This window comes from Ceratotherium simum, chromosome 4 (assembly GCF_057802395.1).
Source record: "Ceratotherium simum simum isolate JZ-2026a chromosome 4, ASM5780239v1, whole genome shotgun sequence".
Taxonomy (NCBI): Eukaryota; Metazoa; Chordata; class Mammalia; order Perissodactyla; family Rhinocerotidae; genus Ceratotherium; species Ceratotherium simum.
The window spans coordinates 23686428-23830606 of NC_141903.1; the positions used below are offsets into that span (position 1 = coordinate 23686428).

General features: G+C 42.5%; 2 protein-coding genes and 2 long non-coding RNA genes across 7 annotated transcripts in view; 3 read left to right on the forward strand and 1 right to left on the reverse strand.

Moving 5' to 3' along the window:
- Positions 1-35180: 35180 nt before the first annotated feature.
- On the reverse strand, positions 35181-54413 carry MFAP3 (microfibril associated protein 3). 3 transcript variants are annotated; one of them, XM_087429520.1, is made up of 4 exons: positions 44959-45264; positions 43024-43119; positions 42383-42845; positions 35181-39534 (listed from the first exon to the last, which is right to left on the reverse strand). In XM_087429520.1, exons 1-4 carry the CDS (start codon positions 45193-45195, stop codon positions 38741-38743), a joined length of 1590 nt encoding a protein of 529 aa, XP_087285646.1. In that variant the 5' UTR covers positions 45196-45264; the 3' UTR covers positions 35181-38740. The 3 variants fall into 3 exon arrangements, with proteins under 3 accessions (XP_087285646.1, XP_087285648.1, XP_087285647.1); XM_087429522.1 differs by lacking the exons at positions 43024-43119; positions 44959-45264 and adding an exon at positions 54350-54413; XM_087429521.1 differs by lacking the exon at positions 44959-45264 and having other exon boundaries at positions 43024-43337.
- A 204-nt stretch (positions 54414-54617) lies between these two features.
- Positions 54618-91047, forward strand: FAM114A2 (family with sequence similarity 114 member A2). The gene is made up of 14 exons (XM_004428617.3): positions 54618-54961; positions 58677-58921; positions 59264-59363; positions 59768-59860; positions 66066-66157; positions 67333-67467; positions 67981-68139; positions 68729-68852; positions 74659-74738; positions 82440-82562; positions 83077-83216; positions 85403-85475; positions 87790-87843; positions 89703-91047. The coding sequence occupies exons 2-14, from the start codon at positions 58691-58693 to the stop codon at positions 89802-89804; spliced, it is 1506 nt and encodes a 501-aa protein (XP_004428674.1). The 5' UTR covers positions 54618-54961; positions 58677-58690; the 3' UTR covers positions 89805-91047.
- Positions 91048-97279: 6232 nt separating this feature from the next.
- Positions 97280-104440, forward strand: LOC147917214 (uncharacterized). The gene is made up of 2 exons (XR_015552074.1): positions 97280-97626; positions 102809-104440. It is a non-coding gene; the product is annotated as an uncharacterized LOC147917214 (long non-coding RNA).
- Positions 104441-141952: 37512 nt separating this feature from the next.
- The window catches only part of LOC147917215 (uncharacterized), a 192995-nt gene continuing 190768 nt past the window's right edge, over positions 141953-144179 (forward strand). Inside the window, exons 1-2 of one of the 2 annotated variants that reach the window (XR_015551928.1) lie at positions 141953-142290; positions 144165-144179. The exon at positions 144165-144179 is cut by the window's right edge and continues 112 nt beyond it. This is a non-coding gene — a long non-coding RNA (uncharacterized LOC147917215). The remainder of the gene's footprint in view (positions 142291-144164) is intronic. The other variant, XR_015551929.1, reaches the window with a different exon arrangement.

Here is a 144179-nt window from a genome sequence, read left to right on the forward strand (position 1 = left end):
CTCCTCCTCTTTTGGAGGAAAGAGGAGGAAAGTGGAAATGCCCAGAAGGCCAATGGAGTGGCTGACATTCTTCTTTCCTTGATGCAAATAGCATCATTTCATCTGGGTGGATGGAGGAGCTCAGTGGAATGTATATTTGTCCCTGAGCTCTGGTTTCTGATTGCCACCCAAGATGTGCCCAGCAGGTAGCCTGCTGTGTTCTATGCACTACAGCCAGATGATAAACCTTTGATTTTTGCTCTTCTCTGCTTCTTGGGAATAATGGGTCCATAATGAATTACATCCCCAAGAATAGCTGTAATTGTAACCACGCCGCAGAGAGGGAGCTGGCAAATCAGCCAGTCTCGTGAAATGTGCCTACTTTGTTCCAATCATTCTCTTTGGAATGGGGACCAACTTTATTGGTTTTTCCATCCCAAACTTTTAATAAGCAGTGGGCTTTCTGTGGGAAGTGGAGAATGAAAGCCGTACAACTGGGAGGTTTTACTCTTGGTTTACTTGCTTTATTCCCTTGTCTGTACAATTTCCCTTGGAATTTGTTCTCAGGGAAAAAAGATTTCTGCACTCCTTTTTCCCAAATATCTTAGCCAGCCTGGCATTATGTCAAGGAATTGACACCTCCCTAATATCTGAAGGTGTGGAAACAGCTGTGCGCTGTCCAAGGTGCTGATAACTGGTATTGTTTTGGAAATCTCAGAGGACATGTCTGGGCCCAGTTCAGAGACTGCATTCTGCACGATCAGGGAATGGATGTTTGGGGAGAGGGCAGGGCTGCAAAGACTGGTAGAGAGGGAAGGTCCCTGGCCACCTGAGTCGTTTTTTGTCAGTATGTCTTCTTGGAAGTCCATAGCCATCTTGGCTCTCTGAGATCCTGGGATCCACACAGAACCAAATAATGAACAGTCAAGAGTTAGGATGGTAAATGTGACTTCCTGGGACTGTAGGTAAACATAAGAAGAATCAGTATCATTATATGTAGTAGCTACAAGTATTGCATACTTGCTATAGTCTGGGCATAGTGCCAAGTACTCCGTATCTGTTTTCTCACTTAATCCTTACAACAACCCAGTAAGTTAGGTACTACTATTATTGTCCCTATTTTTCAGTCAAGAAGACTGGAACTTAAAAAGAAAAATGGATTGAGCCAGGGAAAGGGCTGAATTTTGACCCCAGAACCCACCCTTTTAACCACTGTATTATGCCTAGTGAACATCATCAAGGCTGAGTTCTAGAAGACCCAGGAAAGTCCGCCTCCAGCTCACTAGGTGACTTACAGCAAGGAACTTCTCTCATCCAGGCCTTGGATTCCCCAGATAAATTGGTGAGATAGTTCTAAATTCTCCAATTAACCAGGTAGCTCTGGTTTAGTGGTAAGGTCCCTATCATTGGAAGTAAGCCTGAGTCACAACTAGGGAAGTATATGGCAAGAAAGTAATAGAGGGGATTCAGTCATGGGATGGCAAGATGAGTCCACATGACCTTTACAGTCCTTTCTCCTGTAAGAGTTTGATGCCAATATGCGTTTTTCACCTATTTTCAAATCTAAAAGGCCAACAGTTGTGCTCCTTGAGGCTTGGTCTTGCCAACTGCAAGGCAGCTCTATTCGCTTGCTGGAATTTGCTATGGTGACTCAGCAGGAGGCGGGGAGGAAGCACCCATCTGCTCAGCCTTCCTCCTGAAGACCTTGCTTGGCTGAGCACAGGAACACCGAGTGGGAGGGCCCCAAGGTAATTGTTCAAAATATATTTGTTGCTGATGCTCCCTTTGTCTTCTACAGTCACCATATTTCCCCACCTCTAGCAGAGTTCTCGCTTCATTGAACACTGAATGCCCATTAGGGAAGCCTGTCACTTTCTTATTTGTGGGAAATGTCTGACAGAGAAGGGCAGGTACCACTTAAAATGTCAAGGCAACAGTGCAGCTGGCAGGTAAATTTCTGTGTAAAAATCCACTTTCTGCTCTGGAGCAGGGAAATGAAGTAAGATTCTGATTGCATTCAGACATGAGGACTGCTTTCAGCCAGACAGGAAGGCATAAACAATCCCAGTAATCCAGCCAGTTCTTTTACCAGTTTAAGATTCCATTGCTGGCTCCCTCCACCCTCACATTTCCAGTCTTCATATGAGGCACACCATTACCCTCCCAAGGCCCATTTCCATACTCCCCATTGATCGACACCTCCTCCATCACTACCTGTCCTCCATCTCTACCAACATGTCCTCTTGGAATATGTCTTAACTTACCTTCCTGCCTCTAACTTCTCTGTATTACAAGCCATTCTGCAGGTAGCTGCTATTTAAAGACTATTGAAGGGGAATTCTGAGAAGCAGCTTGCCAGCATGTAAAATTTCAATGCCTTCTTGAGTGTTTACAGAAAATATTAAACAACACCCCTACTCCCCAACCCCCCAGACTAACACTTACTGAATGCTTGCTACATGATGCCAGGAACTACACTAGGCACTTCACGCATTAACTTGTTTTTCACAACAGCTTTATGAGGTAGGTATTAATAGCCTCATATTACAGCTGAGTAAACAGAGGCTGAGAGATTTAGTAACTTGCCTAAGGTCTCCCAATTTTTTTTTTTAACAGTTTTATTTATTTATTTATTTTGTGAGGAAGGTCAGCCCTGAGCTAACATCCATGCTAATCCTCCTCTTTTTTTTTTTTTTTGGCTGAGGAAGACCATCTCTGAGCTAACATCTATTGCCAATCCTCCTCCTTTTTTTTCCCCCAAAGCCCCAGTAGATAGTTGTGTGTCATAGCTGCACATCCTTCTAGTTGCTGTATGTGGGACGCGGCCTCAGCATGGCCGGAGAAGCGGCGCGTCGGTGCGAGCCCGGGATCCGAACCCGGGCCACCAATAGCGGAGCGCGCGCACTTAACCACTAAGCCACGGGGCCCGGGCCAGGTCTCCCAATTTTTAAGTGCCTGACCCAGATTTAAACCAAAATCGTCTGCATTTTTTCTCTCTTTTATTGTTACTATTAATAGACTTTACTTTTTAGAGTAGTTTTAGGTTTATAGAAAAATTGAGTGAAAAATATAGAGAGTTCCCGTAAACCCCGTTATCTCCACCCCCAAAAGTTTCCCCTATTATTAACATCTTGTATTAGTGTGGTATATTTGATGAGCCATTACTGATACAGTGTTGCTAACTACAGTCTATAGTTTACTTGGTATTATACATTCTATGGGTTTTGACAAATGTATAATAACATGTATCTACCATTACTGTACCAAAGAGTTTTACTGCCCTAAAAATCTCCTGTGCTCCACCTATTCATCCCTCATCTCTAACTCTTGGCAACCACTGATCTTCTTACTGTTTCCAACTCCAGACTCAGCTGCCTAGAGGCCAGCAGTAGTTTCTAGCTTTTTCCACTCCGTGGAAGAATAATACAGGACAGGATTCAACAAAGCCAGACCCCCACCCCCACCCCCACCACCATTGGTGGGAAGGGGTTTCTTCCACTGATTAGGCCTGGTTTTATTGGGCTTGTGGGTCCCTAAAAGCTCATCATCTGTTTGCCTTGCTCTGCAGACTTGGCAGGTGGCTGGGGGTGGAGAGATGGGACTGAGAAGCATCATCAGCAGAGTCAGAGAATTCAGCATAGGGAGCAGGTGATGGGATATGGTAGCAAAGAGCTGTTGGGTCAGGGGCTCACTCAGGCTGTGATGGGCTAGCTAATGCTTATTGCACCTGCTTATAATAAACATACCTGTAGCATGTCCTTCAGAAGAGCACCCTTCTACCTAACTATGTAGTGCAGAACTTCTGAAACTTTAATATGCATATGGATTTCCTGGGCATCTTGTTAAAATGCAGATTCTAATTCAGTAGGTCTGGGGCAAGGCCTGATATTCTGCATTTGTAACAAGCTCCCAGGTGATACTGAGAGTAGCAAGGATGTAGGAAACAGGAAATGAATTTATCTTGGGCGCATTGCCTGTTTTGTCATTGGGCTTGCTGCCTAATTTCCTTAAAGCTCTGATTGTTTCTTATCCTTCAGAGAAATACTTGCACCTGGCTGAGCTCAATTCTAAGTTCCACCATTAAATAGGGACATTTTTAACCTGTAATCTGCTCAGATGAAAGCACTTGGGATGGATAATGAGGCCAATTATTCAATAACTAATTTAGTCTTGCAATAACTATCTGCCGAGCTCCTACAGTGTGCCGGACACTGTCCTCTTGGGACTTCTGGCCTAGCAGCCAAAGGCACCAAAACTCAGCAAACAATCAAAGTAATTTCAAGTTGTGTTAAGTGCATGGAAGGATCCTAACAAAGGGCTAAACTGGAGACTACTGAGGTGGAAGGGAGTAGTTTAGAATAGTAGTTGTATTAGTTTCCTATCGCTGCTGTAACAAATCAACACAAATCTAGTGGCTGAGAACAACACAAATGTATTCTCTTACAGTTAGAGAGGTCAGAAGTTCAAAATCAGTCTCATTGAGCTAAGGTCAAGGTGTCTCGGGGCTGCTTTCCTTCTGGAGATTTTAGAGGAAAATCTGTTTCCCTGCCTTTGCCAGCTTCTAGAGGTCACCCATATTCCTTGGCTCATGACCTCTTCCTCAAATCATGCCAACCTCAGTATCTGTTGTCACATCTCCTCTCTAACCCTGGCCCTCTGACCTCCCTCTTATAAGGACCCCTGTGATTATACCAGGCCCACTAGGATACTCTTCCCATCTCAAGATCCTCAATCACACCTGCAAAGTCCCTTTTGCTGTGTAAGGTAACACAGTCACTGGTTCCAGGGATTAGGATGTGCATCTCTCGGGGAGGGGTGAGAGGAGTAGGCATTATTCTGCCTACCACAGGGGTCAAGACCTCTCTCTCTGAGAAAGTAATATTTAAGCTAAAGACTCAGCACAAGTCAGACATGAGAAGAGTAGAAGAAACAGCTTTCTCAGTGGAGGAAACAGCAAGGGCAAAGACCCTGAGAAGGAGAGATTTTAAGCCTGAGCGCTGCAGAGAAGCCCAGTGTGGTGGAGCACAGGGAGTAGACAAGGTGAGAGTAGAGCAGGCAGCGGGGGCAGGCATGTGGGTCTGTGGGCTGTGGCCCTGAGGACTTTGGATTTTACTCCAAGTGTGATTAGGAGCCCCCAGAAAGCTGAAGCCAGTTACTGACGTGATCTGCTTTGTGTCAGATGGGTGACTGCTACTCAGCTCCAGCCCATACCTGCCATGTAGAAATGTGCATAGAGACCAGTGTGGCCAGGTCTTCTGACTTCTCAGGGAAAACTGGAAATCTGGAAATTTTTCATGTCCAACTCCCAATTTTAAATTACTGACAATATATTGGAAAATTTAAAAGCACACATACAAGTAAGATTTGGCCAAGAGCTGCCCGGCCACCATCTCTGAAGATGTTCTGCTACGCCCTTGCTGTATGACCTGGGGTGAATGACGGAAACTTCCAGGACTTGGGTTCCTGGTCTGTGCAGTGGAAAGAATAATGGTGGCTACTGCAGAGGCTTGTGGTGAGGATTCAGTCTATTAATGAGAGAATCCATTTAAAATACTTAGTGCAGTGCCTGGAAGCTTTCAATATGCACTATCCATGTATCTATGTTTTTTAATTTGAGGAGATTAGATGAAGGTTTGAAATAGATGACCTTTAAAATTGCTTCTGGCTCTGAGATTGTAAGATGATAACAGATTTCTCATTAATCAGACCATATATTTAATAGCAGGAGACCTGAGTTGTCTTCTCTTGTCTGGATTTAATTTCCTTACCCAGTGTGCATTGCACAGAATGCATATCTGGTAAAGACGACACCAGGCTCCAAGACAACTATGCTTGATGACCAAAACCACCATGGTAAGGAACAAGGCCTTCTGTTACTGATTATGCACAACATCAAGGAGTTAGAGCCCCAGCGATCAAGTGGTTAGAAACCTGTATCTGCTCAATTTGCCCTTTTCCACAAAAGTTTTGGAATTAACCTCTCATTGGCTTCTGAAAATTCGCATGTGGTCCCTTCCTTCTTTCTACCCAAGGGAGTAAAATCTGGGGAGGGGCTGGGCAGGTACAGCTCATTGCCTCTAGGCAGGTGAGCCTGAAGATTAAAGGCTTTTGCTGGAGAGGGCCTCCTCCCAGAGCCAAGATAGGTATCTCCCCACCTCCAGGACCCTACTCAGAAAGCACAGAGCAGAGTCAGGGCGAGACTGATCCCAGGCAGAGCTCCAGGGAGGAATGCTTGTCACCAGGCTGCAGAGGATGTGGCAGGTTTGAATCTTATCAACTAGGGCAGTGCTTGCAAATGACGATGACAAATAAATTGAACAGCTTCTTGGAATACCATCCAAGGACACTTCAGTATACGTATGCACTCATGTACACACAGAACTTTAATTTTTTTATCAAGCTTCAGAGGCAGCTTGGAGTTGGGAGGATAAATAGCCATCTTTGATCACCAACACATCTCTCTCTAACTGAACATCCCCAACAGTAGACTGAGGTCATAGTGGTAGGCTGGGAGGACCCCAATTCTCTGAATTTCAACTTTCAGTTTCTCTAGGATGGGTAAAATGCTCCAGCTGTGCCACTTTAGCGGAATGTGTGAGGTAAGTGCCCAGCACCCGTGCAGACAGAAGGCATGGGCTCTGATGCCTCTCGGGCCCTGGGCTGCCATTCCTCTGCCTCAGCCTGGTGCTCAAGGCTGTCTGTTAAGGTTCTTTGTTTGCAAGCCACCAGACTGACTCAGGCTAACTCAGGCCTAAAGGGGGCCTAATAGAAGGCTGTGGAGCTAACAGAATCAAAAGAAAGGCTGAGACCTTGAACAGACCCAGCAGAGGCAGCTCTGGGATCCAGGGTAGAAATGGACTCACTCTCTGGGGACGCCATCTGATGAGTTTGTGCCATGGTTTTCAGTCTCTGTGTCATTCTGCTCAGGATTTAAATCACTGAGAGATCTGATGGTATGGATCAGCTCTCTCCTGGCCAGTGTGTGGCCAGGACTGACAGGCCCACCAGACTACATGCTATGGGGAAGCAGGTTTCCCCAAGGAAATGTTGATGTACTGCTACCAGAAAAAAAGGGAAGAAGGGAGGCAGGCAGAAACAGCAGCTCTCTATCACAAAGACCCTGCATGAAGAGGTTGCAGCCACCCCTGCCAGCCTACTTCCCATGAGTCCTGGCACACATTGTCCCCTTTTCTTCGCTATATTCACCATTTCTTCCAGCTCATGCTCCACTTGCTCTGGAACACCCTTCCTGCCTATCTTTGCATGTCCCCCAAGCCAATGTCATGTGAGCTGGACCTCTACCTAGTCTCTGCCTGTCATGCATCAGGGTTTGGGTTGAAGTGCTCATGGGTTAAGGAATAGGCTTTACTGGGGAAAGGGAAAACTTGCAGAGCTGGTGCTTCCGTACTCCATAGAGAGAAGCCATTGCTGGGCCCACAGTGAGAGTCTGATTTCCCATAGGGACACATTGGCCCCTGCTCTTCTCCCATGAATAGGGCAAAAGTGAGAAAACAGACTTGGTAGAGAAACACGCAGGCTACTTGGTGCAATTAGTTCAAACTTGGGGTGCCAACCACTGCTAGGAATAGTCTGTGGATACCAGCTGCTCCACTCTTGAACTCGAGGTCCACAGAAAGTTAGAGTCCCCCCTACTAGACAAAGGAAGCCATCAGTCCTGTGGAAAGCTGAGTTTGGGTGCAGCCCCTCTGGTTAGGTGAATGGGGAGAGATCCTTGTCCTAGCTAGCTCATTTCCAGGCAACCCACATACCCAACTCCAAATCTACTCCTTTTATAGTTCTTTCACTAGTCTACACTATTAACCCCCAAATCCCGCAAAATAGACATCTTTCATTTTTCTGAACTCTTTGATGAGCTGCCTTGAGAATGTGAACTCTTTTTCCTGTTTCCATCTTTACTCACCTCTGTCCAGGCTCATACTATTGATTTTAGACATCCTGTCTCCTCTACTAGACAGTCATATATCTCTTCAAGGGTCTTTCCCATATGTCTCTTATCTTTGCACTCCTGTCACTAATTAGAAGCTTGGCTCAAATAGGCCCTCCATACAAATATAGGATTTACAAATGAATGAATAGTTTCAGCTGCATGATGGAAATCTACTCAGAGATGAAACGAATATGGATCAACCAAAGTGGCTCCCTAGAAACCTGAGGAGGTGACAAGGATGACAACACTACCAGGAATGGACTAAAGGGGAGAAAGCTTGTACGGTATGGGGGTGAGGGTGGCAGAGATGGTGTTGGTCAAAACATTGATTCTTTCAACAAATATTCTTTGGCATATACCACACATCTACCACGCTCATCAGGCACTGGGTAAATCCATGGAATACACCAGTGAATAAGGCATTTAGGGTCCCTACCCTGATAGAGGTAACTGGATATTATTTAACTTCCTCTAAACCTTGGGAATGAATTTTCTTTGCTTCGCTAAATCCTTAATACTTTAAGATAAACTGGGCCCTTCTTAGACCCAGATTTACTGGCGCATGGCATTGAATCAGAGGGAAAACTGGCCCAAAAGGTCCCTGTATTTGTTAAGAATTAAAAAAAAAAAAAAAAAGGCACTTTCTCTTTTAATCCCCACGCATTCACTTGGTCACATGGGAGCTAAGGCAAGATTTGCCCTGCTCAAGCCTATTATTATGCCAGAGACACAGCAGGGGGTGGCATTGTTTTGACAAACTTAAAAGGCTTCAAAACCCAAATGACTTTAATGTAACATGCTGTCTCTGTGAGCTGTCACTCAGAAATTGCTCCAACCATTGATGTGGCAAGAGTGAGGACGGATCAATGGTTGGGTAGGGAGAGGTCTGAGTTTCAAGTCCACACTCCTCCTACTCTCTACCTCCAGCCTTGGAGCGAGACGGGGGAGAGAAGGCATTGGGTTATTTTGAAAACCTTGGCTTAATCACAAGGAATAAGCCTTAGAGTTTGTAAAGCATAAAACCTTCATCTTACAGATGTTATGAGTGAGGAAACTTGTTAGTGATTCCCTAATCACTCTCCTCATTCAGTTCCCCACTCATTTCCACCTTATTCACTCACTGGGATTAAGGAGCCCCCAAAGAGGGGAAGCTCCTTTTCCTACTGGGTCCCTGACATACAGAGAGAAAAACTGAGGGTTATATACCAGTCGAAAACAAGTCAGTTAGTTAGTTTAGGAATATTGGTTCCTGTTTGACAAATGCATGTCTAAGTCACAGCTGTTTGAATGAATACTAAGAACTACAGTTGATTGAATGATTAGACTGTTTAAAAACCTAGACTAATTCCTCATATCTCAAGCCCAGCATCTGCTCCTCTGTAATAGCTTCCTCTGCCCCGCTCAGCCAGAATTTGGCAGTTCCTGTATACACCTGCCCCATGTACACTTCTGGAAAAGCACTTGCTGAAACAATTGCAGTTGTTCAGAAGCATTGTCCATTGCTTGTTAGTCCATCTCCTTGAGAACAAAGAGACCACCTTAATCTTTTCTAGATCCTTAGCACCTGGTAGGTATTCAGTAAATGTGTCACAAATGGAGGAAAAACACCCAATTATTACACGCACCCTATATATGGCCATTATGAGAGAAACAGAAGGGGGGTGGTGGTGTTCTGAGAGCCAGAAGGGAACAGGAAGATAGAAAAAAAAAGAAAAAGAAAAAGGAGGGGACAACAATAGAGAGGGACAGACAGTAACACTCCAGGAGGGAGATACAAACTTAGCAGGCAGGAGCTCAGTGGCTTTGAGTAGGTTTCCGGGAAAACACCATAAGACCTGTGGTTCCCAGGAGCTTACTGCAGAGAGTGGATTCCTGTTATCACTTCTCTCTGAAGTGCTAATTAGAAGATTAGCCATTGTTCAGAGCTCTTTAGCCACTCTTTATCTTCCCCAGCTCCACTCTGAAGAGGACGACTTCAGGGGAGATAATTGTCTGTACTGCAGCCTAAAAGCCGGAATAGTACTATGAGAGCTGGATGAAACCAGATTTGGCTCCTTGCGCTGACTCATGGGGGTCTTCTTTGTCTCTCTGGTTGAAAAGCAAGGCTTTTGCATCTACTCTGATCATGCATAGAACTGGATTTCATTCTCCCTGCTCAACCACATCTGTCACAAAAAAAGAGAAATACAGAGAAAGGCAGAAGATGAGAAAGGGAGTTTTGGCGTCCCCACCTCCCATTTATTGGACTCTTACTGTGTGCCAGGCACCGTCCTCAGCAAGTTACATGCATTGCCTCATTTAATCTTCACCTTTGGGGTAGGCATTTTTGTTATTCCCATTTACAGATGAGGGAACTGAAGCTGAGAATAAATAACGTGCCCAAGGTCAGATAACTGGTCCCCATTAGAGCTCATATTTGAGACCAGGATGGTCTGAATCCAGAACCCCTTCCCCTCACCATGATGTTGCTGAAATACCACCCACCAGGAGGCACACACTCGCTGGTGGGTATGGTGTGATGATGATGGTGATGATAGTGATGATGATGACATATGGCAGCTAAATTGTTATGATGGAGCATTTATTTTGTGCCCAACACTGTACTAAGCAATTCACATATGTTGTTCTATTGTAACCTCCCAACAACTCAGTGAGAGTTTATTTGTAGATGGGAAACTTGAGGCCTAAAGAGATTGGGGATTCATCAAGGTTGCCCACTGGGTTGTACAGTGGCAGAGCTCAGAACCAAGACAAAGTCTGTCTGGATCTAAAGAAGATCTTAAGGCTTGGAAGGGTTAAACCAGAGGATTTCTTCACTGACTGGAGTTCACTCTGATTCAGAGCCTCCCCGGAGAAAGGGATCTCCAGGGATCTTTCAGTTCACCCCTCTGCCTTTGGGTAGATAAGCCATTATTATCTGCTTTTGATAGTTGCAATGAGGTCAGAGATTTTAAGGGAACCATTCAAGGTCACACAGCTTGGATATTCAGAAATGTGTTTGACATCATCTCAAGTCCCCCTAAGATTGTTGGGTGATTGAGAGTTGTTTTCTCCACCTCCCTGTGTTCTCTTGGCTTCTCACTCACCTGGTGCCCAACGTTCATTTGATGTTCCTGGGGTCCTGGGCCCCTTATTACTCCTGCCTGTGATGCCTTTTTTGAATCCCTTTCTCTCACTAGAATTTCTCTCTCTGTGTCTCTCCTGACCCTGTCAGGTGGCTAAAGTCAATTTTATCAAACTCATTTGCACTAAAACATTAATGGCTTATTATAGCAATACTTCTGGGTAAGTGTTGCATTTTAAAACACCCCACCTAAATCCTGGACCAATGCTGTACACTGCAGTATAGTGGCAGGCAGCCTGAGAGATGTTTTGGTGAGGTTCACTTTCTGGTCAGACAAATCACTTGACCTACACATGAAGGCAAGTCTCCCCAGCATTTACCAGTTCAGAGAGGTCTTTCCTGGCAGAGCTTCAGTTGCCTTAAGCTGCAAAATGGGGATGGGGATTTTTGCCTGGAAAGAGGGGGTTGGGTCTACTGCTGTCTTGCAGCATTAAGATCAGTCTAATTCCAGAAATCTAATCTGGGAAGGCAGAGGCTGTCAGGTAGCCAGCAATATTAATGAGAAAATTGGAGTAAACACAATGCGTGTCTTGTCAACTCAGGTTGGGAGAAGGTGACTCGGTGCCAGTTCGCAGAGTCGGGCTCTCTGGGTGTGTATATGTGGTCTACGTGCTTCTTTGGAGGTGCTGTGTGCTCCGAGCTAATGAATTCAAAGGCACAGATGAGGGGCTTAGAAAAGAATGCCTATACCTGGATAGCTTCTGGAGAACCTTTCATTTACTTGAATCACATCTTAGATCTGCCCTCTGTGATCAAATTAATGAGGAGTAGCAGACACACAAAGCCCCTTGGTGTGGGATAAAAAAGACATCATGCTCAATAGGAACGGCAAGAGGGAAAAAGCAATAAGTGATTGAAGAGCTTCTGTGATTCCTGCCTGGGCATAAGCTTCACAAAGCGGGGTTTCTTCTTTTCTCTGCATGGGGAGATGCAGACATCAGGAACGAGAGAAAGTTGCCATCTGATTGAGTCCCCTGTAATGGGGAGATTCTTTTATAAAAGATGTACACAGGAGGAGCTGCCATTTCCTGATGACCCATTTGCTTTAAAGATTTTTTATTTATTCAGTTTTTTCCCCCCAAAGCCCCAGTAGATAGTTGTATGTCATAGGTTCACGTCCTTCTAGTTGCTGTACGTGGGACTCGGCCTCACGTTGGACGGAGAAGCGGTGCCTCGGGGTGCTCCCGGGATCCGAACCCGAGCCGCCAGCATCAGAGCGCGCGCACTTAACCGCTAAGCCACGGAGCCGGCCCGACCCATTTGCTTTAATCAATCAAATATTTTTATTTCTGGCTCATTCCTTTCAGGAGAAATTTGCTTGGGAGAAAACAGGTACAAGATGGGTACAAGATGAAGACCTCGTCCAGGGGCTTGTGCTCAGAAAGTGGGAGTGGAGAGTCGGGGACGGTGTAGTTTAGGGTGAGAGTGGTCAGATTGTCTTAATGATTCTAGGGTTTCTAGTGACCTGGAAAGTGAATTAACAGGACATGAATTACCCTTTTAATCTTTATTATAGAAGAACTACAGCATAGTGCAAGGTGGTAAATGCAATGTCCACAGGGGGAAAACAAGTAATATAAGTAAATTGGGTTGTGTGTAGGATAGTCAACTGGACAGGCCCAAAGACAAACAGTACTTACCCTCAGTGTCTGGGATTAACAGGGAGTGGTGGGAACTGTGGTGAAGTGTGAAGCAGTTGGACTGTCAGGGATCAACCTTTGGAGAATAGTTGAAAGCACAGTCTATTGAATCAGAAAAACCTGGATTAGAATTCCAGTTGTTTCTCTTATTGGTTTTGTGACCATGGCAAGTTATTTAACCTCATAAAGTGAAAATAGGAGGTAAAAAGCAGCATGAGAAGGATGATCCCTGCATTGGTCAGTTTAGGCTAATATATGCTATTGTAACAAACATCCACTGTTATGGATTGAATTGTGTCCCCCTCCTAAATCCATATGTTGAAGTCCTAACCCCTAATACCTCAGAATATAACCTTATTTGGAAGTAGGGTTATTACATACATAATTAGTTAAGATGAGGCCACTAGGGTGGGCCCTAATCAAATATGACTAGTGTTTTAATTATATGGGGGAACTTTGGAAGCAGACGTGCACACCAAAAGGATGCCAGGTGAAGATGAAGGCAGACGTCAGAGTGATGCTTCTATAAGCCAAGTAATGCCAAAGATTGGTAGTAAACCGCCAGAGTCCAGCAGAGAGGCATGGAACAGATTCTCCTTCACAGCCCTCAGAAGGGACCAAGCCATGCTAACATCTTGATCTTGGACCCCTAACCTCCAGAATTGTGAGACAATAAATTTCTGGTGTTAAGCCACCCAGTTTGCAGTACCTGGTTACAGCAGCCCTAGCAAACTAATACATCCACTGAATTCCAATGGCTTAAAACAATAGTTTATTTCTTGCATATGCTACATGCCCATTTTGAGTTGGCAGGGGATTCTGCTATCACAGACTTTCAGGTACCCAGGGTGATGGAGTAGCCACCATCTCAACTTGAAGCATCAGGGTTCACCTTAGCAGGGGAAGAGGGCATGGAGAACAGCACCTCGGCTCTTAAAAACATTGCGCACATTTCATTGACCAAATCAAGTCATACAACCACGCCTAATATCAAGGTGGAAAAGAAGTATAACTGTCCCATGTACCTGGAAGGAGAAGAGAACCATGTGATGGGCACAAGTAATGTCGATCATAATTATTTAAGAATATCTGCATAGAAAAAATGATTGGGTAGAAATTTACTGAAAAGCACAGGTCGATGTTAGGGTGCTTGGATTACTATACTTTTCTAAATTTTTTCACAAAGGATATATATTACCTTAATTAGCAGGAAAAAAAAACCTTTTACTTTTTTAAATAAAATAAAGGTTAGATCACTTATCGAAGGTTAGTAAGTAGATGGACCAGTTAATAAGTGGATGGACCAGAAGAAACTCAACTCTAAATTTCTTACTTCTGTCTTTCTACTAAAAGAATGCAATGAGGTCACCATTATGTGTAGTGAAATTCCCTTATTCAAAAGGCTTCACATATAAAATGGATATGAACACCACCAGGTTGAGTTTATTTTTGCCTAGAAACCTGCTGATAGAGTAGACAACTTTGAACAGTGACATTTCCATTTACAATGTTTATATCCATAAGACAAACTTCCATAAGGGAGACTGATTCAGGAGACGATGGGGAGGGGATGTTTATTCAAGGGAAGATAGTCTGTGGACACGTAGGAAAGAACGTAGATGATAGATGAGATGTTGTCTTAGGGAAGGCTCCCCAGAAGGAGACCCTGAGATGATACTGTATTTTCATGTGATTTATCAAGGGAGTGCTCCAAGGAGAAACTGATGAGGCAGTGGGGGTAACAGAACATGATGGGGAAGAAGCCACGCAAAGGTGTGATTTCAGGCTCAATCCCAGCCTGAGCCCAGAGGAAGCTCTTGAGTGTAACTTGCCCCTTAGAGTTGGCCCTGACTTGAGGCAAGAGATCTGGTTTTTCCTATTCCTGCCCTAGTTGGTCACTGGCTCCCAGGCACTTCCAGCTCTCTGAAAACGAGGGCAGAACAGATCCAGGGGCCCAACGGCAGGCCTCTGAAGAAAGTCACAAGTGTTGAGTCCTTAGAAGCAGAGCACAGAGAAGCTGGCGGAGGAATCACAGAAATGGTAAAGAGGATATGAAGGGCTCTGGCGGTGCCCACTACAGATGGAGACTTCCTGAGCACAGAGGTTCTGGCCCTTCAGATAACTTGGGCTTCACAGACTGTGTACAGAGCCTGAGTAAGAGCCTGGGGGAAAGAATTTTAATCAAGACAGACAATATGGCTCTTAACCTGCTCCTTGCTGGCTGTGGTAGGAAAAACCCATGTGGCTTTTGGCCACAGATACCTCCATCAATGCTCATTGGGAAGGACTGACAGATGGTTTCAAATCTACACGAATGGTTGGGGAAAATGTTCATTGTATTGACCACGTAGGAATTTTTGACATACAGTGAGGAATAAAAAATGCCAATATTGTTGAGTGGGGTTGGTGCCCTCACAAAGAGGTGACAGGAGGGGGAAATGCCCCTTGCCTTCTCTGACTATCAGCTCCACTGGAATCTAGCCTGCCTGCTTCTCTCTCTCCCTCCCTCTCTCCTGCTAAGTGCTAGAAAGGTCAAAGTTTTCCTGAGGCCCGCATGAGAGGAAGCACAGGGAACAGACTTGCAGAAGGCCAGACCTAGGTTCAAATTCTGACTCTATCACTTACTAGCTGAGTGAATTAACCTCCCTGAATCTCAAGGTCCTTACATGTAAAATAGGGAATGATAACACCTACACCTATTAGGACTGTATTGGCGTTAGAGGGGACTGCCACATTTTTGAGTCTTAATTTCCTCATCTACACAATAAAGTATAACAAAATTAATGATAAATGATGATGATGATGATGATGTTGATAACTCCTCTCAGGACTGATGTGGGAGTATAAGCACTAAATAGAGCGGGGCACTGTAAATAGGGTACTGCACCTGGCCCATCTCAGCTGCCCCTCCACCTCCCAAGTCTCCTTAAAGGCAAGAAGAATGGGTCTTTTCACGACTGATCAGGTTGTTTTTTATACAGGCTTGGAACCCATTTGAAGTGCTGCATCTTGTGTTTTCTAATAAAAATCCTTCTCTTTTCCTTCCAGCCATCATGAGCTTATGACCACGGTTGCCTCTGGCTGAACAGACAGAGAGCCCTCCAGAGGGAGAGAAACCCCATCAGGCCAGGCCTGCTGGGCCCAGGTGGATAACTATGAACGAGGAAATGTCAAGGATGGTGGTAAATGCCCTGGACCACCCTGGACCTGTTTACTTTCTAGGCCAGAAGCACAAATTGAATCCTGCACCATGTATTTGCTTCCTCACTCTTTTCTGCAGGAATTTAGGTAGAGATTAATAGGCTCACCCTAAGAGGGAAAGACGCAGGAGAGCCACTGAGTCCTTTGTGTTTACAGGGCTTGAGAGGATGGATCTCTAACAAGTCTAATTTAATCTTGGCTCAAGTGAAACTGCTGTGAATTCCAGGCCAGGAAGAATAAACTGGGGTGCCGTAGAATGTTAGAGATAATTTAATTCAACTCCCTCACTCCAGTACATAAGGAACCTGAGGCTCTGGGGTCAGAGTGGGGGCGGGGGGCCTGATGTGTCCACAGCCACGTAACAAACCGCTGCTGCCTGGAACTAAGGCCAAGTTGCCTGAGTCCTGGGCCAGGCTCTGGGCTCCGGCATTCATTTCTGCGCCATTGTCATGATTTTTTGTCGTGTTTACGCACCATCTGTACCTTTATTAACATGGTTTCTTTAATACTTGAATTGACTATTTTTTATTCTTAAATAAATTTACTTTGAAAGGAAACTGCTGTAAAGGGAAAGCAAGGATCATTTGCAACAAATAGAAGGCAACCATAAAAATAAATGCTATGAAATGAAGCAATACAGTTAAATTTTAGCAAGGTAGTGCTGCACGTGAAGAGACTGCTCACTCTCTCTGTTAAAGGGAAATTCATAATGTTAAAGAGAAATAAAAGGGGATAGCTTTCTTACCATAGAAGAGGATGTTTTTTAATGTGTTTGTGGACCACCTAAAATTGTCTGTCATATCATGAGTGGGTAAGCTGATGGGAAAGAAAATGGATGTGAACGCCTCTAAGGCAGTCTAGTACTTTACATAACCTGGGTTAGAACCCAACCGTGCCACTTACCAGCTACAGGACCTTGAGCAAGTGACTTAACCTCTTTCTGCCTCACTCACAAAATGGGAATAATAGTGTGTGTACCATGGGATTGTTGCAAGTATTAAACTAGATAGTACGTATAAGGCCCTTAAAACAGTACTTGGTACAGAGCAAGCACACGATAGCATCAGATATTACTGTAATAATCATTATTAAAACTTAAATGGTATTTACTCCATAGCAGGATTATAAACTTCATTTGTAAAGGATCACATAGTAAATATTTTAGCCTTTGTGGTCTACATGGTCTCTGTTGCAACTATTCTCCTCTGCCATACTAGCGAGAAAGCGGCCATAGGCCGTACATAGACAAATGGGCATGGTTATGCTCCAATAAAATTCTATTTGCAAAAACAGGCAGCAGGCTGGATTTGGCTCGCAGGCTGTAGTTTGTGCTAAAGGCTTATAGGTATGCAAAACAAAAACAGCCCAAATACTTTGTGGACTATTTCGAATAATATATCTATCCACCTGAGGTAGCATCATATCTCATACCTTAGCCCAAATCTCAAACTTTTGAAGTCAGTCTCACACCCCTGAAACGTAGGTTCTGTTCTTACTCCCTGCCGTCATCTTAACTGTCCCTGAAATGGCCATGGGACTGAACAGCTCCTCAACTTGAGGTAGAATCAAGGTTAAAAGCATGGGCTTGGGAAGCAGAATGACTCGGGTTTGCCACTCACTCCAAAAGGGATATTGTTTTCTTTTTACACATGAGGAAATTGCAGCTCAGCGGGGTGGAGTAATTTGCCCAATGTCACACAGCCAGCAAAGTGACATCAATTCCACAAACATGAAATTTGGTTCTAATCCAGAAACCCCAGGGCCAGCTGCATGTCATCATGATGCTTCCTTTTCCTGTTTCTAATCTCCATTATCAAGGAGGGGAGAGCTTGAGAAGGATTGATACGGAGTTGGAAATGATGCTGATGGCTTAGGGCACGATTGCGACCCAAGGAGGAAGGAGAATGCAGTCCTCAGAGACTGTGAGATAGAGTGGAAAGTGCCCAGGGCCAGACCTGCTCTGTCTTTCCCTGGTGAACCCCAGTTGTGTACCTGGGCATGTCTGCTCCCCTCTCCGTGCCTGCCTCTTCCCAAATGTAATAATATGCAGCAGCATTTACTGAGTTCACACACAGGGCACAGTGCTTTCCAATAGCTTTATCTCATTTTCTCCTCCCAACAACCCTGAGATTTTCATCCCTTTTGCACAGATGAGAAAAGTGAGGCTCAAAAAGATCATTTAAATTGCCCAGAGCCAGCCCTGATGGCCTAGCGGTTAAAGTTTGGCGAGCTCTGCTTCAGTGGCCCGAGTTCGGTTCCTGGGCGCGGAACCACATCACTCGTCTGTTAGTAGCCATGCTGTGGCAGCAGCTCACACAGAAGAACGAGAAGGACTTACAACCAGCAAGTACAACTATGTACTGGGGCTGTGGTGTGGGAAAAAAAAAAGAGAGAGAGAGGAAGATCGGCAACAGATGTTAGCTCAGGGCGAATCTTTCCCAGAAAAAAAAAAGAAAAAATTGCCCAGGTCACAGAGCTAGAAAAAGGGCAGCTGGCATTTGAGTGCTAATCTGTCTGATTATAAGATTTTCCAGAGCAAAATATTCCTCAAAGGAGTCTACATGCCCTCCAAGGTGTGTCCACAAATGAGGAAGATGTACATGCATGTTCTATAATTCTAGAATCAGAGCTAACTCATGTTGCACATGTGCTTGGCACTGTGCAAGGCCAGTCCTTCCAAATGACCTTATGAACTGGTGGCTAATAGTATCCTCTTTCTGCAGATTTGGGAACTGAGGCTCATAGACCTTAAGTAACTTATCCAAGGTCACTCAGCTACTAAGAAGCAAGGCTGGGCTTTAAACCCAGGTCAAATTCACCCCCAAGCCTGTGCTCTTAATAGAGTTTATTGTCCATCTCAGGACACTTTTGAGACCGAAAGGCACTATTAACACTTATGCCAGGACAGCAGGCAGAAACAGGGATGCGCGGGCACCCCAGCTCCTGACCACTGGGTTCTCCCCATCCCTCAGGACCACTCTGAATCATGAGGACATGGAGAGGAAATCTGCTACAGCTGACAGCACCACCATTTTTATTATTACAGTGAACACTTATATTGCTCTTAGGAAGCATTTTAGGGAAGAGGTAAAGTCCTGTGGAAATGAGGCATTTGGGATTTGGGTGCTTGAGATTTTGAGGAAGGGGTGAATTTAATTGCCTCTGGAGTTGCTACAAGAAGTAGTCAAAGAGCAGCTGGCACTCTCCCCCCACCAACCCCCACTTTCCTTCCCCCACTGACTGCAGGCATCGGGTGAAAAGGAGAGATGGATTAAAAGAGTGTTCCAAGGAAATGGAGATAAATGACTTTAGATCTGGTATGATAAGAAGACCAAGGAATATCTTAGATCCAGGAAAGAGACCAGATCATTATCAGCCTATTGCTTGAAACCACACATACCTCTAACTCAAAGCTAGCATCACATGGGGGCAATGCTGGTGGCTGTCTCCACTGGACACTTGGAGGCATGCTGGGGAGAATTTTCTGCATCAGAATTCTCAGCATTCTACCATTAGGGCCTTATCTCTTTGGGTAAAGGTTTCATTTCTCTAGGAGACCAGTTTTAAAAATAAACAACCATAGAATCATTTGAGTTCATTATAAGTTATAAACATGGTAGAACTTATTACATCTCAGATTTCCTTTTGAATTTGATAGTTGGCCGGGATGTAGGAAGGGTAAGTTGTAATAGAGAAATGGGCAGAGGGGAAGCTTCAGGACATGGGTTTTTGCCCAAGGAGCTTACCTTAGTGTGGGGTCCTGGGCAGCCAGGAGGCAGCAAAAAAGGCTTTGGGGCCTAAGTGGTGCCCAGCTGAGCAAGAGTGCTGGGGGAGAAGATGGCACTAGGAGGGCACTGCAGCCTTGATCATTCCAAGCTCCAGGGTAACGACCCTACAGAGAATGGCAGGGTCCTGGGAGTCAAAGTGGTACAAGGCAAAGAGGCTAGGGAGCCAGGACCCTGGGGTGCTGGGGTGGCTCTGCTGACGAGAGACTCGAGGCAAGTTAATCACCCCGTGACGTCTCATCTACCAAGCATGAAACTTGGCTGAAAATGAAATAATTTCCAAGGTCTTTTTCAGCTCTAATACCAAATGCAATTCTAGATTGTGTCGCTAAGTGAATCTTGCTGTGCCTACGTGGGTGGCTTAGAGCTAAGAGGCTCTTGACTGGAGTGCAGTCGTGATCCCAGCCACTGATCTCTCCCCTCCACATTATCCCTTCGCCTTGCCTTAATTCTCTTGATGACTAAGGGAGCTCATCATCCTCTCCTTGTCCCATTTCTTCTTTTCCATCTATGTAGAGGGGCAGGAAAGAAGGGCCAGCAAGAGGGGAGGGTGGCTGGGCAGAGGCTTCTGGTAGGCTCTACCTCTCAGGGTCCCACCTTGGGGGGATCAGGAACTGGCTCAAAGAGAACAGAGAAAAGTCAAGATCCTTGACTACCAACTATAGCAAAGGTAAAATCTTATCTGAAGAGGGCCCAAGGACTGATCACAAGGTTTACAGAAACACGCTAGTCACCGTCAGTGAGGACATTTAGCTACTCAGAGCTTCCATTTGTTCATCTTTAATGAGGAGTCAGGGGTGGACTAATGTTTACTGGACATCTACTCTGACAGGAACTGGCTAGGTGCTCTGTGTTATCTCATTTAATCCTCACAACAACCCTTCAAGGGAAATATTATCTTCATTTTACAGAGGAAGGAACAACAGCTTAGAGAAGATAAACCATGTGCCCAAGTTTACATGGCTCAGCAGCAGCAAAGCTGGGATACACACCGGGTCTGTCTGACCCTAAAGCCCAAGGCTGGTCCAGCACATCGTGCTCCTATTTTACAAAGGAGCCAGATATCGGTGTCCCTCTAGCTCACTCAACAGGCTCTGGTGCGGGAGGAGGGAGAAGGGGGCAGACTGCTTGGGTCCAAATCTCATTTTTCAGCCTGTCACTTGGGGCAAGTTACTTACTCTCTTTGAGCCTTTGAGTTTCCTCATCTATATAATGGAGGATTAGAATAGCTCTTACTTCATAGATTTGTTGTAAGGATTAAATGAAATTAAGTGTGTCATGGGTTTACTGGCCAGAGGCAAGGGGTCTATACTTTTTATGTATTATTATTATTGATATTATTCTTAAATTGTATGCAAACCACATGCAAATAAACCTGTGGCTCCCCTGAATTCCACAGCTGAGTGGGGTCTTCTGATAAATGCCTGCTGGCTTCAAGTGCCATTTGTGAAAGCTAAGAAGTCATCTCCACCCTCATCAGAAAAACCATCCTGACATTTGGATGGTCCACAAGGAGCTCTCAGTGTTTCATCATTTGATCAGCCCAACTAAGCTGTGAGGTAGGGAACACAGATGTGGTCACCACTTTCTTCAGGGAATCACACAGCTGGATGTGGGACAGAGCCTTTTTTTTTTAAACTCCCAAGGCCAGAACTTTTATATTCTGTGTCAGAGAGAATGGAAATGAGTTCTCTTGGAGCTTACAGGTGTATGCATGTGTGTATGTATGTACATACATGTGGATAGATAGATGGCTATAGTAATGAGGAAAGAAGAAAGAGAGAGCCTTGGAACCTCCCAGATTCAAGAAGGCATATATTCAAGCTAGGCTCCTCACCTATCCCCTCTGGAATTCTTGCGAATTTGGTTTCTGGACTTGAACTTGGAGTGACTACCACTCTATCTAATTCCGTCCTGGGCTGTGTCTACCTGACCAGACCAAGTTCATTCCTTCCCCTCAGCCTTTCCCCAGGAGCTAGTGTCCATCAAATCCCATTGGGGACTTGTTCAAATGCTTTCACCCTGATGTGTTCTCTTCCAAAAGCTTACTGGATATGGGCTGCAGCTGATCTCCAGGAGTGGCTTGGCTTGGTGTTGGGCACCGGTTTTAGGAGGCGATAATAAACACGTTTCCACTTCCCAGCTGGGCGGGCTTGACCACCCAGGATTCTATGTTGGCTGGGTTGGTGGTGAGAGGAACAGCAGCCGCGAGCCTTCCTTTCCATTCTGCGGCGCAACAGCGGCCTCTGGTGGCCATCCACAGAACTACAGCCACTCGTGCCTGGTCTCGCAATAAGTTTCTGGGTATTCTTCCGTATTTCTGTTTATATTTAAGACCTACTGTACGCTAGCCATAATTCTAGACACTAGGGACATAGTGAAATAAACAAGGTCCTTTCCCACATAGATTTACACTTTGGTGTGTGTATGGGGGACAGAAAATATACATACATACGTGTGTAAATATATATCGGATGTTCAGAAGAACTATGGAAAAATTAAGCAGGGAAGAGCAGTAGGGAGAGGGAGGAGGGTAACACTTTTCAATAAGGTGGTCAGAAGAGCCTCGCTGATAGGGTGACATCTAAGAGGGACTTGAGAGTGTTGAGGGAGTGATGTCCAGGTGGGTGAAACAGCAAGGATGAAAGGCCTTGAAGCGACAGGGCACCTGGCCTGTTTTGAACAACAAAAAGGCCAGCTTGGCTGGAACAGCCTGAGTGAGGGAAGAGCAGCGGATGCTGTATGAGAGGTTGTGGGGCCAGATCACGTAAGGCACTGGGACTCATAGTGTGGTCCCCAGCCCAGCAGTGTCAGCATCACCTGGGAACTTAGACATGCAGATGGTCGGGCCCTGCCCCAGATTCCCTGAGTCAGAAGCTCTGGAGTGAGTCCCAGCAGTCTGTTTTAACAAGCCCTCCAGCTGAGTCTGATGCTGCTACAGACTGAGAACCACTGATGCGAGGCCTCATAGGCCGTGTGGGGACTCGGACTTTTATTCCGAGATGAGGAGCCATTGGAAGTTTTGGGACAGAGGAGTGACATGATCTGACTTAAAAACAAAAAAATGCACTTGTGCCCTGGTCCTACCCCCACAGATTCCAATTTAATTAGTCTGAGTTATGGCCTAGGCACTGGAAATTCTAAAACTCTCCTGGTAATTCTAATGCTCAGCCAACAGGGAGGTCACTCTGGCTTCTGGGCTGAGAATAGGCCGAAGGGGGAGCTCAGCTGGGAGGCTACTGCTGTAATCCAGGTGAGGAATGATGCTGGCTTAGACCACAGTGGAAGCAGTGAGATGTGGTCAGATTCTGGGTATATTTTGAAGGTAGAACTATCCAGATTTTCTGATAGATTCAATGCAGGGTGTAAGAGAAAGTGAGAAGTCAGGATGACTCCCAGGTTTTTACCCTGAGCAACTGGAAGGATGTGGTTTCCATTTGCTATGGTGGGGAAGACTGTGGGAGGAACAGGTTCCCCAGGGAGGGGAATCGGGTGCTCGGTTTTGAACATGTTAAGTTTGCAATGTCTATTTGAGATCCACGTGGAGATGCTGAATAGGTTCAGGGAGACCTGAATAGGCCAGGCGGACATTTAGGTTTGTGAGCCATCAGGGATAGATGGTGTTTAAAGCCATAGGCTGGATGAGATCACCTTAGGGAGGGAGTGTAGATAAAAAGAGACATTTGAGGAAGCCTTAGGGGCACTCCAATTTAGGAAGGAAGTAGGAAGAGAACCAAGAGCCAGTGGTGTCCCAGGATCCCAAGTGAAAACGTATTTCAAGAAGGAGGATTGGTCAACTGTCACAAGCAGCTGACCAGTCAAGTAAGATGAGAACTGCCCACTGGATTCAGCAGCATCTAGGTCACGGGGGACCACAATGACAGAGAACAGTGTCAGTGGAGGGATTGGGAGAGGGGCAAAGGCCTGTGTGTAGAACGGGAAGAGAGGAATTGGAGACACAGAGGATAAACAATTGTTTAGCAAAATTTTGCTGTAAAGGGAGGGTGTTGGAGGAGAATAGGGTCAAGAAAGGTCTTTTTTTTTAATATGAGAGAAATAACACATTTCTATTTTTGTTGGGAAAGATATTCCAGCACGGGGAAAAAATTAGTAGATATTTTAATAATAACAAACACTTATTAAGCACATTTTTATGCTCCTGGCACTGTGTTTAATGTCGCACATGAATTATTTTCCTCACAACATTTTCTCCTCACCACAATCCTATGTGGAGGTCTATTTTATCTCCAATTTATAGACAAAGAAGCCTGAGCTGAAAAATGAACTAATGTTTCCAAAGGCACACAGCCAATAAGATGGGAGAGGTTCCATCCTGGAATTGCCTCAGATCAAGAGCCCTTGACTCCTGCTCTGTAAAGCCCAGCCATCAGGTTTCCTGCATGTGGGATGCCATTTTAAATGCTTGAATTTTTGGTGCTCAGCTAGAAGGGATGAAATAACTGAGAAGAGTACCAAAGAAACCGACAATCAATTAAAAGTAATCATGACTACAGCACTGTTATGAAGTCTCCCAATTATAACTGGGAGAAAAGCTTTCGATTATCTCACTCTTTACTCTGTCACTCCCAACATGATGTTGCTGCTGCACAGGACAGTTTGCCGCCTGGAACATCCTGGCTGCTCAACCTGGCCATGCTCGTCCCGTGGTACCTATCTGCAAGGCACAGTCTCACAGTTTCCATTAAACACGTTTCCTTCCTTTGTTGCCAGCCTTGATGCTTAGATGTACTCCCTACCTCTTCCTCACAGAGCGCCCCTCTCTGCACCAGGCTGCATGACATCTCCAGCTCGGTATCTGCTGATAGACCCTGCTCTAACAGTCCATATTCTTGGTAGATAAAAGGAAATAACATCTGTACTGGGTTGAATAGTGTCCCCCCAAACTTCATGTCCACCGGAACCTCAGAACGTGACCTTATTTGGAAATGGGTCTTTGCAGGTGTAACTGCAAAGTTACAGATGAGTCATACTGCATTAGGGTGGGCCCTACTCCAATGACTGCTGTCCTTATAAAAAGAGAGAACAAAGACACAGACAGACCCTCAGGGAGAATGCCATGTGACCACGGAATCAGTGATCAGAGAGAGGCAGCTACAAGCCCAGGAACGCCAAGGATTGCTGGCAACATCAGATGCATGGAAGAGGCAAGGAAGGATCCTTCTACAGAGGCTTCAGAGAGAGCATGGTCCCGCTGACACCTTAATTTCAGACTTCTAGCTTCCAGAACTGTGAGAGAATAAATTTCTGTTGTCTTAAACCACCACATTTGTCGTAATTTGTTATGGCAACCCAAGAAAACGAATACAGTACCCATTGGTCAGAACTTGGCAGTACACCTTTGAAGGATTTTGTGGTACCCGCATGTGCCATGAACATCAATTAGTGCTGCACTGCACTGAGATCACCATTAAGAATGCATTAAGGAAAGGCACAGAATGATACATCTGGGAGGATCCTCGGAGATAATGCAGTTCAGCTAGTTTATTTTAAAGACGTGGAAGGTAAAGTCCAAGGAGGACAAGAAGCTTGTCCAAGGTCACATGACTATTTAATTGCAGGTGCCATATCTGTTTGGTTCACACTGCATCCTCTGTAACCTGGATCCCTGCCTGGTACCCAGCAGGTACTCAATAAACATTTGTTGAATGAAAAAATGAAAGAATGAATGGAACCTAAATGCCTGATCTCCAGCTCAGGGTTCCTTCAAATCATGTTCTCATGGCTTGCTAAGATTAAAACCAACACTACTTTGTTTAAACTGGCAATTCCTTTTCTCCAAATGCCCAGATTAACACCTAGCAGCTGTGAATTGATTTTTGCTGTTGAAAATGTCAAAGCTTCTTGGAGATCTAGCCAGAGAAAATTTCTAATATTGAAGCATAATGCTTTGTAGTTCTTCCTTTTCCACCTAAACAGGACTTTCCTGTTCCATGGACATTCCTTTCAAATAAATGACTGAGTATCCTAAAAATTGTGCCACTTAAAATTCACTAATATTATACCAACCCATTGACTCTATTTATATTTAGCCTCAGGCCTTGGAGATAAATTCTTGATTGGTTGTTCACAAGGATAAATGCAATATGAATAATAGCCACCATTTATCAGGTAACTATGCTGTGTCAGATATTCATTAAACACTTTGCTACGTTACCACCAATCTTCACAATAAAGATTAATGACACCTTTCAAGATATTGATTGTACCTATGTTGTCCAATAAGGCAGCCACTAGCCCTGGAAGGAGCTCTTTTTGGAAGTCTGACATTAGCAGTGATGGGCCAATGGCCTGGTGAACACATAGAAATGTGCTATTCTGGGTTTTAAAACTTCTAAGAATTTATCTCACAGACAAAGTCCCTCAAGTGTGCAAAGACATGTGTCCAGAGGTATTTGTTATGGAAATGTTTGTAATCGCAAAAACTGGAAACACCTAAAATGCCCATCAAAAGGGATTGATTGAATGGTACATTCCATTAACAGAATGCCAGAAAGCCACTCAGAAGGATGAGGCAGATCTATAGGCATCCCTATGGAAAAATGTCCAAGATACAGGGTCTGAACAGTATGGTCTCATTTGTGTAAAATAAATACAATGATATAAAATACATATAGGAAGGAAGGTGGGAAAGAAGGAAGGTATAATCTTATTCGTGTAAAATAAAGACAATTACGTAGAATATATATAGAAAGAAAGGAAGGGAGGAGGGAAGACATTTCTGGAAGAACATATAAAATACTGCTAATATATGGGGAGTATAATTGGAGAGCAGGGGGTGGGAAGCAAAGAAAAGATTGTTTCTTTTTTTAACCTAAAAAACTTGTATACTCTCCATATTTTTAAACAATGTGCATGTATTAAACTTATCATTTAAAACCCAGTTATTTAAGAATAATAAGAAAAATAGAGGGTATGTGACTTGTTATTAACACCCTTGGGGTCTGCAAAGAGACCACAAAGAAACCATGCAAGCTTATTTCTGCACTGATGCTCAGAAATTAAGAAAACATTGGCTCTTAGCAGAATTTATACTGATACATGCAAGCTCATGTTAATAACATGCTGAGAATAGAGAGACTAGCAGCACTGAACACATTCGCAACAGAGCTTGGCCAAGCTGTTAGAGGAAAGATATTCCAAAGCGCAAATGTTGGACAGATGGATGGTGCAAGATGCTTTCCAAAATGTTACTAAGTCTCAAAAGGATACAGAAAAATGTAATATGTAGCATGAGTTCTTAATTCATAAGGGGCCTCTTTTTTCCTGAAGGAAACATTTATTTCCAAATTCTTTCTCTTGCTTTAGCAGGCTAATATGTGAGCCATCAGATGTTAAGCTATAAAATTACAGAATGATCTAAATATTTACTGATTGCTTTCTCTGTGTGGGGCGTTATTGTCCTCACAACCACCCGCTGAGATAGGGTTTTCACAAATAGGTAAACTGATGTTTAAAGAAGTGAAGTAACCTGTCCAAGGTCACTTGGGGAGTAGGTGGTGGGGCCCTCTTTGAGACTCCTGCCTGCTAAGCTATCTGTATCTCAGCATTCCAGAGAAGGGGGGGCCCCCTTGGGCATCATCTAATCCTGGAGGAGAGGAAACTGAGGTCCATGCAGGCAGAGACTTCCCCAAGGCCAGGGTCCAGGGAGTGGAACTCAGGTCTCGGTTCCCAGTGCATGTTCATCTGCCCTAGCAAACTTCTCCCTAGGCCTTGGGTATATAACAAGAGTTTCAGACAATGCTGAACTGAATTAAACTGGCTTCTTCCATGTGCAATACCGTTATAGGCCTCCGATCATGAGGCTCCCTTCTGAAACCTGCACTTCCCAAACCTGGATAGCCACGTCGCTGATTTTCGCTCTATCCCTGAGCCCCTGAGCACCACCTGTCAATTCCACAGTTTGTGGGGTGTGGACTACTGTGGTACCACTTATTTTAACTTTGTCTAAGCCATAAATATGTGTGAAAGCACAGGTTTTGTGGTTACTTAATTTTCTTCTAACACATAATTTTTTTTTTTTTTTTGTGAGGAAGATCAGCCCTGAGCTAACATCCATGCTAATCCTCCTCTTTTTGCTGAGGAAGACCGGCTCTGAGCTAACATCTATTGCCAATCCTCCTCCTTTTTTTTCCCCAAAGCCCCAGTAGATAGTTGTATGTCGTAGCTGCACATCCCTCTAGTTGCTGTATGTGGGACGCGGCCTCAGCATGGCCGGAGAGGCGGTGCGTCGGTGCGCGCCCGGGATCTGAACCCCGGCCACCAGCAGCGGCGCACTTAACCGCCAAGCCACGGGGCTGGCCCCTAACACATATTTTGAAGTGTCATGCTGATCACGTTACTCCCCTCTTTAAAAGCATTTCATTTGCTTTTGGAATGAAGACTCAAATTCCTAGCCTGGGCCCATGGGAGGAGGGGTCAGCAATCTGGCCCCGTCAACTCTGCAGCTTCATCAGGAGCCATGCTGGTCTTTTGTCTGCCCAAATGCACCAAGGCTCTCACCGTTCACACCCTCTGCACAGGCTTTTCCATCTGCCTAGAACGTTCTTCCCCTGAGCAACTCATTTGTAGGAATCAGCTTAAAGGCCATTTCTTTGGGGAGGCTTTCCCAAGCCCCAGGGTGGGCCTTCGAGATTCTTGTCACACTTGTACTTACTTGATCACTATAATCTTCCCCAGCAGATTGGGGGCTCCAAGAGGGCAGGGACCACAGTCCTCTTGTTTCTCACTCTGCGAATAGTCCTCAGTAGCCAGCCTGCAGGTGCTAGGTGCCCTACCTGTCAATTAAACACATGAGAAAAGAGAGAAAAACCTATGCAATACACATAAAAGATTCCAGAAAAGCATAACACTTCTACACATGCATGATTTCAGTTTATCACTATTTTATACCCAAACATAATAATGTAAGCTTATAATGATGTTCCCAAGTTATTGACAAAAGGCTCTGTCCAGTGTGCTGCCAGAGGAAGTGGCCCTGACATTCATTTGAGCACTATTTCCATTAGAAGGGTCAAATTGAAAAAAATCTTTTTACAATGGGAACATGAACTATCTGAAACAACAAAACACTTAGCAAAATGTCTATTGATGCCGGATAAACAAAGTGTTACTCTACTTTGAATTAATGTAAGCTGTATTTATGAATTTTTATATTACAAATGGGTACATTTCATTTTCCCCCCTCTTAGTCCTCAGGAGGTTCACGGGTAATAAAACAAATGAATTTCTTTCTCCATTAGCCTGTCATTGCCACTTACAAATGGCTCCTTGCCCACACACTCCAATATTTTTCTCATAATAAGTGGTAAAGCCTTCAGCCTTCTTATTTATCTTAACCACCTCCCTTGTATTCCAGAAGAGACAAGTAGTATATCATCTTCCATCTACATCAGGGAAGCAGGTAAATTGAGGCAAAAATGCTAAATGATCTCTTTAAATTCACACAATTAATCAGTATTCACACATCCATCTACATCAATGATACAACAAATATTTAGTGATTGCCAACCTGGTGCCAAGCTCTGTTTTAGTTGCTGGGAATATAATAGGAAATAAGATAAAGTCCATGTTTTCATGTAGCTGATGTTCTAGATGGGGGAAATAAACAATAAATAAGTAAACAAATAAATAAAAAATTAACATCAAGTAGTGCTATAGAATGAATGTTTGTGTCCCCTCCAAATTCATATATTGAAACCTATCCCCAGTGTGATGGTATTAGGAGGTGGGGCCTTTAGGGGGGTGATTAGGTCATAAGGGTGGAGCCCTCATGAATGGGATTAGTGCCCTTATCAAAGACACTCCAGAGAGCTCCCTCACTCCTTTCCACCATGGGAGGACACATGGAGAAGACAGCCCTCTGTGAACCAGGAAGCAAGTTCTCACCAGACACCAATTCTGCTGGCAATTTGATCTTGGACTTCCAGCCTCTAGTATTGGTGGATTAAACAACAGAAATTTATTTCTGTTTAATTTATTCTGTTCAGTCTATGGTATTGTGTTACAGCAGCCTGACTGGACTAAGACAGAGTGGGAAACACTACAATGAAAATAAAAGAGAATTATTCTTAGAGAGTTATCTAACCCTGACTCTCACCCCAACCCTGGGTGCTCCTACTGTTGAGTGGTCAAGGAGGCCTCTGAAATGGTGACAAATGAGCTGATAGCTGAATGCCATGAAGAAACCAGTGAAGGGAACATCTGGGGGAAGACCATTCTAGGCAAAGGGAAGAACAAGACCAATGGTTTTGAGATGGGAGCAAGCTTGGTGTGTTTGAGGAACAGCAGGAGGTCAGGGTGGCTGGAACGTAATGAGTGAGGTGGAGAGTGGTGGGTGATGAGCTCAGACACACAGGAAGGAGCCAGCTCACACAGGGCCTGTAGGCCAAAGTAAGGAGTATGGATTTTTTACTCAAGTTTTCTTCTAGTGATGGTAAACACTGTAGAATATAAGGAGAGGATGACAGGATGTGATTTATGCTTCTGAATGTTCATTCTGGTTTCAGTGTGGAGAATGGATGACCTGGGGACAAAAGTGGAGGTAGGGAGCTCAGGGGGGCCATCAAATGGTACAGGCAAGAGATGATAGTGTCTTGGATTAGGATGGTGTCAATGGAAGTAGAGAGTAGTGGATGGATTAGATATACGTTTTTTGAAGTGAGAAAACATAACTTGCTCATCTATTGGATGTAGAGAGTAAGGCAAATTGAATCAAGGATGACAGGGGCTTTTGGCTTGAGCAAATGAGTAGATGGTGGTGCCATTTACTGAGAGAAGGTGGTGGGGGTAGAAATGGATGTATTCTTTTGTTATCAGGGCAGGGAATCAAAAATTCTTTTTTAGACATATTAATTTTGATATGCCTTGTAGAAATGCCTGGCCAAGAGGAGATGTCAAGTACGGAGGTGTCAGATCCACAAGTCTGGAAGAGAGCATTTAGAGATGGAAATATCCATTTGAGAGTCATCAGTGTGAAGATGGCATTTAAAACTTTGAAAGTGGGTGATGTCACCAAGGAAGAGAGTGCTGTTGGAGAAGGGGCAGCCACACCTCCCAAGCCCTCATCCCTAAGTTCAACACTGACTAATGGTCATGGTCATATGCCATAGCACAACAATTTTACCCCTCCCATTCCACTAAAATAAACACTTACTGCCTCTTCTATATGAAAGGTGTTACCCTAAAGAATAAAGGGTTTCAAACATAGGTGACTAATACATGATGCCATCTCTCAAGTTGCTCACAAATTGGTAAGGAAAGGGTAATTATAATATAAAAGGTAGAATATGTTAGTGTATTTCCAAGGGAGTGGAGGAGTCCTCAAAAGATAAACTTCGGCAGACTGGTTGGGAGATCATGGAGGGTCAAGAAATTGGATTCTTAGACAACAGGATGCTATTGAAGATTTCTAAGTTCCATGATAAGATTAACACCTTTCCTACCTATCTATGGCTTATTCATCCTCCCATGTCTAGCTCAAATCTCACCCCATCCACAAAGTATTGCCCACCCTCCGCTACCACTCACTTTTCATCTTTAAGTCCTTCTGCATTTATTATCTAGTGCTAATCCATTTAGCACCTAATGACACACTGTCTCTTTCAGATGGTTTATTGTAGGAACATCTTACTTTTTCACCTGGTCTATAAATTTCTTCGATGGAGGATCCATGACTTAAATCCATAGTCTGGCTCAGGGATAGGGACATAATAAGCCCTCAAGCAATGCCTGTTGCTTTAAGAGTCACTTCTTCAGGGAATTCTTCTCTGATCTCCAATAGATCAGGCTCCTTTGTTCTACACTCTCATAGAATCATTTCCTAGCACACTTCTCAGTTTTTAACTATATACCCTGTGTGTGACTATTTGAATAGGATCTATCTTCCCACAGGTTGTAAATTCCCAAAGAGCAGGGATCATCTCTGGTTTTGTTCATGGTAACGCCCCTAGTTTGTGTGCAACAAACGTTTGTTGAAAAATTAAATGAATAGGCGTGGCCTTAGGTATTCAAGGGGTCAAGGGCCTTGAGCTGAGTAGCCCTCGTCATGGTTCAACTGTCAGACTGCATTTTCTGAAAGAGCAATGACATTCACACAGTGGAACTACCCCACAGGGGGAGTTCCTACTGATGAACTTCCCTTTTGCTTAGGGACAAGCTAGTTCCTGGAGGGTGGCTCTTCTATCGGAAAGAGGCCCCTCGAAGGCTGATTTATCATCACTTAGGACACTTGAGTGCTCCCTTTTGTACAGTTGAGCAGGAGGCAAAGCAGAGTGTTCCCAACTGTCAGGAAGAATAAGCATGCTGGCAGCAGCCATGGATCTTCTAAACAGATGGAGCGACATATGTATATTTACATATATATTTCCTAATCAATAGGTTCCAGCGAAAACATGAAAACTTAAGAACATGATAGGAATTTAAGGGGCTCTAAAGGAGTTTAATTCCTTAAAGAAAATTAGCACAATTGTTTTTTTAGCTGCAGACGGCTTCAGGGAAAAATGAATAGTACTATTGAATGATCAAACTTTTCTCTCTAAATATGTAAATCTCTTTTTCAAATTAGGCACTTCTAGCATTTCTTCTAAGAAATGCATTTCTGGGGCCAGCCAAAAGGAGCTTTGAAATCCTTTAGCCATATTCCTGGCCCCTGTCTGCTTCTCTGTCTGCCATCACCAGCCACACAGGCCTATTTGTTCTATTTCTCCAACAGGCCAACCTTGTTGTCCCCTAGGAAATTTGTCATTGCTTGTTCCTCTGCCTGAAGTGCCCCTCCCCCTAACTTGTGAATGTCTGAATCCTCATCATTTGAGTCTCACCACAAAGCCTTCTTTGGAGAGGCTTCTGACCCTGATTAAAGATACCACCTGCTAGTCACTCTCTATCACTGTGGAGTCTCTGGCCACTGGAAGCACCTGAGACATAGCAGATGGTCAGTAAAAAAAAAAAATGAATAGATTAAGATAAGCCATTATGCCCCAACAGAATCCCATAATTTGTCTGTTTGCTATTTGAGCCATGTGTATTGGAGACAATATAGGCTTGAAGATTTAGCCTAAGATTTATTGCTTCTGATTCTTGCTTTGTTCATGTCTGTGAATATCTTCAAAGAACATGGTTTGCAATTTTATCCGCTACAGAACCACATTTTGCTCCTGTAATTCATGTGAAAACGATCTTGTCGCACATTACCATTTGCCTACCTCTTCCATTCTTCCCTCCTTTCTTAATAATAGAACCCTTTGGGGCAATGCACCCAGTTAAAAATACACATACTCACCCTCCCAGGCTTTCTTAACAGCTACAGCAGGCAGCCATGTAACCTAGTTCTGGCAGCTGAGCAGTACAAGTCGAGTGAGGCTTTGGGAAAGCTGTTGCTTTCTTGATAACAAGGTAGTGACTCAGGCGCTATGTGTCTTTTGCCCTTTGACCGTCTACCCTTCTCTCCACTGGCATGTAGACGTGATGCTGAAGGTGAAGGAGTTGTCCTGTAGAGCGGGTGCTTTCAGCGCTCTGCCCACAACACCTCGACACTCACCATTCCTATTTTCACCACAGGCTTCCTACCAAAAGCTCTGGTGACTCTACCTGAGGGCTTTTGCTGGCTACAGGATCATGCTTAGCTTGTATGCGGCAGGGTGGAAGTGTCAGAGAGTTAGTGACACTGGGAGCAGCCCTCAATGACAGATGGGAGTAGAAGGGAGTTGGTGCATAAATATCCGAGCTCCTTGGCCTTCAGGTGGGACAACTTTGAGGCATGAGCTACACACACTGGGGGCAGACAGAGCAGCCTGAGGTCCCAGCGGGACTGAACACCAGTTGCCCACAGCAGCAACTCACTCATTAACGCATCCTGTGTTGGCTTTCTTTTCCCTGTCTCACTTCCCTAATTTCTACCCTCCTGGGATCACCTTCCAAATAAACCACTTGCACATGAACCCTTGTCTCAGGGACTCCAGGGGGAACCCAATCCAAGATATCTCATGACCATGCGGATGAAAGCCACATGCTAAGAGTGGAGAGGAATGTAGAAAGAGCCTGACTCTTTGATGTCAGACTTGACCACCTGCACCAGCCTTGGACTGACTTCCTCTGGACTTCTTGTTACTTGAGAACAATAAACCTCTTACTTGGGTAAGCTGCCACAATTGAGTTTCAATGATGTAGGGGAGCAGAATTTGCCATCCCAAAGTGTGTCTCTTTGGCTTGATTATTTTTAAGAACGAAAGGCTCAGGAAGAAACTTTGACCTTCCCCCTAAATACCTAAAAGAATGTAAGATGGAAGGCCTGTCCCAGGAAGGGACAGGTTATCAGCATAGATAACTATAGTCTAATATGAACTAGGTGTGGTAGACAGGGAGGAACCTAGCAAGGTCCCTTTGATCAAAGTCCTCTCCATGTCCTGTTCTCTGCATAGCATGGCACACATTTGTTGACTAAACATTTGCATTTCCATCTCCGTGTGAATTGCCTTCCTACCCTTTGAAGTCCCAAACCACTACCCTCAACATCCTCTTTTGGCTTTAGCTGAAGGTGGTATTTAAAGTGGTGGCTTTGGCCACTTTGGCAATTTACTCAGTTTTCCTGGGTTTCTCCCATGTATACATGTTATTAAACTATTTGTTTTTCTCCTGTTATTGTCTCATGTCAATTTAATTCTTAGATCAGCCAGAAGAACCTAGAAGGTAGAGGAAAATTTCTCCTCCCCTACAATGGCATGCAGCCAAATGTGACTGCAACAGAGAGATCTGGAAGAAGCTTTAGTTGAGTACAAATGCAACCAGTCATCAGCTGGACATGCCTGCTAACAAAGCTGACACCCTGGCTGCATGATTACTAGCCCCTTACCTGTTATGGCATGTTACAGTTGGCACAGCGTTTGCTTTTATGTTGCTATATTTAATCCTCACGTTAATTTTGCGAGGTTATTATCAACTCCATTTTCCTGAAGTTCAGAGAGGCCAAGTCCCAGTATTACATGGTTAGCGGTAGAATTAGAACTCCAAGTCCTGTGATCTTCTGCTATAGGGAGATAGGGGCTAGGTTTTCATTCTAAGGAATCTGTGGCATTTAAGTAATGAGTTGTACCTCTACCTGTTCCCTTTGCCTATCTCCTGAGATCCTGTGCTTTTCCATGCCTGCTTTCCACCATCACCCTTCACTCCATGGGACTGCAGATATTTGCTTCTACGGGAGCTACCACTCCCACCTGCCAAATCTCATCACGAACACCACACACTACTCATATGTTCTCCAAAGCACGTGCTAAATCCTCTTATCTCTAGGCTTTTGCTCAAGCTCTTGCCTTTGCCAGGAAGGCTTTACTTCAGAAGTGGGAAATTGCTGCATTTGGGCCCAGCAACGATGGTTTGGTAACTGCATCCTCATGGCAACTGTAGGCAGGACACCCATCTCAGCATGGCTCATAGCACCAAAGACATAGATGCTTAGTAAATATTTGTAAAATTGAAATGGGTAGCCATGGTGGACTCCAAGTTGAATTCAAATTTACTCCTGTTTAAAATCATTTACATCAAGTTCCATCACACATAAAAATGAATATATACTCTACAGAAGATTTCAGACAAATGAAATGTACTCCATTGAACATTTAATAAGTTACAGTCAAGTACAACTTTTTTTAACAAAAGGACAAAATCATAATGTAAGTGTTCATTAAAATGGTGAACATTTAAACATTATCTTAACATACCAAATAATACTCATTTACTTTTATGAAATGTGTTGAGAACCTAGGAGTTTATGTATAAGGCTAAGCATTTTCATCATTCCTGGCCTAGATGAGAAAAGATTGTGTTCTCTTACTGGTGACTCAGGAAATATGATATACTTGTGTTACAACTGCTGGTGTGTGGAGACAAGGCTAGCACCTATGACTCTGGAAAACAAGCATGCCATGCTCCCATGCTGCTCTTGGACACAAGAGACAAAGTCTGATCTAGGGTGAAATTACATGCAGGGCGTGGAGAAGACTGCACCAAGGGGTTCACTGAGGCTTGAGAACCAAAGGGAAAGCAGTGTGCTTTGACTTTAAAATACATGTTAAGTGAGGCAAAGAAGCCAGGAGCCTTCTCACAACCACTCCAGGTCAGCAGCTCCCAAGATATTAATATCAAGGTAGTTGGTAGGAAATACAAATGCTCACTGGGCCTGACTCAAGAATTAAACTATCATAACAGATCCAACTTTGGGGATGGCTTATCAAACTGCCTATAAACTCAAGTGGGGTATCAGCTCAAAAGATGCCTGTCTTGTTTCAGTTGGTAAGGAATCTTTAAAAATGTTTACATGTCTATTTTTGGTAAATTTATTTCACAAAGCCACCATTTCATTTTATAAAGACAATAAGGTTCATTACATCACAATATAAGAAAAAATTTGTAAATGAGATGACAGAACTATTTCAAATACATTTTGTAGAGTAAAGGCATTTTCACTAACTATAAACTCCAGTGAGACAAAAGGATAATTACACCACAGTTATTATCAAAAGACTTTTAGACTGAAGTTTAAATTCAAAAGGTTAAGGATTTTACAAAAAGATAACACGAGACTATTAATTATATATGAAAGCTATTTGATTAGATACAGAAAATATTAATAGGTGTAGTTTTCTTCCCCTTGAAAGTTAGCTTGAGAAAGTAATACCAACTCCAGTTAAATTTTGACCTACTTTAATTCCTTATCAATGGCACCATAACCTGGAACATTCAAAGTAATCTAGTTACTTTGGCCACCAAATTAAGTCACCATTATGTTTCTAAAATAATTTATCCAGGATACACTGGAGTAGCCTATACCTGTTATATAGTATTGTATAAACCTACAGATTTTTTTCAGTATTTCATATATTTTTCCAAAGTCCTGTTTCCCAGGACTTTGATCATTAAATACATCTACTTTAAGGTTCTAAACACTCATGTCCATTATGAGAACACGTGGGGTAAACCTATTCTCTTTAATGTGACAAGCTACATTCTAAGAAATGACCTCAAACCTGCTATACTGGGACAGGGTTGGAGGTACTATCCGAAGATATGAGGGATGTTCAGGGGACAGACTTTGGACAAGGCATTTAAAAAACTTTTAATTTCTCAAGAGAAACATTCTGGGAAGGGAAAAAGTGTCCTATAATCTAGGGTATGTCCAAGAGCCCTTGCTCTCATAGCCAAACGTATGAAAACAGTTTTTCTTAAACACAGGTCCGTGAGCCAAGGCAAGCTTTGGCTAAATGATGGGTAGCTTTTGTTTGGCTCTGGAGGTTTCCATGGAAACAGCCTGAGACAGAAAAGGCAGCATTATGATCTTTATCTGTAATGCCATCTGATAAAACTGCACATTGATTCATTCATGCTATCCAGAGCAGATGTATTATTTTGATAAGCCTGGACAAAGGAAGGCATGAGTTCTATCCAGCCACGCTGAAATTTCCTGCCTTCCTCCATTTGAAACCTTAAATTAAAATCTCCATAAAACCTCCTCTGAACATTTCTGTCAGGAACCTCTAGTTCAAGTAATGCTTCAATAATCAGAAGCCAAATGAAGAAATGTGAAGCACCAAGTGGAGCTCCACTGCCAAGTTCTTAAAATTATATGACACCAAGCATCCTGTAGCTGAAGAAATTATTCTGAAGAGTATTTACAATTCCATTATATCAGATCTCAGCCAGGTAAGAAATATTGTCTTAAGTGTTTATTATACACAGTTGAATCAGGTGGCATCATCCATAATTTTTCTCCCTCTTTATGTCTACATCATTCGTATGTGTGTGTATATATATCTATATATCTGTATCTGTATATTTAACATAATAACACACCACATACCATTATCTAATATTATTTCAGGTTAATGCTTCTCAGAAATGACACAAAAGCAGCCCTATCTCAGATTTCTATATCTGAAGTACACAAAAATAAAAACCTCGACAACAATAAAATATAAACAAAATAAACCAGATAAGGAGGCATGCAACCTTTAGCACCATGTTTAAGACCGCGGAGGGCAAGGGTGTAGACAGAGGTCTAAAGAGGAATCCAGCTCTGGGTTTCCCCCTGGAATGGGATCCCAAACACAGAACCCTCTTGTAAAGCCCAGTACTTTTAAAAAGGGAAATCCTGAGAAATTCTATTAATAGAAATGTCAAAATCCATGATTTACCAGAGACAGATGATTTGACATTGTTTCTTACTCTAAAAGCATTGAAGACATTATTCCTTAGGAGAAAATTGCTCACTTTTGGAGATCAGATGGGAAATCACTGCTAGCTCTATGAACTAAATGATGCCTCAGTAAGTTAAAAATACATGATATATCCCCCAAAAGGACTAATTTACTCGTGGAAAGTAGTTTACTAATGAGCAGTTAGCTCCCTGATATCTGTATAATATAGACAGGGGCTACACTGAGAAGATTGAACCGAGCACATACAATTGCACACTCCACAAGGCCAACCATCTGAAAAACACTCACACCACTATGCACTATAGCATTGATGTGGGAACCTGAATCAAGGACTAAGTCTCAGCTTGGTCCTTTCCATAAAAAGGGACTAAAAGTCTAAGGAAGGGTTTATTTAGAGATGTGCTGAGTGGTTTAAAGGTGACAGGTAAGAAGTTATAGGGCTAGAAATGACTTTAGATATCACGTAATACAAATCTCTCATCTTATTGGTGGGAAAACTGAGGCCCCAACATAAGCGTCAGCCCTAACCAATGGAAGAACCGTGAGCAAGAAGAGAAGCCATGGAACTCTTAGCGCAGTACTTCAGTACCTTCCCCATTGAGTCTATCTCTCAGGCTCCTTTAAATCTTAACATGTATCATTTACTCAAGCTTGAGGAAAATGACTGAAAACTATCAGGGAAAACTCTGAATTTTTACAAAGCTTTTGGCAATAATTCACGTTCCGATGTGCTTAATATTAACAAGGGGAAAACCCCAGTCATCTTTTGGTGAAATGTTATTTTCCTGCATGAAACAGGTTCCTGTTCTGAGAGCTATTTTTGTAGGTACTGGGATAGCTCACAGCTGGCAGCTGTCATATGCCCCATCTTTGTAGTTAGAGTTCAATTCGGCTGATCCTGTATCATCAGGCGGGCTGAAATGGCTGCTATCTTGAGAATCTGTATCAATACTTTTGGTCTCTGACTGAAGGTGGACAGAAACTTGAACTGCTATCTCCTGGCCTTGTTCATTCAGAGAACCATCATCTGAATCTCCTCCTGGTGAATTACTCCGACCCATCTCTGGGTTAATGACATAGATGCCACCTTGAGCATTCAAGGCAGGTCTCTCTTTAATTCTTTCTCCCATGTCATCAGGGTCATCCACTCGCACAGCTTCAAACATCTCCTCAACAAAAGCCCGACAGTTTAGAATAAGGGGCGGAAGAGGGACACTTCTTGCCAGTTCTTCAATATAACGAGCAAATTCCATGGTCTTAAATTGTGTAACTTTGGCGAGCTCCAGAGTCTTGGCCGAGGTGATGATGGGGATGCGTTTTGCAATTTCAAAGGCCTTCTGAAGTTTCTCAGCCCCTTCAGTTCTGAAGAATTCATTGATAGCCTTCTCAGTCTTACGAAGATGGCTGCTCATCATGCACAGCCGTGTGACATTTAAGATGAGAGTGATAGTAAAGGCAATCAGGCAAACAATCATGTAGTAGACACTCATGTCTCCCGAGGTGAAGATAACACGCAGGGTGACAGAGTAGGAGGCACGAATTGGAGAGGTGACAAAACATGTATAGAGCCCACGGTCATCAAAGGCTACGCTGGTGATATTCAGGAAGTTATCAGAAACCAACCATTTTCCACCTGATAACCCAACAGAAATAAAAAATTATAGCATAAAGATTATTCTTACTAAATATGCCAACTGCCTTATCAATATTCTGCCTCTTCATGAGAGTACTTAACTCATCTATTAGGTTCTGCTATTTATTTAAGTCACGTAAGGAAGGGCAGACTTTTACATCCAGAGTTAGAATTTAAATAGCCTGGAACTTAAAAAGAAAATCAAGATCTTCCTTCCTAACACTAATGATTATCATAGTTACATTTCACTGCTAGATGGAACAATGCTTTGAGGGAGACAGGTATGTCTATATAATGCTAAATGACTAACTAAAAAAAATGTTTATATATATATATATCTCTACCTACACCTTTTTATATACTAGAAGGATATGCCTCAGAAATATAAAACAATGGTTATTTCTGGGGTAATGGGTTACGAGTAATTTTTATTTTCTTCTTTTTATTTAACTGTTTACTTTTGGTAATAAGAGACAAAAGTTATTTTAAAAAAACCAACCCTACCAGTTTAATGCATTTGTTCAATTACTAACTGGCTAATCTGGCATGCTTTGCACATGTTAATTTGTTTTGTTAGAAAAGGTCTGTTGATGATATCTTGATTTTCTGGCAAGAGTAACTGAAGCACAAGCCAAAATATATGTCTTACAGGTCAGCTTGGCAAAGAGAATAAAGTTGCCCTTAAGATGCCTAGGCTTCTGTTTTAAACTTAGAACATGTGCCTCTCTTCCATCCATGAAGGTATCTTCATTTGGGTAACATGTATACTAAAGTATATGAGTATGAAAAGCAAAGCATCCTGACCACCACTTTGATGTATCCTTTAATAACCTGGCTCTGCCTGCACAATTCTCATGTTTGTGGTAAATTCTCAGTGTACTCTGTGCTTTAACTATGAAAGCCATTCAAAGATGGAATGGATGGGCTAATCTGGGGTGTCGAGGTGAGCTCCAATGACTATAGGTGGTATCCCAGAGGAGGCTGGGTGATTGCTTGTTAAGCACCACCTGAATGCCTAACCTTTAAGATCTCTTTCATCCCTGAGATTCTATGGTTCTCGATTATTTTAGTGGCACATCAGTTAGGAAGCACTCTGGATTGTGCTCATTTTTATCATCAAACTTCATCTAAATTCTACAGTTATATTTAAGAACCATCACTTCACTAATGTAAAGAGGAAGAAAATACGTAGCTATGAATACAGACATTATTCCACAAGCTTCTGTTTTATGAAGTTGGAGCTATGAAAAGGATACCCTATGAATCCCAGGTATGATGAAGTACATAGACTCCATTCATCCACCACTGTGCTATGACCACAATCTAAACTTTCTAGCTCACTTGCTGATAATAGCTCAAGATTTATGAACCTTATACTAGACTGACATGCTCTTTAAACTCTTCTCACTCGAGATTCATAAAATTTAATACAATTTTCCAGAGCTGCAACTGAAAGCATCAATGATAGATGTTAGTGGTTTTCAAAGTAAAGGCAAAATGTGAAAATAAAACTGCCATTCCACTTGGCTGGTCTTATCCTATCCTAAGCTTTGTTTATGCTTATAGTCAGTCTGTAAGGATCACATCAATTACATAATTCAAATTCAAAGGAGATAAGAATCTAGTTCAGTGGGTCCAAATGTGGAACCCCAAATCATTTCAAAATATATATTCTGGGCACCACTCTAGACATTCTGATTCAAAACGTCTATATTCTTAAGAAGCTGATTAAAAATATTCTGTTCTTTCTAATAATTCAAACTCTTCAATCCCTTGGTGGCCAGTTACTCAGTTTGTAGAAGGTTAAAATGTTTAGCATATACTTTAGAAGGAAACATCACCTGTCTCCTTTTCTATGTTTTCCATTCTATTACGAACAACCAAATATCTTTTATATTCCAAGAGGTTAGGCTACCTCTCCAGCAAAAAAGATAAGAGGGGCCTTTTCTGAAAGTGTAGCTTGTGAGGACCCCAGAATTTAATCTTTATCCCATTGATTTTTCATGGCGATTTCTTTTTGAGGTGCTTTAACGCAAGCAGTCTTCAAAAAGATCCTTCTAGCAGAACATTAGCTAAGGAAACAGTATTCTGATTAAGATGTGTTCACAGGTCCATAAACAGTAAAATCAAATGAAAATATGTCAAAAAGGAGACCTTGGTCGCTATTATGTTTGTGTGAATTTTAAGAATGAGAGACAAAAAATATAAGAGAAACTGTTTTCAAGTAAAGTGAGGTATAGAATAGAAAAAAAAATTGAGCTAAGGGCTCACAAGAGCTTCTCCTCAGTGCTCTTCTAATACTCAGAGGGACTTCAAGTTTTATGCACAGATCTATAATCATTTTTAAAAACATCCTGGATTTCCTCTAACATTTTTAGTAACTCATTTCCAAGCAGAAATTTTTTTATTTATGACAAATTTACTTAAGTCTAGCCAAAACCTTTCTTGCAGGGCCACCACAATAACTATTCACATTACAGTCCAGGTGAAGGGTGCCCCTGGAGTTGTGCAGTATACAGTCTGCACAGCTGAATGCAGCAGCCCTGATGTAGTCTACCTTCAAGGAGGAAAGAACCCAGCTCACCAAGAAGAGAGAAAATAGCTTACTGTCATCATATGAACATCTTTTAAATTTATAACTATTCTTTATTTTTTTCTTCTTCTGGTTAAGTAATTATAATTATTTTGCTTTTTCTGATGGGTATACACTCCAAGCCTTTCAAAAGTTTTAACTATTCACCCTGGTATGTCATCTTTGAGATTTCTTGTTGAATATGCCATAAAACCAAGAGAGAAGCAACAAGAAATGAGCAACCTCAATTAATTATACCCTGGAATAGTTACTTACCTCTGCCTTCGTCATCCAGTTTCTCTCCTTTTGAGTTGTACCAATGGATATCTTCATAGTGGTCGACAGTGAGAAGACACTCGATCGAAACACTAGTTCCCTCTTTGGCTATGATGACATCATCACCTGAGTGGGAACCTGCTGTGAGTTCAAAGCTTGAGGGAAATGATGCATTGAAAGAACTCTGATTTGCTTCCAGTGGGGCCACTTGACTGAAGCCTACATCTTCCAAAACAAAAGCAGCTGGCACAATAATACTCACCACTAAAGTGAATAAACAACAATGTGGCTTCATGGGAAAATGGGAGAAAATCTTATTTAATTTGGAGAACTCAAAAGCTTCTATACTATAACAAGAGCACAGTGAGTAATTTATTGCCTGGTATTGGAGTTTTCCAAAAAAGTGGTAGATCGAGGTGTATTTTGAAGTCTTCAAGATTAAAAGATGTGGGTGGAGACCAACCTAAAAGAAAGCCAGATATAAAGTTTAACCAACAAAGACTCATAATGGGGTGAAGCTCTAAGTTCTAGAAATGAACAGATGTGAAATTGATTAGAATAACTGGCGCAGACATCAGGGAGTGAAACAGAAAGACCACCACCTAAAGATCTCACACACAGATGGTAGAAAGAGCACTGACCTGGGCAATGTCAGTCCTAGCTTCTGATCCTAGCTTTGCTCCTAACAAGCTGTACGACTTTGGCAAATAGCATTCTCTCTGGGCTGGTTTTCTCATCTGTCAAATGAAGGACTAGATGAGACAATCTCTAAGGACTCCTCTAGTTCTGAAATGCTATGATTCTGTTTCACTCTGACAAATTCTATGCAACAGGGAGCCAATGAAGGCTAAAATATTTAGCTTAATGATCTTTTATTTCAACCTGCACCACTACCATCTGTTGTTATATCAATGATGTAAATCAACTGGTACATCATAATCATAACCATGGAGCTCAAAATTTGAGTAATTCAAGTACACAGACACATTAGATATAAACAATGCAGAGACAATTGAAGTAGTTTTTTTAATATTAGAAAGAAAATTGCACTACTACATATACATAAACAGTTATTGATTTCTGAGGCTAAAGAACCTCCCTCCTGGGCAAGACTGTCAGACAAAAGAATTTTCTTTTAGGGGCCAGCCCCGTTGCACAGCGGTTAAGTGCGCGCGCTCTGTTGCTGGCAGCCCGGGTTCAGATCCTGGGCGCACACCGAAGCACCGCTTGTCAGGCCATGCTGTGGTGGCGTCCCATATAAAGTGGAGGAAGATGGGCACAGATGTTAGCCTAGGGCCAGTCTTCCTCAGCAGAAAGAGGAGGATTGGCATGGATGTTAGCTCAGGGCTGATCTTCCTCACACACACACACAAAAGAATTTTCTTTTAATAAGTTCTTCAATATCAAGAGACAAAATACAGTATATTTAACAGTTTGTAAGAATACCAAATTTCTAGCTCCAAGTCTGTAAAATTAGCTAAGGGAGGAATTGACATCTTAAATGTCCAGTTGGTAGAAATGGAAACATAAACTACAGGGAAAGACTGCCAGACAAATTTAAAAGAAGAGTAAAATATCATGAATAAAAAGCAAAATAATATCCCAGTATAAGAGTCTACGTGATTATGATCATCTTCCTGATAATCTGATTCCTCTTTTAAATCACTGATTCTCAAAAGAAAACTTTCAACTTCTACTTCTATAAAAGATGGGATGAAATGTCTAGCTTTATTTCTTATGAGGGCCCCAAATAATTAGTTCTGGAAATGACATTTATTCCCCTTTATACTTACATGAAGGCTGCCTGACCATAGAACCATAAAAAGCAATGGATCATTGTATTTTGTCATTAAACTTCTCACAGTCTAAATTATAAGTTGTAAATGTCATTTAATTTTCATTAGCCCTTGAAAGAATGGTTGAATGATAATTTTCTCTATCTTTCAAATTTAAAGAGGGACTATTTAGAGTAAAACAAAGGACTTCAGACTGTGCTATACATAATAGATTGAACACGTGTTTATTTCTATTTCTTCCCAAGTCCCACTAAAATGATAATAAAGGAAACAAAGAACTTGGGCATTGGAGAGGATTTTAGACATGATCTGATCTAACCCATTCACTTCACAGTGACTTGCTCCTTTAGATTATAGTATAAGTTAGTAGGAAAATCTGGGTCTCCCTTTATTAGGAGGGAGTGGTGAGTTGAAACAATGGAAATAACATTTATTAAATGACTGCCATAAGCTAGGCACTGTGCTAGGGGCTTGACACGTGTGAGCTCCCAAGTTCTTTTTCACTGTAAGATACACAACAATTGGCAAACATGATTTTTGTCCTTTACTCTAGACTAGTGGTTCTCAGTGGTGATAGGAAATGCGTGTGCTGAAAAAGGGCTCCAGGATTTCCCTAGGACTTCAATAAAGAGCTCCTGTGGCTTCATCCAAGTCAGCATTTTCCAAATTTCATTCGTTTCTTGTACTGTCATGATTTGTTTTTTTGCTATATCTGTGTACCAAATTATTATTTATGCTTTTTCTTTAAATGAACTCATTACTTTACTTTCATGCATTTACTTTAAAAGGAAAGTCTGAATCACATCTGTGGATAAAAGTACAGTTGTCCCTCGGTACTCGCAGGCGATTGGTTCCAGGACCTCCTGCGGATACCAAAATCTGTGGATGTTCAAGTCCCTTACTCGGCCCTCTGTATCTGCAGGTTCTGCATCCATGGATACGGAGGGCCAACTGTAACTGCACAAATAAACACAATGAAAACAAAGCAGTGTTATTAACTTCCAGAGATACTGCCATTTGCTAAACGCTCTGAGCTGGAGGCCTGCTGTGTAGGGAAAACAAAAATAAACAAAACAAACAAACCACCCACAACTCCACTTTATTCTAATACCACCTCACTTCTTATCCTGACCACCCCTTCCTCTCCACTCTTCCCATCACTGAGTTTAAAACCAATGTTTTAGACTAGAGGCATACATTTTCATCTATTTAACAGTATCTATTGAGCACCTACTATGTGCCTACTTACTGTACTACACTCTCTGCCTTCATGGAGTTCCATCTGGCAGAAGACATAGATGCTAATTAAATAAACGCAAAATATGCTAAATGCTACCCAAGGGAAAGTACAGACGCTACAGGAGCACCCAACAAGGGGAGCTAACCTCGTCACAGAAAGCCTCCTTGAGATAGTGAGGTGCGCAACAGGATCTGAGGGATAAACAGGAATTGAGAATGGGAGAGAAGAGTTCTAGGTAAAGGGACGGGAGACAGGGAAAAAGCAAGGGATCATTGGTTAGAAGGTGTTCAGGAAAAAGAGCTACAAGTTGTGGTAATGAGAAGTGGTGGCCAGAGAGTGCTGGGTCCCATTTCTGATTCCAGAGGGGAGCAGTCTGGGCCAACAGCAAAATTGGAGGTGGACTTTGGGAATTGGAGTGGGAGGCAGACGTGAGTGAAGTAGATACTTGTTTAAGATGAAGAGGTCAAAGAACTGAGAGGCTCAAGAGAAGGGTAGATCACCTGCGGGGATGGTGATGTCTCCCTAGGATCAAGGCAGCTAGGGTAGAAGATACTGGAAATAGAAAAGATGGACTCGGGCCGGCCTGGTGGCTTAGTGGTTAGGTGCGCGCGCTCCGCCGCTGGTGGCCCAGGTTCGGATCCCGGGCGCGCACTGACGCACCGCTTCTCCGGCCATGCTGAGGCCGCGTCCCACATACAGCAATTAGAAGGATGTGCAGCTATGACATACAACTATCTACTGGGGCTTTGGGGAAAAAAAATAAATAAATAAAAATTATAAAAAAAAAAAAAAGAAAAGATGGACTCACTCTCCTTGCTCTGAGATGCAAGAGCTTTGGGGGAATGAAGAGCCTCCACATGAGAGGGCTGTGGGGCAAGCAGTGTCCTGGCAGTGTTACTGCTGTGTGGAATCCCTTCTTCATGCAGCATCCCTGAGCCTCCTCTCTAGGCCTCGCTATTCCTCCCACATGGATCCAGAGTATACCTGGATGCAGGCTGGCTATTCCCTAACCCCCTGTAGCCCTCACCATTACCCTACTCACCTGGCTCTGGTATATGCTGCTCCGTACTGCAAGGCAGTCTACCCTATCTCACCTACAAGCCCCTTAAGCGCAGGGATTATATTTTTTATTGCTATACTTCATAACTAGCACATGCTCAATACATATTTACCGATGGAGATTAGTTTAAATTTGATAGCATATGTGATGGATCTTTGAAATTGAAGAATATTATGCAACAGGAATCATAATTATTCAAGCCAACATGCATTTACTAGCACTTATTACATTCTGAGACAAAGAGAGCCAATGCTAATAATCTCAAAAGACCTTAGAGGCATAAGGCATAAAGGCATTCCTTGAACCAACCCCCAACCCCTAAACTCTTCATTTACCATCTTGTCCTAGAAGGAATAAAAGACTACCAAGCCCAGAGTTTCCAAACCAGGTTGAATGTCAGAATCATCTAGAAAGCTTGTTAAAAATACAGATTCCTAGGTCCCATCCCAGACCTATGAATAAGAAGCTCTGGGTTTGGATCTTGGAATTTATGGTTTTCAATTATCTCCCTGGGTGATTCAGAGTCAGAGGGTCCATGGACTGGCATCTAGAGACCACTAATATACTTTCTCATTTCCTCTACAACAGCCCTAATGGTGCTGCAGACTGAACACTCCAGTAAGAGAGAACTATCACTAACCTTCCATTCTGGATTTAGATTACCCTGAAACAGTATAATTACAGGCCTCTGATAAAGGCAAGGTAGCAGAGAGGTTCAGAGTACAGACTCTGGAACTGGATTTCCTAGATTCGAATCCTGACTCTGACTCTAACCAGCCTTGCAACTTTTATAACTGACTTAATCTCTCTGTGCCTCAGTCCTCTCATCTTTAAAACAGGGAAAATAATATACCTATTCTCATAGGACTATTATAAGGTCTGAATAAGACAGTGTATATAAAACAGAGTCTGCCAATAGGAATCACTGAATAAGCTCTATTTATTATTATTGTTGCCTGTTCTTTCAGATATTGTGCTAAAATCTACACCTGATAGTAAAACCAATATTTAAGATAAATGAAACTCTTTTACTCAGAATACTATGCAACCATTTAAAAATCTTGGAGGGGGGAGGGGAAACACCATTACGTAACTTCAATCTTTAAATTTCACATTTTTCTTTTTCTCATTGCAAATAAATATTTTGCAATAACATGGACCAAATAGGCATTGTAAACTGACCCTGGAGCCCAACCCCAATATGATGAATTGTTTCTGTGTATCCTGAGTTTGTGGTAAAGAACCTTTGTTGTGATCTATCTAGCTTAGCTTATGTTTCCCTTTTTTGAGCCCTGCCTCTATCTTCTCAGGCCCAGGAGGAAGTCAACCCATTGGTTGAACTAATCAGAAGCTTTGTTCTTGGTATTTGGAATTGAGACACTGTGGGTTAGGGCCATTTGAGGAAGAGAAGGCATATAGGGGCTGAGGCAGTCAGGTTTGGGCCACATATAGAGAGAAGCAGAAAGAAAGGACAACAGGGAGGGAGAAGGGAACGGGAGAGCAGTAACAGAGGAGAGAGGGGATGGGGAGGAGGAGTAGGAGGAGCACAGGGGAAGAGAAAGAGAGACTCCCACAAGCTGCTCTGGCTCCTGACAGAATTCTACTTCCTGGCTCCAATATGACTTTTTATTTTTAAAGAAATAAACATATTTATTCAATTTTATTCAGAATTAAAACCACAAAAATGAAGACTGAATGTGCAAACAAAGAAGGAAATGGAGAAATAGGTAGGTAGGAGAAAAAAGATTAAGTTCAGCAGAAGTGATTGAACTGTGGCTGTGGCTCCCAGCAATCCTCATCATGGATCCACAACTCCTCTCCTCCGTACACACTGGAGTTGGCAGACAAGTTGCCCACATGGCCAAGATTTGTGCTTCCTGTTCTGTACAGACACAGCCATTTGCCTCTACCAGAAGTTTAGAGAAACCTAGAAGACAGTGTCTAGAAAAATACTACGGACACCCTTAAACTGCTCTTAGGTCAAAGGTGGCAGAAGTAGCCTGGTACACCAATTTTATGCGAGGAGAGCAACAGGTCCCATAACATCCTTATATGTCCAGTCAATTAGGCAGGCTTAGCCTGGACACTTCATAGTCATACCATGGGTATCCCAAACACAAAGGATTTCTAGTCCAAGCTACTAAGAGACACATCCATTTATAGATAAGAGGCTGTTGAGCAGTTGAGAGATAAAATACTGGCAAAGGTATGGGTCCAAGAAGGCAACACAAGCAGAAAAGAGAATGAGGGAATAAATTACTCTTGGGATCAGGATACTCTTATCTCCTCATACTAAATTTCCTTTTACTTAAGTCAGCATGAATTGGTTTCTGCTACTTGCAACAAAAACTACATTGACTCTGACTATTCTACTCATTCCGGAGTTAATGATTTGTAAATAGCTCAGCTAAATCAGGGCCCATCATGCACAAGATGGAGTGCTGGGTACTGCAAGAGATGCTCAGGTGAATCAGAATACTGTCCCAGGCTCTCAGACATTTACAAACTAGCCTGGAAGACCAGCAAAAACAGCTAACTATATACAAGACAGTGTGAGAAGTACTGAAGAGAAGTATAATTGTGCTGTGAACGCAAAAGAGAAAGGAGGACTTTATAAATTTAAGGAATGCCAGCCCTGTTGGTCTAGTAATTAAGATTCGGCGCTTTCACCACCATGGCCCAGGTTCAATTCCCAGTCAGGGAACCACACCACCCCTCTGTCATATTGTGGCAGCTGTGTGTTGCTTCTATGCTGAAAGCTATGCCACTAGTATTTCAAATACCAGCAGGGTCACCCACGGTCGACAGATTTCAGTGGAGCTTCCAGACTAAGACAGACTGGGAAGAAGAACCCGGCGAGCCACTTCCAGAAAAAACTGGCCATGAAAACCCTATGTAGCAGTGGAGCATTGTCTGATACAGTGCTGGAAGATGAGAGGATGGCGCAAAAAGACCAGGCAGGGTTCCGCTCTGGTGTACACAGGGTCACTAGGAGTTGTAACTGACTCGACGGCACTAACAACAAAAAAAATTTACTTGTAAGTTTGAGACTTCTCATAATAATATCACACCTGCTAGCCACAATGCAGCAGCTGACATTTGGAGGCCAAGAAGAAAGAGCCCAAAAAGGAAAACCAAAGTGCCACCTTTCTGTTAACAGTTCAAAAGGGCTATGCTATGCTTGTGGGTAAAGTTACTTGGTAGAATTTTTTAATATCTTTCTTCAGCATTAGCAAGAATAACAGAAAAGTATGATACTCAAATTTAATCCAACTCCTTTTTCATCTTTTAGGTATAGTAAAATGTAAGCTTTCCTAGGATTATGAACAGTCAGAAATGTAGATGATTTTACCCTACAGAACCATTCTGAATATTGGCTGTATTATTAAGAAAAAAAAAGAAAGAAAGAAAAAAAGAAAAGTGCTAAGCTGTCATCCCTAACAGATTGCCTTGTTGCTGTTCCTGCCAACTTCTGAGAGAAGAAATATTTCTATTCTGTTCCAATTCTTATCATAAGTAAATAAGGAAGTAATGTGGCTGATTTCCGTTCTCGTGGCTCAATATTAAGTTGGCTGAGGAAACTGCTGTTAGCAGAAATAGTTCTGGAATAACTCAAAGGGAGGAAAAACAGTAATACCCAGATGGTATTGGTTTTCGCTCCAAGTATACTGGGACATTAATGCTTCATTCTCCATAATCAAATGTCTTCTAGGTGTATTTACAGCTCATCCACTCTTCTTTGCCTGCACTGTTACACTTGAAAAATAGAGAAGTCCCTCCAAACCTGGCACACAAACGGTCAAGGTGGCATTCTGAATTGGCACGGGGGAGAAAAAGCAAATGAAGAGCAGATTGTTAGCACTCTTCCATCCTTTGCAAAGTACAAACATAAAGCTGTTCTGCTTAATCCCTGTAATACTCAGCATTATTATAGGGATCTGAAACATAAAAAGGTTAGTAATATTCAAACAGAAATTACCAGTTTGAGGGCCATTCTCTGAAAAGTTTCTAATTAAAATAGCCCTCATGCTCCCAATAGTATCTTGGAGCCATCACACACCTCATAACTGCATTTGGGCACTCAGCTCAAGCTTCAACATATTTTCTGGCACACCGAGAAACAACTTCCGTATTTATTGGAGTTTTGCTTTAAACCAAGATTATTTGTCATACCTGTGACTTTTATTCTTTTTGCCATAAGCCTTTGCTGAAGCTACTGGATGCAAATGACAAAGACACTGAGGTAACTTAGATTTATGATCTCCTTAACCATTTTTTTCTCTACAGTCTGAAAAATCCCCCAATGTTTCAAACTCAGTATAACTAAAACAGAACTCCTCACTCTCACCCTGAGATTTAATTGTCCAGCATATACATAGCTTGGAGGATAGCCACACAATACAATTCTTTCAGTTTTCCAAGATCGAAGTATAAGATGGTCATGGCTCTGTGGTTAGAAGCATGGACTCAAGTTAGAGTGTCTGATCCTATCCCTAGATGAAACTGTGAGCTCTCGAGGCCTTAGTTTTCACATTTATTGAATAAGGTTATTAACAGTAATGACCTCATAGGGTAGTTGTGAGTGTAGGGGATCAGAATCGGCCACCCCAAAATGTGTCTTTCTGGTCAAGCAAACACATGTTTAACAAACATTTACATTTCCATCTCCATGTAAATTGCTTTCCTCCTCTTTGAAGACCCAAACCACTACCGCCATCATCCTCCTTTGTCTTTAGCTGAAGATAGTATTTGAGGTGGTGGTTTTGGCCACTCTGGTGAGTTGCTCAGTTTTCCTGGGTTTCTCTCACGTATACATGTTGTTAAACTTTGATTTTCTCCTGTTATTCCATCTCATGTCAATTTAATTGTCAGACCAGCCAGAAGGACCTGGAGGGTAGAGGAATAGTCTTCCTCCCCTACATGAGCATCAGATGAACTAAAGAGGGTACATTATAAATACATGCTGCTGTTATTATTATTCCACCTCCTAGATGTTCTTCAATTAAGTCCTACTGTCCCTGCCTTAGGATACAGTCCTGTTGCCTTACCTGGGTACTACACTATCCTTTTAATTTCTAAATGGGTCTCCTTAACTCTGACTATACCCCTTTGACGTCACAAACACTGCTCCTCTCAGAATTGGTCCTGAACACAAACCCAAGAAAGTCAAGGGGATTTTAAAATCTATTGGTGATTTTTCACTGCCTATAGGATAAGCTTCAAATTTTAGGCTGGCATTCATAATTCTCCAGGAATAGACTCAGGTGGCAGAACAGAAGTAGCTAGATGGAGCCTAGCAGTGCCTGTATGCACAATAATTGTTTGCTGGAGGAATGAATGGATTCAGAAGTCTGGTCTTTGGTTACACCTCTGTCACTAATTAGCTCTGATCTCTAGTGGTCTTAGTTTCCTCATCTACAGGCTGATTATCATTATCATTCCTTTCTTTGCTTAAATCCTATAATCCTCCCAGCTCCCCTGTCATGGCTCAAAGCCTTAACTACACTTGTTTTACTCTCTATTCCCTCCAAGTAACTTTTCACTTTTAAATTCTGGCTCTAGTTGTTCCTTTTGTTTGAAACTTCCTGCCCCGCCCCATCAAAACCTTCCTGTGGAAATTCCACCCTCTCTACAGTACCCAACTCGAATTTTACATTGTTCAAGAAGCCTTCTCACCTAAAATCTCATCTCTACCCTCTTAATTTTGGATCAATTTCTTTTGCTCTGTCAGGCCCCTAGCACACTGAGAGTACTCGACTGTAAGACTTATCAGTTTCCCTCTTTATCAGTTATCTATCCATCCAAAAAACTGTAAGCTAACAGATGACAGAGTCTAAAAACTTTCACAGTCCTTTGCATAGAACTGATTTAACATTTTGAATTCAGAACTCATCAACTTGGTAGCCAGCAAGGTACCTGCTACAAACTTCTTATTGACTTTCCAGAGTCTCAGGCTCTTGAAACTGTTAATGGAGATATTTGAAGATATGGAAACATAAGTTCTTAAATTTTAGTGGGCAAAACACTCTAGAGTGAATTTGACCTATAACTGGTTTCCTCAAACTGCAATTTTAGATCACTAAGATCAAATTAATCTATAGCGCTTGTTAAAGATGCAGATTTCTTGGCCCCACTCAAGCTTACTGATTTCTCTAAGGGCCAGGCCTGGGCATCTGCATTTTTAATGTGCATATAGTTTTAATAACTTACAAATCGAGCCCACATTTCTTTCGATTGTCATAACAATATTGTAATTCAGCAATTCTCAAAGTGTGGTACAGGGTCCTCTGGGGATCCCTGAGGCCTTTTCAAAATGATTTTGACAATAATAGGACATTACTTGCCTTTTTCACTCTTATTCTCACACAATATGGTGCAATTTTCCAGGGGCTACATGATGAGTGATATGACCAGAGAATGAATGCAGAAGGAGATATGGGACTCTAGCTGCCTTCTATTACACCAGATATTAAAGTGACTTGTAAAAATGCAAAATAATGCCAGTCTTCTTGATAATTTTTTGTTTTCGAAAATATTCTTCATAGAAATGCTATTTATATTAACATGTAATGAGTTTATCATTTAAAATAAATTAATAACTTTTGTGAAAGTTCTGTTTTGATATCTAAAGTGGTAAATATCGATAGATATAACCCACACAAACAAAAACTCCTTGACGTTCTCAATAAGTTTTAAAAGTGTAAAGGGATCCTAAGACCCGAAAATTTGAGAATTGCTGCTATATTTATTATTAGCAGCATTTTAAGGATAAGATTAAGACACAGTTAAGTGGCTTACCGAGATTCCATACTTAAACCCCAAATTCTATGCACTTTCCATTACAACAGAAAATCAGAGGAAATTACCTATTTTACACTTATACAGTTCTTTGGAATAGGCATTTTTAAGAAGCTCCCAGGTGACACTGATGCCCCTAAATTTAGAGAACCACCATCAAATGCAAGGGAAACTATCTGAAGGGTTTTAGGAAGTGACAATCATTATACGTAGACATTAAAGATGATAATTCTGAAGGCATTAAATGGAGTTGGAATACTTGGATTCTTAAAAGGCCAAGCTCTTACACCTCTCTGGGACTTCACTTTTCACATCTGTACAATGAGCGTGTCTCCAATGCCTTTCTGGCTGTCAGTCTGGGTTTCATGTGCTCCCACTGCTCAAGGGCAACTGAAGAGATGCATCTTTCTGATAAGGGGTCAGCAGTTATCTTAACGTCATAAATCAGAGCATGTCACTCTTCTGCATAGAAACTTTCAATCGTTTTCCACTGCTTTCCAGATAAAAGTCAAACTCCTTGTCCTGGCTCACAGACCCTACAAGATCTGGCCTGTTTAGGTCTCTGGCCTCATCTTCCTCTTTTTTGCTGCAGCCACAGCGTCCTTTTTTCTTTTCCTTCACCTTGCTAAGCTTGTTCCCACTATAAGGCCTTTGCACTTGCTATTCCTTCTGCCTCGAATGCAATTCTCCAGACCTTCATAAGGCTTACTCTCCCTCTTCGTTCTGTCACGTTATCCTCTTTAATTTTTTTTAAAGCACTCACTACCATCTTAGGTAATGGTGTTTGTTGACTTGTTTATGTCGGCCTCGCTCACTAGAATGTCAACTACTTGAGAGCAGGGCTACAGTCGTCTTGTAAACCGCTGTGTCCCAGGCGCACAGGGTTGTGCCCGGCAGGTAGTTGGCGCTCAGTAAATGTACCATGTCCGAACTCCCGCAGCTCAGGCCAGGCCTGCAAAAGGACCGCGGACATCCTAGCCTCCTTCACGTCAGACCCTGACCCACCGACTCGAAACCACGCCTCAGCACCCCGTGAACCTCCCTCGCAAAGACACGGTTCGACCCGCACTCACCGCACCCACACCGGCCTCCTTCCTGCCGGAGCCGCGACTTGACCCGGAAGTGCTCTCGGGCAGGCGAGGCCGCCTCCTCACTGAAGGAGTGCTTCCGGGGCGGTAAGAGCGGCTCGTCGGCGGCGGTGAGAGTGGCGGCCGGTTGCGTGCTGGACTTCCCGGGAGGAGGGAGCGGGGTGCGGGGGCCCGGGGCCAGCCCCGGCAGCCCAGGTCTCTGGGGAGGGGGAGGAGGTGGCCTGGGGCTGGGCGGCCGACGCGCACGGCCGGACGCGGAGGCTGTGAAAGCTCTTTGGTTATTGAAGCGCTACGTTTGTGTGACGACTTCTCGTCGTTGTCTGCGTGGGAGAGTTTAGGAGCGCATGTTTACGCGAGGCCCGTATGGGACTTGTTCCTGTGTGTGGGAAGAAGTGAGAGCGCATGCTTGTTTGTGTAGAGACAGCCGTGTTAATAACGATCGTTATGACACAAACACCCAACACCTCGAGTGCTGAGAGCAGCTGTTACCCCGGAGAGGTTATGTGCCGGGCTCTGCTCCAAGCCCCTCACACAGATCGTGTCGTTGAATCTCTATAGGCGCCCTGTCAAGTAGGCGTTACCAGCCCCGTGTCACAGGTGAGGACACTTCCTCACAATTACTGTAGGACAGAGTTGGAAGAAAGTCAGTCTAACTCCAGAGCCCGTGCTCTTAGCTTCTAAGCTAAGCCGCCTTTCGTTTTGGTAACTGTGACTGGAAGTTCCCAAAGAAAATGGGTGAAAGTATATATGTATGTGTGTGTGTGTACATTTTTATTTTAAACATATGACTCTGCCATTTAGTTTTACTTGTAATGTTCTAGTTTTTGGAGTCTTTCTCCTCCAATTTTGAAAATAACACACACTGACTACAGAATACTTGGCAAAATTAACAAAGATGTGAAACAGTGCAATTCCAGGTCTCTGATATTTATTCCCCCCCCTTTTTTTGCCTTTCCTGCTATATTATTAATTCATTGAGAGTGGGAATGGTACAGCCATTCTAATAATGAAAGTAATGATAATGATGGCAATGATAATATAAACAGCTACCACCACAAAGAAGTCTCTTCTCACCTAGCTCAAATGTCTAGCACATTCTAGATGCTCATTAAATCATCGTTGCACGAATGAAAAAATAGAGATAACCAATATTTAATATGTTGGAGTATGTTCTTCCAGTCTTTTATAAAATTATGTGAGTTATTTATGTAATATGTGTATTATATATTCTATATATATTATGCTATATATAAAGTATTATTTTATTATTGTGTATTATGACTTGGAGAGAGCATAAAGAGAGTGAAATGATAGTGCAAAAAAGTACATATCTATTCAGCTACACAAAACATTGATTGAACTTCGTGTAAGAACTGTGTAGTCTTTCCTATAAGGCGCTTGAAGTAAGTGGGGCAGAAATTGTGTCTTAGATTAATTCTTTTTTTTTTTTAAAGATTTTATTTATTTATTTTTTTCCCCCAAAGCCCCAGTAGATAGTTGTGTGTCATAGCTGCACATCCTTCTAGTTGCTGTATGTGGGACGCAGCCTCAGCATGGCCAGAGAAGCAGCGCGTCGGTGCGAGCCCGGGATCCGAACCCGGGTCGCCAGCAGTGGAGCGCGCTCACTTAACCACCAAGCCACGGGGCCGGCCCTTAGATTAATTCTTAATGTCCAGAGCTTGGTACATAGTTGGTGCTCAGATGTTTGCAAGTGAATGAATGAATGAGTATTTCAGAGTTGGTTTGTATGTCTATGGGTAGTTTTATTTGGATTTTTTTTCTATGTGTTTTGGGAATATAAAATGTATGTATATCTTATACCCATATGATCTAAGCTCCATGATGTTGTATAGATCTACCTTTCCAGCTTTATACCTCCCCACCATTCTACTCCCTGCCGTATTAACTACTTCTGGTATCTGTCCATATTTCATACTGTCACACTTCAGGCCTTTGAGCTTTCCCATGTGTTGTTTCCACACCCTTGAATTCTCTTGTTGGCATCTTCATCTGTCAAAATCCTAAGTGCCCTTTAAGGCAGGTCTTGCAAGCTCAGATGCCTACAGGGGCTAATCAGGTAACATAAATGAGTCAAGTGGATTTGGGTGGAATTGTGGGGAACTAGAGAGCACTACCCTGCCTAAAAAGGCCCAGCAACTATTTGGCGCGAGCTAGTTATTACCAAGTGGAATGTGGGCCTGGTGTTGCGAGGTCTTTCAGTTTTACAAGGGAAGTTGGAAATCTCTACTGTATTTGTATACGAAGTCTGATCTTTAAATGTTAGCAATTAATATAAAAAAAAGTTTAAACACTGTGCAGGCCAAATAAAAACATCTGTAGTCTGGATTTGCCCCTCAAATTCCCAGTTTGTGGCCACTATTCTGTGCTTATTTCAGATATTTTGTGCATGAATCTTATTCCTTTATTCTAGCAGACTTCTCCTTCATCTCTGTTCTTTTAGCATTTTGTGGATACCTCAATTATAGTGCTGCTTCCAAGCTGCCTTAGTTGTTAATATGTCTCTCTTTCCTAGTACATTAGACATGTTTGGATGGCGTGGATTGGGTCTGATTCTGCATTTAGTACATATCAATACAAAATACATGTTTAGACATACCTAGAGTCTTGGTGTGTGTATATGTATGTATGTGTCAGATATGTTTATTTCTCCTCTGGTAATATTTGATTCTCCTGGAAACTAGCATCTGCTTTTTGTAAAGAGACCAATAGTGTCTGGGCTTTAATTGCCAAGGAGCTGTACTGCTGAAAGGAATTAAATTGGTTAACACTGCTATTCAAAAGCTGGTCTGATGTAAATCCTATCTGATGGCTTAAATTTCATAATCTTCTGAGAAATTGAGGTAGGAATGATTAATGACTAAAATTTTTTAATGACAATAAAAGGAAAGATTGATAAATTGGACGTCATTGAAATTAAAAACTTTTGCTCTGTGAAAGACTCTGTGAAGAGAGTGAAAAGATAAGCTGCAGACTAGGATAAAACATTTGCAAACCACATATCTGACAAAGGACTTGAATCTAGAATATATAAAGAGCTCTCAAAACCCAACAGCAGGGCCGGCCCCGTGGCTTAGCGGTTAAGTGCTCGCGCTCTGCTGCTGGCGGCCCGGGTTCGGATGCCGGGCGCGCACCGACACGCCACTTCTCCGGCTATGCTGAGGCCGCGTCCCACATACAGCAACTAGAAGGATGTGCAGCTGTGACATACAACTATCTACTGGGGCTTTGGGGGGAAAAAAATAAATAAATAAAATCTTTAAAAAAAAAAAAAACCAACAGTAAAAAAAAAAAAGCAATCCAATTAGGAAATGAGCAAAAGATACATACAAACTGTACATGAATGTTCATAGCCATTTTATTCATAATAGCCCCAAACTGGAAACAGCCCAAATATCCTTCAACAGGTAAATGGTTAAGCAAACTGAGATACATCCATACTAAGAAATACTACTCAGCAATAAAAGGAAGAAACTACTGATGTACACAACTTGGATGGATTTCGAGGGACTTATGCTGAGTAAAAAAAGTTGATCTCGAAAGGTTATATACTGTATGATTCCATTTGTATAACATCTTGATGGGCACATTTTTTTGTGGTGGGGAGAGGCTGAGGAAGATAGGCCCTGAGCTAACATCTGTTGCCCATCTTCCTCTTTTTGCTTGAGGAAGAGTGGCCCTGAGCTAACATCAATGCCATTCTTCCTTTTTCTTGTATGTGGGTCGCCACCACAGCATGGCTTGATGAGCAGAGTAGGTCCGCGCCCGGGATCTGAACCTGTGAACCCTGTGCTGCTGAAGCAGAGTGTGCCGAACTTAACCACTACGCCACCGGGCCGGCCCTATATAGCATCTTGAAATGACAAAATTACAGAGATGGACAACAGATCAGTGGTTGCTGTGGGATGGAAGGAGGGTGGGACGTGGCTAAAAGAATAACACGAAGGATCCTTGTGATCGAGCTGTTCTGTATCCTGAGTGTGGTGATGGTCACGTGAATCTATACATGTGATAAAGTTTCATAGAACTAAATACACATGAGTGCGTGTAAAATTGGTGAAATCTAAATAAGGTTGATAGATTGTATCTATCAATTTCCTAGTTGTGATATTAAACTACAATTATACAAATTGTTCCCATTGGGGAAAACTGGATGAGGGTATATAGGATCTCTCTGTATTATTTCTTACACCTGCATGTGAATCTGTAATTTTGGAGTAAAACATTTAAACAAATAACTTGTACCAAAAAAGCCTATATAATTAAATTTTTTCTTGGGCTTTTATTTTACCAGGTGATGATATAATCATGTCAGATGAGGATGATATTGAGTCTCCAGTGTTAACTGAAGCAAGCTCCATCCTTGAAGATGGGAACTGTGAGCCAGCCAAGACTTCTGAGTCTGTTGACCAACGTGCCAATCCAGAGAGTAAATCAGAACCTGTAGCTTCCACTCGGAAAAGACCAGAGTCCAAACCTTCCAGTGACCTTGAGACTTCAGAAGTTCTCCCTGTTCAGGCATCACAGGCTGCAGGCAAAGTAGAGTATCTATTAAAAGATTGAGATTAAAAAATGTTAGGGTTAAAAGGAATTTAGAATCAATACCAATTTAGGATTGTACTTTTTTCTTTCCTTTTACAACCATAAAACACAATTTTCTCAGTTCTGTAAATGCCTTTATAAGTAGTTGCCTTTGCTGTGTGGTGCTTACATGCAGGTAACATACATCTATCAGTCGAGCAATACATTTCTTTAGCCAAATAATATGTATTTGTTACCCATACTTTTTGCTCACAATTAGATACCTTATTATACACTTATTTTCCTCTAATTTTTCCATTTTTCTTTGCCTTTTGTTTTTCTGCCTACTGGGAAAAATAGGAGACAGTTTCTAAAGATGTACCTCAGACTGGATGGGGCTATTGGGGCAGCTGGGGCAAGTCCTTACTCTCCTCAGCCTCAGCTACAGTAGCTACAGTAGGTAAGGTCATCAGTCATTTTATTAATTTTTGTGTGTATTTTGCTACAGATCTGTGTTAAAAATGGCTTTGTTCATAATTCCTCTTCCATGTTTACTCAAAGGCTCTATAGTTTGAGGATGCATTAGTAACTTATACTGCCGCTGGGGTTTGCAGCATTTCCTCATTAGAAGGTTGACGTCTAGGAATTGTTAATATAAAATTATTTTTTGGTGATAATGAATCAGTTTGTTTTTTTCTTTTCATAAGGATACACTCCCAAAGATTAGCTATGTATGGTCAAAATAACGTGTTGTGGCCATAATGATTTTAAAAATCTGCAGGTTTGATTTTTGGTTTGTTTCTTCAGTTTTGGTGACTAATAGCAAATAATATTCAAATATAAAAATATCATTTTTCTCATTAGGACAAGGTATTTCAAATGTCCTTGAGAAGGCAGAGACTTCCCTGGGAATCCCTAGTCCCAGTGAAATTTCAACTGAAGTCCAACGTGCAACAGGTCAGTATCTTAAACGTTAAACATTAAAACCTAGAATTATGGATTAAAATGGAACAGTTGAGCTTTTTTTTAGTAGCTATTTATTGAGTGTCTGATATTTGGGGTATCATGGGACTGGTGAGAAGGGGGATTTGGAATCATCGACTGACAGAGGTCAATGTCCTTTAACCACTCGTGTGTGTCTTCACTTCACTGTCCTCATCTATGAAATGGGGTGGTATTTTATATCCTAAAGGACTGTTATAAGCGTTAAGTAAGTAAGGCCGTGAATGTAGAATGTAAAAATTGCCTAGCAGTGTGCTTGGCGTAATTGAGTAAGAATGCAGTGTGAGTTAGCTGAATTTGAATCTATTGTGGCATGAAAAAGTATTTTAATGTGTTAGTTTTGTATTTTTTTGTGTTTGGATTTTTATGAAAGTGAAGTTTAATTCTGGAGGCCTGCCAGATCACTTAAGCCATAAAAGGCAGAGTTATAACTGGGGATCAGGAGGGCTTGGGACCAGAAAACAGAAGGCTTTTCAGGGTCTGAGTTTGCTTTCTCCATCTTTAAGGGGCTTTATTGTTTCCTACTCTTATTCTCTCTGCTCATCTGTATCATTTTTCTCACTAAGCAGAATCTCTGCTTATCATCCCCTGCTCCAGCTTTATATTGAGTCCTGGTATAAGTGCCCATCAGAGACTAACTGGCATCAGTTATTTCCACTTCTAAATTCCCAGGAGAGAGAATTGGATCAACCTAAACTTGGGTCACATGTCAGTGGGTCAGCTCTGGCCAGGAGACAAGATCACAGTATAGAAACATGACCACAAAGGATTATGTGTATGAATTGGGAACACTGTTCTTGGTGATATCTGCATCAGACTACTTTGGCTGTAAGTAACAGAATATGTGATTAAAAGTGAGTTTATTTTTCTCACTTACAAGAACTCCAGAAGTAGGCTGTTCTAGAGTTAGTTTAGTGGCTCATTGATGTCAGAGTTCTGTGTTGGCTTCTACAATTTTTTCTGTTGTCAATTTATGGTTGCCACATAGTACCACAGCTCCAAATATAGTGTTCTCATACCGCTGTGCTCAAAGTCAGGAGTTAAGTAGATGGGAAGTGTCATTTCTCCTCATGTATCCCTCTCCCTTTAAAGAGAGGAAAATTTTTCCCACCAGCCCGAACATATTTCTCAAATTCCGTTGGCTAGAACAAGGTCTCATGTTAATGCTGCAGCAGCAAGAGATACTGGGAGAGTGAGTTGGGCGTTATAAACCTTCATATCAGAAGGTGGGCTTAGGAGGCGGGGAAAAGGGGATTAGAAGTGGCCTTGGATAGGTAAACAGCAGTGTCTTCGACGAGGCCTAAAAGACGTCTACCACCAAGCCATGTTTTAAGAAGGGCATTGAAAAACTGGAGCGAATCCTGAAGAGAGTGAACTAGATAGTGAAATATCTAGAATTAATGTCTTACAAGAAAAAGTTGAAGGCATCATGAATATTGAATCTGGAAATCTGGGGAAGGGAGATGGGGAGAATATGTTGGTAATCTCTGAAGACTACCATGGAGAAGATGGCTTAGGTTTATTCTTTGTGGCTCATAAGAAGCGAACTAGTACCACTCTGAAAGTTATGTGGACTTTGATATTAATTTAGATAATAATAATAATTATTATAATAATTAAGAGTCTTTAAAGGGTTATAAGAGTTAATAAAGAGAACTTTCCAAAATTAGAATGGAAAGCCTTATGATAATAAAGTCCTTCCATCTTTTAAAGTTTCTAAGGAGGGAGGTTAATTCCTCTGCCAAGGATGTTATAGCTGGATGTGTCTTTTCAGAACTTTGAGGTGAGCTGAGGCCACTGATGGAAATTGTTCAGTTATCTTCTAGGGATGGGGCAGGAGTGGAGTGTTTGATCCAAACTCTGTGTTTGAATCTACTAGATAATGATGGGAAAGACAAGTAATAGAGGGAATAAGAATAAATAAATAATGTGGAGTAAGATTCAGACTGGTACTACACAGAAGTATTTGTTGAGAGTTTACCCTTCATGCTGTATCTTTGTTCTTTTATGCTTATGAACCTCACAGTCCTTTACCATTTGTAAAACTGGGGGAAAAAGCCAAATGAATGCATTAGTGGGTGAGGAATAAAGGATGTTTTATGCTTGTGTTTGCATCAAATACTCATTTCCTTCTTAGTGTAGTTAAGCATTGTCTCTGGCTTCATACATCAAAGATAGGAAGACTGTTGTAGGAAGATTATTTTTCTAAACTCAATCCGGCAGATTAATTCATTTAACAAAAGTTTATTGAGTGCCTACTCAGTACCAGGCACTATTCTAAGTGATGGAGAGATATCAGTAAACAAACTCCATAAGGTCCATACCTCAATGATAAAGTGAAATGAAGAAAAATAAGGTGAGAGGAAAGTGTGCGTGTCATGGGCAAAACACAGTGCTTGGTGTTGCGAGAACTTGGAAATGAGTTAGACATAGAACCTGTCCTCTGTTTTGGATCTAATGGATGAATCCATCATTGAAAGAACTAACCAGAGCACAAATCAGGTGAAGTCAATGTGTGGTTGAGTTTCAAGCAAAGGGTTGTCAGAACTTTGAGCAATTAATTTATGTTTTCATGAAGGAAGATATTTGAGTTAGATCTTGAGAAGGGATATGGTTTTGACAGATGGAGAAGCTGTGGAACGGGGATTTTGAGGTTAAGGGAATAAACAGCATGAATAAAAAAAGTAAAAAGGTATGAGGGTGTTTGGGGAAGAGAGAAGCCCAGGATTTGTTTAGGGATGGAGGGAAAGATGAGCCTGAAAGGTGGGTTGTGTGTCATAGAGACTTTCGTTTCTCAGAGCAAAAATTGCTTTTTTTCCCTCTGATTTTGAAAATTATAATGCTGATTATAAGAAAAATTAGTCAAAAAATAGAAAGCTATAAACAAGTAAGTGCAAAATCTTCTAATTCATCTAGAAATAGCATTTTGGTATATATCATTCCAGATTTTTTGTTCACATGAACATGCATATTTAGAAAACTAATCATACTTTCTATTTTTTTATAACCTACCTTTGTTTAAAACCTATCATATTCTACGTCAGTAATATGCCTGCATCATCATTTTTAATAGCTGTAGGGAATTTCATTTATATAGGTATATTTTAAATATATAATTAATCACTTTTTAAAAAACATCATGAACAATGCTACACTTAACATTGTTATACCTGTGTCTTTTTACAATTATTTCTTAATAGAAAACCCTGAACATGGAATTGCTGAGTTATAGGGTACTCATGGATAAAATTTGGATGCAGTTTGCCAGATTACTCTCTAAACAACATTTTTGTTTTTTTGTTTACTCCCCAAGGACCCAGTGCATGGTTGTATATCCTAGTTGTAAGTCGTTCTAGCTGTTCTATGTGAGCTGCCACCATAGCATGGCAACTGATGGACAGGTGGTGTGGTTCCGTGACTGGGAAGTGAACCCAGGCTGCCAAAGTAGTGAGCTCTAAATTCTAACCACTAGACCATCAGGGCTGTCTCTAAACAACATTGTTTGAAGAGAGAAAAGGGAAGACCTTTCTCCCATTTCTACCCCATGAATATTAAAAAGTAGGGCGGAAGGTCTTTTATATTTATCCACATAATTACCATTTCCTTTTTTTTTTTGCTGAGGAAGATTTGCCCTGAGCTAACATCCGCTGTCAGTCTTCTTTTTGTATGTGAGCCGCCACCACAGCATGGCCACTGACAGACGAGTGGTGTAGGTCCGTACCCAGGAACCGAACCTGGGCCACCGAAGCCAAGCATGCTGAACTTAATCACTAGGCCACTGGGTCTGGCCCCATAATTACCATTTCTGATGCTCACCCTTCTTTTGTGTAGAGCCAAGTTTTCAATTGATACCATTTTCCTTCAGCTTTAAGAATTTTCTTCAATATTTCTTGTTAGTGCAGGTCTACTGACAGTGAATTCTCTCATATTTTGTTTGTTTGAAAATGTTTTTATTTTCATTTTTGAGGATTTTTTTTGGATGTAGATTTCTACAATGATGATTTTCTCTCCCTTTTATCACTTTAAAACTGCCATTCTATTGTGTTTTGGCTTTCATTCTTTCTCTTGGGAAGTCAGTCAGATTTTTGTCATTGTTTCCCTGTGTATAATGTGTCTTTTCTCTGGCTGCTTTTACAACTTCTCATGATCACTGCTCTTCAGCAGTTTTGATTATGATGTAGTTTTGTGTTTATTCTGCTGGAGATTCATTGGACTTCGTGGATTCAGGATTTAATCAAATTTGGAAACTGTTTGGCCATTGTTTCTTAGTGTAATATTTCTGCCCTCTGCTTTTATTCCCTGGGATTCCAGTTACGTGTGTCTTAGATAGTTTGGTATTGTCCCACAGTCACTGAGGTTTGGTTAACTTTTTTTAAGCCTTTTTTCTCTGTGCTTCAGTTTGGATAGTTTTTATTGTTGTGTCTTCAAGTTCACGATCGTTTCTTCTGCTTTGTCTAATACTGTTAAGTCCATTCAATGACTTTTTATTTCAGATGTGAAATTTTTCAGCTCTAGGAATTCCATTGTTTCTTTTTCTCACCTCTTGATGTACATATTTTAGTGTCCTTGTCTGCTAATTCTATCATCTCTGTCGTTTGAGTCTCTTTCTGTTGACCAATTTTTTTTCTTTGTTATAGATCATGTTTTTCATTTCTTTGTTTGGATGCTGGATGTTAGGAATATTACATTGTTGAGTGGATTTTGTTGTCTTCTTTTAAAAGGTGTGAGTTTTGTTTGGCAAGCAGTTAAGATAGTATTTGTAGCTTAGATTGATCCTTTTAAGGCTTGTTTTTAAGCTTCTTTAAGGTGAATCTGGAGTAGCCTTTACTCTTAAGTGCTAGTTTAGCCCTACTGTTAAAGCCTCTGGCTCTTCTGAGGTCTCTACCTAATTCTCAGGTGTTTAACTAGGTCTCTCTACTTGATTGGTTGGAAGTTAGATGTCTCTCAGCCTAGCAGGAGCTTTGGGCATTGTTTAGTTTACAGCTCCATGGTAGTTCTTTGCTCAGAAGTCTCTTAATTGTGAAGTCTCCCAAAGCATGAACAGCTTTGTGTTCAGCCAAAAACTCAAGGGCATTGCTATGTAGGTTCCTGGAAGTCTTTACCTCTATAGCTCCCTCCTCTCCAGTACTCTGACCTGCACATTCCAGGTGCTTCAGCTTTCCTGGACTCTAGTCTCTGTCTCTTCCACTCAGTGAAACTGCCATGCTCTGCTTGGGTTTTCACTCTCTGTGATGTGGTCTGGAAAGCCAAACCAATCATAGAGTTTCCTTCATTTGTTTCTCTTTTCTCCTGGACCATAGTCCTATACTGTTTGTTGTCCAATGTCTGAAGAAAGTTGTTTCTTATATTTTATCCAATTTTCTAGATACTATGGTAGAAGGGCAAGTCTGATACCAGTTAATCCATCGTAGCTGGAAGCAGTAGTCCTCCTTATAATAGATTATTTGTTGATCTCCTGTGAGATTTCAAAGTTAATAAAATGGAACAGATTTTTTTCTTAATGAAACATACCCGTCTTTATAATGCATGTGTGATTCCTGTGAATAAGCATAATTTTCTAGGATAAAAGTTAAATAGGCTAGATTTTTAAAAGTCAGGTTTATTGAGTTATTTATATACAGTAAAGTTGACTCTTTTTAGGGGGACAGTTTTACATGTTTTGACAAACATACATGCCTTTTGACACTGTATAATCACAGTCTATTGTGATGATACAGATGTAGAATATTTCCTGTATCTGTATAGACAATCAAGATATTAGAATATTTTCATTACCCCAAAAAAGTACCCTCATACCCCTTTGTAGTCACTTCCCTCCACCTACTCTCAGCTCTTGGCAACCACTGATCTGTTTTCTGACTCTATAGTTCTGTCTTGTCCAGAAGATTATATAAATGGAATCGTACAGTATGTATCTGTTGTTATGTATATTAGTAGTTTGTTTAAAAGACTGGATTTTATTTTTGAAATGAAAATGAAAAAAAGCTATCTAAGCTTTCATTTTAAAATAGGCAAATAGTTTAAAGTAATAAAACAAAAAGGGCTAAGGCCTTGTGTGTGGGAAGCAGGGTCTAATTTTTAAAAATTCACATAGCTGCTAATAAAGCAAATCTATTTATGGACCATCCCTTCATATTTACACTTACTCTCCCTCCTGTAGGAGAGACAAATGCCAAAGAGAATGAAACTTCCTCCCCAATGACTGGGCCCTTTGGTGTATTCTCCACCATCTCTACTGCTGTTCAGAGCACAGTGAGTAAAAAGTGCAAGGTCGCCTCCTCCCTTCCGTGGTTATGATGGGTTTTTGTCTCTTTCTCACTCTTTTCCTTGAAAAGCCGTCGGGGCTGATTACTTTTATGGGAGTCCAAATCACTGAAGATCACTCACTTTAATCTTAGGGGTGGAGGGAGAGCTACTTGACTTTAAAGAAGTAAAGGAGGGAGTAGGGAATGAAGAGTAACAGAGAGGCAATGTACGTAATATTTTATGGACTAGGAATTTTTGGTTTGGTGGCCCTAGAAAACTCTGCTTCACAAAAATATTTTTCTCATAATTGTATCTTTTAGGCAAGGGGGAGTTGTGATATTTATGATAAATACTTATAAAACTATAGATGATTAGAAACATTTTTAAAAAGATTATATAGGAAGCTTAATATCTTGCCTATATGAAAATAGATAGCTAGTACTTTTTAATTTTGACTTGTTATTGAAGTATAACATATACACAGAAAAGTGAAATCACAAGTGTTCACAGTTTGAATTTTCACAATGTGAAAACGTTTAGACTAAGAAACAACATTATGGTACATCACATGTCTCCTCTTTGCCCTCTCCCAGTTATCTGTGCCTCCCTCTCTTGCCCACCAAGATAACCACAATCTTGACTTCTACCATCATAGATTAATTTTGCTGACTTTTAGACTTTATATGAATGGAATCATACCGTATATAGTTTTTTGTTTCTAGCTTCTTTCACTCAACATTATGTTTGTATGATTTATCCATGGTGTAATTTGCATACTGTATTCCAGTTTCTTTGCTGTATTCCATTGTGTGACTTTGTCACATTTATTTATGCCACAGTTGATGAGTATTGGGGTAGTTTCCAGTTTTTAGCTTTTACAAATAGTGCTATTATGAGCCTTCTTGTACATGTCTTTTGATGAATTTCTGTACACATTTCTGTTGAGTATGTGACCATGTGTAGAGTTGCTGGATCATAGGATATTCATATATTCAGCTGTAGCAGATAGAGTTTTCTAAAGTGGTTATACCTCTTTACATTCTCACAAGCAGTGTATGATTGTTTCAGTTGCTCCATATTCTTGCCAGTGCTTCGTATTGTTAGCCACTACTTTATATATTCAAAACATGCAGGTGTTTTTTTTTCAATATTATTATAACGAGGTTGCGTGTGTTTCCTAGGGAAAGAGTGTTATCAGTGGAGGTTTGGATGCCTTAGAATTCATTGGGAAAAAGACCATGGATGTAATAGCAGAAGGGGATCCTGGATTTAAAAGAACCAAGGGTCTGATGAACCGGAATTCTACACTGTCTCAGGTACTGTTTGGTTTTACCTGTTTACTTCCTGTTTCTGTTTTGGTCTGTATTTTTGCCTATGGTAACTTGAGACCTTGTTAATATTTCCTTTTGAAGAATTTTCAATGATTTATTTATTAAGGCTTTTGTGGGAGGTAGACAGTGAGAGCTCTAATGCTTAGAAAAATGTCCCAGTTCTTTTTTTCCTCCTCTTTCCTTTTTGCAGAAGCCTCTTGGCAATGAAGTACAGGATGCCAAGCCCTTCCAGAGTTGTTTATTAGAGTAATGTTTAAACTGCTTTTGGAGAAAGACTTGCTTCCTTGGGTGTTATTTACCCTGTCTAGGATCATATTATGTGTGATCATTTTTTTCCCCCACAGCCCCTGAGCCTATCAGGCTTGAATCACAATGCCAGGAATGAAAGGACAGTGCTCAGTACTCTTACCCATCTCAGCTTTGCTTCCTTCACCTCTCAAAACTCGCTCTTGAGGTCTCATTACTTGCTGCATTGTAATGTCTCCATCTCTTTTTCAGGTTTTAAGAGAGGCGAAGGAGAAAGAAGAGCTATGGACCTCCAATGAGGTTACTGTGGAAACGGACAAGAAAGCTCATTATGGGCTACTCTTTGATGAATTTCAAGGCCTTTCACATCTAGAAGCTCTAGAGATGCTTTCCCGAGAAAGTGAAATAAAGGTAATTCCAAACCAGAAATTTCAACTGGAATAGTCTCCAAGCATAGGAATGTTGCATAGTTTCTTTTCTTTTTGTACAGTTGGAAGATGACATGTATTTCAGATGGAGACTTGAGACTATTTGAAAATACTATACCAAAATAAACAAAAAACTAATGTTTGAACTAATTGATAGAAATGGAATGAGTCATGTCTTATTTCTCTAATTAAACAAAAAAGACAGATTGACAAAGAGGTATTAATGGCTCATCTGTTATTTTTCCTTCACTTTGGTCTTTCTTTTTTTCAGTGTCTTTGGCTTAAGTTGCCAATTTGGATACAGTTACCTGTTAGCTTTAAATTCATTCAAGACTATTTCATTTCCCCCTAATTTCTAAGATTTGTTAAGCACTAATAATTTCCAGACATTTCTGGCTTGTATTATTTTTGGAAGTACAAATTCTCCCTGCCTTTCTGTAATGACCAGCCTCTTGTGTTGGTTCTTAAGGAATAGCTTGTGTTGGCTGGTGAGCTCATAATTTTGATTTTAATTTGATCTGTAGCCTCTTCTCCATTTGTGAATGTTATTCTTTTTCTTTATATCCATTCAGGTGAAATCTGTCCTTAATTCTCTAAGTGGAGAAGAATTAGAGACTCTAAAACTTGAATTGGAGCAGCTCAAAGAAGCATTTTCCCTAGCAGAATTCTGTGAGGAAGAGGAAGAAGAAAAAAAAGGTAATATAAAAATCCAGTATGTGAGAGGGGGGGGTGTAGTGTGTTTATATGCAGTGTCTTGCCCTTGAAATAAATTATTTTCTCTCCAATTACACTGGCTTGATTTTACTTTTTTTATTGAGGGTTTTTCTGCAGAATTCTCTGCGGTCTTTCCCCTGACTAGGCATTGATGTATTTCGCCTTATGTGTGTTTCTTCTCCATCCTCCCTCCCCCCAACTCTTTGTGCTTCTCCAAGTCTAATCTTGCAACTCACATCTCTGTCTGCTTTTTCAGTTAGAGAGCTGCCTTTGTCAGATTCCTGCTTCAGTCTGGCTGGTCATCCCTATGAGCTTTTGTATCCCTAGATACTACTCCCATGCCTCTCTGACTCCTGTGACCCCTGACCTCATCTTGAATTGAGGCCTGCAGGGTGGCAGTTATCCAAAATGTGGGTGATAGTTTATCTTTTTCATTTTCAAAAGTTTTCTTATGCCATATTTTAATATCTTTGTCCCTCAGAAAATGTTAAGTGTAGTAGCTACTAATTTCTGCAGAGCAATCAGGAAATGAGGTGGTTGACATAAAGCATAATTTCTGGGCAGTTGAATTTTAAGCTTTAAGAGTTGTTTCATTTTAACATTTTACCTGGAAATATTTCTACTATGTGTTACAAACTAACTGGCTTCTTTTTTTAGTAGAATCTGATGATTACAGTTTTGCCTTTTCTGATGAAACAATCAATTATAAACATAAAAAGTGAATAGAAGGCCGGCTCTGTGGCTTAGCGGTTGGGTGCGTGCGCTCCACTGCTGGTGGCCTGGGTTCGGATCCCGGGCGCGCACCGACGCACCGCTTCTCCAGCCATGCTGAGGCCGTATCCCACATGCAGCAACTAGGAGGATGTGCAGCTATGACATACAACTATCAACTGGGGCTTTGGGGGAAAAATAAATAAATAAATAAAACTTAAAAAAAAAAAAGTGAATAGAAAAATTTCCTCAGGAACTGTCAAGACATATAGGGCCAGTCGTCCATGTGGTAGATTACATCAGTGGTTTAAAAAGTGTGGTCTGCAGATCTTTGAGTCTCTAAGACCTCTTCAGGGAGCTCCTGAGTCAAAGCTCTTTGCTTAATAGTACCAAGATGATTTGCTTAAAAAATTTTTCTTTTTTATTGTTTTGACATTTGTACTACTGGTGCAGAAGCAGTGGTGGGAAATTACTGGTGCCTTAGCATGAATCAAGATAGTGGCACCAAACTGTACTAATATTATATTTTCACTGCCACACATTCACAGTAAAAAAAAAAAAGTGCCAATTTCGTTTAACCTTGTCCTGATGAAGCAGTAACAATTATTAATTTTATTAAGTCTTGACCCTTGAGTACACTTCTTTTCATAGTCTGTGTGATGCATACTGAAGTTGTCTCAAGGAAAAGCACTTGTATTGTTAGATTTGTAAGCTGAACTACCTGTTTTTTTATGGAACCATTTTTATTTTAAAAGGTTGCAGTCACACAGACTATTCAGAGTAGGATATTTGGTAATATTTCCTGAAAATGAATGAAGTGAGCCTTTGCTTCAAGGAAAGCAGCTAATAGTATTTGTACTAATAAAATTCAAACTAAGGAAAAGTTAGAATTTTGTAAATACTGTGGTGAGCTTGACAGCTTCCCAGTGCTTACAGATTTTTCTGATGAAATCGGTGGTGATAGTAACAAATTTGATCTTTTTGGGAATTTTATAATGAAGTGTGTCAGCATTTGGAAGATGTGCATAACTCAGAGAACCAGTATTTTTCAAGTAACTAATGTGTGACATTACAAAATCATGCCTAGGCAAAAGATAGACTAACGTATTTTAATTTAATGTAACCAAGTTCAAAATTTCATGATACGGTTTCAGGTTCCAAATTGCAACTAACCGTTAAAAAATAACCGTTTGTTGAGTTTGGTGTGCTGTTAAAGAATATCCACAATTATCTGAAAAGGCTTTTAAAATACTTCTCCCCTTTCCAACTACATATTTTTATGAGCTTGGAATTTCTTCATGTACTTAAACAAAACAACATGTCACAACAGACTGAGTGTAAAAACAGGTAAAAGAATCTAGCTATCTTTAAGCTGGACGTTAAAGAGATTTGCCAAGATATAAAACAGTGGCACTTGGCTCACTAACATTTTTCTTTTTTGGAAAATATAGTCATTTTTCTTAAAAAGTATGTTATTTTAACAAGTAGTAGGTTTATTGTTATTTTTGATGAATTAATAAATACTTCAAACATTTCAGTTTTAATTTTTAATATGAAAAATGTTGATAGATATATAGCTTACATTAAAAAAGACTCTTCGGGATTCTCAAAACATTTTAAGAGTGTAAAGGGGTTTTGAGACCAAAATATTTGAGAACTGTTAGGTTAAATTATACCAGACCACTATACTTTTAACAATGTCTGTAATTGCTTTTTAGAATTGTGCATCTTTATTTCCTTCTGTGCATTTATCTCCCCATTTCTGGGTTCTCTTCACTGTCATTCAGCTTGTTTCTGGTATCCCCAAATCTCATTTTCTGTTTCTCATCTGCTGTGGTGGAAAACCAGATAACTAGTCATATTCAAGTTATGTATTAAAAGCAGAGCGCTCTGAGTAAGAGTCTTTCTTGTGAGAGAAGGACGTAAAGTTGAATGTATAGATTCTGTGCAAGAGAGACTTGTTCTTTTTTGTTTCCATTTGTGTTTTGCACTGTGTTCTAAGAAGTCAAACTGCCTGTTATATAACATCTTGCTAAATGACATCTTAATTTAAATAAAGAGTCCTGTTATGAAATGGTTCTTGAATATAAGTTCTTAAAGCTGTCTTGAGGTATTGAGAAGGCAGTATAGCATGGTGGATAGAAGGATGGGTTTTGGAGTTAGACCTGGGTTCAGTATCAAGATCTGCTATTTACTAAGCCATGCGACTCTGGAAAGTTACTTAATACTGAGCTTTTGTTTCCTCAACTGTAAGAAGAGGATGCTAATTCCTCTCAGGTTGTTATAAGGACTAAATGAAATATTATATTTAATGTGTGGCACCTAGTAAGCACTCAACAAATGGTAGCTATTATTTGCATTATTAGGATGGCATAAGTAAATAGATAAAGGTCTGCATTTTAAAAGTCTCTCTTAGGGCCGGCCTGGTGGCTTGGCGGTTAAGTGCGCGCGCTCCGCTGCTGGCGGCCCGGGTTCGGATCCCGGGCGCGCACCGACGCGCCGCTTCTCTGGCCATGCTGGGGCCGTGTCCCACATGCAGCGACTGGAAGGATGTGCAGCTATGACATACAACTATCCGCTGGGGCTTTGGGGGAAAAAATAAATAAATAAAATCTTTAAAAAAAAAAAAAAAAAAAAAAGTCTCTCTTAGCAGGAAACTCATAGATTAATTTTGATTTGCTTAAGTTGCTCCATTCTTCCTAACCAAGCCCTGGTGTGACAATCCCCGGTTATTTATAAACTTAATTTAAGTTATTTGTACACAGTGCCATTAACAGTATTTTTTCAATTTAGTCACCATCTGGCTTTGCATAGTAATCAGAAATCCTGATCTTTAAATACCATTCAGAGGACTCGAAGGGATTTTCTAAACAGATGGATTTGTGTCTACGATATTTTTCTCCGCTACCTGTTTGCCAGAGATTAGGACTCTGCACTGGAGTGCTGCATGCGCAGCTTCCCAGCAGCCCTCCCTGGTGATTTTGGTTGAGAATGCAACACTGGCATTGGTATTTAATTATATCTCAGTGAAGTTGTTAAAAAAAGTGGTGGTAGCAGAGGGGAGAGAAATCCACAGAACCTGGTTCTTGTGATGTTGGTCATTTTCATTTTCTATCAGCAGTCTTAAACCCTTGCTCCTCTGTCTTATGCACCTGATCCCTTCACTTCCGAAGGAGACTTCCTGCTTGGGGAGACGCCAGCCTCTCTCCTGAGTTTCCCCAAAGCACTAGCCCTGCCTCCTTTCCATTCTTACATGCTTTTATTCTAATGCCACGACTACTTTTTATGCTCAGGTCTGTGGGGAGTACATCACAGGGATCTCTAAGCATTTTTGAACAACCCTTAGCTGTGAAAGTTTTTTGAGCACTTAGACCTACCATATGTATATTTGAATGTTCGTAAATTATACATATGTACTACTATAATAATATATTGTTTACATTCTAAAGTATACCCTAAAATAGAATTTTTTTAAAGAATGAGGTAAATGTCTATAAATAAAAGTTTCATATTTTTCCCCTGTGTTCTCTTGGATTATTTTGTGAACCCCTTGGGGTGTGTGCATTCCAGTATGGATTTATCCTTTGCATCCAAATAATTTAAAACTCAGTCAGGAAAACAAAATGCCTACCTAAGAGTCAGATTTTAGATTTTTAGGCAGTAAGATATGATTAGGAGTTGTTTAGATGAGTTATATAGGTCACAGTTGTATCATTTAGTGAGATAAGCTTTTCCCAAACCATATTATACCTGCGATCACTAAACCATTTGAATTCTCTGCCTTGAATATGAAGAGAGAAGGACAAAAGGATAGCAGATGGAGAGAGAAGAACCAAGATAGAATTGTTTTCTTAAGTATTTTGGAGAGAAAGCAGGTATGAAGCGGTAATAATTTGCCCTGGTAAACCATGACGTGGTGACTAAGAAATACTCATATAGTTTGTAAGTGCTAAAAGATTTCTGTGTACAAGAGTTCTCTCTGCGTTCTGTGGTGCAGAGAAGCCTCCACAGGGCTTCAAAGGGGAGATTGAATAGGATTTAGATGAGTAGAGAGGAAAAGAGCATTTCCTGCCATTTGTTTGGATGTGTTGATTGCTTTTTGATCTTGACCCGACTGTTTGCTTGTGTATTTCTCAAGTATAGGTATGTATTCTGTGTTCCCTGTCATCTGTCACCATTCCCACAGCTTCCTCACCATCCTTCCAACATTCTGGAATCCCTTTTTCTCTTCTTTTCTTCTTATCCACCATTATTTCTTGCCTGGATCCTGAATTATTGCCTCAGCCTTCCTGCCCCATTTCTTATTCCCCTTTTAATCCATCCCCCACCCAGGAGCCAGAGTAATCTTTCTGAAATTTTAATTGGACATATCTCTCTCTATTTACAGTCATTCCATGGCACCTCATTCCCTTAATAAAAAGTTTGAATTCTTCCCCATGGTTTGTAAGGCCCTTTATTACCTGGATCCTACTTACCCTGCTAGCTTTATTCTACCCCTCTTCTCCCCCTTACCTTAAGACACTCCCAACTGTATTAAACTTCTTGCCATGCTTTTTTTCACCTCTGGATCTTTGTGCTTGTTTTCTCTGCCTGAAATTCTTCCCATTCTCCTGACTTGTACTCGTTTTTTATGTCCCAATTTAAATTCCACCTCCTTGGAAGCACATGCATAGTAGCTGCTTAGTACTCTGCCTTCACCAGTTCTCCATTCATACTTCTGGGATGTAATACAAAGAACACAGGATTTGGACTGGGGGTGGGAAGGCCAAGGTTTGACTCCTAATTTGCTATGAGATTTTGGGGAAATAAATAAACCTCTTCAAGCCCTAGTTTCTTCATCTCAAAAGTGGGATAATGACACTCTTTTTATAAGCCCATTGAAAGAATTCATTGATCTAATATACATAAAAGGCTTCTGTAAGCACTAAAGCACCATGCTCGTATAAATTGCTGCTGCTGTTATTACTACTGTTGCTGCTACTACTGTCCCTCTCCTTTTCCTTCTCCCCACTCCTCCTCCTCATGATCCTCACCAGTCTTTCTGCAGTGTTTTACAGGGAACTTGTTTTTTTTTTAGGAGATGAAGACTTTACCAAAGAGATAACAGAGCTAGTTTCCCAGCTAAATGTCTCCTCCAAACCAGAGAAACTTGCCAGGGTAAGTCATTACTTCTTGGTGATTTTTGTTTTTTTACTTGTTTGGATTTAGTGAATAAAGAATGTAAGATTGGGGGCCTGCCTGGTGTTGTAGTGGTTAAGTTTGCCTGCTCCGCTTCGCCAGTCCGGGGTTTGCAGGTTTGGATCCCGGGCCCGGACCTATGCACTGCTCATCAAGCTATGCTGTGGTGGCATCCCACATACAAAATAGAGAAAGATTGGCACAGTTGTTAGCTCAGTGAAAATCTTCCTCAGCAAAAAGAGGAAGATTGGCAACAGATGTTAGTTCAGGGCCGATCTTCCTCACCGAAAAAAAAAAGAACGTAAGATTGTAAATTCCTGGGAAGGATATCACCAAAGTTGAGGGTATATTCTAAGTTCTGCACCTTCTGTCTGCCTCCTGCTCTTGCAGGTTAGCATGCTGAATTCACATCTGCCCCCCACAACACATCTGCCATCCTTACTTGGAATGTTTTGCTTGTCTGAAAGCTTAAATTAGACCACAGTGTTGGTCAGTTAAAGTTGGCAGTGCTCACCACCCTTCATGATACCAATGGGCTAGCCTTTATTGAGGTCTCACTGTTCTCATGGCTCTGAGTGATTCAGAGATAATGGGATGTGGCCCCTGCCGTTAGGAAGCTGGAGGTTACCATTTCCCAGAGCCCAACGACTCAGATAATGACCATTTAGCATGTAGGAATGAGAGAGTCCCATGGCCTTGGTCTTTGGTGGTGATGCCAGAGCTATCTTCACACATGTGGAACATGGAGGATCTTTAATCAAAGCTGAGAGAGGATAGGGAGGGTCTGTTTCCAGAGCAGTACCCACATAGCATGTATGCCAGGGCCAGCTCATGGGACACTGTTCACTGCGTCTTGGTCTGCTTGCTGCCTCGTCGTCTTCTCTCAATCTTGAGAACCATTTCAGGACCAGTTAGCAGCAGGCACACATTACTTCCTAGCCAAGGAGAGCTGATAGTCATTGTATAGTCACTACAGTCACCTTCTCTCACATATCCGAGGGTAAAGAATATGATGTTTGATTTGTTTTCCAACTCTCTTGTGCCCAGTGAAAATGCTGCATTCTCTAAGAAAGCTTTTCACACCACCCTCCAGCAGCTCATCTCCCTCATCTCAACTTTTGCACTTTGCCACAGCACTTTCTAGCTTGTATCGTAGTGGGTTTTTTTTTTAATTTTGGAAATAATATTAAACTTAGAGAAAAGTTGCAAAAATAGTACAAACAATATTCATATACCTTTTATGCAAATGATCCTATTGTTAACATTTTACTTCATTTTCTTAATCATTCATGCATGTCTTCTCTCTTTCCCTCTCCCTGTCCCTTCCTCTCCCCCCTAACCCGCCATGTTGTTATTATTATTATTGGGACTATTTTTGGTGTGTGAGGAAGATTAGCCCTGAGCTAACATCTGTTGCCAATCTTCCTCTTTTTGCTGAGGAAGATTGGCCCTGGGCTAACATCCGTGCCCATCTTCCTCTACTTTATATGGGACGCCACCACAGAATGGCTTGACAAGTGATACATAGGTCCACGCCCAGGATCCGAACCTGTGAACCCCAGGCCACCACAGTGGAGCACGCAGACTTAACTGCTATGACACTGGGCCGGGTCCATATTACTGGGACTATTTTTGAGAGTGAATTGTAGGCATGATAGCCCTTTACTCCTAAATATTTCAATATGTATCTCCTAATGTGGATATTCCCTTACATAACCACAGTATTTATCAACTGCAGTAAATTTAACATTGATACCATATTTTATTTAATCTGTTGTCCACATTCCAGTTTTGTCACTTGACCCAGTAATGTCCTTCAAATCAAATTTTATCTTCTAACATAAGAGCTGGTACATGATCATGAATTGTATTTAGTTGTCATGTACTTTTAGTCTCTTTTAATCTGGAATAGTTCCTCAGCCTTTCTTTGTCTTTTATGGTATTGACATTTTTGAGAAATATAAGCCCCTTCCCACTTGTCTAGAAATAGAGTGCTCATTTGAGGTTTGTCTGATGTTTTCTCATGATTAAAGTTGGGTTATGCATTCCCATCCAAAAGACTTCATAAGTGATATTGTATCCTGCCCAGGGTACCACATCTAGAGCCACACAATGACCAACTGCCCCTTATTGGTAATGTATTGTCTCATTTCTCACTGTGTAGTTATGATTTTTTTCCTGTGCTACTAATAAACTTTCTGTGGGGAGACATTTTAAGACCATACAAATATCCTATGCTCTTCATAATTTCCCTCCTAGATTTATCAACAATTCATGATTCTTGCTGCACCAATCTTTACTGTGATGGTTGTAAAATGATTTGTTTCAACTCCAGAATGTGCTCCACATTTACTAGTTGGCTCTTGGCATTCTACTGCAGTTAAGGACTCTCCTTTCTGCCCTATTTCTTTATTTGTTATCTATTTGTTATTAGTATGATCTCATGGATTTCTAGGTTTTCCCCTATTGGTTTGTAATTCATTACTGACCTTAATTATTTTGGTGTTCAAATTGTCCTTCAAGCTGACTCCTGTGTGACAGGCCCTCGTTGTTTTTTGAATATTTCTTTATTTTCTGGCATAAGAAGATATTCTAGACTCATCTTGTACCTTCCATACTCCAGCCCTGGAATCAGCCATTTGTTTGAGGAGCCATTGTTCCTTTTTGGAATCATAGGTAAAGACTTGGTTGCTAGGTGTGCTCATTGCTATCAGGATGTCTTTGCTTCTAGGCCTTGTTGGCAGAGCTAGGAAGTACATTCAGGTACACACACATAGACCTATATGTGTACGTGTACGCACATTCATGTTTTAGAGATCATGAGTTCACACTGATAACTCCAATTTCAGTCCATCCCTGCAGGGTTCTTCCTTGCCTTTCTCCATTACACATGTATTTCTCTTCTTCCATAGTAAAACCTTGTCTCCCAACAACATTAGTGCATTTCCTTATTTCCTCAATCCTGTAATGCATCTGAAATAGTGTCATAGCTTTGCCCATACAACTATAAAACCAACCTACAAATAGAATTTGATATATTTGCTGTCCCCCTATGTTAATTTAATTTTTGAATTTATAGAGTATTAACATGTTTCCAAACTCAAAACTATACTCTGAGAAGTGTCACTGCCTCCTGGTTCCCATCCACTCCATTCTTCTCTCTCCTTTTAGGTATTAAACTTTCTTGATTTCTGGTATATCTTGCCTGTGTTTCTTTTTTAGACAAGCAGATATATTTTCTTATCTCCTTCTTGTACAAAAGTTAACATACATACTATATGTTTTAGGACCCTGCTGTATTCACTTAACCTTGTGCATATGTATTTTCATAAATTTATCATAGGTTTTTTTTTTAATGTGTGTATCTCACCTCCTGTCTTAAATCTTAAATTTCTTCAAGGCTGGATCTGTGCTTTATTGGTCCTTAAAATCCCAGCTCTACCACCTCTTACTTTCTGTGTGGTCTTGAGCAAGTTGCATAACCTGTCTGTACCTCAGTTTCTCTATCTGTGAGGTAGGGATCCTGTAGGGTTCCTGTGAGGATTTAATGTGTTAATACACGCAAAGATCTTACTATTTACCTGGCTCGTAGTAAATGCTCACCATTGATGGTCCTATAGAAACTAGCCCAATCTGTTCTACATTTAGATATTTAATAAATATACATGTGTTCAATAAACTTTTATTTGGCTAGGTGCTAGGGAAACAGTAATGAAAAAGACATAGTTTCTGTGCTCAAGAAGATCATAATAATAAATTATTTTAAAAAGGCTAGTAACCCATTATCTAATAGATCTAGTCATTCTTTGAAAGCAGTCTTCAGATTGTTTACATTTTGGGCATTGAGACTTAAGATGTGGAATGGTTAAGGATCAGGGCCTGATTGTTCCCAAGGATTCATGTGGGAGGCAGGGTGATGTAGAGGAAAAAGCAATGAAGCAGGAGTCTGAGAAGACAGTTCTGATTCTTATTCTGACACTCACATAGGATGTGGGCAAATCCCATTCCTTCTCCAGGCTTTAATTTTTTCAGCCAGAAAATAATAAATAGTTGGAGAAGCTAAGCTCAAAGGTGACATTTAATTCCTATGTCTCCAGATCTCACCAATGGGAGGTTCCAGACTGTATTATGGGGGTGGGGGTGGGTAACATTGAAAATTTTGGAAAGGGATGATAAATTACCTTGCATTGGCGTGGTAGTTCATAATGACTTCACTTAATGTATTTATTACAAGAGAGGTCATTTTGAGTATGCACTATGCCTACTAAAAGTCTCCTTCAAGTATATCAAATTTATGATATCAATTTTCTTTTGCTTTTATGTGGCTTATCTCTCTCCATTTTTCTTTTTTTTTTTAAATCTCAGATAAATCAATTGCTGGTTTTTCTCTCATTTCATTTCTTCAGAAAAGTGGCAGAGAATTTCACATACTGTTTGGACTATTCGTCAACTGTTATGATTCTTTCCAGCTTCATCTCTCACTATTCTCTTCTATAAAAATCTCATCACTCCAACCTCATGTTCTGTCATGTTTCTCCATGCTCTATATCCTTCCCATATTGGCTTTTGTTCTGTTCCTCAAATACACCAGCTGCTTACAACTCTCTTTGTCTAAATATTTGTTTGGCTGACTTCTTTTAAACTTCAGATTTTAGCTCAAATAAGATCAGAGACCCTTCCTGACCACCCAGACCAAATTTGCTTTCTGCCCACCCAGTCCACACTTGCCATCACTCCATTTTATTTTCTTCGTGCATTTTTTTGTTTGCTTGTTGTTTTTCCACACTAGAATAAAGAGCAGGGCCATAGTTTGTATTAGTCACCACTGTATCCCAGTGCCTAGGACAGTGTGCAGTACATATCTGCATCATCATAATAATAATAAACAAATGAATTAATAAATGCCTGCACCCTATGCTCTGGTCTTGCTAGTTATCTCACAGTTTTCTCAGCACACTTTGTGTTTTCCTGCTTGCAAGCCTTTATATAGTTAATTTCTTTTTTGTGTTTTTGAGTTGGAGAGGTTACTAAGTACTAGGAAGCTTATAGATCAGATCCAGATTGCTCCTGACGGTTTTTGTGGGAGGCCTGTTGTTAAGGGGAAAGAACCTTGAAATGGATGTCTGGGTACATAGGTTCTGCTCTAGCTCATTCATGTTGTAGCTTTGGGTGTAGCTTTACCTATAATCCTTAAAGGTCCAACCCCAGTGCTATATTGGTGATAAAACCTATGATTCTTTCAGTTGGAATGACTCTCAATGTCTTCTCTGGATTCTTGTTGCCTCATTACAGCTCTGAAAACATTCTCTTTATATAAAGTTACTTAAGTGGATGCCTTCATTTAATGACAATAAACATTTCGTGAGAAACTAGGGCCCTCTTTGTTGTAAATAACAGAAACTCAAGTCAGACTGGCTTAAGAAAAAAGGAGAATTCATTAACTCAAGAAACTAGAAAATCAAGGGGCAAGACTGGCTTCGGTCATGGCTCTCCACCTGGTTACCTGCCCTCTCCAGCTCTTGACTGCTTTCTTCTATTTTGGCTTCGTTCGTAGGGAAGCTTTCCCACATGGTGGTAAGATGACTTCTCACAGCTTCAGGGTGGCTTTTTCTAGCTGAGTAACTCCAACAGAAAGAGGGCTTCCCTTTCCCAGTAATTTTGTCAGATGTCCTAAGGCTGATGCCTGTTAACCTGGCCTGGGTCACTTTTCCATCCATGAACCAATCACTGTATGGACAGGGGGATTAATATTCTTAGTAGCTAAACCTGAATCAGTTGCCAATGCTTGAAGCCAGAGGATGGAAGCAACCCCACCCAAACCTCATGAACTGAGAAAAATCTAGAATCTACTACCAAAAGAAAGGAGACATGGATGATAACCAGGTAAAAACAGTAGATGTTCTCTCTACAGTCTGCCAGGCACTGGGTATATGAATCCAAGTAAGATACTCTATAGCTATCCTATAATAATGTAGTTTTTTTAGGAGATAGACGCAGTGTATTTCAGTAAGTACTAAGTTGAATGGGTGGTCAGGGGACTGTGGATGTACAGAGAAGGGTTGTTTAGGTGCCCAGTCTCATGGAAGGCCTTTGAAAGTTACCTGGAGAAGATGATGTCTGGGTGGAGGATTGAAAGAAAATTAAGACCTACTCTGAGGTAGGTCTCATTTTGTTTAATTAAAAAAAATGAGAAGGACATTCTAGCCTAAGGGAATAGCATAAACAAAGAACAGGCACATTATAGATGATTATTACCAGGTCATAAAATAGAATGTGGGGAGGAGACAAAGCTGAAGAAGTAGGTAGGGTGTAGGTTGTGGGGACTTCCTAGATTATGTGAAGATGCATGATCTAGTTGATGAAGAGCCATTGAAGGGAAGAAGAATGATCAGTTCTGGGCTTAGATCACTGGTAGCATTATGGAAGATGGATTTAAGATTATCCAGATCAGAAGCAGAGACCAGTCAGGGTGCTATTGCCATAAAATGGATCTGAACTCAAGTGGTGGTAATAGAGAAGAGGAGGAGGAGCAGATTGGAGCAATATGTAGGGTGAAACCAGACCACCTTGGTGATTGATTAGAAAGGGAAGAATCTAGGATGGCTCTCATGTTTTGGTCAAGTGACTGCTATATGGTAGCTACTCTAAATCTCTGGAGAGTATAAGAGGATGAAAAATTTAGGGGTAGGGAGAGAAAGATGATTAATTCAAATTTTGTACGTGTATGTGAGATGCCTGTAGAATATCCTGATGCATATGTCCAGCAGGCAGTTGGAATATGTTTTTAGGAGAGGTCAGTGCTGGAAATAGGGATCTAGAAGTCAGAAGCAGGTAGGAAATAGTTAAAATCGCTGAAATAGGATGGATGGAGAGGAGAGGGAGTAGAGTGAGACAAGTAGAGTCAAGGCTAGAACTCTAGGTAATACTGGTATTTAAGGGTCTGGCAAAGGAGGATCAATACGTACAAGAGACTGAGGAGGAATGCTCATAAGGGTAGGGGGAGAAACAGAAGATAGTGGTATTACAAAAGTCAAAGAAAACTAGAAACAACCCAAAGGTTCATCATCAGGAGAATGGATAAATTGTGGTATAAATGTAAAATGAAATACTGCACAACAATAAATAAGAATGAACTATGGATACATACAACAACATGGATAAATCTAACAGACATTATGTTGTGCATAAGAAGCCAGACACACATTAGAACATACTTATGATTCCATTTATATACATTTTAAGCACAGGTAAAATTAACTTATAGTGAGAAGAGTGGTTACCTTTGGCAGGGCAATGGGGACTTGGTTTGAGCGGTATTGACTAGGAAGGGGTATGGTGGACCTTCTGGAATGCTGGAAATGTTCTGTGTCTTGATCTGGGTTGCAGTTACATAGGTATATACACACGTCAACATTTCTTGAGTTGTGCTCTGAAGACATGTGCACTTTACTATATGTAAGTTATACCTCAGTTTTAAAAAAAACCAAAGGATTGGAGAATTCCAAAAGGCATGAGTTGGACAGTAGAACTACTAAGATAAGTACTGGAAAGCTAGATCGTATGTTCAGGTGAGAAGATGAGCACCACCTTCCACGATGCAAACTTGTTCCTGGTAGGTGAACAGTAATCTTGGTGAGCTGAATTGAATTGTTGACATACAGTAATCTTTTTCTTATTTAGGCAAGAAATACAGCCTGTGAATGGATCAGGACATCTCTGGCCCAGCCATTAGAAGAGAAGGAAGAAGGAGAAAAACAGTTGGAGGCAGAAAAAACTGTACATATCAATAAAAATTCAATAGAGGTAACCAAAGCGACTAAGGCTTTTTAAAAATTTTTTTCTCTCTTTTAAGATTTGCAATATGGGTATCACAATCAGCGACCTACGCGCCTTCTGTTTTGTTGCGCTGCTATCCATAATTTCACCTTCGAGATCCAAGATGGCAGCATCTTAGTTCCAGGCTATAGGATGAAAGGAGGAGTGAAGAAAGAGACAAAGGGTGCATGTGTGTGGTGTCACAAGGAGGATTCCCAGAAGCTGCCATAAGACAATTTTTATGTAAATCTTTTGGCCAAAAGTTAGTCACGTGGTCACACCTGACTTCAGGGGAGCCTCTGTTTTTGCAGCTATGAGCCCAGCAGTAAAATTACATCACTACTATGAAAGAAGAGGAGGTTTATTGAAGAACAGCTATTAGTCTCTGCTGCTTTCAAGATATTGAATCCTTCAGTATGAGAGAAGCAAGGTGGTGTCATTTCCTCTGGAATAAAAAACCAATGCTTTGTTTTGATATGCTTTGTTTTGATTTTCCGTCCAGGATATCCATGCATTTGCAATCCGGAGCCTAGCAGAACTAACTGCCTACTCAATTGAACTGTTTCACAAAACAGCGGCTCTGGTTCTGCATGGCAGGAAGCAGGAAGTGACAGCCGTAGAAAGGAGCAGAACCCTTTCCCAGTAAGTATAAGTATGAGTATCCCTCTAAATGATGCAAATTGCTGAATGAGGTTTCTCGGCTTATTTCCTAAATTTTAGAAACTTTCCTCTCAACAACATGCTATTCACTTTGCACCATTCACATCCTAGAGGTCTGTTCATTTTAGGTTTTAGTTAATAAGTAGCCAGGGGTGTTGTTTCTTTCCATTGATCCATAAGTCTGCATTATAAATCTGCCCTTTTTTATTAACCAATTCATACTCTGAAAACTAGTTCTCAGATTATTGGTCTTAATAGGAATAGAATTTTGTATAAATAAAAACAGAGAATAGTTCTGTTCTCAATTCTTAATAGTTATTAGTTATTGAGTGCTAATTTTATGCCAGGCACCATGCTAAGGGATTTACATGTCATTTCTGATTTTTACAACAACCCTCAAGGTAAGTGATTAGTCAAGCTTTAAAAATGAGGAAATGCAGACTCAAGAGAAGTTAAGTAATCTGCCCAAGTTGTGCTGACTGGGATTTAAACCCGGGTCTGGCTAAGTCCCAACTGCCCTCGGCCCCCATTTTTTTTTTTTTTTTTTTTTTTTACCATATTGTTGGTTTTGAACAAAAATTTCAAAAGTAATAGCATGTAGGTAGTCACAGGAGGATAAAAAGACCTACTACTTTCTAAATAAATCTTCTAATTAAATAATTAAAATTTTCATTGGAAAAAAATATGTGTGCGAGTGTCCAGTGTGTTAGGATTGGGAGGGGCCCTTGTTCTCCAGACCTCTTCTTCATACAGCTTCACTGACCCTCTACAACATCCCATAAGGGGGCTCTGGGTTTGTCTTGAACATCCTTAGGATGAGGGACTCAAACCCCAAAGTACCCTGTTCTGTGGAAAAGTGGCTATTTCCACTGCTTGGAATGCTCTTTCAGTCATGGCTCACTCCTTCACTGAATTCAGGTTTCCACTCAAATGCCACCTTCTTAGAGAGGCTTTCTTTCACCACTCAGTCTAAAATAGAATCTTCTGCCATTCTCTAATCCTTTACTCACTTTATTTTCTTAGCTCATATCACCACCTGGTGCATATGTATATATGTTTTGTGTATATATTTATATTTCTGTGTATATATGTATACATATACATATATACCTACATGTACAGTATACAGTCGTGTGCCACATAATGACATTTCAGTCAACGATGGACCACATATTCGACAGTGGTCCTATAATGTTAGTACTGTACAGCCTAGGTGTGTAGTAGGCTATACCATCGAGATTTGTGTAAGTATCCTCTATGATGTTCACACAGTGACAAAATCACCTAACGACAAGTGTCTCAGAACGTATCCTTGTCGCTAAGTGATGCATGACTGTATAGTGTGTGTGTATCAGCATATACACACATCCATCCATATATATATGTAGTCTCTGAGGCTGTCCTACTTTGGGCACATCATGAGAAGGCAGGATTCTTTGGAAAAGACGTAAATGCTGGGAAAAGTAGAAGGCAGCAGGAAAGGAGGAAGAATTTGAAATGGATTGACTCCATAAAGGAAGCCATAGGCATGAGTCTACAGAAGCTGAGTAGGGCTGTTGAGGATAGGACGTCGTGGACAATCACTCATTCATAGGGTCGTCAGGAGTCAGAACCAACTTGACAGCACACAATGACAACTTCTTCTTAATTAGCAAATAAGTTAGAATCAGTGATTCTATCAATGAAAACTGGGACTTGCTTGTTTGCTGATATATCCCCAGTGCTTAGAACAGTACCTGGTACATAGAAGACTTTCAGTGAATATTTGTTGAATGAATGATTGAATACATATTTATTTTAATTATATTTGTAAATGGAATATAGAATCTGAGTACTATCTTGTCTCTTTAAAATGTATTTTAGTTATTTCCTCTGATTTAACTTGAAAATATAGTACTTTCTAGAGAATTTTGTAGAAAAATGTTTTTCCAAGGACTGAGCCTCCTCTTCTTTAGCATGAACGCCTGCTCAAATGGATCTCCAGATACATTAGGTAGCTGATTTAAACGTATATACACATATACACTCCCTCTAAAAGCTTTCTTCTTTCACATTTAGTACCAGGAGTGATTTGTTTTCTTCTCACAGTTGTTAAATATAGCTTATTAAAAAAAAGATGAAGAAAAGCAAAAAAAGGAACCTCCTGACTTTTCTCCCTTCTTTCCTAGGATGACAGTTGTGTTGTGTAAAGAGTTGTCCTCCCTGTCTAAAGAGTTCACCACCTGCCTAACAACTGCTGGGGTAAGAATTCATGTCTCTTATTGGGCTAATGTCTACTTTTTTTTTTTGAAACAGCTTTATTAAGATATAGTTTACAGGGCCGGCTCTGTGGCTTAGCGGTTAAGTGCGCGCGCTCTGATGCTGGCGGCCCGGGTTCGGATCCCGGGCGCGCCCCGAGGCACCACTTCTCCGTCCAACGCGAGGCCGGGTCCCACGTACAGCAACTAGAGGGATGTGAACCTATGACATACAACTATCTACTGCGGCTTTGGGGGGAAAAAAATGAATAAATAAAATCTTTAAAAAAAAAAAAAAAAGATATAGTTTACATACCATAAAATTTGCCCATTTCAGATGTACAAGTCAATGGTTTTTAGTATATTTATAGAGTTGTGCAACCATCACCGTAATCTGATTTTAGAACATTTCCATTATCCACCAGAGAACCTTATACCATTAGCAGTCACTCCCCCTTCCCTTTCCTTCCACACTCTCCTAGCTCTACTTTCTGTCTGTAGATTTGCCTATTCTGAACACTTCATATAAATGGGATCATACAACGTGGTATTTTGTGTCTGGTTTCTTTCACTTTTCATAATGTTTTTGAGGTTCATCCACATTGTATGTATCGGTACTTCTTTTTATTATCGCATAATATTCTATGCATTTCCATGTGAATTTTAGCATCAGTTTGACTATGTCTCTGATTTTTGCAGCTCCTTTTTGTTCTCTCTTTTTATAAAGTCTGCAGTATATTTTATGCTGCCCTCTGAGGCCTGTATAGGAAATGTAGACCTTGATAGAATAAAAACCCAAAGTTTGGCTCTAGTTTTAAGAAGCAGCACCTTACTTACACTATGGCAACGCTCATATTTTGCAGTTGCCAGCCAGTAGGTGAGTTGTTGTTAAAACTAAAGTTTTTTATTTTTTTTAAAGAATTGTAGAAATTTACTGAAGTTGTGTGAACTATGGAAGATGATTCAGAAATTAGTAATCATGAATTAGGATAAAATTAAGGGCATTTTAAATGAGCAAATAAAAATGACTTTGTAGTAAACCAAGCTCATACAGAGAACAGATTGGTGGTTGCTAGAGGTGGGGGAAGGGGGGTAGGCAAAATGGGTGAAGGGGGTCAAAAGGTACAAACTTCCAGTTATGAAATAAATAAGTCATGGGGATGTAATGTACTGCATGGTGACTATAGTTAATAATAATGTATTGCATGGGCCGGCCCCGTGGCTTGGTGGTTAAGTGCGCGCGCTCCGATGCTGGTGGCCCGGGTTCGGATCCCGGGCGCGCACCGAGGCACCACTTCTCCGTCCATCCTGAGCCCGAGTCCCACATACAGCAACTAGAAGGATGTGCAGCTATGACATACAACTATCTACTGGGGCTTTGGGGGGAAAAAATAAATAAATAAAATCTTTAAAAAAAAAAATAAATAATAATAATGTATTGCATATTTTGAAGTTGCTAAGACAGTAGATCTTAAAAGTTCTCATCACAAGAAAAAAATTTTTATAGCTGTGTATGGTGACGGATGTTAACTAGACCTATTGTGATGATCATTTTCAATATATACAGATATTAAATCATTATGTTGTACATCTGAAACTAGTACAGTGTTGTATGTCAATTATACCTCAATTAAAAAAAATCACCTTGTAGTTAAGTATGTAAGTGTCATTGTGGCAGCAAAGTTATTTGGGGCCTTTAAATTTATTTTAGTTAAGAGCCTGGCCCAAATTAATTTTTCTTACTGTGAGTTTAGATTATTCCTGTAAGGGATAATCCTACGATATAGCTTCTTTTTTTTCCTTTAGTGTATTCTTTGAAAGAGCTTCTGGGTTTCCTGAAGTTAGTCTTCTTTCCATGTATTTCATAAAGATACTTTAACCCAGCAAGTCAACTCTAAGGTGCTAACACATGCAGGTATTAAATTTGCATTGTTTATTTGCATGTTTTCCAAACAGCCCATTTTAAGAACCATTGAGTATTTTGAGCACATGTTCCTTATCTTCATCTTTTGTTTTAAAATGGTTCTGAAGTTTTCTGGTCAAATGTACCATTTCTACCCCCTCTTCCAAAATGAAGATACTTTTTAAAATCAATAAAAAACTACAAAGGAGAACATTCTCAGTTTGGATAGCACAGAAAGATATAAAGAAGGAAATTTAAGGCACTTACAGAGATGACATTTTGCTATCTCTCGGTCCAGACTTTTTCTGTGCTTATATTTATGTATGGGGTGTGTGCGTGCTTGTCAAAGTGGGATCATACTCTGCTTATTTTTTTAATTTGCTGTGCTCACTTAATGCTGTGTCCTTTATTCTAGGTCAAAGAGAAGGCAGATGTCCTTAATCCGTTAATCACTGCAGTATTTCTAGAGGTTAGTAGTAATTGTTTTTGAGTCTCTGACTTCTAGGGCACTGTGTATTAATTAACTCTTCTTAAGTCTTTATGTTTTGGCTTTTTTGTTTTTTTCACCAGATTGGTAGTTTAGCCATGTTGATGCAGATATGACCAAAATGGTGTGTATTTGATGCATATTCCCTGTTCATTAATTACAAAGCATAAAGTTGAAGCTGTCAGGTAGAGTGGAAAGGAAGAAGCAGTGGGCTGTCATTACCTAGTACTACCCCTTGGCGGTTAATGGACGATTCTCAGTAATGAGACACTTTCTGGAAACAGCTGGTAAATGTGAAAGGCTGAAAATTACAAACAAGCAATAACTGCTTCTTAAAGGACTAGAGTTTATGCAGAGGAGATTTGTTACAAAACAAAACAAAACATTTTTTCATTTTCTTGCCAAGAAATTTGCTTTGTTTTGTCAAAGAGGTAGCTGTGTTTACATAATCCTCATCAGTCCATTAGACTTAAGGAGATAGGTAGTTTAAATCCATGGAAAGGGGGAGTACAAGAGGATCTCATGATCTATTATATTGCCTCCGTGTTTGATGCTTTCTGGATTCCGTGTTTTAAGAACTCTATCTTATAAATTAATTGTGCAAACACTTTAAACATTTGATGATCTGTTTAAAACATATTTATGTAAGTATTGTGGGAGAAAATATATTTTATAATTGATTAGGTTTTAAATACGAATTGAAAACATTTTTTAACTACTGACTGTTACTTCTTTAGTTTTAAATTTTTTAAAAATTACCACCAAGGAAATGCCTTTAATTCCTTAACTGCACAGTTCTCCTTGAATAGTCAGGAAAATTCTTCTGATCACTTAATTAAAAAAAATAAGTTTGTGATTTAGTAGATGGCAGAGTGGTATAGTTGAAAGAAATTTGCAAACCAGGAGCCCAGTTCTGGATCTTCCCTGATTTGCTGTGTGGCCCTGGACCGGGCAGTTACCTTTTTAGCAATCTCTTTATCTTTAAGTGCAAAATAAGAGATTTAACTAGATGATCTCTGAGGTCTCTTTTGGCTAGAAAATTCGGTATCAAATGTCACAGTAAAGTTTAAATAGGAGTACTTGCCATTGATAAATCCAAAAAAGATAAACTCACTTGATATGGGTTCCCCATTGCTATTTTGAGTTGGTTGTGCTTGCTTACAGATTTGAAACACCCTTGTCCTTGAAATTATACATTTTTATTTTAATATAATGAACTCTCTCTTGTTATTCTTCTGGAAGGTCAGAATTTGTCAGATATAAATGAAGTCTGGCAACCTCTGAGCATAATGATTCCATAACACTTCTCATAAATATGTCTATTGTACCAGACAGAAATATATTTATATTGTATCATCTTTGAAAGCAGTATTCCTTGTTTATGTTTGTGAGCACCTATCTTGTGTTCACTAATTGCGTTGAGTCCATGGAAGAACTGTCACAATGGACTGGAAATCTCGTTGGTGTAGGATTAATAGCCTCTGAAATCCTCTTTGAGAAATTGACTAAAATGCTGTGACAGAATCTACCCTTTCAGTCAAGGAATAAGTAAGTTTTGAATGCTGAATTTAAGCAGGATGGCAAAGAAGGGCTGTTATTTCTGATGGAAAAATTGGAGGAAAATGCTGACATTCTTTTTTGGGGCTGTCATATCATCTTAAGAATTAGATCATTCTTTCCCTTATAAGTTTACTGAAATGGTTAAGTCTGTGCTCTTATTTGCCAGCCTATAAATTCAGTTAGATTATAAAAATTAATCTTTTTTGTTGTTGTCTTATAGTATATTTTCTCTTTTAAGTCACTGTGGTATTTTCTTTTTCCTATTTTTTTAATCCTGGCAGGCGTCAAACAGTGCTTCCTATATCCAAGATGCCTTTCAGCTACTCTTACCTGTGCTGGAGATTTCTCTCATTGAGAACAAGACTGAATTACCGGAGGCATGAGCTGCAGGTCCAGAGGCCTTTGTCAGAACAGTGAACAACAGAGAAGATTCAACCTGAGACTTGTGACGGCCAAGAAATGCCACTCTCTTCTGGGTACCCTTGCAGAAGTGAGGGAAAAGGGTTATTTTAGTATATAAAAATTCAGACAGGAGTGTAGGTTTAAAGGAAGTTCGTTGCCTTCATTGCTTGGCTGAAATAGTCAGGTCCTCACACTGCTTTTCCCAGTTGTTATAATTAATAAATTATTTGAAAAGAAACTTTTATAGAAAGTTCAAGAATAATAGCTCTAGAGAGAGGTTAGTGGGACACTCAGGCAGAAATATTGGTCTTTCTTTGATATGATGCAAAACACTACAGGTTTGTATGATTTTGCAGCCCATAGATATAATTGGTTGTTAAGCAAGAGGAAAAAGAACTTTATTTAGTATTCTAGAATTCACATGCTTGATCTATTAATGCCATGTACTTTCTCCTTTCTATAATAAAAGCTATGGCTTTAAGAAAACTGAGTATATGTAAACTCTGTAATGATTACCCTTTATTACGTGAATTCTTGGAATTAGAAAGTTTCATCTGCTGTTTAATTCTCAATAGATATTTGGCATTGAGGAGGAACTTCTAGAATTTACTTGTAACCACACGAATTAACTATAGCAAAGTGCCCTTTAGCTTCAGATTACTCTCCCACCCCAAGATGACAAGCTTCAAGTTGTAGTTGACCCCCATTCAACTGGATTCAAGACCAATAAGTGCAATTTAGAGAAAGAGTTTTATGTTTGCAGATATTCTGAGACTTTCCAGGATGTTTTTCCTGCATACCCTATGTGCAGGATAAATTCTGTAATAGCCAACTCCAAAGGAGTGTTGAAGCTCTTTTAGTAATGGCATTGCTGTTTGAATATTGTCTAAGTGGACTATAGAGTCCCATAGAAATGATGTTCGTTTATAATAGGATTTAACCTGTAAGACACAATATATTTTTCCTCATTCTTTTTTGTTTAGTTTGTTTTAATTATTCTTTAGCATGTTTATAAATATAACTTTTATTCTTCAGATCTTAAGCCTTCTTTTGCTCTCTTCAGCAAGTTAAGAGACTAATAAGGTGTCATCTTCCTAAAAGCTATTTTGGTATCCACTCTTTTTAAAAAAGTTCTCCAACTTTGTGCTTTTTAATGATTCAGGTAACTTTTGTGAGCTCAGCCACTCATCTTCTAAAACGTTTAAATAAAATGTAATAATTGTGTCAGTTGATCCTTTCATTTACTTTTCCAAACATATCTTTCTCAGACCAAAGAAATAGTAAAACAAAGCTATAACATATATTGATATCAAGACAATTTCTATGTAATCTCCTTATTTAGGGCAGGGGGCAGTTTGTAAGTAAGGAGTAAAATAAATAGATTTGGACTAAAAAGGTACACCAACAGCACTAAAATGTTATTCTGCTTATTTTCTCTTCTAATATGATCAGAAAAGTTTTTGTTGTTGAGGAAGACTCACCCTGGGCTAACATCCATCCCCAATCCTCCTCTTTTTGCTTGAGGAAGATTCGCCCTGAGCTAACATCTGTGGCCAATCTTCCTCTATTTGGTAGATGAGTCATCACCGAAGCATGGCTGGTGAGTGGTGTAGGTCTGCCCCTGGGATCTGAACCCGTGATCCTGGGCCCCTGAAGTGGAGCACGCTGAGCTTCAGCACTATGCCCCCGGGCTGGCCCCCAGAAAAGTTTTGAATATTTCTTTTTATAGATAACTTTCACCCTTCTCAAAGTGAGTAATTCTGAAATTTCAGAAAACAGGTGCCTTGGAGTTAATAAAGCTGGTGTCCCCAGGCCTGATTTGTTGCCTCAAGCTCAGTTGCTGTGTCTGGACCTAGATCCCTTGAGCAAGGTATTCCTTCAAGGTTTAGGAACTGGTCACACTGCTTACTACCTGTTCAGCCTCTTGTACAATGGCTGTTTGTAGCTTTTCCTCTTTGGTCTAGAAACATATCTGTGGTTTTTCTTTCAAGAAGAAGGATATAAATGGGGGGGCGGAACAGTGACTCTTTTTATGCACTTATCCAGATTGCAGCCCTGAATTTGAGCAGTTTCAGATTAGACCTTACAAAAGGTGAATGTGACGCACTGCCTCTTTTCTTTCTCTCTCATCATTCTCATGAGTTTCCCTTACCCACCTAAATGTTTTTTGTTTTTTGCTTTTTTGATGAGGAAGACTCACCCTAAGCTAACATCTGTTGCCAGTCTTCCTCTTTGTTTGAGGAAGATGGCCCCTGAGCTAACATCTGTGCCAGTGTTCCTCTGCTTTGTATATGGGATGCGGCCACAGTATGGCTTGATGAGTGGTGTGTAGGTCCACGCCCAGGATCCGAACCCGTGAACCCCGGGCTGCTGAAGCAGTGTGTGTGAGCTTAACCACTATGCCGCTGGGCTTGCCCCATAATTTTTTTTTTTCTTTGTGAGGAAGATTGGTTTTGAGCTAACATCCACTGCCAATCCTCCTCTTTTTGCTTGAGGAAGATTGACTCTGAGCTAACATCTGTGCCAATCTTCCTCTATTTTGTATATGGGACGTCGCCACAGCATGGCTTAATGAGCAGTGTGTAGGTCTGCCCAGGATCTGAGTCCCTGAACCCTGGGCCCCCGAAGCCGAGCATGTGAACCTAACCACTATGCCACCAGGCCGGCCCCCCATAAATGTGTTTTTAATGAATTGAAGAGACCACCAATGAAATGATGAAAGAACCAATTAATTCTGAGTAATGGTTGCCTACCTTTCGCCTAGAATATGATGAAAAAGAATGGACGTCCCTTGATTCAGTAGAGAGAGAGAAATAAGAGCATAAACGTTCATTGATAGGTGAATAGGTAAATTCAGGGGCCACTTTGGGACCTATCGGATTATGGTGATGGTTTTTGGATGGTGCGTGCTTCATGATTCCATTTGAGTACATGATGTAGTTTCTTGATACCTACTGTTTTGGTGCAATTTCCTTTGAATTTTCTGGTGTCTTAAGATTTACTGCTATGTCCTAATGTGTGCTACCCCCCATCTCAATTCACTTAACACCTTGATAGATAAACTGTACAGTTATTACTGGGTAAATGCTTCTCTTCCTACTATTGGAATCTTTAAAGGCTGTGATTAAAAGAGACTTCATTAATTTGATCTAAAAGAAATAGACACTTCCATGAAATAATTCTTTATACAATACCTTGGAAATGTGTTAAGGACAAGCTATATTTTCCTTACTTGCTTTTGATAGATTTTTTTTTTTAAAGCAATAGATACCCAGATGACAGACCTCTGAAATGTGAAATTGTAATTCACATAGGTGGCATTGCCACAAATCTAAAATCAGTGCTGATGCACAAATGTGAGTTTTCCAGTCCTACACTCAGGAAACAAGATCTTTTGGGTTCCCGCTCCTGAATGATGACCTGTCTTTTGTACTTGTTTTTATGTAGAGATCTATTTGAAGGAGAGATGTTTTATGAGTAGTCAGTGTTGATGTCATCATTTGAGAAATAGACATTGTTCTATATTTTTAGATATGTTCTGAATATTAAAGGTGAGAATATTCTTCAGGTTGGAAAAACTCAGAATAAAACCGTACCCACAGTGGGCAGTTAACAAGCATGATATTTCACAAATGTCAAAGATTGAAATCTCTTTTTGTGTCTTAACAACATGTTTAACATGATGTTCATTTTCATAAAAGACTTAAAATGAAGCATTTGAGAAATGAGGCAGTTCTAAAAATAACAAACCTCTTAATTAACATGTCATCAAGGTCTCTGGCTAGTATAAGAGAATTTTGAAAACTTGCCCTCTAGTGTCACTTTCCAACTGCACCCTGGTATTTCTCAAGGACCAGTCCACTTGTTCTACCCTGTTTTACTCGAGGCCCTGTAATTACATCCTTGCTTGTTATTACATCATCTTGCTAAATCTCAAAGTCTCTTCATGTCTGTTGCTTCCCCAATCACCTCTTTAGGAAAAACTTTTTAAAAATCAGAATATTTTCTGCACTCGTTCGTCCTTTGAGCTAAAGGCAAAGGAAGGCTGCAGTGATTATCACTTCACCCTTGCACATCAATGTTGAATTTTCCAGACATTTAAGTTGCTGACTGGCCTACTCTTGTAAGGGGAAGATACAGAGACTACAAATTGAATGAAATTATCATCTCTTTCTACTTGTCAGCCCCACATTTGTCTCTTTACACACTGGCCATTGCTATACTCTTAAGCTAGTTCTAAAGAGGAAGTCAGTTTCCAACCTGACTATGAATGCACCCATATGCTTAATTTCTTGATCATTTTTAAGTTGGAGTAGGGGTAGTTTGTCACAGAGTTTTTACCAGTCAGTCTCACCTGGGTAACTGGTGCAATGACCTTGGCAATTTCAGCCAAACCTGTTTAAGCCTGAACTGTCTGTGTCATAATTGTTGCCATTATATGTCAGAATTGAAGGACTTCATTTAAGTGTTTAGTACAACTGGATCTTCCTTAACCTCTTGCTTGCATGTCATTGAAAGTAATAAGAACTGCATGGTTAGCTTGTATGTTGAAGCAAAATTTCAAAGTAAGAATTGAATATTCTTATGCATTTACAGGATTCAGTAAATAAGCAAACACTTAAGTACCTTTTTTCTATATTTGTCTTGTTCACCATTGAGTTCCCAGTTTCTGGCATAGGGTCTGGCACCTATGGTAGGAAATATTTGTTGCATGACTGAAGAAAGAAAGAAGAAAAAAGAGGAGAGGGGCCGGCCCCGTGGCTTAGCGGTTAAGTGCGTGCTCTCCGCTGCCGGCGGCCCGGGTTCGGATCCCGGGTGCGCACCGAGGCACCACTCCTCCAGCCATGCTGAGGCCGCGTCCCACATACAGCAACTAGAAGGATGTGCAGCTATGACAGACAACTATGTACTGGGGCTTTGGGGGAAAAATAAATAAATAAAATCTTTAAAAAAAAAAAAAAAAAAAAAAAAAAAAAAGAGGAGAGAGGGAAGGAAAAGGAAGGAAAGGAAAAAAAAGAAAAAGAGGGGCGTAGTGCTTTGCTACTAGTAGAGAATATAGAACTGGAAGGGACTCTAGTGCATATAAGGTTGAAACCCCTCATTTCACAGAGAGGGACATTGAGGCCTCATAAGAGGAAGTGACTCCCCCGAAGTTACATAGCTGGTAGGAGACTCAGCTGGGATCTGAACCCAGGTCTTTGGATCCCCAGCTCAGGCCTCTTTGTTACACCAGAGCCTCACGGGTTCTGCACACATTTACCAAGAGGTTACTCTCAGACACTGGGTTAAGGGCTGGGGGAACAAAATGCAGAATGTGCGGCCTCTGTCCTGTGGGAGCTCACACTGGTGCCACCGTCTGAGCAATTTCTGCATTGTAGTTGAAAAGCCCTCTGAGAAAGGAAGTGAGGCAGCTGCTCTGTTGTAAGGAATTGTGAGTGAGTTGAGTGGACTTGTCCCAAATCTGGTTGTGATTGTTGGGGCAGGTCGGTGTTGCAAATGTTTGCAGATGCGTCCATCAAAACGCTCAAATTTCTACTTTTGTCTTGGTGGTTTATATCTTGAGGCCAATTTCTGCTGCATAAAACTACAGAATGATCTATTGCTCATCAACCACCAATAGTTAAAAGATGACATTAACATGTGTGGAGCAGCTTGAATACCAGACACCATGAAATACACTTTTCTTTGTAAATCCTCACAACTGCTCTGCAAGGCAGGGCAGTAACACCCCAGTTTATGGGCCTTCAGTTTAGGAGCAAAGACAGACTCAAAATTGAATCTCAGCTCCCTCATTTTCCAGCCCTATGATCATGAACAAATGACTTAATCCCTTAAATTGAAATTTTGTCGTCTGTAAAATTGATCTCATGACAGCACTTGTATTATAAATTCATTGTTCGGATTAAATAATCTGTGTAAAGTGCTTAGAATAGTGCCTGCCATATAGCAATGTGAGCTACTGCTTAGCGAATGCTATGTGTCAGGCACTGTTCTGAATATTTTGCATGTATTAATTTAATCCTCATCATGAGATAGGAACTATTAGCATGCTCATTTGCATATGGAACAACTGAGGCACAGAAGGGTTGAATAACTTGCCTAAGGTCACATACCCAACAAGTGCTAGAGTCAGGATTCAAACCTAAACCCAGGTAGCTTGGTACCAGAGTTCCTTTTTTTAAACTTTACATTGCACTGCCACCATAAGCTGTCAATAAAGAAACTTTAACAACTATTAACTATTTTATTATGATTATTATGAAACAGGTTCAGAGAGTTAAGTGACTTGCCTGAGATTTCACAAGTATAAATGGCAGAGCCCCTGCAGTATGAGCCTAGATTGTCTGACTTCCAAACTCATGTTTGTTCTATTTTATTTCTCTTAGAGGAGAGGCTTGGAGGTGCTGTCTAGTGATAAATATCTGTAGGGGAGCATCTGGGCAGATTATCCAAAGCCACTAGGAGTTGGCATAGAAAGGACAGTGTGGTGACAAGTCATGTTTGCAACAGCAGGAACAAAGATCTCAGTGAAGTAAGAGCATCTGTATCAATTAGTGATCAAAAAGGAGAGAGGAGTACATGAATGTTCATAGCAGCTTTATTTGTGATAGCCCCAAACTGGAAACTATGAAGAAGTCCTTCAATGGGTGAATGATTAAATAAGTTGTGGTACATCCACACCATGTTTTACCACTTAGCAATAGAAAGAAACAAACTATTGATACATGCAAGAACTTGGATGAATCTCAAGGAAATTATGCTGAGTGAAAAAATCCAACCCCCCAAATTACATACTGTATAATTCCATTTATATAACATTGAAATGACAAAATTATAGATATAGAGAACAGATTAATAGTTGCCAGGGGTTAGGAATGGGGATGGGGGAGGAGGTAGGTAGGTGTAGTTTTAAAAGGGCAACAGGAGGGATCCTTGTGGTGGAGTATCTTGGGTGAGGTGGTGGCTACATGGACCTACTCATGTGATAAAGTGTATAGAACTAAATCCACACACATATGCACACATACACACACACACATGGGTACAAGCAAAATGGAGGAATCTGAATGAGATAGGTGGATTGTATTGATGTCAATACTCTGGTTGTGAAAGTTTATTTTAGTTTTGTAAGATGTTACCATTGGGGGAAATTAGGTAAAGAGTACACAGGATCTCTCTGTTTCTTATAATTGCATATGTGAAAAGTTGACATAAGTGGAGCCATTTTAAAATAGAGCTGGAGCAAGCCACTTCAGAGGAACTGCCTGCATATCTTACTCCTTGAAACTTGGGACTATTTGAACTGGGCTGGACCTTTGGATCGAGCCAAACAAATATTGTCTTCCAAACAACTGTTAGTAAAGCTAACAGGAAAGCAGACATCCTGACCACAAAGACCGAGGATTACGGCATTCTTTCAGAACGTAGAATCGGTAACCAGCCACGTACAGCTAAAGAATAACCTAGCTTACTAACACCTATAGGAATTTTTTTTCCCTCTTCCTCTTCTTTTCATGTAATTGTCCCTTTCCTTTTCCCATACCCCCCCCCCTTTTACTCTGTTGTTGGGACACTATTTGGGTTTCTATCAGAATTTGTGTTCCCTGAATTCAATTCTTTGATCTCAAATAAATGCTTTGCCTCTTAAACTGGTTTCCGTTTTTGTAGGTTGACATATGTGGTGTCAGAAGTGGGATCTGAAGCAATCTCACCTTTGAGGACCAGGGTCCCCTGGAAATGGGTTCAGTACCAACATGAGTCCCTTGTGCTCACTGCTTTCATGAACCACCAGCCCCTCCAATTGTGAGTTCTCTCAGGTTCTGACCTCGCTCCCTTTTAGTTGAGGTCATTGCCTTTCTTTGGGATTCTGGAGGTAATGGCCCAATCTGGGGTTGATTGACCAGGAGACAGTTGTGTCAAAGCCAGCTCATGGCTACTGCTGTCTGGAAGGGTTTCTCTGTTTGAGTGGGCTCACAGCAGCTCACAGCTATTGTCATCTGGAAGGGTTTATTCCCTATCTGGTGAGTACTCAAATCCATCTTTTATGTCATTTGTCCAAGCAGCTGTAGCCAGTGGGTCAGAAGCACAACCTGGGGCTTGCAAAACCAGTGTCTCTTTGTCTGGCCATGGTTTAACATAGGAATTTCATCTTCTAAAAGTTCCTCCCTCAGGAACTCTAGCTAGGTTTATGTTTAAGAAGTGTGGTCCTTCCTCTTGTAAATTTTTGTCCTGGTGGACTGAAAATACTAAAGATGATGTAAAATTACAGTGGCCACTTTGGGGCTCCTTTGAGCTTCCAAAACTTGTCTTTTTGTAAAGAGCACTAGATTTGAGAACTGCAGACCAAACAAATTGAATGTAATCTTTAATTTCTAAAGGGTCGAGTGCACCACCTTTGGCATGCCTGCTTAAAAACTATGGTCCCAGGGCCGGCCCCATGGCTTAGTGGTTAAGTGCGCGCGCTCCGCCACTGGTGACCCGGGTTCGGATCCCGGGCGCGCACCGACGCACCGCTTCTCCGGCCATGCTGAGGCCGCGTCCCATATACAGCAACTAGAAGGATGTGCAGCTGTGACATACAACTATCTACTGGGGCTTTGGGGGAAAAATAAAAAAAAACAAAAAAAAAAACAAAAAAACTATGGTCCCAGAAGCTGTAAATACTTACAAAGAACAGCAAAAGCTTACCAAGCTTGTTTTGTTTCCTGACAGCTTAGCTTGATAAGCTAAGATTGGGGGCCCAAAATATGGTCAGACAGAAATGTGGGTTGCACCCCATTTGCAGCGGGATATGGCTGGCCAAAAAGGGGGTTGAACGCCATTTGTGGTGAGGGTCCTACCAAACTGCTGCCAGCCCTCAGAGGAACTAGATTGATCATTAGAAGGAATGTTCTAGTTAGATAAGATAATTTAAGAAGTGCACTTAAAAGCAAAGGCTTCAAAATTCCAAAATAGCCTTATTGAAAGTTTTGTTGCAAAAAAGTTAATGGAAAATTATAGATATAAGAGGTACATAAAAGAAAAGACTACGGGATAGTAAACAAAAGTCTACTCCTGGTAGAAATGTTTTTTAGGCTTTCCCCTCTCTAAGCTAAAATAAAACTATGTAGCCAGAGGGAAAGAAACAAATTAAGGATAATGTAATTGGATGGGTATGTCAGTTCTTTGATAAGCAGCTAACCTTCCCTATTTATCTCAAAAGGTTATAACCTCTCCAGGAACTCTTATCTAACCCATCTCCAATTTCTAAGACTGAAGGAAAAAAAAAGGGAGGAGGGGAAAGAAGCTTTTGGAGATGCAGATTGTTGTGGAAGCACCTTTTCCCAAAAATCTAATTTAAGGAAAATTTAAAATGGAAGCTATAAGATCTCTATTTGCATCTGTCTGTGTGTTTATGTGTGTGTTCATATGTATATTGTCAATATATGATATTTTTCTACCCTGGGATGGTATTGTCAAGACTAGTTTATAAGAGAATTCTATTTAATTGGCTTAAAAACAAACAAGTGTTACATAAATTGAGTATCCTCTCAAAAATATAATAGATACTAACCCAAATGAATTTGAGGAGCATATGATCTAGGAAAATATTTAGTATTAAAGCTAATTTAAGTCTGTTGGGTTAATTAAAAAAGGCTTCTCTTTAGAGTTATCAGCATTAAACTTTTGTTCTACCTAGGTTTACCAAAAAGCCAAACGGGCTGGCCCCGTGGCGTAGTGGTTAAGTGCACACGCTCCGCTGCTGGTGGCCCAGGTTCGGATCCCGGGTGCGGACTGATGCACCACTTGTCAGGCCATGCTGTGGCGGCATCCCATATAAAGTGGAGGAAAATGGGTACAGATGTTAGCCCAGGGCCAGTCTTCCTCAGCAAAAAGAGGAGGATTGGCATGGATGTTAGCTCAGGGCTGATCTTCCTTACACACCCACAAAAAAAGCCAAACAAATTCATGTTATCTCTGTTATAAAATTTGTTAGCAAAAAAAAAAAAATTTGATGGCTGACTTTGTCTAATGTCTCATGAAGTTTTTGTAGTATTATTAAAAACAAATTTATAATTATAATTATTAATTAATTAAAAATAATTATAATTATTAAAAACAAATAAACTAAATACATGTAAATAAGATAAAAAGTTTTTAGGTGAACTTTTTAACAATAATTATGTTATGGTATATGTACTTAAAAATAACTTCAAAATCTTTTGGTAACTTGAAACCTTACGGTTTTGCTAAATTAAGTAAAATGATAATTTATTAAGTATCTAGATTATTTGCAAATAAGATAAAACACTAGATATTAATTACTAAACATAGGTTTATCTACTTTTGGCTTCTTATTACAAAAAAACTAAAAGGTAGTTTGGGTCTACTAGTAAACATGTCTTGTGTCACATTAAAAAATTTATGCTATGAGAAAATGTATATTTTCAATAAAAGAAGGTATAAGGAATGGAGGTATTTTTGTTAAGAAAGTAAATCTGTCCTAAAGTAAAACTGGTTATGAGAAAGAGGAATGGACAAATTCTGAATGAAAAAAAGAAAGTTATAGAAGGTTTCTGCAAGAGAAACACTGAGAAAAGAGTTCTATGCATAGTCAAGCTGGCTAATGTTGGAATGAATTTAATTAAGTAAATGAATTTTAATATCAAAAGTAAGTTAGGACAAAATTAGAATTTAGTTTTCTCTTCATTAAAAGGACAAGATTTGGGGCCGGCCCGGTGGCTTAGTCGTTGAGTTTGCGTGTTCCGATTCAGTGGCCCGGGGTTTTCAGGTTCAGATCCCAGGCATGGACCTATACACTGCTTATCAAGCCATGCTGTGGGGGTGTCCCATATACAGTAGAGGAAGATGGGCACGGATGTTAGCCCAGGGCCAATCTTCCTCCCCAAAAAAGAGGAGGATCGGCAACAGATGTTAGCTCAAGGCTAATCTTCCTCAAAAAAAAAAAAAGGACAAGATTTCTTGGACTTTTAGTCTGCTCTTAATAAAGAGATTATGAAAGGTTTTTCTTTACCTTTGAGTAAGTCTACATAAAAGACAGCATCTTTATGTTTTATCACAATAATTTCCTGTGTTGTTTTTTTGTCAAGTCTTTAATTACAAGAGCTGAGGTTTTTCTTACAACCATTTAACTTTCTGTATTTGCCTGAAAGTCTTTTTTTTTTTTTTTTGGCTGAGGAAGATTCACCCTGAGCTAACATCCACTGCCAATCTTCTTCTTTTTTTTTTTATGTGAGCTGCCACCACAGCATGGCCACTGACAGATGAGTGGTGTAGGTCTGTGCCTGGGAACCAAACCTGGGCCGCTGAAGTAAAGTGCATCAAACTTTAGCCACTAGGCCACTGGGGCTGGCTCCTGAAAGTCTTTAATTGTCACCATGATTAAATGGATAACTGAGTACTGTTTCACAGTCACCTATGATCCTATTTGACCAAGTGTTTTAAAATCTTTTTGATATTTTTGACAAACTTGCCTAAATTAAATTCCAAATGAAAGATTTTTGAGGAGATGTTAAATTAATTAGGCTTAATTGGCATGTTAAATTAGGTAGGAAAACATTGTCAATTAAAAGGTTAATGCCAAAATTACAGATTCTATTTGTATAGGTATATGCTATGTGTTCCAAAAATTATATGAAATTCCTAGAAATATGATATATCCTGATACAGTGTTGTCACTTATAGTTCCAGTTATATTAAAATATTGTCTGTCATCAAAATTGAGGTTCACACTGAAAACTAAAATATCAGGGAAATGCCCTAGCTGACTTTCATGCAAAGGCAGCAATGATAGAATCTATAAAGATTGGCATGTGTGGTTGAAATCCATTCTGCTTCTGCAAGGAATAGCCTCTCATTGCCAGACTTTTGCCATCTTGATATCTTGTAACATGGCAATAGTCTATTCCCGAATCAGAGAAATTAAGATGGGTAGACAATGGCTGTTAATTAAATGAACAGTTATGGCTATGGGAAACCCCCATTTTTCAGTTTTTGCATTCCTTCACCCACCACAGTGCATTAAGAAAAACTATTACTGTCCCTAGTGGCCTCAGACCTCCCCCCTCTGGACCCTTTGAGCACCTGCAGCTGGATTTTATTCAATGGCCACTTAGTATGGGTTATCAATATGTTCTGGTTATTGTATGTATGTTCTCCAGCTGGGTTAAAGCCTTCTCCTGCCTCAAGACTGATGCCCTCACAGTGGCAAAGAAACTGTTAGAAAATGTATTTCCTACTTGAGGTATACCTTCCACAATCTCCGGTGATCGAGGCACCCACCTCACTGGACAAATCATGCGAGCCTTAATGAAAACCTTGCAAACTTCTTGGAATTATCATTGTCTCTATCACCCTCAATCATCAGGCAAAGTCGAGAAAACTAATGGAAAAACTGATTCAAACACAACAAGTATTAATGACGTGTGACTACATGAACTGAGGAGGATGCTTTAATGTTTTGTTTTTCCAGATTTAAAGAAATCTTTTATCTTAAGCTATCAACAATTTAGTAAGATATACCTTTGTGAACCAAGATGAAACATTTACTTTTTCTCCTTACCTGATCCCTCTAGAATTCAGAAACTCTCAGTATTCTTATTTTCACTTATAAAAATAATCAGGCCAAATTTTTAATATAAACAAATTAGTTTTACTGTGTTATCTTTGATTAAAAAATGAGGGTAACTGTAGAGAGAAAAATTATGTTTGCACCTTTGTAGATATTAGATTCTAGTCTTGTTAATTGTCTTTGAGGTTTTGTTGTATACCTGTAGACTGCAGTCCCCTGACCTAAGGTATTGCCTTTGGTCTCACTGACTCTTCACAGTACCGTCTTTGGAAAACATAAACTCACTCCACATGAGATAGTCACCACAGATCAGTGTCTATTGGTACATAACTTTCTGCTGATCACTTGTCGTATGCTAATATGACTAGCTACAGTAAATCTCTAATGTCTTGTACTCAAATCTATCATCAACAGGTTAAAGAAGCTTTCCGGAATCCCAGTTTAAAGGATGCTATTGGTCACAGTCTAGAGCCTGATGACTGGGTATTCTGGAAACGACATCAGAAGAAGACAGCCCTTGAGCCCCATTGGAAAGGACCTTATCAAGTGCTCCTAACCACTGACACTGCTGCAGAACTAGAAGGTATTTAACCTTGGAGATACATCTCACAGCTAAAGAAGGCTCCACCTGACATCTGGTTCTGTACAAACACTGAAGACCTCCAAATCAAATTGACCATGAAGAGAAGCAGCTGACGTCTGAGGCAGACAGCTTTCCCAAGATGGCCAGAACAGGCTTGTATACCTTTACTTGCTGTTGCTTCTTATTTTCTCCCGCTCTTTCTTGGGAAGACAATACTCTTACCTGCATCTCCCAAACTGTTACAAAAGGGGGAAATTTTTCTGACTGTTGGATTTCTCATCAGAATCCTCATTCTGTACGTGAATCTAGAGAATCATTTAGTACGTTTAATTACCAATCTCTCCACCATTCCTCCCCTAACTCCTTGTGTGAAGTGTCTAGAACTTCTTGCCTAACCAATCGAACCTCCAGAGATTTAAGAAGTAACATTTGTAACTGTTGTAAATACCTCTTGTACTTGGATAAACACCTTTGGCAAGGTAGAGACAGAAGTAGACAGAATTTGGGCACAAGCTGAACGGTTAAATCCGGGGCCCACTGACATGCCGTGGTTCCTTGATCTCTTCAGCCAGCTGCCCTCAGGCATTGCCTGCTGGTTCAGGCCTATTCTCCAATTCAGACTTAGCATTTTGTTTGTCGTTATAAGAATTCTCGTTGTTGTAAAACTTTGTCTCCTCTGCATAGCTTGATGTTATAAAAACACCACACGTATAATAGTCGCTTAGCACTTTGAAATGATTACTAAGGCTTATGAAACTTCACATGAGAAACCTTAAGAAGCTGCAGAAGACATTTGCTCTTAAAGGAGCATGACAGTAAAGGCCTCCTCTGTTCTGGCACTCTTGTTTTCCAAATGTGGCTTGAGTCTCCTAAGGAAACCACTTTCCCTCCTACGTGGGATGTGACATGCTGGGGAAAAAAGATCAACGATGCTTTTAATAACGGACCAGCGTGGCTTTCCAATGGTTGATCAGCGAGCTTTTAAGAAAAAATCATGGTCAAAAGCGGGAAATGTGAAAAGTTGACATAAGTGGAGCCATTTTAAAATGGAACCCGAGCAGCCATTTGAGAAGAACTGGCAGTACGTCTTACTCCTTGAAACCTTGGACTCTTTGAACTGGACCAGACCTTTGGACTTGCCAAACCAACATTGTCTTCCAAACAACTGTTAGTAAAGCTAACAGGAAGGCAGACATCCTGACCACAAAGAATGATGATTATGGACTCTCTTTCTGAAGATAGAATCGGTAACCAGCCATGTACAGCTGAAGAATAACCTAGCTTATTAACACCTTTAGAAGATTGTTTTTCCTCTTCCTCTTCTTTTCATGTAATAACTCCTTTCCTTTTCCCATAAAAACCTTCCTCTTTTACTCTGTAATTGGGACACTATTAGGTTTTTACCTGAATCTTTGCTCCCCAAATTGTAATTCTTTGATCTCAAATAAATGCTCTGCCTCTTACACTGGTTTCTGTTTTTGTAGGTTGACATGTGAATCTACAATTATCTCAATAACTATTTCAATTAGAAAAAAAAAAAAAGAAAGGAGGAGGGCTTTGGGCCAAGGGAACCAAAGAGTCAAGAAACGTTGCCCATTTCCTGGATTTAGCAAAAACTTAGAGGCCTCTCTCCCATGTGAACGTTGCTATCACAGACACTTGGAAGCAGCAATGGTGGCAAGTGTGGTTCTATTTGTCTCCTCTTGATAAGCAGGTACTTTGGTAGCAGATTTCAGAGTGGGGTGAGAGGAGTGCAGAAGGGGTTTGAGAAAGTTTCCTGTGTGATTCTGATCCATCATTCTTCAATGAAATCCACCGATGTAGTGGAAAAGATGTTTATAGAATTCTGTTTCCAGCATCATTCAAGTCATATCCTGTATCAAAGAGGTGAAAGAAGCATTACAAATTAGATGAAATCCATTTATAATCAAAGGTTTTGACAGGAGCTATCCAGGACAGCTTGGTTCTAATTCTGGGTCAGCCCCTAACTCACAGGATTTATAGGGAGACACTTTCAATTTATTAATCTTAATAATGATAATAGCTAATATTAACTGAGTGGGTACTGTGTGCCAGGCCACTGTGCTGAGCGTTTTAAAAACATTATTCTGTTTGTCTTCACAATAGCCCCGCAAAGCTAGAACTGTTCTTATCTCTAGCTATAGATGAGGACACTTGTGGCCTTCAGAGGTTAAGACATTTGCCTGAGGTCACACAGTGTGAGGCTGTGGAGTGGATTCACCCCCTGCTCTGCCTGTGTTCATAACCACTGCACTAATTGCTTCTTGGTTCTCAGCCATAAAAAGAGGAGATTGGGCCAAGGAGTTTGGATTCTCTGTGGCTGAAATGGATGCTGGGCCAATTAGCTAATTCTGACCTGAACTTAACCGGGGGCACTAAAGAAATACTTTAAGAACTAGCAGTCTTGCCCTGCAGGGAAGAAGATAAGCCTGGGCAGGTTGTGGGAGAGAGGGTAACGGAGTGATTTTTCACCCTTCAAAGGGCTGTGACTGACTTAGGACTTCCGTTATATCCTGATTGAATGTGAAAAATAAGCCCTTTCTCTCCAGTAGAGTTAGAGTCTCTAAAGAGTCTTGTTGGTTGAATCATATGATAGCCTGTCTCTTTTGATTACCTTGAATACAGGCAGTGGGAAGACAAAATATTTGTGTGCTGGCTCATTCAAGTTCACATAAAGTCCACCTGGAAAACCAATGGGTGCTGTTAAGAAACTGTAGAAAGGAAATCAGGCCAGGAAGCACTCAAGGCCAAGATGGAAGAGAGATACCAAGACCCCGTGTGAGAGGAGAGAGCATACACAGCAGAATACACAAACACAAACATACTGCTGAGGTTTATTCTTCCACATCTCCTGGTTCCTTGTGTTTAAGGAGGAGACCTTTGGGTGGTTCTTGGTTCTCCTATAACTTCAGGGTTGGCATGGCTTAAAAAGAGGGCCGCTCACGTGGAACTGTGGTGAGGGAACACTGCCACCTAGAGTAGTTCCATCAACTGTCAGTGGCCATTTAAAATCCACTCAGGCTTGCAGGCCTTTCCCTGCTCACTTCCCCTGAGGAGGCAGAACAGCAAAATGTTTTAAGAGCAGCGGTGAGCCTTGGAGGCAGACAGTCTCAGTTGACATCCTGGCTCCACCTCCTGCTGGCTGCGTAATCTGGTGAGTTGTTCAACTTCTCTGCACCTCAGTTTCATGATCTGTAAAATGGGAGTGGCACCTGCCTCACAGAGTTGGATGAGGTCATGTACACATGTGGTTGGCACAGGGCCTGGCCATAGTAATCACTCCATAAATGTGAGCTCTGAGGATTATGACTCTGAGATGTCAGAGGCTATTATGAGACCCAAAAAGCTTCCTGATATTCCTCAAGCCAGATTTGTGTCTGTCTTCGTGGTGAAGCTGTGGGACCTCGTGGAGCCTAAGAGTGGAGAAACTGGGCTTCTTGCCTTCATGCTTTAGCTTTTCTTTTGGAGTCTCAGTTTCCTCACGCGTAAAATGGGAATAACAACATCTGCCTCTGTTTGCCTCGTGACATCTTGTGCATCTCTTAAGATAGTGTATATGATAGCACTTTAAGGAGAATAGGCACCGTAAGGCCTAGAATGTTAAAAGATATTCTTGAGTAAATGATTACCATTCTGAGACTATTTCCTCCACTGTGGAATGTGAGTAGTAATACCTACCTCCCAGAGTGAGGATTAAGGTGATAAAGCCCTTGGAACACAATACCAGTCCAGAATCTGCTCCCCTGTCCTTCATGTTCCCGTCTGTGGTCGTGTTTCCTGGTTAAGGAATCCTGAATTTCTGGCTTGTGAGTGTGAGAGTGCGTCAGGGGGCATGGAGCGTGTTCGCGGCGTGAAGTACACCCGTGACCAAGCTTCATTCTAGCCGTTCCAACCAGTTTGAACCTGCTAGATGCTGCTTATTTCCTTCATCCCGGAGTCAAAGCTGCATGTTGGACCTCAGTTCCCCACCCCACCCCCATCCATTTTGTGAATAATGAGTTTGGCTTAGAGATTTAATGCAGAGAGTGCAGGCAGGAAAGGACCTGGGATCTTGAACCAGCATTTGGGAGGCTAAATGATATTCCTCTGGGCTTCTCTTGAGGCTTCTTTCTTGCTACCCTCCAACAGAGGTTGCAGCTGCTCACATTTCTATTCCCCAGTGCCCATAATAAATCAGCTTTTGCATAAACAAATCATCAATACAGTAAAAACCAGCCGACTTCTGGTCAGTACTTGCCAATGCGGGCAAAATCAGCTGGTGCCTAATGATAACTGTACCACCTTCCATTTGTAAAGAACTTCCACCTAAGTATTTCCACTGCCATTTTAAGGTGGGGCACTTGAGGTCTGGAGGAGTCAAGAGGAGTGTCCAAAGTCACTCAGCTTGTAGGTGGCATTGCTGCAATGTGCTTCCTGTGGGTTTTTATTGAGGCCCACTCAGCTTCCTCCAGAGAGTGAAATCTCACATGATCTGATGAAACCCTGGTCCTAGTGGATCAGGCAAGCACCTCTCAGCTGACAGAAGAGTATTTCAAGCTGTGAGGGCTTTCCTAATTCCCTCACAGCCTCCAGTGGGGCTCTGCCTTCTCCATCAGGTGAGATGCTAACCCTGGTGTGAATCGTGACAGCCTTGGTTGTGGTTGGAGGGCAGCAGGAGTTACTGCTCTGGAGGGGCTCCCCACTCATGCAGTCGCCTGATTTCCCACAGTGCAGTGTGAAGACCACAGGCTCTGGGGTCAAATCGATCTGGGTTCAAATTATGCCTAAGCTACTTCCAGCAGTGTCACCTTGGGCAAGGTACCCTCTAAGCCCAAATTCCTCACCTGTGAAATGGTATAGAATGAACACATTCCTTATAGGGATGTCTTGGACTTCTCCAGGGCTGGCTACTTAATTTGCAGTCTCCGGTGCAAAATAAAAATGTGGGGTTTCTTGTGCAAAAAGCAAGAATAAAGCTTTGTACGTTCTTCCACAGTCCCTCTCTTGGCTGTCAAGATGTTTTTTATTTGCTATTGAATGTTATACTCCCTTAGGCACAGGGATACTTGCCGGGAGAGTGCAGACCCTCACGGGTGCCTGGGGCCCCACTCCGAGACTAAGTGAACTGGGCCAGGCGTGAGCCGAGGCTCCAAACCCCCAGCACGTTTCATTGTCTCGTCTGATTTTGCTTACATGAGCTAAATTCAAAGATAAAATTATTAGGCTTTTCAAAATGGTGACCACAGAGCATTGAACCCCAAGTTGTAGGCCATTCTGAGTGTGGGCCTTGTGTGATTGTACTGGTCACAAGCCGGTGAAGCTGGCACTGAATGTGCGGGTAAGCCTTTAGCATAGTCTCTGGCCCGTAGTAAGGACTCAGTAAATGGTCAGTGGAGAGAGGCCCAGCTTTGCTCACAGGTCATCTTAGGAATCCCAGAGCTCAAGCCTTCACTTGGACTTTGCATCTGCAGCCTGGCTCACAGGAGAGTCAGGAAAGGTGTTATAATCACCTTTGTACAAATGGAGAAACTGAGGCCAGAGAGGAGACAGGACTTGGCTATGTTCTCCATGGAGTTAGCAACAGAGTCAGAAGCAAACGGTGATCTCTAGACTCTTAGTCAGTGCCGAGCATCTCAAGTTCAGTGCCCACGCTGGGTCTCCTTATGTCACCTGGGGATTGTGAGTGGCAACAGCTCACGCAGCTCCCGTCGGGGAGCCAACCCCTCTGCAGCCCCTTACATAGCTTTCTGAACCCGGCTCAGTGCCAGCCTCTTCCAGAAAGACTTCCCTGCCAAGGACCTCCCCATAGGATTTTTTCTTTCATGTGCACATTCACCCAAAAGTCAGTCATATGGAATATAGTTGCATTTCCTGTGCTTTTTATATTACCAAACATTATGAGCATATTTCTGGCTTTTTAAATATTTTTTAACCTTATTTATAATAGCTTCATAAAATTCCATTTTAAGGAAGCTTTGTAATTTATTTGACCAATCCCCCACTTTTAGACACTCAGGTTGTCTAAAACAAGAGTTACTGAAAGGCAATTTATCAGGTTCTAAACTGGGGATAATCATAGTACATGGCTTGTGGGTTATTGTAAGGATTAAATAAATTAATATAAAAATAGCATTTAGGAAATGAATGAAATAAGTACTATACATGAGTTAGCTAATATTGTTCTGTTAGCTCTATTATTTTGATAATGCTAGAATTGATACCATTTTACACACACCTTTGAACACATAAGTGATTATTTCCTAGAAGGTGCATTATTGGGTGTGAGGGGAGAGCATTTTCAAGGCTGGCACAGAATGTGTCCACAGTGTATGGAGGGTGTGCCTGCAGCTGACAGGGAGATCAAGGGTGGGGGTGGGGAGGGACAGGATGGCCTTGAGCCCCAGGCTTTGGCTGGAAACATTTGTTAGGATCAGATTGTGATGCCTGAGAACATTTGGACAACCAGTTTGTCCACTTCAGGGCTGAAAACAGGAAGAATAGAGACTATAAAATCTTAACGAGAGCCCCAGAAAACCTCTGCTAGCCCAGCACAGACAGAGCAGTTTGCCCTCCAGCTCCAGAACGGTAAGTGGATATTTTCCTCTGTTCTCGTTCTTGGTTCCTGCTACATCTAAGGAGTTTGGGCCTGCGATACAAGGGAGTTGAGATGAAATTGGATGGGACCACTGAGTCTTAAATAGCCAAGGATCTGCAATATTAGGCTGTCACTTCAGGTCAGTACTGGGTAGAGGAGCAGAGAGGATCAACAGGGCCTTTGTGGTCCGCCTCCCGCCAAACATCTCTGTCAATTGTCTTCCATCATGGAGTCGTGACTTTCTAACTCAAAAGTAATTTGTCTTTAGGATGCCCCTTATACAACACAAATACCCAGGGAAGATAAGTATTTCATAGAATGATAGAATCACAGAATTTCAGAGATGAAAGGGAACAAATCCTATCCAGTATTCTTCTAGAGTAGAAATTCTCAAACATTCATTTGTGAGTCAGAATTCTACATTAGAATCACTTCGAGGCTTGTTAAAAAGGTAGATTTCTGGGCCCACACTCAGAGTCTGATTCGGGTAGGGCTTGTGGGTCCTGGGAATCTGCCTCTTTAAGAATTCACGCTGATGCAGGTGGGCTATACTTTGAGGAACTCTGTTCCATAATATCTCTAGCAGGTTGGTTGCCTCTAGTGTTGGGGAGCTCACCACTTCAGGAGACAGCCTATTCCATTTTAGAACAGCTCTGACTATATGAAAGTTTTTCCTTACGTGAGCTGGAATCTGCCTCTGTATAAATTTCACCCACTGGTCCTAATTCTATTCACTAGGGCCAAGCAGAGAAAGTTCAATTCCTCCAGCCTTTGATGGGCAGGGAGACTTGAGAATTATGCAACCAGGATGTGCATTCCTTTCAAATGTGCATTGGAAGGGAGCATCTATGTCCCTGAGTTGGCTGGGCTTTTAGAAACTCATTTCCCCTTCTCTCTGGGTGGGTGCCTCCTTCCAAATCCAGGCGGAGTGGTCCCCAAATCAGAGGGCAGAATCCCTGGGGAGGAGGAATGGAGTCCTTGGTAAGTCAAGGGTCCGTGAAAACCAGTTCCTGTGATCAGGGGATGCCAGGGGGCTGAGCAGATGCCTGGCCAGAGGTCGTGGGGGGTGAGTTTCAGGACCTGGGTTCCAGCCCCAGTTCTACCTCTAACCCCCCAACAGATTCTGAGCAAGTCCCTGCCCCCTTGGGCCTCAGGTTTCAAATCTACACAACCATCCTTTCCAGTCTTCACATTCTGAAATCCCATTTTTAAAGTCCAGCTCTCTCTGATCTGCCTCCTCTTTGCTTCTCTGGCAAGTTTTCTGGCAGGGGTGGCAGGAGGGGAGGTGTCAGTGTTCTTGGGAGAGCATCATGAGCCCAAGGCTGAGAAGGAACACATTTGCTCATCCAGCAGAGCTGCTCTTGTTGGAGCAGGGCGGGGATGGAGTCATGAGGAATGGAGGGTAGGCCGTACGGTCCTGACTGCTGCTCTGAAACAAGGTGTCCAGACTGCAGGGCTCTGAAGCCTGTGCTCCCCGGGCCACAGGCACCCTCCCTGTGAGGGGATCTGGCAGAGCATGGGAGCCCTACAGGCTTGTGGCCTCTTTGAGGCCAAGGCCTTGCCGAGGGAGACAGAGAATAGGAAAACAAGGAGGGTCTATTGATTGTCAAAGGGTCCTTATTCTGTAGCCCACCCTGGGTCTCCACCTCACCCATCTCCTTCTTTTGTCAGGAGATATCTTAGCATTTAGGCAAAGGAAACTCTGTGTGATCACTGACTCCCTGTGGGTTCTTGGATAATTTCTCTCATCTCCCTGGGCATCCATTCCCTCATCTGTCTGATGGGCTAACAATGTGGACCTCATAGGGCTGATGTGCTCATCATAGAAGAAGATGTCCTTAAACACGCTCTGTAAACTGTAAAGTGCCAGGAAGATGCCAGCTGCTGTCATTCTATTTGTTCTCAGGTTGGTGTGCACAGAAGTAAGAAATCTCAGTCAAGATGGATTCTGTCCTAAAGTGTGAGTTCCTGAGTTCCTGCTTACGTGGGATTTTTTTTTCTGTATCCTGGGCATGTCTTCAGGGGACTGTGACTTGGGGAGTGGTAGGAAAAGGGGCCAACTCAGCAGGAAACTCTCCCCCAAGTCACCAGAGGTCTGAATCAGGATTTACAGGAAAAAAATAGTCTATTAGGAAATCTGGAGCCACAGACCCAAAATACTGGGGTCAGAGGCCATGCCATGAGCAGAAATGGCCACTCACTTACCTCTGTGAGTTGTTAAAGTTTGAATGGACAAGTTCATGTGTGCCATATGCACATACATCATACATGGACACTCACTTGTCATCACATACACCAGGCACCCATGCATCCATTCCCACAGCCCACAGGGGCCCCAAAGGCTGACCCTTGCCTATGCAGGCCTTGGCAGAGGCTCCAGGTCTTTCCTGGGGAAGTACTTAACTATAGGGCCACCAGTGAATGTTGATGGGGGAGCTGGGATGTTTCCCACATCAGTAATCATGCCCTGCTTGGTTGGGAAAGGACCCTGGATGGCAGGAAGCAATCTCAGATTCTAGCTCTACCATGGCGCCAATTTCCTTGTATGTCTTTTTTTGTGTGTGTGAGGAAGATCGGCCCTGAGCTAACATCTGCCAATCCTCCTCTTTTTGCTGAGGTAGACTGGTGGTGGGTTAACATCCGTGCTCATCTTCCTCCACTCTATATGGGACACCGCCGCAGCATGGCTTGACAAGCGGTGCGTTGGTGCGTGCCCGGGATCCGAACCGGCGAACCCGGGGCCATCGCAGCGGAGTGTACGCACTTAACTGCTATGCCACCGGGCCAGCCCCTCTTGTATGTTTTTAGAGATGCCGCTTTCCTTTTTGGACCTCAGTTTCCCTCTCTGTAAAATGGGTTCATAATCCTTTCCCTACCCACTTCTGAAAATGGCAGTATGGCTCAAATGGAATAACAGATGTGAAAGTGCTTTGAGAAAGCTGAAAAAACTGTGCATGTGCAAGAAGGGTGGGGCGGGGAGAGGAGGATTGAGGAGGAAGCTGACTCTGAGAATCTCAGGTCACGCTGTCAAGTCAGCCTCTCAGCTAAGTGTGTTGTCCCTTTACTACCCCCTCCAGGGTTTAGCAAAGACGATGACAAAGAGAAGGAGCAGCATACAGAGAAGGGGAAGCTGCAGAGTAAGCTGTGTGAGGAGCAGCAGCAGAAGGCGGAGCAGATGGTGAGGTTCCCGCACCCCCGCTGGGTCAGAACAGTTGGAAATGAGGCTGGCCCAGGTCACAGCCAGCAGCCCGGAGGGAGACTCTCCCTGGGGTGACTGTGCTGTCCGGGTTTGAGCTGCTTCTGGCAGGCAGATTTCAGCTCCTGGGATGAGGAGGAGCTTTCTCTGCTCAGAGATAGGAGGACTCGGGGTTGAAGCCGCTGGCCAACTGTGAAGTGACTTGAGTGCTTTGTGAATGGGCAAATCAATGTTAAATGGCCATACGAGTAGCTTCAAAACCCACCTACATAAATTACTGAGTAGGGCTGAGAGGTCTGGGAAAAGGGACTGTGGGCTTCGTAGGGCGGTGGTGGTTTAGAGGATGCTGTTCCTGTCCCCAGACTGAGGACCTCTCCTCCAGAGGCCTCTCCAGCCCCACCTTAGCTGTGAGGGGAACGGTCCTAGCTCATCTAAGAGTCATTTGTCTCAGTCTCATGTCTAAGCAGCAGCATTCCCAAATAGCATTCTCTTTTTCCCCTGGAAATTTACTTTTCGAACAAACTTCTCTTTGAAGCTTGTGAAGAAGCAGATTAATTGATAGAACTGCCTTCTGCCCTGGGCAGCTCTTGGAGAAGTCGTAAAGTAGGAAAAGTTAGATGCCACCACACCATTTTTCTCCGGTTGCTTCTTCCTCCTCTATCCTCCCCTTGTAGCCTCTCAGTGCCCAAGGACTCTCTTCTTCCTTCCACCTTTACCATGCTCTCTGGAAAGAATCTCATAGCAGCCATTTACAGTTCAAGGTCAGAGACTTCTAGAAGCTAGTGTCAGAATTTGAAGTAAAATCTATGTCTCTCCATTGCAGTGTCCTCTTTGCTGGTCTTTACTGCCCCAGGTTGTATTTCTTCCCCATCACTGATCCTCAGCACACCTTCCCGTGATGACTCATCTTGTTTGGTGCGCTGTGCATATTCCACACCTAGCTGAGGGTCTGGACGAGAGCGGGGGTCCCCTGAAGGCAGGGGGCACTCCAGATACTGTGGGAGAACCTGGCCCAGCCCCAGGGCCCCCACACTGACCTCGTGTCTCCCTGGCAGGAGGACAAGGGCAGCGAGAGTGACAGCAGCAGCAGTGATGAGGAGCCTGCACGAGTGCCGACAAGAGGCACCAGACTGTGGTCTTGGACTCGCAGCACACCGAGAACACCAGGGAAACTGAGTCCTGAAGGGGGAAGGGACTTGCCAGAGGTCATATTGAGAGTCAGAGCAGAGTGGGGTTGGTCTCCAGGGCTGCTAAATCTCAGGGCAGAAATGACCTCATTGGAGAGGCTCTGACTGAAGGGCTGATAAAACCCCGGGGTGGTCGGAGGGAGTGCCTAGTGTCAGGTGTCAGAGCAGGGCCAGACGTCAGACCAGGGTCTCTTGACTCCTAGCACAGTGCTCCCTGCCCTAAGCAGCCTGAGTTCCTGGCCTTGAGCAGGGCATTATGGAGGGGACAAGGGGAGAAAGTGCCAGCTCCTTCTCCAGAAGGAAGCTTCGGGTATCTCTGGAGAAACATCTATTCCTGCGAAGCAGATACCATAGAATCCTGTGCAGGAAGGTAGGGATTGGCCTGGGTTGTGGGGAGATGGAAAGTTCTCTGGCTGGGTCCTGAAAAATCTACAGGAGAGGGTCCGAGGCATGGAGGGATGAGGGCGTTTCACCTGGAGTGGAGAGGGAAATGGAAACAGCAGGGAAAGGCAATTGATTTCTGGAGGAATTTAGGGTGTGAAGAAGCAGAGTCTGAGGTCTGGCTTGGGACCCCCATGACCTCCCTGGGGGCTCGCACGTGCTCTGGCCATGCAGGTCCTGCCACTTCCCTCCTGCCTCGTCTCCTTGGCAAGGTCTGACTTTTCCTCTCCTTGTCACACAGAACCAGGAGATGATCACCAAGCAAAAGAAGAAGAAATGCTTCAATTAACTGCAAGACCAGCTGACACGGGAGCCTGGAGCAGGAGCCCAGGAGAGATTGGGGAAAGGGCAGTCGGGGGAGAGGGAGTGAAGGAGGACTGTCACAGAACGAAGTTGTCCATGCACACTCGTCAAGCCTTTCGTGTTCATCCTTGTGTTGTGTTCATGTCTAAATTTAGGTCATTTTGGACACAAGCGTCCTAGCAACAACACAGCCCTCATATTTACTGAGTACCTGCTACCCCACAGTTATGGTGCTCAGAGCTCTTCTCAATTATTCAGTGTAACGCCCCGGACAACCCCTTAGGTCTGTGGTATCATCCTTCTACAGTAGAAAACAGGTCTAGAGCGCTTAAGAGACTTGCCCAAAGTCAACACAGCTTGGGGCGGTGGGTGGCGCGGGAGAGAGCATCAGATATGAGCGTTTGACCATATTGCTCAGCCACACGTGAAACACATGCAAGCCCCGAGCCCAACCAGGTGAAGGCTCACTGTGTCTCCCTCAGGGCCCTCCCCAGCCTCCATCAACCTAAAGTGTTAGGTTGATGAGCTATAACTAGACCAGAGCATCTTGGAGTGAACTTGGCTTGACCAGAATCCTGTGGCATACGCAGAGAGGAGAGTGGGGTAGAAGGATACTTGCTGGCCCCAGGGGCAGGAGAGGGGGGTTGGTTCCCAGCCCTGCCACTGTACAGATGGGAGACCTTCCCCACATCTCTTACTGCCCTTGCAGCTTAGTTTCGGCACCCGTATCTTTAGAAATAAAAACTCAGCAAGTATAACTGTTTAGGTTTCCAGGGCGTTTGTCTCCCCCTTCTGGTCAGTCCTGATCACTGCAGCTTTTTTGCAGCGTTGCCATCCACCTTGACATCAGGTAATTTTGAGGCTTCCAGGAAACTTTGGGTGGCTGTGGGGGTTGGGGTGGGATGGGGCAGAACCAGAGCTGACCTGAAAGTCCCGGGAATTGCTGTGGTCTCTGGGTCGCATTGGCCCTCGGCTGCTAGTGGCTGGGTGGAGAGTCAGGGAGGCAGCCTGTGGGGGATAAGCCCCAAAAGCCAGAGAAGGATGGGACCAGGAAACCGTGGATTCTAACCCCACCAAAGTAGAGAAGGGGAAACTGAGGCCTGGGGAGAAGCAGAGACTTGCTGCAGGTCAAACACATAGGTTCCAGGTGTCCTGACACCCAAATCCCCTGGCCTCCCCTCTGCCTAGCTGCCTCCCCTTTCTCCAAGGTCTCCATCCCACCTGGTCACTTCTCCCTTCCCTCCTGAGACAGAGCCATCTGCTTAATAAGTGCACTGCTCTGTCCACTTGCTACGGTGACAGCTCACTTTCTCCTGGTCCCAGCTCCTGCCTTGACCAGGTGGCGTGGTCCCTCCACCTCTCCAGGCCAGGGCTTTCCTGGAGGAATGGGGACGTGAAAGGAAGAGAGAGGTGGAGACCTGTGTTCTCCAGCTCTGCCTCTCACCAGCCTCGCCTCTCAGAACCTCTGTTTCCCCATCCGATACACAACCAACCAGCCCCACAAGAGTACTGAGAAGATTAAATGGATAGTTGGTGCGAAAGTACATTGTGAATTCTTGAGCCCTCTGTTAAAGTATTCAATTTCCAGGTGTCTGGGTCCTCCCCAACCACATAGGATCCCAGGTGCTAATTGAGACCCAATTAGCCCATAGGCTATGGAACCTCAGAGGAGGAAGATGCATGGAGAGCTGGAGTAATTTGACAGGTGTCAACAAGGAGGCAGTACTTTATCTTCCAGCCCTGACTGGGGAGGACCTGGGGTGGCCGTTCTTCTAATCTTCTGGCTTCAGAATCTGGGGCCTCCTGGCAGAGTCTAGGGTTGAACTCCTTCTTCCTTCTCAGATCCTACTCATTTCTGAAGATGAGTGAGTACAAGCTAAAGAGAGTATCTGGAAGAGACTCCCATTGATCCCGAATCCAGTCTTTACAAGTCCAGGAGCTGTAAGGGGAGAGGCAGAGTTGGCCCTAGTGTCTTCCTTTTCCTTATCTGGACACAACATCCATGGCCTCTAGTTTAAATGAGTGAGGCCCGGAGAAGCAGCTTGAGGAAGAGGCTGAAACCTTTTGCTGCTTAGGTCTTGAGCTCCCGGTGCAGTCTTGATTGTGTTTGAATTTCAGATTGTTGGAGAAACAACAGGCAAGAAGGGATGGCTGAGGTCATTCAGAGCAGCCCTGCCTTTCTTGTATGCCCCCAAAGTTGGGGAGATCATTACCTTTCCTAGGAAGCCCAGTTCCTCCTAAGGCAGCTCTAACCCTTTGAAAAGTCCCACTCAGCATTTCTAGAGGGTGGTTCTGAGACCACTTGCATTACAGTCACCTGAGTGACTTGCTGAATCAGACCACCTGGGACAGGCCTGGGAATGTGCATCTACAACAGGCTCTGCAGGTGAGGCACACTGAACTTCAGGAACCATTGGTCCACCTCTGTTGCATAGGGAATGACAGCCCCCCCACCCTCACCCCCTGCCCTGAAGACATTCTACCAACTGGTGTTCTCTTTTCTCAATATTCTCCTTGGTCACTTTCCATGTCCTTCTCTCTTTTTCCTGGTCTCCATGCCTGTTTTGTAAATAGAACATCATAGAGTTTGGGGGCTAGAAGTGTTCTTAACAGAACACCTTATCCAACTCCTCATCTTATAGATGGGCATTTGAGACCCAGCGAGGGGAGTGTCTTGCCCCAGGTCACTTGTTGTTCCACGGGAGCTAATAGGAGACTCAATCCCATGACTCCTCATGAGTGCTCTTCCCACCGTGCACTTCTGTCCTGCTGTAAAAGCTGCATCGTAGGGTGAACGCCCATCCCTGGCCCCTTCTCAGATGCAGCCATGGTGGTGTCGTCACATGACTCTCCCGGCCAAAACTGATTGGGTTAGGAGTGGTCATCTGACCTCTGAGTTGGGCCAGTCAGGTTTTCTCTTGAAAGGGAGTTGTTGCTGAGAGTCACTGATGCTTTTGAGCCCTGGGACTAAGAGGTCAAGCAGACTCCAAGGCTGGGGTGGCGATTTGTGTACCATGTATGCTGAGGAGCAGGCAGAGAAAGACGACCTGCAGAGAGAAACAGACCGGATGTGGGAGAGGGTACAATGAGAGAGAGGGAGACTCAGAGGGTGAAAGAGGTTGGAATAAAGATCAGAGAGAGACAGAGAGACACACACACACAGGAAACATGCACACGCCTACATACAAAGAGGTGGAGAGAGACAGAGAGCTATAAACACAGAGAGACACACAGAGAAACAAAAGGAGAGACTGAAATAGAGATGAGAGAGAGAGAGATGTTTAGCGAGACGGAGATAACGAATGAGAAACAGTCAGAGAGGCCGAGACAGAGTCCCTGCCCGGCACGCAGTATTTTTTCAGTTTTTCCCAAGGTCCGCTGACCTCCCTGTCCTTGCCTTCCCTGAGATATCCCTGAATCTTTCTCCAAACTTTATACTTCAGCGAGCCTCAGTGGGTTTCTGCCTCTTGCAAAGATGCGATTCCCAACCAACCCTGCCCTGGAGGGGGCTTTGAGGAGGGGGCTGGCAGCTCACAGATCTGCCTGTTAGCAAATGTTGCAAGCTGGGGAAGCAAACGCTCCCTTCTGCTCAACGGCCCATCTGTCACTTCTCGTTACCTCCGGGACCTGGAGATGACTCTATTCCTCTGCAAACGTCCGCAGGGCTGCCAACTCCCGGGAGCTGGCTGGTCTCTTGGCGGCGGCAGTCTTCCTGGGAGGGGACTCCCCGCTCATCCAGATCTGAGTTCATGAGGCTCAGGCTGTGCTCATTGTCACCTCTAGGCCTGTGTTCACTTGATGTTCTTCCCTTCCCGGGACTGTCCCTGCCATCCTCTCTGCTCAGGTCAAGCCCCATTCTCCTTTCCACTCCCCCGGGAAGCCTTCCTAATGACCAACCCTGCTGTGCGCACAAATCCTTCCCTTTCTAGACTTTCCTGGTGCCTATTTTCTTTCTTTTGTCTTTTAGTGCATATTGCTCCATAATTATGTCACATAGAGGGCTGTTTTACTAAGTTATAAGCCCATTTAAGCTTACCGTGTGAATGGAAAAGGAAATCGCTAATTTGTATTGTTTCAGATAATAAGAGCTGTTCATAATATAGAATATTATTTGGATACTGTGAATCTTCCAGGTGCTGTTCTAAGCACCTGTTATCTAGTGGCTCATTTGATCCTTATGACGTTTACAGAACCTGGGGCACAGAAGTTAAATCACTTGCTAAGGATCATATCTATGACTGAGGGCAAAGGAGATTTCATGGCAGATTCCGCCCCAGCCCCACTTTGCTGGCCAATTCCTTCAAGTCCACCACTGAAATTTTGTCCTTTTGTCTTAAGGCTGTAATGCCTATAAAATACAGATATGTTTTGGCAGAAGGAGAGCTGAGGAGGAATGAAGGGAAGATTTCCCGGACCATCATAAATTGCCTCCTTGAGAGCCAAAACAGCTAATAATCAGTACCTTCCCATTTCTGAGTGCATCCTGTGGAATACTAGTTCCTTGGGGTGTTAAATAGGTTTTACTAAAAAAATGTCAATTAAGCAAAAATGTCAGGAAGCAATGTTAAACTGTTGTGTTTATAGCATAACTTCTCAGAGCCTTAACAGAGCTGGGGGCACTGTGGGTCTATAAGAAGGGGAGAAATGTGCTGTATTCACCAAACAAATTTAACTGCAGTCTCTGTTCTTACAGATCGCCTCTCAAAATTAGGATTTCATGGAACCTTCTTTGAGAAAAGCTGCCCGAACCCACTAGATCACCAAGCCACCTCTGCCCATTCTCAGTGTTTTTAGTGCTTCCTATGGACACATGACTGGCTGCCCTTCGTTTGCATTTGGTGGCCTTGTCTGCCAAGTGGTTTCTCAGGCAGACAAGAAGGACTGACCCCAACTACCCACATTCTCCTTCCCCCAGGTCTTCAGGACGCCCTATCACCAACCAGCTGCATTTACAGGTCAGAACTGCAGAGCAATGGCATTTGTATCTGGGACTCCAGGGGGCAAGGGCTGTGTTTGTCTTGTTCTCACGTACCCTGACACCTGCAGAGGGACCCACAGACTTCGCTGAGGGAATGGACGTCCCCTCCCTTCCCTGAGCCCTCTTCTCCCCACTCTCTTTTCTGTTTATTCAGGGCCTTGTTCTGGCACCTACCCATGAATCTACTGAAGAATGAGCCACTCCAGAAACAGTTCCATTTTCACGTAGAGCTCTTGGAGAGCAAAAAGACTGGAAGGTTCACAAGAGACTTTTCACAGAATCAAAAGAGTGCTGGAATGTCAGAGTCGACCGCGCATTGAGAGGGCACACTGGTATCCAGAATGGTGGCAGGTCAGGCATTGGGACAGACAAAGGGCCTGGCTGGGAGCGGAGGGAGCCTTCTATGTAAATATTTCTAAGTAACGTCGTAAATAATGTATCAGTGGTGTATTAGCCCACAGCTTCTGGAATCCATCTTGCTGCAGGTCCCAGTCCCACTGCCGACTGTGACCTTGGTTTGGATTTACTTGAGCCTTTGATTCCTTCTCTGTAGAATGATGAAATCATCTATCTAAAGAGATTGTTGTATTAAGCAACATAAGGCTTTTAAAAGTCCTGTGCTGGTTAACCAGCTGCTGTCACACAAGGAAAAAAGCCCCCATGGCATTCGGGATCCCAGGTCCTTTGACCACAAATTCTCATGGAGTTTTAGTTCCCTGCTTGCTTTTGGGTTTCTTTATGTTGCTCTGAAACCTGCTGCCCTGTAACACTGTCCCCTTACACACTGGGTTTTAATATTTCCCCTGAGCCTTTCTCCACAGGATGACAGCTTTTCAGATAGCCTCACGTGCATCGCGTCAGTCATCTGAGACTCGGTTTCCACATCTGTAAGAAGCCCGTACTATTTATTTTTGCCCTGTAGGGAGGTTTTGGGGATAAATGAGAGAAGATCTGTCCATGCATATAATGCACATGTGCATAAACCGTGTGATGTCGCCACTTGCGTTTCACAGCACGGAGCCTGGCTCACATGCTCACTAAATTGTGAGCCTTCCTGACCCCAATGCCCTGTTCCACACCAAGTTCATGTTATTTCCCACTGGCAGGATTAGGGAAGGCTTCCTGGAGTAGGTTAGAAGTAAGCCACGCTCTGAAGGACTGGAGAATTTTCACAAATATGCAAGAATGGGCGTGAGATTGGGTGGTGGGAGGGAGGTTTGGAACAGAGGAAAATAAGGGGGATGGCTCGAGGTTTGCTCAGGGGATGGAGAGGAGGCTATCTTGGCCTGTGTTGTTGGTTCATTGAGGGAACCAGAAGGAGATAAACCTGAAAGAACAGGGTGTGGCCCTGGAATCATAAAAGGTAGAGTTGGAGAGGCCGAAGGGTCATCTGGCCCACTCTCTTACCTGCAGTGGGAATGCAAAGGCGAGACTTGGTAATAACAAGAGAGCCTGGCCCAGGCTCAACTCTGCTGTGTGTTCTTGGATAAATTACGTGTCATCTCTGAGATGGGTTTCTCCTCTGTGTGATGGAATTGCCCTGCCTCCTCTGTAGCTGTCATGAGGGCTTAGTGAGTCTGGGCTGAGCGTTCACTGAGAGATGCTGGGCGAGGGCTCCCTTCTCCTCTCTGGGCCTTGATTTTACTGTCTGCAAAATGGAGACCCCATCTGTCTCCAGGGCGCAGGGAGGCTGTGAGTCTAGCCAGGATATCGGCACCCAGCGGGGAGAGGAATGGATGGTCTGGGAGGGCCCCGGGGAACGGAGGGGCTGCTGCTCTGGGCACAATGGGGATTCTTTCCCCCTCTTCCCACTGGCTTATCAGAAAGGACCAGCCTGATGTGGTGGCTGCTGTGGTCCCAAAGCTGGGATGCTCTCTCCTCCCTTTTTCTGGCTGGGACGGGTTACAGAGCTCACAGGTGACGAGCTCCCACTGGGGTTGAGGGTTGGTCTCACTTGCTCTGCACATCCAGCCCCTGGGCATCCTGGCCATTCCACCTGCTCGTCCTCTTCCCCCGTCAGCTCTCTCCATCCTCACCTTGAGTCCAGTGGCTTCATCTCTGCCCAGCCTCTCCTTCTCGAGAGAGAGCCCATGAAAGGATGAGTACCTTGCTGTTCTGACCAGTCCTTCTCATGTCAGCACTGGCATCACAGTTTCCAAAGCACCCTCCCCCCGCCCCCCACCACGAGGCATGCCAGGCAGGACTCTCGGCCATAGTTCACGGGTGGGGAGATGGAGACTGAGATGCCAAAGGACATGCACTTCTGGTAGAGTCAGAACCAGAACTTCCCCCTGGTGTTCTTTGCACTATGCCGGTGTCTCAAACTTGGAGCAGTGTCAGAATCACGTGGGAGGTTGCTAAAATGCAGACTCCTAGGCCATCATCCCCAGAGAGCAGATTTGGAGCAACTTTAGTGGGGCCGGAGCATGTGTGTTTTTGGCAAGCACTCAGGGATGACGGCACATACCAGAGCTTGAGGACCCTGAGTATCTCACCTTCTAAATCTCAGGGGTGTGGTGCAGCAGGAGGAGAGGTCCAGGGGCAAAAGCAACCTTTATTGAGTCCTCAACTATGTCAGGTACTCTACACGGATTATGACCGTAGAAGGAGACATTATTATCCCCATTTCACAGATGAGAAAACTGAGGCCAGAGGAGGTTAAACAGTTTGTCCAAAGTCTCACAGCCACTAAATAGAAAAGCTAGAATTTGAACTCAGGCCTCATAGTTTCGGAGCCCAAATCTCTTCCACCCAAATCTTTCCAATGAAATCATCCCCATGCCACCCCACCTCTGTGTCTAAGGCTGCCAGTCCGTCTTTTCCCCCTGGGATGAGAGGTCTGTTCCAGATCCCTCAACCAGTGGGAAAGGTGTCTTTTCTTGCAGAGCTCCTTTCCTGCCAGCAGGTGGCAGTGCTGGACTAAGGATGTGGGCAAGGGGCGGGAGAAGCTAATTGGAGGACTATAATCTTTTGTTTTCTGCAGCGGCTTTCACAGCCTCAGTCTCTCCCACATTCTAGCCACCCCTAGGCTGTTAGATTTGCATGTGCTGAGCTGGTGCTGTTTGTTACCTCACCATCTTCCAGGTTGGGATGGCCCAGGAACCCCAGAGCCATCATCCTCGATGACCATAGACTTGGAAGCCAGCTGCAGCTGTAATTTACGTTTATCAAGTATCTGCTTGGCGCCCTTAGGTGCTTTCTATGCCTTACCTTGTTTAATCCTCCCTACTGCCCCAAAGCCTTTCTGAGTTAGGCGCTATCATTCAGAAGAGGAAATTGGAGTTCCAGGAGGCTGAGTCATTTGGCGGAGGTCCAGGAGCTGGTTGAGTGGCAGAGCCAGGCTTGGACCTAGATGTTTTGGGCTTCGAGGCTGTGCACATAACCATTAGGCTCTCATTTATGTAGATGGGGAAACTGATGCCTGGAGAAGGAAGGGATTTACTCCTGGGAATTACTGGCAGTGCTGGGACGAGAATCCAGGCCTTCTCATAATTCTGGGCCTTCTCTGCCCTTTGCCCTCACGCAGCTGTGGATGAAGACCTGGCAGTGGGGAATCCCACCCCCTACCCTCTCCAGCACAGGAAAATTGGCAGGTGCTGTGCTCAGAGCCAGGCTGAGGTGGCCGAGAGTGTGGCATCATGGGGCACGGACCTTGTTAGTCCTGTCACCATGCGTCCCTAGCTCCTAAAATGGTCTGGCATAGAGTTGGTGACCTGTTAATATTAATGGAGGGAATGGACTTTCCTCCTCTTTGACTGTCTTCTTAGGCCCACTGCCCTGGCCGCTCAGCCAGCCGGCGTTCTGTATCCTTGGCATCCTCTAGCCCTGGCGGAGGCACCCCTTTGGTTTCTTAGCACAGACTGTCTCCTTGTTCTTCAGTTTTCCAGATCGGTCCTTTATCCTTCCCGCCTCCACTCCAGATGGAAAGACCTTCGGGGACAATCTCTTATGCGCCTGTGTATGCCTCATGGTGTCTAGCACCAGGTTGAATGTAAAATAAACTCTATAGGAAAACAGCGGCCCACCGCTTCATCCCAGCAGTACGTAGTCCTTGTTGCAAAAGAGAAAATAAGCCAAAGGGAGGAAATAAAGTCACCTCCATGATAATAGGATTCTTTTTTATAATGATATTTTAGTGGAATTTTTCCCTTTCTCTTTTTATCATGCAAGAAATACATATTCATTGTGCAAATATAAAAAATACAGAGAAGCAAAAATATTTTAATTCACTGAGCCTTCCTGAGCCTGTCAACAACTGCATTAACCATGGTAATAGCAACAGCCACGTCTATATGTTGAGGGCCTGCTCTGCACTAACAGCTGTGCATAATTTTTTTAGGACTTTTATTGAGATAAAATTTATATACCATAAAATCCACCCATTTTAATTAATAAATAATTTTAATGCAAAGACTTTTAGTACATTTACCAAGTTCTGCAACGATCAGCACAGTCCAGTTTTAGAATATTTCCATCACCCCAATAAAATCCCTCAGGCCCAGTTATAGTTACTCCCCATTCCCAAGCCTCAGCCCCAGGCAACCACTAATCTATTTGCTGTCTCCATAGTTTTGCCTTTTCTGAACATTTCGTATAAATGGAACAATACACTAGGTGGTCTTTTGTGTTTAAATCATATGCTGATGATGTTAGGTGCAGCTTCTCATTTACAGATGAGGACACTGAGGCTTCGTGAGGGCGTGTGACCTGCTGGAAGCAGCCGCATGTAGTGAGCTGAGTAGCCTGGATTCAGATGACGTGCTGTCCTCCACTGCCTTGTCATTGTGACAGGAATTTTCATGTCACAGCCTCTGCAGCTACGTGTTCATAGATATTTTTTTTCTCCCAAAGGGATTGTATGTACTGCTGAATGTATTCTTTTGCCACTTTCCTTTTCACTTAATAATAGATGGTGAGCGTGTTTCCACGTGAATACACACACATCTATGACAGCCCCGGTGGGTTCTCCACAAGTACAGGGCAGCAGTTAAGGCTCTGGAGCCTCGCTGGCTGAGTTTCAACACCAACTCTGCCGCTTGTTAGCCATGTGACTTTGGGACAGTAACTTAACTGCTCTGTGCCTCAGTTTCCTTGTTTGTAAGAGGAGATTGTTGTGCCAGTCAACCTCATCAGGCTGCTGTGGGAATTAAATGAGCTAATACGGACAGAGAACCTGCGCTGAGGCACGGCTCAGGCAATGCCAGCGTGTCTGTGTGGTTGTTGAACTGGTGAACGAACCTCGGCTTTTGCACATGGGTTTCAGCCTAGAAGCTGACATCGGGGAGGGGGCATCTCCACACTTGACTGACCAGCCGGAGAAGGTCATACTGTCTCCCTGCCGTCTCCTCCACAGCTGGACTCTCGGCTGCCTCTCCCTGGACTAGTGGAGGAAGGGCCTGATGAGGTCGGGAGGTTGACAACCTTGTTCTAGCTGGAAGTCCTTTCCTGGGGAGTTTAGGAACTGAGCTCCAGAGCTGGGAAAAATGCTAGGATCAGCTCCAGGCTATGAAGGAAGAGGATCCCAGGGCTCATGGGACTGGGCGGGGGTCAGCTCCTTGCCCCGGCCCACTGGGGTCCAGGTGTCGCCTTCCTGAGGCTCCTGTCTGGCTTCTGCTTACTGGTACCCAGAACGCTGTTCCAGCGCTGTAGTCAGCCTGCAATTAGCGAAATGGAGGCACAAGTGCTGGCTTGCAGATTGTGGGTGGAGGACAGGATGTGGTGGGAAATAGCTCACCAGCTCCAGGGGCGGGGGTGGCGTTTGTCTGTGTTCCCTGGTGATTTGGCAACACAGGCTGCCGGGCACTCACATGGGGTTGGCAGCCTTTGAAAAACCCTGCGGGGGCCCCGACCCTTTCCTTCTGTCGGGTCAGAGGTGGGCCCACTGCTTTGCCCTCTGGGCAGTGAGCTCAGCAAGGCCAGAGCCAGGACACCAGGCACATCCTGGGGGTGGGCGTGGAGCTGAGGACAGGCGTGAGAGTGGATAAGGCCTGACTGTGGGCGTGGGGTGAGGAACCAGGAGATGGGCAAGGGGCGTGAGCCCACGGGGAACTGCAGGCTGCGGTGGGTGGAACTCCAGCACAGGGACTCAGAGGAGAGACCTGGGCAACCTGTTTGTGCCCATGGCAGCACATGGAAGGTGATACAAACAATCTAAAGAGTTTGCGTGGAAATCTAGGTTTCCAGGTTCTCTGGGAGACCTAGAAGTTCAGCAGCATAGCCTACATCTTTGCGAGGCAGCACCCAGACTAGGGTGCTCAGTGGCTGCTCCCTTTGGAAGGGGCCCCCATTCTTTGGTCTGATACAGTCCCGCCTACTCCCTGTCATCATCCAGCCCAGAAGCCCAGTTCCATAGCTGTTCATCCACCTACACTGGGCCAGTTGCATTCTTTGGAGTTTGTGACCTTTGGCCTGGGGACGCTGTGCTCAGGACCTGGCTCTCTCCTGAGGGTGGTCAGGAGGCTCTGGAGGTGGTGACTCCAAGCTGAGACCTACAGGCCCAGCCTGTCCAGGCAGAACTGCAAAGGCCCTGAGGCAGGAAAGGGCTTCCTGTGCTCTGGGACCTCCTGGAATGGAGTGCACAAGACAGACTACACGTCAGGAAGAGAAGAGAGAACCTTTTGGAACAAGTTAGAAAGATATCCCAGATGGGGCAAGCAAGAAGAGCCCATTGTGGATACACACCAGAGGACAGAGCTCTCAGAGTGAAGGAGGTGGGTGGCCAGAGGGCTCCCGAGGCGTCTCTGCCCTGAGGCTGACCAGGCCCAGGTGGAAATTGCTGGGCACTGCTCACACCTGTTTTTGACCAGCAGGGAAATTTCTGCCCTCCCCTCTCCAAGGAGCTCGCAGCAAACTGTCCTCACTCAGTAGTGTCTGAGCCTCCTTCACCGGTTCTGGTCTAGGCACAGGGTGGGAGGGTGGAGTGTCTCCTTGGCTGGGACCTGACATTGGGACCAGGGCTGGGCTGCCCCTGAGCCTTGGGTCTGGGAGAGCAGATCCTGCACAGCCGACCCTTGTGCAGCCTGACAGCCCTCAGGAGCTCGCCCACCCAGTAAGTGAGCACATTCAGGGCACTGGGATTTGGGGGTGGGGGGGAACACAGCACTGAGGAGCTGCCCTTTGGGGTCCCTTTTGGACTCTCAGCAGGGAGAAGGCTTCTCAGCTAACCCCTATGTCTATGTGGCTCCTTCCCCTCGGTCCAGAAGAGGCAGCTCCTTTGCTGGCCGAAGAGCAGGGTCCTGGGCTGGCTGGGGGCCATGCTGCAGGGGGACTTGCTTTCCCTTGGGGCTGTTCTGAGTTTTGGGAGCTTCTTGGGACTTCAGGGAACACAGAAGCTTTTCTGTTCTGTTTTAAATACATTTTCTCTAGTTATGAAAGAAATGCATGTTCATTACAGAAACTGTGGAAAAGAACACAGAGAAAAATCATTACTACAAGGTTATGCTATGAACCTTTTCGTGCATGTGCCTCTGGGTGTCTTCTCTGCAGAGCTGCACTCACACGTGTGACTTGGGCAGTGGGGCAGTGGAAGGGGAGGGACACTAGAGCTGGACGACCTGGGTTCACAACCTTGTTCTGACACTTGTTAGCCGCATGGCTCCCAGGGAGCCACTTGGTTCCCTTGTGCCTCAGTTTCCTGATCTGTGAAATGAGGACAATGGCATCACCTTCCTCACGGGATGATACAGACCACATCATTTTGTGACCTTTTTTTTTTGACTTTGCTCCTGCAGTCGGTTTGAATTTTAGTCCACAAATCTGGGCATAAGAGGCAAATTCACTCTTTAAATCAAATATTTTCTTGCTCTGCTTATCTGCCCCACCTCACTGAGGGGCTATCCCTGTCCACCCCTTGGGTCTCCCTAGAAATGGCCTGAAATAGTGACAGTTGTCTCAGGTCCTTCTTGTGTGCCGTGATGTGGGCTTATTGCCAAGTGTGAGGGACCCTTGAGCGCAGGCCTGCTGTAGGGGGGTCTTTGTCTAGATGGGGCAGGGCAGGGCTGGAACTTGGGTACAGCCCCTGGGGCATGCTGCCACCGTTCCCTTGAAGACCACCATCTGCTTGTGGTGCAGTTAAGGGATGAGGTGGATGGGAAGGGAGGAGGGGACAAAGGGACAGGAGGGGGCAAGGTGACAGTTCCTCCAAACCTTTTCTTGCCTCTCTCTTTTCTCATCCCTTTCTCTCCCCATCAACAGCTTCTCCCATTCCTCTGCAAACTGCCCCAGTGAATTTAGAATTTAGAACCAAAACCCAGAAGACAGTTTGCCTTGCAACACAAATCTCCCATGAGACTAGTGAGCACAGTCTTGGCTGGCGTGGGAGAGGAAAAAATGTAGGGAGAACAAAATACAATAGTTCCTAATTCTCCCAATTCTTCTATGCAGTGGCAACAAAATCCAATGAATATCTCAACTTATTGTTTCAGTATACAATGTTTTTTTAATGTCACTAAGAATTCTTTTAAGGTTACAGGGTAACCTTAATTAGCTGCAAGAGATCCCAATATGTGGATATTTCCAGTTTTCCCAATGAACATTCTTATACCTAAAATGTGGATGGATCTCTGATATTTTCTTAGATTTCCTAGCAGTGGGATTACTGAGTCAAAGGGTCTGGCTTTTTTTTTTTTTTTTAATGAATTTTATTTCTTTTTTATTGTGGTAAGAACAGATACCATGAAAATTACCCTCTTAGCAAATTTTAAGTGTACATACAATATTGTTAACTATAGGTACAATGTGAACAGCAGCACTCTAGAACTTATTCATTTGGCATAACTGAACTTTATACCTATTGAACAGCACCTCCCATATCCCCCACCCTCCTGCCCCTCACCTGGCTTGTTTTTAAGGTCTTTGGTCTTTTTTGTCCTCTAGACTGTTGTGCGAATTCCAGGTCAATCAGCAATACACGAGAGTCCTAACTTCTCGTGGAGAAGAGGGGACTTTTGACTAGTTCCAGGGGCTTCACCAGGCTTGGCTTTGGGGATGCAGTGGCTTCTTTCTGTGAAGTGTCCTGAAAGCTTCATGAAGCCCAGCAGTGAAATGCCCCTGGTCACAGCCCCCGGCAGAATGTGTCTCTTTCCCTGGCTGGCTTCCCCCACAGTAGCACCTGGAGCTCACCTAACATGGGCCTGGTGATGGGGGACAGATACACGTTAGGTCCTTAGGAAGCAGATGCTGCTGGTAGGGCCCTGGGTGGCTCCCTGGTGAGGGGAAAGGCCCTTGAATGGTGCAAGTGTATGCACAGGAGCCTGTGTGTATGCATTGCACTGCAGGCCTACCTGGTGAGACTGGCAGGGGATGAGTGACAGGCGCTGAATGGGCAAGGCCTCTGGGACATTGTAGCAGTGCCATGGACGTTGTGGAAGGAGCAGCAAGAGGCAGAGCCAGAGTAGGGCACAAGAAGGAAGAAGTCTGAAGGGCAGGGGCTGGATGGGGGGTCCAGGCTGTTTGATATCAGCAAGTCCAATGCCACAGACAGCATCCCCCAAGTGGCTCCCCGTGTTCACTCTCAGTGGGTCCCGGCTGCAGGAGGCAGCATCTGCTTCATGGCAGGGAAAGCATTGGTTAGGTTGATGCTGTGGAGTTCTGATGGCCAGTTTGGGGCATTTTGGGGATGGGGGAGGCTCTCTGAACAGCAGATGCTCATTCCCTCATTCCGAGAATTAAGTGGCTTTTTCCTTTCCAAACTTTTTCCTCTGTAGTTGCTTCCAAATGCCCATTTTCAAACTGGTGTAGGTCTATGGTGGAATTTTCATTTGTCTGTGACAAACTGAGGAAAAAAAAGACTGTGAAGTGAATTTTTAATGAGGCTAGCTTTGTTTAATTTTGAGGACTGCCCTTTATTCTGAGGCAATGACCTTCCTTTTGGTGTTAAAATGTTCTTTCTTTTATGAAATGATTATGAAAGTAAATGGCATTTTCTTTCACTCTCGTCACTTGGCAATTTAAAAAGCTGCAACTTCTACGTGGACACGTGTCCCTGCACGCCCCACCCACACTTTTGTGTTTGTAAGTTTATCTAGCCAATAAAAATCTGAAAATTTAGGGTCCACCAGGTAAGTCCTCTCAAGAGTGAGCCTAGCCCATGGCTTGAGTTCTCATCATATTGCCTTTTATCGAAAAACTCTTCATTCAACAAATCTCAAGAGCCAACTTTGCCAGGCCTTGTACCCGGAGCTGTGGTGTGGGCTTGGCTAGTGGTGAGAAGGGTCGCACTTGGATAAGCTTCCCAAGGCCTTGATCCTCCCATAGTAGGCTGAAAATGGCCTTTCCAAAGATATCCATGTGTAATCTCTGGAACCTGTGAATGGATCTTATTTTGCAAGCACTGTGATTAAGGTAAGGATTTTGAGAGGAGGCATTTATCCTGAATTATCCTATTGGCCCTAAATTCAATCACATCTATCCTTATAAAAGAGAGACAGAGGGAGTTTTGAGACAGACGCACAGAAGAAGAGAAGGCAATGTCAAGATGGCGGCTGTGACTGGCGTGATGTGGCCTCCAGCCCGGGAATGCCAGCAGCCACCAGAAGCTGGAAGAGGCAAAGAACAGATTCTCCCTGAGAGCCGCTGGAGGGAGTGTGGCCCTATCAACAGCTTGATTTTGGACTTCTGGCCTCCAGAATTGTGACAGAATAAATTCCTGTTGTTTTCAGCCACCAAGTTTGTGGTAATTTATTATAGCAGGAAACTATTATTCCTCCCTCAAGTCGATGAGAGTGGCTAAGCCACGGTGAACTACTGGGGCCTGGTGGTCCTGAAAATGTCTGGACCGACTATATTGCGTATCAATACAAATCCTGTGTGATGAGTTTTGTCTGGTCCACCCTTGCTGGGAATCCCCCAAATCTTTTTCATCAAGGCCTGGACCTGCCGACATGGATTCTACCTCTGCCTGTGGCTAGTATCGTCAGTGTCAGGTGTGAAATTTATTCCAAACACAGCTGTGTGCCATCGTTATTTTATTTCTCTACAACAAGTTGAATCTGCTGCAAGGTTTCACTGTTCTGGGTGTCCAGGAATTCAATTTCAGTCATCCCTGGGGCTCTTCCTTGTCCCGGAGTGTGGGGAAATGTCCTGAGGTCTTGTGCACTTGGTGGGTGGCTTGAACCTTGTCACAGCTGGTTCCCTCCTTTTCTATGCGACCTGGAAGGCGGGTGGCTCTGCATCTTCTATGCCACGCTGGCCCGTGGGGATCACATCCAGTGACAGGACACAGCCTCTTAAGACGTGCCACACAGCATCCCTTTGATTTCCTAGCTCTTCCTAGCCCAGCCAGGGGCAGGAGGCACCCACAGACCCTTGTTTCTTCATCCATTCAGTCCTGGAGGACATTTTCTGTTGCTTCCCCTTCTGACTCTGTCTGCTTCTTAACTCCCAAACTCACCTCTCACCTTCCCTCTCTGTAACAATCAAGAGGAATACCCCTGTTATGGGCTGAATTGTGTTCCCCACTAAAATCCATAAGTTGAAGCCCTAATCCCCGGTGTGACTGTATGTGGAAATAGGGCCTCTGAGGAGGTAATTAAGGTTAAATGAGATCATAAGTGTGGGGCCTAATGGCATCCTTATAAGAAGAGAAAGAGACACCAGGGATTCATGGGCACAGAGAAGAGGTCAAGTGAGGACACAGGGGGAAGGCGGCCGTCTGCAAGCCCGGAAGAGAAGTCTCACCAGAAACCAGCCCTGATGGCGCCTTGATCTTGGACTTCCAGCCTCCAGAACTGTGAGAAATGAATTTCTGTTGTGTAAGCCACTCAATCTGTGGTATTTTATTATGGCAACCCTGGCAGACTAATATACCACCTCAGTGAGGTTAGATTTTTCCAGAATAGAAGCCATGGGAGGAGTCATTATTCTGACAGTCCCCCTAGCTCTTTCCCTTTGTCCAGAAATATTCAAGGCCCTGAGGAAAGAGAGTGCACCGTGGGGCGCTCTGCTGGTGATGTTTGGGGATGGGGAAACACCTGTAGCCTACCTACCTATAGAGCACCAGTACACAGCTCATTCATTATCCTGCCATCTTAGTGCTGGTTCTGTTTGCAAACACGCGGATATCCTGGGGCTGACTGCATGTTGTCCAACGTGCTCCTTTAAGGACACGGAGTGCTCAGGGCCTCCAGCTCCAGGTGGAGGTCCCCAACACCTCACATGACTGATCAGGAGAGGCACACGTGAGGATAAAACCCCAGAGGTGAGAAGGGAGGAGGTATGGAATTGTACCCGTCAGTGTTTCCCAAAATGCATCTCATGGGGTCCTAGGTAGTACATCAGACAGAGTTCTGTGGTGTCAGATTAAGGAAACGTTGGGTCGAGTTAAACTTTTTTTTTATGCTTTAGGTCTTCACAGAATCTTTAATATGCTAACGTCCACTGTGAATCTCTAAGGGCGTGTTCTCACATGTAGCATTTCACAAACCTAGGGGATCACTGAATTGTCTTTTCACTGAGCATCTAGTAGGATCAGTGTTTGGTGGACCCCAACTGCTGATATTCAATGCAGAATTATGAAATATGAGACCTGGAAAGGACCCTTGAGATTAGATAGTCTGAAGCCCTTGGATTTACATTTGGGGAAACTGAAGGCCAGGGAGGTGAAGGGATTTGCCAGAGTCATCCAGTTGTGAGTGGGAGAGCCAGGCCTAGGACCCAGTTCTCCTGCTTCCCAGCCTGCTGTTTTACTTCCACAGCCCTGCTGCCCGCCGTGCTGATTGACATGGGAGGCACCGTGCAGGAAAATGCTGGCTCCAGGGGACTCAGGCAGGCCCCCAGCCTTGACCCGCCTCCTACTCAGGGTCAGTGCTGTCTTTGGTGCTTAATTTTGACAGTGAGTGGCCTGGGAGGGTACTCAGCATCTTGCCCATTTTTTTTTTAAAGGAAGAAAACATTTTGCATTTGATAAATCAAATCCAAATCTATTTTATTCAGCACATTTCCTGGTAAGATTGAAGGCCTCAGGGAAATTTAATCCCGTGTTTCTGATTCATCTTCATTTGAACTCATCTGTTTTCGTTCTCTGCGTTATTTCTCTGGCCCCAGCCCTCAGAGCTTTCCTCTAATCTCTCTGCCCTCAGAAAGAAGGCATTCTATTTGGACAGATGGGAAGGTTCCCTACCCCTAACTGTCATGTCTCTCTCACCCGCCCCAAATAAACCCCTGGAAATTCTTAAGTGCCTTTCAAAATGGAGAGTACATGTCACGGGGCTGCAGGAATCAGAAGAATGTTTAGGAGAAAAGAGAATGGAAATGACTAATGGCCCAAAAAATCAGGACTGGGAAGACCTAAAATGGTTCAGCTTAAAAGATGGTCAGGAGGTGATTTAATAATCGTGACAGAAGAGCAATTAAAGCTTGGGGACCAGTTCCTGCAGGGACAGAACAGGAGGAAAGGGCCTGAAGCTGCAGCATGAAGGAATTAGGTTAGACACATGGAAGGATTTCTTGATTGAGATGGTCTTTAACACATTAGAGTGGATGTGAAGGGTTTAGAGAGAGGCCCTTGGGGCGGTGGAAAGATCACAGGCTTTGAGGGCAGAGGTTGTACGTCTGGTCCTGCTATTGTTGCAGTACGCAACCTTGGGTACGATACTGACCTTGAGATGCTCTGTCTCTATCTGAAGCAGTGGAGGTGATATACCCCCCTCACAGCACTGTCAGGAGGATTGGACAATGTATGCCGCATTCACGGCCCACGTGAGGGGCTCAGAACTGGGGGTGCTTAATCTGATGACCCTGATGATTACGATAAAGGATCAAGAAGCACAGGGTACCCTTCTCTTAGCTTTACAGTCTCACTGGGGGTGAAGCCCCATGCTGGCAAATTATCCAATAACCAAAGAAGGGCAGTGGCTACCTGAGGTGCCTGAAAGGGTTATGCCCCTCAGGAACTCCTGGGCATGGAATCTACTTTTCTCACTCCTGGTGAAGTCGTGGCCTCACTGATGCTGAGATTATTTCAAGGACCCGGGGAGCCTAACATCTAGAAATAGTCCCTCACATGCAATCATTACATGTGCAGATTATTGGGTAAATTCTTACTGAATGTTGATGTGGGGCTGCAGTACAAAAAGACTACTACAGCTAAAATTAAGTTTTTCAGGTCAGGGAAGACCCTAGCTTTGGTGGAGAAAGTCATGGGGATCTGAGGGTCCCTCACTAGGGGGTTTGGGGGACATCTGAGAGATGCTGCATTGGTTTTGGTTCACATTACCACTTTGCTTTGGCTTAAATTTCTGATTTATTTCAAGTATTCAGAAATTTTCAGTGGGTGTCAGTGTGTGGAGTCTCTTCCTCCCAATACACAGCCCACCTGAAAAACGCCGTCCCAATTAGCTAGAGGGGACAGTATAAGGTAAGGGCCAAAGTGAGTATAAGCAGTATAGACTGAATTAGAGAAGGATAAGATCAGGACAGCCACAGTAATCACGGCCAGCTTCCCGAAGGAGAGGGACTTGTCTAAACCTTACAAGGAGTGATAGCTCTTGGAGAGGCAGAGGTGATGGGCCAGAGGCTGGCCATTCAGGTGCGGAGACAGCCTGGACCAAGGTTCATGGTTAAACCAACGGTCATGAATGATCATGTGGGAGCCGTTTAGGAGAGGAGTAAGAAATGAGGCAGAGCAGAAGGCTGGGCAGCTGATGGAGTCTCGGGAGTCCCGCCAGTGTGGCGTTTGAACTCGATATCCTAGGCAACGAGGAACCAGAGAAGGTTTCTTGACAAGAGAATGGCATGACAAAATGGGCATGAATACATATGCAAACTGGAGATTTCAGTGCTGAGCAGAAAATCTTCTAAATCTAGAGAAGAAAAGTGGGGGAACATTCAAGTATAAAAATACTTTATATAAATAGTATAAAAATAGTATAAAAATTATACTATTTATAATTATAATATATAATTATACTATTTATAATAAATGTGATTTGGTAAACATTTTGTGTGTGGAGATACAGATATATATATATATATATACACACACACACTTAGATTTGTTTGTTTTAAAATACTACCCAAAGTAGAAATATTGCATCACAATGTATGAATAAATTAGAGAATTAAAGATTTTTGAAAAATATTGCAAAATTGCTTTCTAAAAGGCTAGTATCACTTTACATGTCTATTAACAGTATTTGATCATGTTTGTCTAAATATGTCTTCCCTGCACTGTGTATTCTAATTAACAAAAAAAAATCTTTGCTAAATTGAAAGGTACAAATATTTTAATTTTCATCACTTTGATTACTCGTAAAGCAGAATATTTTTCCATATGTTTGTATGTTATTTAAACTTCTTTTATGAATTGCTCACTGATATCCTTTGGCCAATTATTTCTTTTGGAATTATGGTGTTTTCTTATTTTTGAGTGAGCTGTTTATATAGCAATGATTTTTAGTAGCTATTTTTTCTGATAATAAAGTTTCTCTTTGAAAAAATCAGAAAATGAAGACACATTTTTAAAAAAGAAGTAACTATCAGCATAATCCACCACCCAGAGATAAGAGCTGCTGATGTTGTGGTGACTATCATTCTGGATTTTTTTCTCCTGATCATATATATGCATATAAATAAGGACATATGTCAAAAATGAGAAAAATGGGACTGCAATTTCCATACTATTTTATCACTGCTTTGTTTCACGTAGTAGATTGTAGACATCTTTTCCATGGCAATAAAGGTAGTATAGACCTACATTATCATCTTTACTATTTGGATAGCATTTCATTGTACAGATAGATACCTTGTTTGTTTAATCAACTCCCAGATTAATATGTTGAAAAGTTTCCATTTTTTTCCTATTGTGAACATATCCACAGTAAATATATTGTAGTTATGACTATATGCCACTGTCCTCCTATTTCCTGAGGAATAATTCTGAGAAGTGGGATTGCTGGGTCGCAGGGTGAACATATTTAATGTTTTGATATGTATCATCAGACTACTCTCCATGAAGGCTAAGAATCTTCACTTCCCTCCCCCATAGCGTTTCCCACTATATCCCCAATGCTGAGTGTTACTGCTCTTTTACAGCGTTGCCAATGTCATAGGTGAAAAATAAGTTTCTTCTTTTTATTGACATTGTTTTGATTATTAGAGAGATCAAGAGAATTTTAATTTACCAACCAGCTATTTTATATTTCCTTGTCCATATGTGGTCCAATTTTCTTTTGGGATGTTTACACAGATATTTATCCTTTTCTATGAATTCCATATAGTTTTCTTTTTTTATAGTCAATTCTATCAGTTTTTATCCCTATGAATCTTTTCTTTTTTCTGACTTTTTGATTAGATCTGAAGAGGTAGTTTTTGAATTACCTTTTTGAAATCTGGGGAAAACATGGATTTGTTGAAAGACAGAGGACAGCTGATAATTTGGAGATAACGCTGGAAATAGTTGTGCTGTACATGGAGCATAACAGAAGATTAGTTTGAATCTTTCTTGATTTCTAGTTTTTTTTTTTTTTTTTTTTAGTGGCACCTCCATTCTCCTAGACAATGGACATGGAAATTATCTTTTCATCAGTATTTCTCCATTCATTATATTTAATGGGTTAATTCTTTCAGTTTCTTTGAAACATATCTCAGATTTGAAATTTCTTCTTTTTTTTCCAGCATCATCTGGGTCTGGATTACTGCCACATTGTGTGGGTGTGCAGGTGTGTGTGTGTGTGTGCGCGCACATACATCTGCAGGAGGGCAGACCTTTGGTCACCTTACTGACTGCTGTGTCCCAGCACCCAAACAGACCCTGAAACTGGGTAGGTGCTCAACTGATATATTTTAAAATGGAGACATGGGTTATAGAGAAGGGTGGGTAGTTTAGCTGCTTTGCCCATCAGGGACTGCCCTCTTGGGAAGAGATCAGTCTGTCTACCTTTTATCCATCGGAACATCCATTCTTTATACATGGGTACCTGAAATCCCTTGTGAAAAAAGACAGGTTAAAAATAAAAAGAATTAATTGCAGTATTAGCTAGGATTCTGTCAGTGGTAGAAACTGACTTGAACTAGATCAAGTAAAAGGAAGAGCTTATTGTAAGGCTATGGGTGTTTTCATGGAAATCACAGGCAGAGATGCAGCTAGACCCTAGGAAGGGGCTAGAATGAAGACAATGGGACTTTTTGGTCTCTGGACTATTTTTCTTTCTGAATGTCTGCTCTCGTCTCTTATTTTTTATTAACACTGAAGACCAGTTTCCTCTTCATCTTGGACCACAGGGACGTCAGATTATAGCTATGTCATAGCTCCTGAATTTGTATCTTCTCCATTCAAGAGACTACCCTAGACTGAATTAGAATCTCAGTCCCATTTCCAAATTTCTAAAAGAAAGAGGCCAAGCAGCTGTGACTTGGGGGCAGGGTCATGTTGTATAAGCATGGCTTGTGGGGGCCCATGGCCTGCGGAGTAGTTAAGGGGACCTTGGTGAGCTTCGCTGACACCATGAAGGGGTCTACAGTTATGATCAGGATCCTGGCTTTGGACTGGGTGGAACAGGCTCTCTTTACCAGCCAAACTCCACAGAGCTTTCTCCCTTGGAATCTCCTATCTGGATTAAATCCATTTTGGTCAAGGATTCTACAAGAATATCAGAAGAGGGAAAATGTTTGTAGGACTAATGGAATTCCAAGGAGATGGGACTATATGGGAAAGTGTGGAACAACTAGCATATGAGCTTTGGAATTAGTGGTAATTTTTATTTAAGACCCAGCTCTCTACAGTGTCTAAATATTCTCCCTCCAACCAGGGTTGCCAGATTTAACTGGTGTGTGAGGTTACATATGTCTTGTGCAATATTTAGGACATACTTATACTAAAAAGTATTCATTGTTTGTCTGAAATTATAATTTCACTGGAGGTCCACTATGTTATCTGGCATTCCTAACCCTAACACCATTAATTACAATTGGAGAGGAAGGTTTGAGTAAACTGAAGTATATTCGTCATATTTTTTGAGGTTCTAGTGTTTCGGTACTTCTCAACTAAACTAGTGTGTTTGGGGCATTAAATTATAAATTATTTATTGCCTTGGGTATATATTCCTGGAAGGCCAGGCTGAGGGCAACGCAAAAAAGGGTAAATCCGGGGCTGGCCCTGTGGCCCAGTGGTTGAGTTCGGCATGCTCCACTTTGGCAGCCGAGGTTCAGTTCCTGGGTGTGGACCTACACCACTCATCAGCAACCATGCTGTGGTGGCGACCCACATACAAAATAGAGGAAGATTGGCATGGATGTTAGCTCAGGTGAATCTTCCTCAGCAAAAAAAAAAAAAAATAAATAAATTAAAAAAAACATAAAAGGATAAATCCATGGAGTAAATATTAGAACTGAGGCTAAACTTTTCAATGTTCTTCTTTCTACCCTAAAAACTAAACAAATCAACCCTCAGAAACTCCATTCAGTGTGTCTAGACTTTTAACATCAGAGATTTATTCCTTTGGCTGTGAAATTCCTACCTCTTGGTGAATATTTACTTAAAAAGAACAGCAACAAATCTCATCAGGCATTTCCTACCTTATCAGAGTCTTCTGACAAATAAGTAGTATAGTTCCAATTGCTTTCTCCTCCACCCACAACCCATTCAAAACTGATTGCCTTCCCTTCTACATTCCCATAGGTTCATTTGTTCATTCTACAAACATTCACTGAGCACATACTATTTATTGAGTACCAGGCATTTTGCTTGACACTGAGTAGAGAGTGATGCCCAGGACATCCCTGCCCTTGCCTATCAGTTCTCAGCACTCTATGTGGTAGTGGGTGCTTTCTCCCCACCCAGAGGCCAGTGGCTCCTCAAGTGGAAACCGTGATTTACTCATTTCTGTAACCTTGGCTTCTAGCATAGCATCTCACACAATTGTCACATTGATACCCAGTGCTTGAAGAGTTCAAGGGGAAAAAAATTCCAGAAAGTATGGCTGAATGGGCTGAAGATAATTTGGCTCCATTCATGATTTCCTGATAGGCTGACCCTTTCTGGAAGGTTGGCTGTTAATCAATCTCCCATCTCAGCCCATAGTCCCTCTGAATGTTCCAGAATGATGGGATATTCTTGCTCATAGGTAGACTAGTGGTGGGCACAACACTGTGGGGAGGAGCATGGAAGTAAAGTGAAGAGTTTCTAGGGAAGAAGAGCCATTACATTTAACGCAAGCTGTGGACTCCTGTTTTCTCTAGCCCGGCAGCTGTCTCTGAAAGTGTCTGGGGACTCAGACATGGCTTGGAGTGGCATTTTGTCAAGTATTACATTTGATGTAAGATAAGCAAAGGCAATTCACTTGTTCTGAAGGTGTTGATGGCTGCTCTGATTTCTGGGGAGAGTTCTCTACACTCATGACAGTTTGCTCCTTCCCTCTGACTGCTCTCTCCTCCATCAAAATGTCATAAACTTCCAGAGCTAGATGGAACTTTGGGTGTCAGAGAGGCTACCCCTTTTATTTAGCTGATCAGGGTAAAAGGGTTTCGAGAGGTGAAGTGACTTGCTTGAGGCCACATAGGAAATTAATATTTTGATTCCTAGTCTACTACTTCATCATCTCCATAAAATATTTACATATTTTTAAATTACTTTTTGCAACAGTCTGTTTTTCAAATCAATCATATGAGGGATACATATATAAATACTCATGCATAAGCATATACACATACACATGCATGCACACACATACAGATAATGGTGTAGTGGCTCTGATTAAGGTAGGGGTGATGGCCAGCTCTACCATTCTGGTTTTCCTTTCACCCCCTTTGGAGCACCTCCAAAGAACCATAGGATATGGGGGGGCCCCACTTGGATAACCACTACGTTCTCCCATATTGTATCCTAACTCCAACCCTGAAAATTTCTTCACAAGAAATCTAATAGATTTCTGGCCATCATCATTCTAAAATGTGAGAGTATGCTAGGCTTGCTCCATTTTGTCTCTAATGCAACTCAGAAATCTGGTGTGGGGGAGAAATTACAGACAGCCAGGAAAATATCTAATACAGTTTGGGAACCAAGAGGGTGATGGGAAAAATTGTCATCCTCCAGCATAGCTGAAGGATGAAGGTCACTTGATCAGCATCTCTGCATCCACCCACTGCTTTTTAGCAGGAATACAATCTAGTTTCCTTCCTCCATGTTTTGCGTTTTTACACTCAGATTTATGAAAGATAGAATCGTCAAGTGCATTTTAACATAACAAGATTTCTCCCCAAAGGTAAATACCAAATACCACTATTTCTATCACTTGTTAGTGATAAGGAAGATGGAGGAAGACACAAGACTCCTGCAACGATGAAAGCTTTTAGAGCATCTTTCCCCTGAGTGTGGGACACAGCACTGTTTATTGGATGATTACATCTCTGGACAGACTCCTTTATCATTCAGAGACTGAGGCAGAAATTTCATCTCTACTTTGCAATTCCCTAGATCTTGTCTAAGCTAATAAAGATGGTGGTTCCCCTTGACTTCAGACATTCAACTTATTAGTCTTTTAAAAAGCAAATTGCTAATAGATGGTTATCAACATAATAGAATCAGAGAGAGGGAGTAAGATGCTCTTTAGAAGACAGTGTTCAGGCCGGCCCCGTGGCTTAGCGGTTAAGTGCGTGCGCTCCGCTGCCGGCGGCCCGGGTTCGGATCCCGGGTGCGCACTGAGGCACCGCTCCTCCGGCCATGCTGGGGCCGCGTCCCACATGCAGCGGCTGGAACGATGTGCAGCTATGACGTACAACTATGTACTGGGGCTTTGGGGGAAAAATAAATAAATAAAATCTTTAAAAAAAAAAAAAAGACAGTGTTTATGCCCTCCCAGGCTCCAACCCTTTGCTATCAAGCTAAGAGATGGGTCCATCTTGCTTTTCAATCTTCCCCTGGGGTTGGTGTCTGAAAGATTTTTCTGATTATAAAAGATATTTACGTGTTTAAAGGGAAAGTCGCTTTAGCTAAAATAACAAAGACCATTGGGGCATAAGCATAGCAAAGCTCTTCAGTCTGAAAGGGAGAGCTGTCAATGCTATCCAAGGCATTTTTGCATTTAGATTTTCCCTTTGTCCTTGAGGTCGTTTTCAGACAGTGCCAAGAATTTTCAGGCAATCACTACAAAAATAAGAAACAATCACCTTTTAAATACCCACAACCTTAATCCTAAGGCAGGAGCTGTTGTATACCACTGGAGATTTTTCCACCTAAGATCTCTGCTCTACAGCGCCCTTGTATCTTATTGATTTAAGGATAGTTTTCTTCTAACATGACACATATTTGTAGTTCTGACCTTATGACCAAACAAAGCAAAAATATTTCTACAAACGCTCCTTGAATTACAAGAGAGTTTTTAATTTTATTTTCTGAATGACAGAAAGAGAATATTTTATTACAACCAGAGAAACTCTAGTGACAGGCAATTCTACTCTATTTAGCATCATGAGAACTTATGTGCAATGAATAATTAAATACTAACATCCTGAACATCAGCTCATTCAATTGCAAGTGTTTGGGAGTTGTGTTCCTTCTCCCTGCTACAATTGTTATGGCACCAGGTCCATTTTTGCCCACCGCCCAGAAAGCCAATCACCGAGACGACGAGAGATTGCAGAGAGAGAGGGTTTAATCACAAGGCAGCCAAGTGAGGAAAACGGGAGAACAAGTCTCAAATCTGCCTCCTCGAAAATAGGGACTCAGGGATATTTATGGGGAAGGTGGCGAGGTGGTCTGAAATGATTGGAGGAGAGGAGAGATGAGGTAATTGACGATCTGCGCAAGCATAGTCAGGCTTCATGCCTCTTCCTAGGACACGTGTTCACAGAATGGCGGCCTTAGCATGCCAGGGGTGGAGTTCCAACCTCTTGCCGTCAAAAGGTCGCTTATGGGACACATGTCTGCATGGGCCCAGTTGATGGGTTGGTGGTCTCAATCCAGCCTGAAGTGGACAAGGGGTTCAGTTCCTGAAAAAAAAAAAATAGCTCAAACACCCATCACCATGGTGACCTTGGCTCCAGGGGGATGTTACCTATAGGAACCTAGTGGAAGTCAGATAGCATATTATCTAAACAGCACAGTTAACAATGGGTGAGTTTATCATGCAGATTTAAGTCCTCGCCTTCCATTCTGATAAGTTTCTAGGGAAGGCCATCCCGAGCCCTGCCCCCCCCCCTTTCTTCATGGTACAGGGAAGAAGATACATTTACAAATGGAGATTTTCTTTACAAATGGAAATGTCTTTTATAAAGGGCAAGCAGAACTAAGAATGGGCTTAGCCGGGACCCACCCAATCACTGGAGTTGTTTATGGTAATGGCCTGTTCTGGGGGCAGGACTCCCATCCCAAACTCCTTTGGTTAGTTAGTGGGGTTGGGGGCCAATTCTGATCCTCCATAGTTACTAGCTGCTTAATCATCAATGGCTGTTTGCCAGTTTCACAACCCTGAGACCTCTGTTCACCTCCTTTACCTGTGCTGGGAGGGTCAGTTCTGCTCAACCCACTGCAGATGGTCCACATGAGCATTCAGGATTTTGCATTTCTGCTGGAGCAGTTCGCTAGTGTGGATAGGACCTCTGGATGTAGTAAGTCGCTCAGTGGGGACCTTGTGATGTCTGTCTGCTGTAGTCTGGCTGAGCAATCACATTCCTGAGAGATGGTAAGTTCTATCACCTTCCTTATGTGACTATTGAAGTAGTTGTTACCCCTCTGACCCTCCACAGACTTCTGCACTGGGGACAACATATCTCCAAGTTCCTTATATTATGGCAGAAGAAAGTCCAGTTCTGGGTCTGACCTTTGGTGACTGAGTTTCATTTTTCCTATATCCCTTTCTGAAGTGGCTTTCTTTTCTCCTTTCTCATTCTCATCATGGACGTGGTAGCTAGGTGCAGGAAGTCTTTCCTGCTTGTGCAGAAAAAGATTAGTATAGCAGGCTTGAGAAAGCTATCCTTAGAGAGGCCTGCATCCAAGAATGACACTTGGATTTGGGGAGGTTCTCATCATTCCCTAACTGATTCTCTCACTGTGCCTAAACTGTACAAATGACGTGGTTTATGCTGCACACTTGCTTTCCTCCTGGGAGTCTGGAATTTTTGTACGTGCCAGGTAGAGGGTGCCTATATGAGCAGCCCCCAATAAGAACCTAGGGTGCTGTGTCTCTAATGAGCTTCCCTGGTAGACATCACTTCATTCGCGTTGTCACAATTTGTTGCTGGAGGAACTGAGCACATCCTATGTGACTGCACTGGGAGAGGACTCTCGGAAGCTGCTCCCAGTTTCCTCTGGACTTCCCCCCAAGGTGCATTTTCCCTTTGCTCTTTTTGCTTTGAATCCTGTAATAAATTTCACTGCAATAAATTTTAGCTGTGAGTACAACTATGTGCTGCGTTTTATGAGTCATTCTAGTGAATGATCAAACCTGGGGTGGTCCTGGGGCTCCCTGCTCCCCGACATACTGCTCCTCAGCTCGGGGCTCTAGAGTCTGCAGCTGGGTGTCTGTGCCAGAATTGCAGGGGCTCTCACAGGTGTAGACGTACCAGGTTCATTGCAGGTCATGTGGCAGCAACCTTGCCCTCATTTCACTTTTTTTTATTGAGGTGTTATCTATATAAATGAGATATTCAGATCCCTTGCTTAACTTTTGTGATGTATTCTACAAAAAGTCAGCTCCTCCTGGGCAGAAGTTGATGATGCAGATGTTCTAAAGTTAAATCCTGGGGCCTGTAGCTGAGCTGCAGTAGAGGCTGGTGGGAGGTGTGTTTGCCACATATTGGGAGAGTGCTGGTGATGGTTAATTTTATCTGTCAACTGGACTGGGCCATGGGATGCCCAGATATTTGGTCAAACATTCTGGTTATGTCTTTGAAGGTGTTTCTAGATGAGATTAACATTTTTTTTAAATAATTTTATTTATTTATTGTTTCCCCCAAAGCCCCGGTAGATAGTTGTATGTCATAGCTGCACATCCTTCTAGTTGCTGCATGGGGGACGCGGCCTCAGCATGGCCGGACAAGCGGTGCATCGGTGGAGCGCGCGCATTTAACCGCTAAGCCATGGGGCTGGCCCCGAGATTAACATTTGAATTGGTAGACCAAGTAAAGCAGATTGGCCTCTTTGATGTAGGTGGGCCTCATCCAATCAGTTGAGGGCCTGAATAGAACAAAAGGCTGACCCTCCTTCTGCCTGACTGCCTTGAGCCAGCACATCAGTCTTATTTGCCTCAGGCATGAACTGGAACATCAGATCTTCTGGTTCTCGAGCCTGCTGGTCCTCCGGCTGGAAATTATACCATTGGTCCTGCTGGGTCTCCAGCTTGCCCACTCACCCTGCAGATCTTAGGACTTTCAGCCTCCATAATCAATTCCTTATAATAAATCTCTTTTAAATATATATATATATATTTAATACATATATAGTCTATTGGTTTATTTCTCTGGAGAACCCTGACTGACACAGTCCCCACACTAAACCTTCTTGCCCCAGGAGTCGAGAGGGACAACCTTGCAGGAGGTGTGGTTGCTGTCTTTGCAGGGCTCACGGAGAATC

Bases quoted from the DNA above. Each gene is read 5' to 3' on its own strand.
- FAM114A2 (XM_004428617.3), top strand. From the start codon at position 58,691: ATGTCAGATGAGGATGATATTGAGTCTCCAGTGTTAACTGAAGCAAGC. The intron at 82,563-83,076 runs GTAACCAAAGCG...TTTTCCGTCCAG, and splicing joins TCAATAAAAATTCAATAGAG to GATATCCATGCATTTGCAAT. The intron at 85,476-87,789 runs GTAAGAATTCAT...CCTTTATTCTAG, and splicing joins CCTGCCTAACAACTGCTGGG to GTCAAAGAGAAGGCAGATGT.
- MFAP3 (XM_087429520.1), bottom strand. From the start codon at position 45,195: ATGGCAGTATCTCTGGAAGTTAATAACACTGCTTTGTTTTCATTGTGT. The intron at 43,120-44,958 runs GTAAATGCATGA...TTCATTTGACAG, and splicing joins ATTCAGACTTTCCTTTTAAA to ATGAGAAAACCAGCCCAGAG. The intron at 42,846-43,023 runs GTCAGTGCTCTT...GCTTTCTTTTAG, and splicing joins CTAGGACTGACATTGCCCAG to GTTGGTCTCCACCCACATCT.